A 144179-nucleotide genomic window follows, 5' to 3' on the forward strand; every position below is an offset into this window, starting at 1 on the left:
CCAACTAGCAAGAAGATGATTTGAGAGAGATGAGGAAGAGGGAAATCGGATCTAGGGTTACTCCAATCACAAGGGTGGTCGATTTCCTCAACCCTATGGGTCTATTTATACTGTGAGCTCCTAGGGTTTCACCCTTAAACCCAAATTGGATAACTTAGCCTCAAAGCAATCCAAATCCCTTCCTAGATAAGGCCTTGGACGATTTCTAGGTGATCCATATCCATAAAATCATCCAACCATATATCCATAAGGATTATCAGCTCAAAATACAACTTTCACACATTTGACAGTTTATACCCCATTTATTCAATTAATCTCTTTAAGTCACCAAATTAATTCCTTATTAATTCATGACTTATATTAATCAAATAATATAATTACTATTTTAACATATTATTCTTATAATATATTAATAATAATATCTCTTCTCTCTAAATCACCCTATCAAGTTGCTATGGTGAAGGCAACCCAAAAGGACCATGCACAATCAGGTCAAGTACTTACCAAATATAGTTACAGCCTTAGACACTAATCCAACAGTCTCCAACTTGGATAAGTCTAGTAACTATAAACGCAAACACAATCTGATCAACAATCGTAGCTCTCAAAGATGCTGTCAACTCTGATCATATCAGTAACCTGTCCTTTAGATAAGTGATCGTACAGTCCTCTGTTTTGATATCGTGCAGACGATTTCATAAGACATTGTCATACTCATTGTCCAACAACTAATTTTCTCGATCTCAGATTTATTTGACATAGAACTTAATTGAACACATCAATTCAGTCCTGACCGGGCCCGACACATAAGTCAAATCAAATCATCGAGCGGCCGTGATATCGGTTTTACCCTCTTAGAATAAAAGTAACAGATAAACTTCAACTTATATGCATTTATTTATCAACTAACCAACTATACACAACAATGCGTTTTATGACATCAATTTACTGATGCGGTTTCGCATTATCAATGTACAACCAATTAGTAAATAATAAACCATATATCTAGGTTTTAAGACCATATGATATTATCGTCTTGCGATCACTCCAAAGTGATTCCAGCAAGCACGGGTTTATTCCAATGCTCAAAACTTGTTCATAAGCACTCATGAATGTTGCAGCAAACCTTTGCTATGTCTAATACCATTTAGACAATCTACACACCAATTCATGACAATCTTCATTCATACCTACTTCCAACATATGAACGATTGTGGACAGTTTGAATAATTCGATTATTCTTAATAAACACAATTATTCTGGAAGTCAAAACATGCAAAGTGAAACAATAGCTAAATAATTAACATAAGACAGTAACAATACTTATAAATAATACTCCTTTATTTATTCATCACATGTCAATTACATTTATTTATTACACGTTTCTAATACTATCTAATCCAAACTAATATCATCCTTCAGCCCAATACTCCTAGCATGCTGCAAGTGCTTAACCCTGCTCAATCCCTTCGTAAGTGGATTTGCTGGGTTATCTTATGATGATATCCTCTTAATCACGAGGTGTCTTTCTTCTACTTGATGCCTAATAAAATGATATTTTCTGTCGATATGTTGAGATCTACCATGATCCCTCGGTTCCTTGGTCAAGGCAACCGCTCCTTCATTATCACAGAAAATTTCCATGGGCTCCTTTATGGCAGGCACAACTCCAAGATCGCCAATGAAGTTCTTCAACCATATTGCATCCCTTGACACTTCGCTCGCTACAATGTACTCTGATTCGCATGTTGAATCAGCTATAATTTCCTGTTTGGAACTTTTCCACGTTACTGCTCCTCCATTAAGGGTAAAGATCCATCCCGAATGCGAACGGTAGTTGTCCCTGTCGGTCTGGAAACTGGCGTCACTATACCCTCATACCTTCAAGTCATCACTCCCTCCGAGGACTAGTTGTAACACCCAAAGTTTTGAAGGCCAAGAAAGGAAAGAAAACCTTAATGTTAAGGGGCGACTCGGCGAGTCCAAGGAGGAACTCGGTGAGTCAGAGCGGGATCCGGGTCGAGGAGTAAGTGACCGACTCGGCGAGTCGGCCAAGGTGACTCGGTAAGTCTGGTCTGTGCGTGGAAAACCCTAAATTCGGGACTTGGAGCCTATATAAACGTCTTAATCTCCTTCCTAGGGTTCCTTACTGCCTCTTTAGCCCTGGATACCAAACCCTAGCCGCCATATCCCCTATTTGAGCCTTGGAAGGTGCATTAAAGCTTGGAAAAGGAAGAAGGAACTTGGAGGAGCAAGAAGGGGCTATAGATCTGGGATTGTGAGTTCATCCTGAGCACTTGGAGGTAATAAACTAGTTCCTGGACCCTTTTTGCACCTAGATCTATGTGTGGTTGTTTGGGCTCTTTAGCCATAATGATATTATTTTGGGTTAGAAGCCGGATCTGGAGTTTCTACTTCTGATCCAAGTGTGTTATGGACTGGAGAAGCATAAAGTATTAGCCCTTGAGTCGATTTTGTACCCCCTTGGCCTTAAAACCTATTTTATGGTGCTTTTTGCCTAGATCTCCATCTCTACACGTAAAGTTTGCAACTTTACGTGGGGAATATGCTTGGGAAGGGTAGATCTACAGTTTGGAGTCCATGCATGACTCAAAAGTACTCTGCATGTTTGGAGATCTGAATGGACTCGGCGAGTCCTTTGAGTGGACTCGGCGAGTAGCATGAAGATGAGGAGGAACTCGACGGGTGGGATGAACAGCTCGTCGAGTCGGATGATGTTAGGCATGAACTCGGCGAGTTGGATGAAGATTGCCTGATACTCGGCGAGTCTGTTCTTGGACTCGGCGAGTCAGGTCGCGAAACCCCAAACCCTTCGAGTTGAGACTCGAATCAGTGAGTCGGTTGGAGACTCAGCGAGTTGGACAGGTCAGGACTCGGAAATCGTTGGACTCGGCGAGTCATGGACTGACTCGGCGAGTCATGTCGCGAATGGAAGGACCTGAGTATATGAACTCGGCGAGTCAGTAAGTGGACTCGGCGAGTAGGGTTGACCTGGAAAGGTTGACTTTGACCAGGACTTTGTCTTAGACCAGAATTGACTTGGTTAACTGTCGGGGGTCAGTTAGACTAAGAGTTGCATTGATATTGATAGCTCGGGAAGCTAGTAAAGCAGGAGTTCAGAGAGTTGCCGTGCAGCAGCTAGTGGGTTCATCAGCCAGATCAGCCAGTGCTGGTGAGTTTCCCTTTGTATGATTGGGTCTACGGCCACAATGCCGGCCCATGTAGTTATAAGTAGAAGACCCGGGGGTTAGCCCTAGGCACAGTATGCTAGTATGATATTCGGACGAGGTCCAATGATAGAGGGCGGGTTCCCAAGGAATGGTTTATCTGATAGTTTATACTTGTTGTCTGTGTGATACTTGTATGTGCCTGGTAGGGAGGCGAGTGTGGGCGAGGTCCTGTATCTCACCAATAGCAGAGTGTGGATGGTGTTCCACATCTCAGTAGCAACAGTCTAGGGGCGAGGCCCAAGTTAGGAAAGGAGTGAGGGTGGGTTGGGCCCGTATCTCACTATCAGCAGGAGTATGGACGGGGTTCCATGACTCATCAGTAGCAGGACACGGGCGGGGCCCAGAGATAGGCGAGGCCTTAGAACAAGAGCTGTTAGTATATGTTTAGCTTATGTGATGTTATGTGATATGTGTATGTGCTATTATATGTTAGTGGGCGGGGCCCTGTGACAGGAGAGGCCTAAGTGAAACAGATCTGTATCCGAGTGGGGCTCGAACCCATGCGGGGCCTGGAGCGGCGGGGCCGTTGTAGCGGGCGAGGCCCTAGGTAGGGGGCGTGGCCCAGTATGTGCAGTATGTGATTATGCATGGTATGTGGTAGGGCGGGGAACTCACTAAGCTTCGTGCTTATGGTTTTTAGTTTTGGTTTCAGGTACTTCCGGTAGCTGATGAGGGAGCTCGGGGTGATCGCATGGCACACACCATAGATTTGTCAGCCTGGGAATGCTTACTCTGATAATGAACATGTGTTTTGAAAACTAATACTTTGATTATGTTTTGAATCGATGATTTTACTTTAAGTAATATTGTATTAAAAGAAATTTTTAGTCTTAAATTTTGGGACGTTACAAGTTGGTATCAGAGCCTTGGTTTGAGGGATTCGGGCATACTCTCGGGTGTGCCTGAACTCAAACTGAGGGGTCGGATAAAAAGTTTTCAGAAGCGAAAAGACACTTTTGTAAAAAGAATTTTGAGAACGAAAAACTGTTTTAGAAAAACAAAAAGAATCCTGAAAGAGAAGAATTTTGAAAAGAGAAAAAGGGGTGTGGTGCATGCAATCAGCCGAGCTCAAGTAAGTACCCCCAAAATACCCATACAAGTTTATGTTATGATTATCAGTTGATAGAAAAGCATGCTAGAATAGGACTAAGGATCTAGGGATGATGCCTTATGTGCCTGTTATTTGTGCTTTTGAGTTGCATAGTAGTGCTGATTAGACAGTAGTAGGATAACCTTTTTAGGTTATGCCTGAGTTATGAGTTTGTGTTGCATGCTAGTTCAGATTCTTGCTATTTGGATATGATTGCTTGAGTATGTTATGGTTAGATTTTCCCTTGTTCGAATGCTGCTTGCTTTGTGCATTGTGGGATTCTGAGTGATGGGAGTTAGCCATTAGGTGGATACGGCACGTCACATGCGATCAGGGTTGAATAATCTCAGAGTGTTGGATTTGGTCCTATTGCGCAGCTCTTGTTTGAGTCCAACCGTTGTAGGGACGAGTCTTTTACTTGAAGGATTATCTGAGCCTCATCGCATGTGATGGTATCTAGGTGATGGCTAATTGGCATCCCAAGGAGACCTTCAGCAGCTGAGGACTGGTTTGAGTCGAGCCAGAGGTTTCCCTAGGGTAAGCCTAGGATGAGATAGTGCTGGGAGCAGTATTAGTGGATAAGGGACCTGGTGGAGTCAAAGCAATTCTTGAGGAAAGTATAGATAGATGTGGAAGGTAGTATGGGCCCGTACTACTAAAAGCAGAGGATCCGTACTCGATTCGGGAAAGGCCGAGACAAGACCGGGAACCTGGTAGGGTATGTTTGGTCTCGCATCAGTGATGAGTATTCTGATAGTGGTTGTGGTATATTTTCAGCATGGTGACATTGCGAGAGAGACCAGCGGGCGGATCAGGCACCGGAGAGGGATCGGGCTCGGGTTCAGGGGCCGAGCAGCTTGAGGAGTGGATGAGAGAGTTGATATCAGCTGAGGTTACGTGCAGTATTCTAGCTCAGACTCCTGTGATCTTTGGCACGGTCAAGGAGGGTATACTGGAGATCTTAGATGAGTGGCTGGGAGCCTTCCGTACCGAGATGATGGCTTTGTTGGGAGCACGTACCTTGACATTTCGAGAGTTCAGGGCTTGCGGGGCACTAGATTATCATGGGGCTAGGGACCCCATTGCTAGCAGCAGATGGTTGGCTGATGTTGTCAACGCTTTTCGTACGAGCAAGTGTCCCGAGGGGGACAAGGTCAGACGCGCTTCCTGTCTTCTGAAGGACAGAGCGAGGGATTGGTGGGAGGAGATTGGTCATGCTTTGGGGGATGATGCCGCGTTGGACGTGATGACTTGGAGCGATTTCTCGGCCAGGTTCAGGGCGGAGTTTTCGCCGATGATTGAGGTGCAGCAGCTGGCACGAGAGTTTCAGGATTTGATGCAGACTACTGAGACTGTGGCGGAGATCACCGCCAAGTTTAGGGAGAGGGCTCTTTTTGTACCGCAGTATGTCGCGGATGAGGAGATGAAGAAGGCTCGGTACCATGAGATGTTGAGGGATGACATCAGGGAGTTCGTGAGCAGATCCAGCTGTAAGATGCTGGAAGATATGATTTCTCGGGCTAGATAAAGGGAAATTGATTTGGAGCAAATCCGGAAGAGGAAGCCGGATGAGGTTCAGGTAGCTGCGGGTTCGGGCAAAAGGCCCAAGGGATCGGATTTGAGATCGAGGGATTATCAGGACCGCAGTCGGTGCGGAAAGTGTGGCAGGGCGCACGGGGGCACGTGCAGGAGTGGTAGCGGTGGTGAGTCTGGCTGTTTCAAGTGCGGTCAGACTGGTCATTTCAGCAGGGATTGTACTGTTACCACCGCGCAGGGATCAGACTTGTTATGTTTTCATTGCCATCAGCGGGGCCACAAGAAGGCCCAGTGCCCCAGTTTGTTTTTGGTAGGACGGGTGATGGCACCCTCCCCTGCAACCTTGAGGATCACGGATGGCTGTTAGGGCCGGGTAGAGGCACCTGCAGCAGGGAGCATGGCTTTTCAGATGACGACCTTGGAGGCGCGAGCAACACCGGACGTTGCAGGTATGCAATTTCCATTTTCAGTTCTTTTATTTGTGCATGATTTTATTGTTATGGTCCTGCATCATTATCGGTATGAGTATTTTATTGTTGAGCGGTTGATTGTGATCGAGTTATATGCCATCTGCATACCTTGGATATTCGAATGGTAGTAAGGGGATGTGCCCTATTGGAGAAGGTTACATAGGATGCAGTAACTGTAGCATGCTTGGAAGAGACTTGGTATGTCTCGCTAGATCGGAGTTGTATAGTGTTAGAGATGGATTGGTTAGATCCCTAGCTATGGTAAGCTCGGGTTCCTCGGCAGATTGATTATGGAATGGTAGCAAAGATCGGGATCTCTTTTGAGTATTGAGCAGCAAGGGGTAAGCAGGATTGAAGTGGGGGAGAATCCTTCGAGTGTGCTCTGAGAGGAGCACGCAGACCCAGAATGAGTGCGTGACCTCCGAGATGGAAAAGAAGTAGTTCATCGTTTGATGGTTCGAGGATTCAGGGATGGGAGTTTGAGAAACTCCCCATCAGCTAGTGCGTGTGATGGCAATGGTTAGTTCGTGGTTGGGAATTCGGGCTGTGGATCGCCCGTAGAACTCGAGGGATTCAGAATGAGGATCTTGAGAGCTAATGGCACATGGGTGCCTTCGTGATAGCAGCCAATGGTGGAAGTGTTGTAAGACTACGGGGCAGCCATAACATTCACTAGCAGTCAGCAATGGATGGTGATGTAAGACTATGGGTAGGTCGTAGCATTCCTTAGTAGCTTCGATAGCGGAATTGGGGCGAGGCCCTTATTTCCTAGTGATCAGATGGGGATCAGGATGGGTAGTGGATGAGAATGATAGGGAGTTACCTGTATAGCCCTAGCGAGGTGAGACCTTGGGAGAGGCTGCTCCAGGATATAGTTGGGTGAGACCCGTGGGCGAGGCCCGTATGAGATTAGCAGTGTAGATGAGACCTGGGAGCAGGGTTGCTCAGTAGTATGGTTGGGTGAGACCCGTGGGCGAGGCCCGAGCGAGAGTGAATAGACTAGTGGGACTAGAAGGATAGAGGCGGGTGGGACCCGTGGGCGAGGCCCGTGAGTTTTAGCAGCGCAGGTGGGACCTGGTAGGGACCTTAGTGTCAAGATAGGGGATCGGGGATCCCAGGTTTGTAGTGCCTGAATAGCAGAATTGATTGAGCAGTTATAGGTGGTCGAGGTTTCTTTGGAAGTCGCTGAGAGCGACTAGTGATGATGTTGGGACTAGCTACCGGTGGGAGCCGGTAATCCAGATATTGATAGGTTGGTAGGGACCAGAGTGGTCTCAGTTCATCCGGAAGGCAGATGGGGAATGGCAGAAATATCCAGTCAGTAGTAGTGCGGGTAAGCGGTTTATGGTGGAATTCAGTTAGTTGAGTCGAGGGGTGCTCGACACCAAGTTATGACAAGAGAGGAGTGTCAGTGGTTACTGGCAGTGATGACCCCTACTGGATTTAGCGGGAATAATGGATTGGTGAAGATAGGATCTTCACAGTGACAGAGGAAATAGTTGTTTTTAGAGCATCGCCTTGGGAAGGCAAGGGAATCGCGTGAGGAAAGAAGGGGGTGAGTCCCTATGGGTTCAGTGCAGTACTCGGTGAATACCAGAAGGATTGTCGGTTGACTAAGTTGTGTCTCCAGAATGTTCAGGGTCAGGATTGACCCGATATTATTATCCGCAAGGAGTGATGCTAGTCAGAATGACCATGTGGAAGACCAGCGAAGGTAGGCAGCTGGTGTTGGAATAATTGGTGGGGTATTGGAGGCAGATCGCAGGCGGTGGGCCATGGCAAACTTCGAGGACGAAGTTTAGTTTAAGTGGGGGAGAGTTGTAACACCCAAAGTTTTGAAGGCCAAGAAAGGAAAGAAAACCTTAATGTTAAGGGGAGACTCGGCGAGTCCAAGGAGGAACTCGGCGAGTCAGAGCGGGATCCGGGTCGAGGAGTAAGTGACCGACTCGGCGAGTCGGCCAAGGTGACTCGGCGAGTCTGTTCTGTGCGTGGAAAACCCTAAATTCGGGACTTGGAGCCTATATAAACGTCTTAATCTCCTTCCTAGGGTTCCTTACTGCCTCTTTAGCCCTGGATACCAAACCCTAGCCGCCATATCCCCTATTTGAGCCTTGGAAGGTGCATTAAAGCTTGGAAAAGGAAGAAGGAACTTGGAGGAGCAAGAAGGGGCTATAGATATGGGATTGTGAGTTCATTCTTAGCACTTGGAGGTAATAAACTAGTTCCTGGACCCTTTTTCCACCTAGATCTATGTGTGGTTGTTGGGGCTCTTTAGCCATAATGATATTATTTTGGGTTAGAAGCCGGATCTGGAGTTGCTACTTCAGATCCAAGGGTGTTATGGACTGGAGAAGCATAAAGTATTAGCCCTTGAGTCAATTTTGTAGCCCCTTGGCCTTAAACCCTAGTTTATGGTGCTTTTTGCCTAGATCTCCATCTCTACACGTAAAGTTTGCAACTTTACGTAGGGAATATGCTTGGGAAGGGTAGATCTACAGTTTGGAGTCCATGCATGACTCAAAAGTCCTCTGCATGTTTGGAGATCTGAATGGACTCGGCGAGTCCTTTGAGTGGACTCGGCGAGTAGCATGAAGATGAGGAGGAACTCGACGGGTGGGATGAACAGCTCGTCGAGTCGGATGATGTTGGGCATGACTCGGCGAGTTGGAAGAACAACTCGGCGAGTTGGATGAAGATTGCCTGGTACTCGGCGAGTCTGTTCTTGGACTCGGCGAGTCAGGTCGCGAAACCCCAAACCCTTCGAGTTGAGACTCGAATCAGTGAGTCGGTTGGAGACTCAGCGAGTTGGACAGGTCAGGACTCGAAAATCGTTGGACTCGGCGAGTCATGGACTGACTCGGCGAGTCATGTCGCGAATGGAAGGACCCTGAGTATATGAACTCGGCGAGTAGGGTTGACCTGGAAAGGTTGACTTTGACCAGGACTTTGTCTTAGACCAGATTTGACTTGGTTAACTGTCGGGGGTCAGTTAGACTAAGAGTTGCATTGATATTGATAGCTCGGGAAGCTAGTAAAGCAGGAGTTCAGAGAGTTGCCGTGCAACAGCTAGTGGGTTCATCAGCCAGATCAGCCAGTGCTGGTGAGTTTCCCTTTGTATGAATGGGTCTACGGCCACAATGTCGGCCCATGTAGTTATAAGTAGAAGACCCGGGGGTTAGCCCTAGGCACAATATGCTAGTATGATATTCGGACGAGGTCCAATGATAGAGGGAGGGTGCCCTAGGCACAAAGCGGTCTTGACATCCATTTTCCATATCTCATAATCATGAAATGCGGCAATAGCTAGCATCACTCTAATAGACTTTATCTTCGCAACTGGTGAGAAGGTCTCATCATAGTCAACTCCGGGAGTTTGAGTAAAACCCTTCGCAACCAATCGCGCCTTGTACGTGTGCACATTTCCATTCATGTTGGTCTTCTTCTTGAAGATCCATTTGCACCCAACCGTCTTATGTCCGGGCACATTGTCCACCAAATTCCAAACTTGGTTGTCATACATGGACTGAATCTCGCTGTCCATTGCCTCTTTCCATTTTGCAGACTCCGGGCCTGCCATGGCTTCCTTATAGAAATTAGGTTTATTTAGATTTATTAGTGTACTATCACTAATATATGTGTCCCCTTCGGTAGTAATATGAAAACCATCCAATTGGGGTTGAACTCTAACTCTTTCGGAACGTCTAAGAGGTAATGACTCGTCAATTGGTTCAACCGGAGTTTCCTCCTCGAGTTAAGCGCCAGTGGTAGAGGTTCCTTCATCGCTCGACTCTTGAATCTCTTCAAGATCGATTTGCCTCCCACCGTCTCCTTGGTTTATGAGTTCTCGCTCTCGGAAAACCCCTCCCCTTGCAACGAAGACCACATTGTCACTCGGTCTATAGAAGAGATATCCAAAGGATTTTTGCGGGTAGCCGATGAAAATACATCGCTCACTACGAGGTTCGAGTTTGTCATGAGTTTCTTGTCTTACGAAAACTTCACAACCCCAAACCTTGATATGTGCCAACGAGGGAGCTTTCCCTGTCCACATCTCGTGAGGTGTTTTGACAACCTTCTTTGTTGGGACTCAGTTAAGGATATGGGCGGAAATCTCTAAGGCATACCCCCAAAATGAGATAGGTAGTGAAGCATGACTCATCATAGAACGAACCATGTCCAACAGGGTTCGATTGCACCTTTCTGCCACACCATTCAACTGCGGTGTCCTAGGTGGCGTCAATTGTGAAACTATTCCACATTCCTTGAGATAGTCGTGGAATTCAAGACTTAGGTACTCTCCTCCTCGATCGGATCGAAGCATCTTGATTTTCCTGCCCAATTGATTCTCCAATTCATTCTTGAACTCTTTGAACTTTTCAAACGTTTCAGACTTGTGCTTGATTAAGTAAATATACCCATATCTACTATAACCATCGGTGAAAGTCACGTAGAAGCGGTTTCCATCCTTTGTGGTGGATCTAAAGGGTCCACATACATCGGTATGTATGAGATCCAATAAACCCTCACCCCTCTCACATGTGCCAGTGAAGGGTGACTTGGTCATCTTTCCAAGTAAACAAGATTCGCACGTGTCATCTTCCCTAAGGTTGAATGACTCCAACACTCCATCATTTTGGAGTTGGGCTATGCGCTTCTTGTTGACATGTCCAAGACGACAATGCCACAAAGATGCTTTATCCATACTATTGGAAGAATCTATACATAACACATCATTTCCTAGGTTATCTACAACCATAACAGTTTCATAAATTCCATTACAAGGCATTGCTTCAAAGTAAAAAAAAAAACCATTTAGATAAGCATAAATAGAACCATTCATATTATTAAACGAATATCTAAATCCTTGTCTAAAAAAACCATGAAATGAAATGATGTTTCTTGCCATATCTGGCGAGTAGCAACAATTATTTAAATCTAGACCTAAACCATTACTAAGCACTAAAGAATATACTCCAATCTTGGTGACATGCCATGATCTTCTGTTTCCCATGATTAGATTTATTCTTCCTTGCTCCACATCTTTATCTCTTCTTAGTCCCTTCAAGTCAGAACAAATGTGGTAACCACATCTTGTATCAAGAACCCAAGAAATAGTGTGAGATGAACTACTAGATTTAATTGTGTATATACCTGCAAAAGATGGCTTGATCTTTCCATCCTTGATGGCTTGCAGATATTTCGGGCAGCTTCTCTTCCAATGCCCTATCTTGTGGCAATGATGGCACTCTGCCTCCTTCGGGTTAGGGTTGGGATTAGCGGGATCAACTTTGGTCCCACTAGAAGAGGAACCATCTTGGGACTTTCCCTTGCGGTGGCTCTTTAAAGAAGCCTTCCTCTTCTTGCCCCTTCCCTGCCCTATAGCCAAAACAGGACCAGCGGTTGGTGCGGGAGTTGGTGCAATAGAGTTGTCCTTTAGGTTGCTCTCAACAATCCTTAGGAGTCCTTGGAGTTTGCTTAGGGTGACCTCTTCCTTGTTCATGTGGTAGGTCATCCTAAATTTGTTGTAGCATGAAGGCAAAGAATGAAGAACAATGTTGATGGCCAAATCCTCCCCAAAGTTAACATTTAACTTGCGAAGACGATCAACATATCGTTGCATCTTTTGCAAGTCCACAATCAATGATTCTCCATTTCCCATCTTAGCGGTGATCATGTTAGTGATGATCTCGTAGCGCTCTTGCCTCGCGCTTTGGTGGTACCTCTCCATTAAGTCTTAATGCATTTCATACGGATACATGTCCTCATAGGACTTTTGGAATTCTTGGTTCATAGTGGCTATCATGATGCAATGAACTTTCGTTGCATCACGTTCGTGTGTCTCAAAGATAGCCATCTCTTCGGGAGTAGCGATTTCCGGGTTGACCTTCTCGAGCTTTTCGTCGAGGACATACTCTTTGTCCTCGTAGCGTGCAATGGTGCGAATGTAACTTATCCATTCGCTAAAGTTGGTACCATCGAAGGTCACCTTTTGGCAAAGACTCATTAACGTGAATGAGTTAGCAGCAGCGTTGTTTGCGTTTGACATCTACAAATAGAAAGGACAAAGTTTTATTAGAATTTGGATCCCTAATTAAACACCCAAAATGAAAAATTAGGGCTAGGACCCAACAACATTATTTACATATTAGAAAAGGGATTCCGTAATCCAATCATGCAAATAATTTGGAGGTAAGTGAATGACGATTCACTAATTCTTCACCACGAAAACATAACCTTAGGTTTTATTGAGAATTCCTAGATTTTAGAGATTCATTGAACTTTTCAATGGCATGTTTAAATCTCGATATGCCCCTCTAGTTTGTGACTGGCATGTTTAAATCTCCACCTTTGCTTAGAACCAATTAGTTTGCCGGTAAACCACACACGCTCCACTAACTTCTTAGCAAGGGTGCAAAGTGCAATTTCATGGGATTGCATCAATTCACTTTTCCTAAAGTAACTAAGATTGGGAATTTTATAAAATAGTTTAGTTACTTCATCGTTTCATTATACTTATTAACGAGGAGATAAAGTTGCCCTATCCTACCCGTTCGGCTAACGACCCTCCACCAGTCAAGCAAGCGGTGGGTGTGAGTGTACACCCATTAAGTGCCATTTTATAGGCAGCAACCTTATACCCACCTTATAGACCGGTTTCGTGAATGAGGCCTACTAACGGTAAGACTAGCATTTTAATTTTACTTATATATTTATTAAGCTTTTAATAATATAATATTATAGGGTTGAATTTTAAACTTGTAAAACTCTAGGGGTTGAAATTTAAATTCTTCTAAATTAAACTATTAATCACAAAATTCAAATTTCAAAACTTCGGGATAGAAATTGAACTTTTCAAACAATAGGGATCAAATAACAAATAATTCAAATTAAACAATTAATTTCATAATTATCTATATTTGACCTACTTAAATTTTAGTCATTAGATAATTACCAAATAATCTTAAATAGTCTAATATTTATCATATAAATAATCAATATTTAAAAGATTTGAAATTATCTATATTTATGTCAAGGATAATCATTAAATTAAGTTAAAATTCGGATTTTTACATAATAAAACGATTTAGGTATCAATCCAAGACAAAACAGCAACAAAATCCCGAATTATCCTCTGTCTGATGCTTGAACTTGTCGAGTCAAGCTTTGGACTCAGTCGAGTAGGGCCAACTCGTCGAGTCCAAACACTGACTCGCCGAGTTGGGTCGACAGAGGGCAAGAAAAACGATTTTCAGCAAGCAAAACAGTTAAGTATCATATTCAATTGAAACCAATCATGGATCTGATACCACTGATGGGTTTTGGACATAAGAACTTTCCCTATGTGCACATACAACCCTATAGCTTGGATCTAGGTTTCACTAATTGAACATGCAACATATCCATGACTTTCATGGCTAGATTTAACGTAAACAAACCATTAAAACATATGAAAACAGATCTAGAATGATACCTTGAGTTACTTGCTTGAAAACCTTCTTCTTCTTGGAGCTTAGAGTCACAAATGTCACTCCTCTAATGGCTTACAAACACCAACTAGCAAGAAGATGATTTGAGAGAGATGAGGAAGAGGGAAATCAGATCTAGGGTTACTCCAATCACAAGGGTGGTCGATTTCGTCAACCTTATGGGTCTATTTATACTGTGAGCTCCTAGGGTTTCACCTTTAAACCCTAATTGGATAACTCAGCCTCAAAGCAATCTAAATCCCTTCCTAGATAAGGCCTTGGACAATTTCTAGGTGATCCATATCCCTAAAATCATCCAACCCTATATCCATAAGGATTATCAGCTCAAAAATTCAACTTTCACACATTTGACAGTTTATACCCCTTTATTCAATTAATCTCTTTAAGTCACCAAATTAATTCCTTATTAATTCATGACTTATATTAATCAAATAATATAATTATTCTTTTAACATATTATTCTTATAATATATTAATAATAATATCTCTTCTCTCTAAATCACCCTATCAAGTTGCTATGGTGAAGGCAACCCAAAAGGACCATGCACAACCGGGTCAAGTACTTACCAAATATAGTTACAACCTTAGACACTAATCTAACATATATATATATATATATATATATATATATATATATATACACACACACACACACATGAGGATAAAATGATGTGACACATGCATTGAAATGTGTATTTTATCACTTTGAAATGTGTGCCACCGGATAAGATTTGTGTTCTCGGCTTATCCTCCAACCAATTTCGGTCTAAGCTCCAACCGAGAACCAAGGGTTCTCGGTCTAGAAGGTCTTCGGCCAAGGGATTTCGATGAAGGGAAGTTCTCGGTTCCAACTGATTCTCAATGGTGAGGGTTTTTGGTGGCAAGGGTTCTCGGTCAAAAAGATGGTTTTTGATTCCAAAAAGCGAAAACTCATAAAGTGGAATATATTTCATTATTTTATTTTAACTATTTATTTTTGTTGTAACAATTGACTTTCTTTGACTTTTATTGACCTGAAATAACCGGTTGCTACATCATGCATGGCATTTAGAGCTAAGTTTGCCAAAACAAATCTCAACAAAGGGTTTAAGCCATGTAATTTGGCCAAAGCTTGATAAAGCTTGAGTCTTTAGGCCTAAAGGGCCTAATAATGTACATATCTGAAGTCTTAGCTTCAAGGTAAGATCAAAACCAATAATGAATCAAGAAAATGCTAAAATGGCCATAACTCTCTAATGGAGAGATCTAACAAACAAGTTATCAAGATAATGACTTTTTACCTCCAAATGGCTGTTAACACTGAATGGATAACGGATCCAAAAACTCCTTCTTGTTCCAAGCAGTTTACTCCTCAGGTTCCTTCAAGGAATGCACCAAAACACACACTCTTAGCCTCACTCTTTCTACAATGGAAGATAGCTCGATTAAGGTTTCTCTCAGGGTGATAAGGTGATGAGGGAGGCAGAATAAAGGGCTTAAGGTCCTTTAAATAGGGTACAAACCCTGAAAATTAGGGTTTTCACACTCAACTCCAACTCGTCGAGTTGGGGTCCTCCAACTCGTCGAGTTGATTCTAAAATTCACGTGGCCATCTCAATCTCTACACGACGAGTTGGGGCCTCCAACTCGTCGAGTTTCCTTGTCCAAATGAAAATAAAACAATTTAAATTTTACCTAGGAGTCGGGATGTTATAAATTTGGGAAAACTTACTTGAGCTCGGCTGATTGCATGCACCACTCCCTTTCTTATTTTACAAAAAACCTTTTCTTAAATATGTTTCTTTTTTGAAAAACTTTACCAAATCCTCAGTTTGAGTTCGGATACACCCGAGAGTATGCCCAAATCCCTCAAACCAAGCTCTGATACCAACTTGTAACGTCCCAAAAACATGATCCAAAATTTTCGTTTTTAATTTAAGTAAAATAATATTCCAATCATTATCCATACAACCCAAATAAAACAAGAGTATCAAATATCATAAAATCAGAGTGATATAACAAGTGCATAATCCATATGGTGTGTGCAATGCAGTCACCCCAAGCTCTTCCCCTTGCCACTGAAAGTACCTAAAACATCAACTAAAAACCTTAAGCACAAAACTTAGTGAGATCTCCAAACTACCCCATACCATACATAATAAATCACATACTGGGCCCCCGCTCAACATCGGGCCTCGCCCGACAGCGGTCCCCGCCCAACATCGAGCCCCAGTTGGTTTACAGATCTGTTATTCTCAGGCCTCACCTGTCACTAGCCCTCACTCGCTATACACTTACAATCTATATCACATAATCATGCTAACACATATAATGATCATAAACACTAGCATATGTTCCAATCCTCAGGCCTCGCTTGGCATCGAGCCCCGCCCGGTATACATAGTAGCACATAACACATTCAAGGGTAACACAAACTCCTAGCATCCTATCATAATCAATAAGGGTCGACATTAGTGCCTTAGACTCGCTAAACCCAGTGACGAAACTCACCTCAAATGCTAAAGCTCATTGAAAGAAATCCCTAGCTGCTGCCCTGACGACTCCCCGAGCTATCAGTACAAAATAACTCCCAATTAACACTTGGGTTCTAAACTATAGCCAATAATCCATACTTGGGGTAAAATGACCATTGTAGCCCTGACATAGCTTGAACCAAAACTGTGGCTTAAATCCATAACCTAAATCCCCAAAACCAATTGATCCACTAAGGCACACTTATGGCCCAATTTTCCAAATTGGGCCCAACCCCTATATGGGCCTTTAAAACGACCCAAAAATACGACCCAAAAATTTCTTTAAAAACATTACTAAAAACATATTTATAAAAACTGTATCACAAGTCATAACATAATTTCTCGGGTATTGGTTCAAAACATAATATCATTATCAGAGTCAAACATCCCCAGGCTAACTGTCTATGGTGTGTGCACTGCAACCTTCCCGAGCTCCTCCTTTGAAAAACTGAGTACTTGAAACCAAAACTGAAACCGTAAGCACGAAGCTTAGTGAGCTCCCCCAATCTACCACATACCATACAATAACATATAAACACATGTTGGGCCTTGCCCACTGCATCGGGCTGAAGCCCGGAAACTGCATCGGACCGAAGTCCGGAACTGACTGGGACCTTGTCCCCTACATCGGACCGACGTCCGGAACTAACTGCATCGGACCGAAGTCCGGAACTGACTGGGACCTTGTCCCCTGCATCGGACCGAAGTCCGGAACTGACTGCATCGGACCGAAGTCCGGAACTAACTGGGACCTTGTCCCCTGCATCGGACCGAAGTCCGGAACTGACGGCATCGGACCGAAGTCCGAAGCTAACTGACTGAATACAGCATAGATAACATAACAACTAGCATTCTCACATATACTGCATACTACATCGGGCTGCTGCCCGGAACACATAACACATAATTCCTGTCTGAGCCACGAAGGCATCAAACATACTAACTACTGCATCGGACCGAAGTCCGGAAACTACTGCTAATTGAACGGGTCGGCATTGTGGCCTTACACTCGTTCCTACTGGAAGGAAACTCACCTGAGACTGCTGAACCGAAGCTGCTAATCCTTTTGACTGCTACCTGACCTCTGACTCCGAACTGCTGCTCCACTAGCTCTTCGAGCTTCAAAAGCCAATATAACACTTAGTCCAACTGACCTCCGAAGGTCACTAGGTCAACCCTGGTCAAGGTCAAAATCCTGGTCAAAGTCAACCTTCTAGGTCAACCCTACTCGTCGAGTCTACCTACCGACTCGCCGAGTTCATATGCTCAGGGTCTTTCTTATTCGCGACTCGACTCGCCGAGTCAGTCCATGACTCGCCGAGTCCAACTAGTTCCAAGTCCTGTCCTGACCAACTCGCTGAGTCACCACCCGACTCACTGATTCGAGTCTCAACTCGAAGGGTTTAGGGTTTCGCGATCTGACTCGCCGAGTCCAAGAACAGGCTCGCCGAGTCCTAGACAATCTTCAACCAACTCGTCGAGTTGCTCTTCCAACTCGCCGAGTCCATGCCTAACTTCATCCGACTCGACGAGCTGTTCAGCCTACTCGTCGAGTTCCTCCTCATCTTCAAGCTACTCGCCGAGTCCACTCGAAGGACTCGCCGAGTCTATCCAGTCCTCAATCCATGCAATGGCTTTTCGAGCCAAACAGAGCTTCCAACCCATAGATCCATACTTCTATGGCCTATCCCCCACGTAAAGTGGCAAACTTTACGTGTAGATTAGGAGATCTAGGCTCAAAATACACTAAACTAGTGTTTATGGCAAACAAACTTCTTCAACATACCAAGGGCTGATACTTTAGGGGATTCTAGACCAAAACAAGCATGGATCTGAGGTAGCAACCTCAGATCTGAACCTCCAACTCGAATTGGTTACATATCATACCAACAATGACCAAAACTCACACATAAGAATAGATCTAGGTGCAAAGGGAGTCCAAGCAACAACTTATTACCTCCAACTGGTCTGAAATGTCCTCTCAATCTCGGATCTACAGTCCCTTCTTGCACCTCCAAGGCTTTTCTTCCTTCTCCAAGCTTTAGTGCACTCTTCAAGGCAAGATCTAGCTCAAAAACGGATATGGCGGCTAGGGTTTGGTGTTCTGGGGTGGAGAGGCAGTAAAGGAACCCTAGGAAAGAGAATGAGACGCTTAAATAGGCTCCAAGTCCCGGATTTAGGGTTTTCCTCGCTCAGACCCAACTCGTCGAGTCTCCTTGGCCGACTCGCCGAGTCGGTCGCTAACACATCAACCCGGATCCCGCTCGGACTCGCCGAGTCTATCCATGGACTCGCCGAGTCTCCCCTTAAACTTGAGGTTTTCTTACTTTTCTTAGCTTTCCAAACTTTGGGGTGTTACAGCCTTACCCTAAAGCCCAATAAATTTCCTTAGCCCAAAATCTTAATATCAGATGGACCAAAAGGCCCAAAGCAACAAGGTCCAAAGAAATGGCCCAACCGAGGCCCAAAAAGGTGCGAAGCCCAAACTGATGAAGTACGCGGGGCGTACTCAGCTGTACGCTAAGCGTACACACTGTATGGCTTGTACGCTCAACGTACTCCCTCATTAAGCCATTTCTTCCATTAAGCTCTTAATTCTTAAGTCTAACGGTCCAAAACACAGATCTGAGTCCCAAAGAGTATCTAGAATCATAAAGTCACTGACTTGGTGACTTTACATCCCCCAAAAGATACCAACTTCGATTTATAACATTCTACTTTCATAACAATGGCAATAACTCATGCATGGATGGTTCTAATCTTCAAAGATGACAACTTTATGACTCTAGGACAAAAAGAACACCAAGAGTAGCAACTCTAAGCTTTAGAAATTATAATAATCCACAAGATCTCATCTATGGGACCAAAAAGGGTCCATAACTCAAACAAAGGAGATCTAAGCTATAACACAACATGTTCAGAGCTTTATACCTCAAATGAGTGCCAAAAGATGATGATAACCCAGATATACAAGCTCCTACTCTTCCAATGAAGCTTCAAGATGATCTCCTTCCTTCAAAACACCAAAAATGCACCCAAAAGACCTTCTAAGCTCAAGAACACTCAACTATGGAGTTAGGGTTTCGAGTGTGGGGCTGGGAGGACAAGGAGGCTAAATAAATGAGGGTTTCATATCCATAAGGATGATTATATAGTGGCCAACCCCAGAAATTAGGGTTTTCAAATTCATTACGTACGCCCCGTGTACACTCCTGTACGCCCAGCGTACACCTTCGGATCCCCGACCCAACCTTCGCATGAGTACGCTAAGCATACTACTTGGTACGCCCCGTGTACTCGCTTTACAGCTTGTACGCTAATCATCCTTGTGGTACGCCCCGCATAAAACTTGTGACAACCCTATATTTTTCCAAAAGCATTGTAACGCTCGGAAGCTAAGTACAACGAAATTAACCTCGAAAATAAAGTGTTCAAGTATCTAAGTTGGGATGCATCGAATATTAGATATCATGCCGAGGTTTCCAAAAACATAAAGAACGCTCAAAGCCGGGTTATATTGAAGAAATTATAACCACTCGTATATTTACGACACGACGTTAAAACATTATTTGACGTAAAAAGTAGAATCTCGATAAAATGCATTTTAAGCCTTAAGTATCTAAACAAAAGTCGTAGATCTCGTTGAAAGGTGAACGTGCATAAAAAGATCGCCCAAATTGGACCTCATATGAAGAAGTTACGAATTTTTCAAAGTTTCGTAACAGTAGTAGACGACTAAAAACTCGGATTGAAGATCGAGTGTTATTTAGCTATCGCCACCTAAACGGAAGTTGAAGATCTCCACAGTAGTAATAAAACGATAAAAAGACAAACGAAAACCGACGTCGAATAAAGAACCTATGAATTTTTAACGAACTTTAGGAGGCCTGGCCTATTAAAAATATATCATTAAAAATAAAGTCAAAACTAACCGACGGAGTCTAAATGAAAGTTGTAGAGCATAATCTCACCTACGTGTGGATATAAAGAACACGAAAAACGGAACTCGTACGCGAAAGTTACGGAATTTAGAAGTCGGAAACAGGGATTACGCCCCGCGTACTAGACCCAGAGTCGAGTCTCATCGACCCGCCCAAGCTACACCCGGCTAGACCCAGTAGTCCCATCGACCCGCCCAAGCTACGCTAGCTAGACCCGAGTCGTAAGCCATGACGCCATGTTACGCCCCGCGTACTCCGGAAGTACGCGCCGCGTACGGGGTTTTCCAGCACTATAAATAGATGGCATGAGCTTCGAACTTTGGCACACCTTCACAATTCATCAGTCATTCTCCCATACTTCTAAGCCCCAGAGACCACTCCTGACGACCTTGGTTTCCGCACTCGAGCCCCGACGAAAGATTTACGCTGCAGAGATCCCCGAAGAGCCCGACGACGCAACCATCCGCGGACGAAATTCTGCTCAACCCTAGCCTCTCTCTTCGAAACGAGTGAGTTCATACCCCTACTTTTAAATTCTTTTCACGTTTTAGGGGGGGGGGGGGGGGGAATACAAGTACATTACAAATCAAAGTATTATTTTTATAATATCGTTCTTATAGAGTGTTGATACAGAAATAACTTTATGTTTTAAAAGGGATATTATATCGCCAAGTTGTTATTACCAAATGGGAGCATACTTTTGACAAACTATAATGAGCATAGTATTCAAGTGATTCATACATTTTACATATACATCTCGACAAATGAAATGCTTTCAAAAGAAGTACAGTCTTTTATCATCGTAAATCTGTTTATACCTAGTAATGTGAGACAGCTTCACGTACGTTCGAGTATGCATTATTAAGTCCTGTATTATATACCATAATCCCTTGTAGGGGGAGCGTGATACTTGTGTATAGATCTATACGGGATTGACAATCCCACACCTAAGCTGTTAGCTACAGCTAGGCCGGCAGGCCTGGGGTGACAAATGTCATAACAGTTCCAACGCCTGAAGAACGTTGTTACAGGCCATCAGTGTCAATAGCATGGTTATAAAACTCACATAAAAGTATAAAGACAAGTTAGATTTACGAGATTCATATATGCATTTCAGTTTTCCATTTTATCGTTAATACAAATTTTATCCCTATTATTTAAGCATGGAAAACACTAATGCACATCCAACACGGGAAACTTTTCAAAACATTTATAGAAAATATTGGATTTTCAGAAAACCTCATTCATCGGTTTACTATCAAAAAGGACATACTTTTCAATACAAAACGCTTATGAACTCACCAACTTAATTGTTGACACTTTTTCAAAACCACTTGTATTTCTCAGGGAATCAGTAATACAGGTAACCACCAGCTTTTGGAGAAAGGAACACTAAGGATGTTTTATTATGGAACATTTATCATCTCATTGTAATATTCTTTTGCTAATATGTATAACGCAACAACATACGTTTTCATTATATATGTGATGGTTGTGTTACTTTCTTTACAATATTCAATGGTTGTGATACTACGTGAAGTCATCCACCCCCGAATGTTTCCGCCATTCCGGTTTGGGGGTGTGACAGATTGGTATCAGAGCATTGTTTATAGTGAACTAAGTATATCGAACCACATACGATATACAAACTATAAATGCAAAGGGGACCAAAAACCCTCTGATGAAACATTTTTATGAACAAAATACATTCTTTTAAAGACATACATTTTTACAAGCATGCATAAATCTCGTATCATAACAAGTTTTACTAAAAAGTATTACGGCAAGTTACGACACTACGATTGAGCCTCGGGGTATGTAATCATGTCGAGAATAAATATAGCCTGATCAACTATATTTATCCTGGATTTGACCAACGTACGTCGAGGAATGGTCGTAGTGGACAACAAGCCAAAAACTTACCAAATATAAATTTGTTCTAGTTTCGCCAAGTTGAAATAGTATAGAAGTATTATTAAAATAGTTGTACCATAAAAATTATAGTTAAAAATAATAAGTCGTTAAATAGAAATTTCTTTTCTTATAACGTTCTCATACATCTATCCTAGTACAGACAAATGGCTGGATTCCATTTACCAGGAGATCCCTACTACCCAAACCAAGGCAACGGCGGTTGGATAGAAGAAGACCCGGAGGAAGACCCAGAGGAAATCGAAGAAGAGGTCGAGGAAGAATTCGAAGTCGAAGTCGGAGAGGAGTTCGAAGTCGACGAAGAGATCGTGGAGATTTCTAGCGGGACAGACTCTGAGCCAGAAGTGTACGACCCTCCCATCCCTCATCCTCCCGTAATCAGACCAGATCAACCGGGACCCATCCCCATCTGGGGAAGCCACCTCTACTACTGGAGCCGCCAGCAAGGTGTACGCCCTCCATTCGGCATGTGTCGGGATTTTTACAACGTCAGTGGGGGAGGCTCAGCAGATCGAGCACTTCCTGTCGTCGTGAATGCTATAGCTAACCAGAACTACCAGGCGGACCAACAAGCAGCCAGAGTTCGTGAAATCAATGCTGCTACCCAAGGTAACGCCGCTGACATCCGCCGTTTGGAAGGACTACATGAGAATACCCAAATCTACACGGGAACACTTCAGAACCAAATGATAGTGGCTCTGGCAGAAATAAGAGGGATGAAGGAACAACAAGCAAATCTCGAGAGGCGACTGATGGGAGTCAAACGGTCGGATGCCGAGTCTAGCTCCAAACGCCGCAAGTAGAGCTTGTTCGATGCCCAACAATTTTGTTATAGATTAGGATCTCGGATAAAAGTTTTTTTTCCCTTATTTCCCTTTAGTATCTGCAATCGGAGACCTCTAGGAGGGTCAAATTTTTCCCGAACAAGATATGTAATGTAACACACCTCAAGTGTGACCTATATGAATATGAAGTATTTCTTATTAAATACCTCTCAAAAAATTACGAGTTTTAAATTTCTATGCCTACCTTGAAACCATAAACTAAAGTCAAAACAAATTACAACTAACACACGATTGTCAAAACATTAGAAACTTATAGTATTCATTCTTATTTTTCTCTACCAGAACATGCCTCCTCGTAGATCAACACGCAGAAACTCAACTTCAACACCACCTCCACCACCTCCTCCAATTATGGACACCGTTATGTTCCAAACTGCTGTAACCGCTGCTGTAACTGCAGCAATGGCTCAAATGAGCAACAACGGATCGGGGGGAGGAACAAACAGTTTTACAAATGGCCAAGGTCAAAGCCGTTCAGGGGTATGCACTTACAAAGACTTCACCAACGGAAAACCTATTCCCTTTTACGGGACTGGGGGAGTATTGGCTCTATCTCAATGGATAGAGAAAACAGAAGCTGTATTCGAAATCTGTGCATGTCCTGAAGAAAGCAAAGTAAAGTTCGCCGCTTTTACTTTCTCTGAACGCGCCCTGACATGGTGGAACGGCCACGTCCAGACACTAACCCTGGTGGTGGCAAACTCCATGGGTTGGGAAAACCTGAAAAGAATGCTCCTTCGAGAATACTGTCCAAGAGGCGAGATTCAGAAGCTTGAACAGGAACTGTGGAACCTCTCGATGGTAGGATCGGACATAGCTGGTTACACCAACAGGTTCAGTGACTTAATAACACTTTTCCCAGGAATGTTAACCCTGGAGAGCCAAAAGGTTGAGATATACATTTGGGGACTATCACCTCAACTTCGAGGAAGTGTGCTAGCTTCCAGACCCTTGACTTTCGCCAGCGCCAAGGAACTAGCGCAATCTCTTGTTGATCATGGTGTCTGTCAAGGAGTCGCGGCGATTATGGCTGAACCAACCAAAGGGAACAGCAACAATGAAATCAATGCCAACAACAACAACAAGAAGAAATTTTGGAACAAAAGGAAGGGGCAAACTTCACAAGAACCTTCAAAGAAACAAATGGTTGCGGTTCATGCTGCTACTACCCCCACCACAACTCCTGCTACCCCTACACCAACAAAACCATATGCAGGGATTCTGCCCAAGTGCAGCAAGTGCAACTACCATCACCATGGTATTTGTCACGAGATGCACTGCAAGAACTGTGACAGGAAAGGGCACACAGCCCGTTTCTGTAAAGCACCGGCACGACCAATCACTCAAATTTCTGGCACTGGAGTAAGCCGGGCGTGTTATGGGTGCGGAGAGACTGGACACTTCAGGAGGGATTGTCCCAAAGAAAGGAATATTGGCGGTGTGGGGAGAGTGCTGGCAGTAGGACAGAGAGAAGAAATAGCGGACCCCACGGTGGTTACGGGTACATTTCTACTCAACAACACTTATGCATGCATACTTTTTGACTGCGGTGCGGAGAGAAGTTTTGTGAGTCATAAATTCAAACATCTACTTAATCAAAAACCTCAACTACTCAATAAAGTATTCACTGTAGAAATGGCAAACGGTAAAACAGAACACGCAAACGATTTATACGTAGGGTGCACACTAAATTTAAACGAGCACTTGTTTCAAGTCGATCTTATGCCCATTTCCATAAGAAGTTTCGATGTCATCATCGGTATGGACTGGTTGAGCCTTCACCATGCCGATATCCTTTGCCACGAAAGGGCTGTTCGCTTAAATCTGCCAAACGGCGAAACTCTTGTCATTTATGGCGACAAACCTAGTTCAAGTTTACAAATCATTTCCTGTATTAAAGCACAAAAGTATCTTCGTAAGGAATATCATGCCTTTCTAGCCCACGTAGTAGACAAGAAACGAGAATCGAAAAACATTAAAGATATTCCGGAAGTCTGCAACTTCCCGGATATTTTCCCAGAAGATCTTCCAGGAATCCCACCCGAACGTCAAGTTGAGTTCAGAATCGACTTAATCCCCGGAGCTACCCCTGTAGCAAAATCACCGTACCGTTTAGCCCCAGCCGAGATGCAGGAACTATCCAGTCAATTAAACGAGCTGTTGAGCAAGGGATTCATCAGGCCGAGCTTCTCACCATGGGGAGCGCCAGTTCTGTTCGTGAAAAAGAAGGACGGATCGTTTCGCATGTGCATCGATTATCGGGAACTAAACAAACTTACGATCAAGAACCGATATCCCTTACCGCGCATAGACGATCTATTCGACCAACTGCAGGGAGCAAGCTACTTCTCAAAGATCGATCTAAGGTCTGGTTATCACCAACTGCGAGTACTGGAAGGAGACATCCCCAAAACGGCTTTCCGAACATGTTATGGTCACTACGAATTTGTAGTAATGCCCTTCGGATTGACAAATGCTCCAGCAGTGTTCATGGACTTGATGAATCGAGTATGTCGACCCTTCCTGGATAAATTCGTGATCGTCTTCATAGATGATATACTCATCTATTCAAGAAGCCAGGAAGAACACAGCAAACACCTCCGCCAAGTACTGGAAACATTAAGGGCAGAGAAACTTTGCGCAAAATTTCCAAATGTGAATTTTGGATTCGGAAAGTGGATTTCCTAGGACATGTTGTAAGCAAAGAAGGAATACACGTGGACCCTTCCAAGATAAAGGCAATAGATAATTGGACTACTCCAAGAACCCCTATAGAAATCCGGAAATTTTTGGGACTCGCCGGGTATTACCGAAGATTCATACCGAACTTTTCAAAGATTGCCAAGCCACTTACCACCCTAACCCAGAAGAATGTGACCTTCGACTGGGGAGAAAAACAAGACAGCGCATTTCAGACATTAAAGCGAGCTTTGTGTAGTGCGCCCATCCTAACCTTGCCGGAGGGAACGGAGGACTTCGTGGTCTATTGTGATGCATCAAACCAAGGACTTGGGTGTGTCTTAATGCAAAGAGGGAAGGTCATCGCCTACGCCTCAAGACAACTAAAGACGCACGAAGTGAACTACACAACGCACGATCTTGAGCTAGGAGCAGTCGTCTTCGCTCTGAAGATATGGAGACACTACCTCTACGGCACAAAATGTACCATCTTCACTGATCATAAAAGCCTCCAACATATCCTAAATCAGAAAGAACTCAACATGAGACAGAGGCGATGGGTGGAACTACTAAGTGATTACGAGTGCGAAATTCGATATCACCCTGGAAAGGCTAATGTAGTGGCTGATGCACTCAGTCAGAAGGAGTACTCAGGTCGCCGAGTGAAATCCCTAACTATGACAATCCATTCACACCTGTTCACGCAAATCAAAGAAGCCCAAATAGAAGCCTTGAAATCCGAAAATGTGACAGGAGAAGCCCTAAGGGGAATGGATAAGAACCTTGAGACCAAGAACAACGGAATTCGTTATTTCATGGATCGAGTTTGGATACCGAAGTTTGGTGGATTCAGAGAAATCGTTATGGACGAAGCCCATAAAACACGATACTCCATACATCCCGGCTCCGATAAGATGTATCTCGATCTCAAGAAGTTGTACTGGTGGCAAAACATGAAAGCCGATATTGCTACCTACGTGAGCAAATGCCTGACATGTGCCAAGGTCAAGGTGGAATATCAGAAACCCTCGGGTTTATTACAACAACCAGAAATACCTGAATGGAAGTGGGAGCGGATAACCATGGATTTCATAACAAAGTTACGCAAGACAACAAGCGGACTCGACACCATTTGGGTAATTGTCGACAGGTTAACTAAGTCAGCGCATTTCCTACCGATCAAAGAGACGGATAAATTGGAGAAGTTAACTAGGACATACCTCAGAGAAATTGTACGACTACATGGTGTGCCCATATCCATTATCTCGGACCGAGATAGTAGATTCACCTCAAGGTTCTGGCAGTCGCTACAAAAAGCTTTGGGGACAAGACTAGACATGAGTACCGCTTATCACCCACAAACCGACGGCCAGAGTGAGAGAACTATACAAACCCTAGAAGACATGTTGAGAGCTTGCGTAATCGATTTTGGGAAAGCATGGGACACACATCTACCATTGGTCGAGTTCTCGTACAACAATAGCTACCACACCAGTATCAAGGCTGCCCCGTTCGAAGCCCTCTATGGCCGCAAATGCAGGTCACCTTTGTGCTGGGCCGAAGTGGGGGACACGCAACTAGCAAAAGGACAAGCAACTGACAACACGCTCACTGGACCGGAAATCATAAGGGAGACTACGGAGAAAATTGTTCAAATCCGAGAACGTCTAAAAGCATCAAGAGATAGACAAAAGAGCTACGCAGATAAGAGACGCAAACCCTTGGAATTCCAAGTTGGAGACCATGTCTTACTCAAAGTCTCACCTTGGAAAGGTTTAATACGCTTCGGAAAACGTGGGAAACTGAACCCAAGATACATCGGACCATTCGAGATCCTTGCCAGGATCGGTCCAGTGGCTTACAAACTTAGACTACCTCAGGAGCTCCACAACGTACACCCTACCTTTCACGTATCGAATCTGAAGAAGTGCTTATCCGACGAGACCCTTGTCGTCCCTCTAGACGAAATTGCAATAAATGAAAACCTCCAGTTTGTCGAGGAACCAGTAGAGATCATGGATCGGGAAATCAAAAGGACTAAACAAAGCCGAATACCCATTGTAAAGGTCCGCTGGAACGCCAAGCGAGGACCTGAATACACTTGGGAACGCGAGGATCAGATGAAACAAAAGTACCCGCATCTTTTTCCAAAACTGTAAACTCTATCTTAGATTAAATTTCGGGACGAAATTCCTTTAACAGGGGGATGATGTGACAACCCTATATTTTTCCAAAAGCATTGTAACGCTCGGAAGCTAAGTACAACGAAATTAACCTCAAAAATAAAGTGTTCAAGTATCTAAGTTGGGATGCATCGAATATTAGATATCATGCCGAGGTTTCCAAAAACATAAAGAACGCTCAAAGCCGGGTTATATTGAAGAAATTATAACCACTCGTATATTTACGACACGACGTTAAAACATTATTTGACGTAAAAAGTAGAATCTCGATAAAATGCATTTTAAGCCTTAAGTATCTAAACAAAAGTCGTAGATCTCGTTGAAAGGTGAATGTGCATAAAAAGATCGCCCAAATTGGACCTCATATGAAGAAGTTACGAATTTTTCAAAGTTTCGTAACAGTAGTAGACGACTAAAAACTCGGATTGAAGATCGAGTGTTATTTAGCTATCGCCACCTAAACGGAAGTTGAAGATCTCCACAGTAGTAATAAAACGATAAAAAGACAAACGAAAACCGACGTCGAATAAAGAACCTATGAATTTTTAACGAACTTTAGGAGGCCTGGCCTATTAAAAATATATCATTAAAAATAAAGTCAAAACTAACCGACGGAGTCTAAATGAAAGTTGTAGAGCATAATCTCACCTACGTGTGGATATAAAGAACACGAAAAACAGAACTCGTACGCGAAAGTTACGGAATTTAGAAGTCGGAAACAGGGATTACGCCCCGCGTACTTTGGGAGTACGCCCCGCGTACTAGACCCAGAGTCGAGTCTCATCGACCCGCCCAAGATACACCCGGCTAGACCCAGTAGTCCCATCGACCCGCCCAAGCTACGCTAGCTAGACCCGAGTCGTAAGCCATGACGCCATGTTACGCCCCGCGTACTCCGGAAGTACGCGCCGCATACGGGGTTTTCCAGCACTATAAATAGATGGCATGAGCTTCGAACTTTGGCACACCTTCACAATTCATCAGTCATTCTCCCATACTTCTAAGCCCCAGAGACCACTCCTGACGACCTTGGTTTCCGCACTCGAGCCCCGACGAAAGATTTACGCTGCAGAGATCCCCGAAGAGCCCGACGACGCAACCATCCGCGGACGAAATTCTGCTCAACCCTAGCCTCTCTCTTCGAAACGAGTGAGTTCATACCCCTACTTTTAAATTCTTTTCACGTTTTAGGGGGGGGGGGGAATACAAGTACATTACAAATCAAAGTATTATTTTTATAATATCGTTCTTATAGAGTGTTGATACAGAAATAACTTTATGTTTTAAAAGGGATATTATATCGCCAAGTTGTTATTACCAAATGGGAGCATACTTTTGACAAACTATAATGAGCATAGTATTCAAGTGATTCATACATTTTACATATACATCTCGACAAATGAAATGCTTTCAAAAGAAGTACAGTCTTTTATCATCGTAAATTTGTTTATACCTAGTAATGTGAGACAGCTTCACGTACGTTCGAGTATGCATTATTAAGTCCTGTATTATATACCATAATCCCTTGTAGGGGGAGCGTGATACTTGTGTATAGATCTATACGGGATTGACAATCCCACACCTAAGCTGTTAGCTACAGCTAGGCCGGCAGGCCTGGGGTGACAAATGTCATAACAGTTCCAACGCCTGAAGAATGTTGTTACAGGCCATCAGTGTCAATAGCATGGTTATAAAACTCACATAAAAGTATAAAGACAAGTTAGATTTACGAGATTCATATATGCATTTCAGTTTTCCATTTTATCGTTAATACAAATTTTATCCCTATTATTCAAGCATGGAAAACACTAATGCACATCCAACACGGGAAACTTTTCAAAACATTTATAGAAAATATTGGATTTTCAGAAAACCTCATTCATCGGTTTACTATCAAAAAGGACATACTTTTCAATACAAAACGCTTATGAACTCACCAACTTAATTGTTGACACTTTTTCAAAACCACTTGTATTTCTCAGGGAATCAGTAATACAGGTAACCACCAGCTTTTGGAGAAAGGAACACTAAGGATGTTTTATTATGGAACATTTATCATCTCATTGTAATATTCTTTTGCTAATATGTATAACGCAACAACATACGTTTTCATTATATATGTGATGGTTGTGTTACTTTCTTTACAATATTCAATGGTTGTGATACTACGTGAAGTCATCCACCCCCGAATGTTTCCGCCATTCCGGTTTGGGGGTGTGACAAAACTCAAGGACTAATTTGGACAAATTAAATAATCCAAGGGCAAAAGAGAAACTTACCAAGATTCAAGTGTTACAGATAGACCTGGCAATTTGATACACGACACGAACACGATACGAGTTTTCCGTGTATGTGTTTTAGAAATTCGTGTTTCGTGTTTATTCGTGTCTGGCACGTATTTTAAATTCGCGTTTCGTGTCTTACACGTGTCAAACACAAATTTACCTGTTTAGACACGTATAAGACACGATACAAATTCGTGTTGAAACGTGACACGTACAAACACATATATACACTTAGATACTTTAGGGTTAAATTTTATATTTATAATATATTAGGGACCAATTGCGTAAAATTCAATAATTAGCTTATAGTCCTAGCTTAAAAAAAGCAATTAAAAACATGTTTATTCGTGTTTTCGTGTAACACGACTAAAAAACGTGTCTATTTGTGTCGTGTCATGTGTCACACGATTTTTTTACGTGTCATGTTTGATACCCCAAACACGTTTTATAATTCGTGTCGTATTCGTGTTTAACAAATTCGTGTCGTGTAAATTCATGTCTGACATGAATACACGACACGCAAATACAGATTGCCAGGTCTAGTTACAAATTATCTAGAAATCTACTCACAACAACTCAACATGTAATGGATTCAGAATATGAACGCATAAGTCACCCATCCTAGTATGTATGAACAAATAGGATACTAAAACACTTTCAAAATAGATATCATGCTTTTGATATCAAGTCACTTTCAAAAATCTTATTTCATGAGTGCAAACTAGTATATGCACATATAAGAAAATATCAATCAAGTATATGTTAGATGGTTTCCAGAACACAAGATCATTAATAAGGGATGTTAGCTTCCGATAACTCACAATAAAGATCAAAGGGTACATGGATCCGAAAATGAGGTAAGTTTCCCATAGCAAAATCACATTTATCAAAAGTATGTCCTTAACTCAATAAAGGACATCGTCGAATCATAAATATAATCATTTAGTAAAGAGAATACAATTTGCACATATAGCAAACAAATGCTATGAAAACATGTTTAGTATTGCACATTAGAGAAATCACAAATCAAAATACTCGTATAATGAGGACAAGAGTTTCAAAGGTAAAAGTACTCGCATTTAGCTCAATACTTAGCAACCGATATACTTCTTTCTCGATTCTAAGCTTCTCAAACACCACCTAGTGTCATTTGGCTCTTTCCCCTCAGACCTCAAATTCCCAAATATCATCCCACTACTCTTTCCTATACATGTATATATTTATTATTTTTGAAACCAAAAAATGGTCCATTAAGTCATTTATTAAGTTCTTAATTCCAAAAATTATTTTCAATATCGATAAACAAAAATCGATGATGCGGTTTTTAGTTTTGCAAAACCGATTTTTTCGGTGCGGTACGATTTTGAAGTATATACTGAACCCAAAAACCCGAACCAAATCGCATAAGCAAACCGAAGCAACAACCTAACCATATCTATTTATACATATTAAATAATTATATAAAATATTTATTATTTAATTATTAGAAAATTTATTTATGCCAAGCGGGATTAATAGATTTCGGAAGGAGATGTCTTTTAGATGAGTTCTTAAAGTCTCTTTGTCACTCCTGAACCATTGCACAAAAGCAGATGAGATGAGTTAAAAAGTCATCACATGATCCTCCTTATAAAAAAAAAGTATATAGTCATTATTGATAAAGTTAAAAATCTATTTCATGGGTTTAATTATAGATATGTATATATAGATGTAATATAGTTGACCTTTATATTGAAATGTCGACGGATTTGCCTTCCTACGCAACAAATGTAATTTATGTAAACAAAGTGTAAAAGAAACAACCACAAGAAGTTTAAAACCGCGTCAAAAAAAAAACTATACCAAATTTAGTTATGTGGTTTAAAACCAAATAAAATAACATTGCATTGAAAAACCAAAAATCCGCACCGCTTAAAAATCACATTTGTTGTCTGCGGTTCGGTTTTAACAAAAAAAATCGCACTGATCCGTACCACACTCACTCCTACTTTATTATTTGTCTTTTACGTATGACCAATACTCCACTTTGTAGTACAAATCAAAATAAAGAGATGCGTGTCAACCTAATCAACATACGTATACATAATCTTCTCGGATTACACATTATACTTGCAACAAACAATTTAAATCATCAAAAATTGGTTTTAACCTTTTTCAACATAAATATGATTTCATTAGAAATGGCCTCCAAAAATCTCCATATATCAATATTATAAGTCACAGTCACAAAATAAATGTATCTACAAATAATAAATGAGTGTACAATTAAAATAGAAAAAAGACTTAAAATATTCTAAAAATTGGGTAAGAATTAAGAAAACATTATTGTATGCAAACCCAAATGCCTTCACTTGGAATGCCTTGATAGACCACAAATAAAATGTAATTCCCCGGCGGAGCAACATTAACAGATCCCGGTGTTATCACACTTACTTCGTAGTGAGATTCCCCGACTGCTACTGTGGTGTTTCCAGTATCTAGTATCAACAGCCTTTGACTCATGGAAAATGAATGTGTGTTAAATGGTGGAGCCACCATTGTGACCGAGACCAAATTCGGATCCACGGGGCATAAAACATTGAACCGGATGAACATCCGTTCGCCGTGATGGATCACGGTTCTAGGTGAGATTATAGATGGGCGTAATTTTGATGAGCTTGGATCCAAATAAGCTGGTGAAAATGCCTCCAAGCTTAATTCAGTGGGATAAAGTACGTTGGCAAACTCATATTTATCATGTGGGTTACTACCACCTACAAGAACCCGACCATCTCGAAGCAGAATAGCAGTGGAATGATACATTCGAGGTATGGTGGTTCGTTTCTGCAACTCGAACCGAGATCCAATTCGATTGTTAGGCTGATAGATTACCGGGCATAAAACCGGGTCCCGCCCTAGTTCCCAACCCGCAACCCCCGCGGATCCGCCATTGATAATCAAAACGTTACCATTTGGTAATAATAACATATCACCCATGACACGTGCTAAAGGCATGGTTTCCATGACCCATTGTGGATTCGGGTCGGATATTTTTATCCTGCCACAAGTATCCAAAGCACCATCAAATTTTCCATTATTTGCATTAACAAAAGCTTCCTTAGGTGCACCCCCACAAATTAAAACTTCAACATCACTTGTTTTCCCTTGTACAACACGCAGTGGGAGTAGTACCGCAGAACCGGTGCTCGGGTAATTCCTCGGGTCGCCACCGGGTATTGTTGGGTAAGTCTTGACGACTTGATTCCGAACATAATCGAATAAAATAGCGCGATCGTTCGCATAAATGAAAAAATGTCCGTCTGTGTTTAAAAACACAAATGGGTATAAATTATTTTCGATATTTGGTTCATTGGTCTGAACCAAAAACGGCAAGCTAGGAGCATTCTCGGTTGACGAGATCTTGGGGTAAAATTCGTAATTAAATGCCTGACGGCCACCAATAATGATTTGGCGGCCGTCAGGCAGTATGTGATTAGTGGCGTACCATCTTGACTGACTCAGTCCAGATTGTATCTCCTGCCAATCACAATCATCACATGATTTATAAACACGGACAACCCGATCTCCTTCATATGTTCCACCTGTCTGGACTAGTGTCCCATCGGGCATTAATGTCCCCGATGAACACCATACGTCAGTGAGGACCATGAGTGGACGGACAGAGTTATGGAGGACATCATACTCAACGGAGTGGGCGGAGCAGTCGGTGGATTTGGGGCGGCATTTACCATCCCGGAGAGAGATGTTGGAGGTGCCGAAATCGGTGCGGTCGTATATGACGACACGGTCGGTGGGGAGGAGTTGCATGTGCATGGCGGAGATGCCAATGGTTGGGAGGAGGAGGGACCATGATCCACCGGAGGTAGCTGGACATGGTGGCGAATGGAGGAGGAGGAGGAGGAGAACTAGATGAAAGACTGGAGAGGGGAAAGCCATTTGTTAATTTGTGGTGTTGGTGGTGGCGGAAATGGAGTCACCCCTAAATTACCAATTGGCGGGTTTATATAGAATATGCGGCGGTGTAAAGTGTAAAGTGTTTCCACTGGTAACCCGTAACCACCGTCTAACACTTCTCTGGTTAGCTAATGGCTATCTCTATGAATCTTTCTTTTTATTTTAATGGAAGTATATTAAAAAGTTTCTAACTTTGAAGAACATACACCATGGCTCTTTTTTAAGCTGTAGTGATTCGAACATTGCACGTGCATGCATGCCTAATATTTGAGGTTGATGTCGAGGAAACCATACTCGTCTACGTTTTTACTTTTTACTTTACAGCCATAAGCATAATGTTATACAAACTACTATTTGAACGAATGTTAAAATAAAAGCCTAATAAAATCCATATTTTGACTTTTTGATTAGTTACAAAGTATTTTGAGGGGTGGAAATCTTGATTACTAACTATATATAATATTTTTAAGCATTTGGTTTTATTTATTCTCCAATTAATTGTAGAAGATCAATTTCAGTATAATACCATTTCAGGTCTCATACAGATAAAGTTTATAAGTACGTTCAGGATTTGATGTCATATATCACATGTATAGAAAATAAAATAAATAAGTAGGACAAGGACAGCCTACAAAAAGCTAATATATATATTCTGAGAAAGATTACAAAAAAAGAAAAAATCATGTGCGGTGGCATCCATCATTCCATTGTAGGAAAGTGTACGTTTTTTTTTGTGGAAGCAATGGAATGGAATATGTTGAATAGCTTCCCTCTGAATAGAGAATTGTGTGCTTATTCTGGTGATGAAAGCTTTCGGTGATTCTGGCACAGCTCTAAAGGAACAATAAGTCCTCCCACTTGTTCACCTTCTTACCCAAAAAACCCAACTGCCAACTGTCCCCCATAACAATTGCTAATTTTTCTTACGTAGATTTTGGTAATTAACTCGTCAAAAAATAAATAACCATAAATACCTTAAACAAACTGTAATCATTAGTATGATTGATAAAAAAAATGTACATAAGATGCTATTAAATTTATGGGTAAATAATTTGAAGTTTTTGTTACATGTAGAAATGTAAGTACATTGTTATTACATTGCCTAGCCTATATCAGGTTTAAAGAGTAAAATGCAATAAATACATATTGGAATGCAATGGATCAAACATAAGTGAAATGCTGGTATTTTATAAAGTGAGATCAAGTAGAAGGATAAAGCTCCCAAAGTGCCACAGTAGTGTCTTCAGATGCTGACGCCATTTTTTTGCAATCTGCAGCAAACGAAATCGCATTGCACTGCAAAAACAAACAAAACATAAATAAAAATACAAAATAAAAATATAATGACAGGTGGCATATACCGTGGCACGGTGATACTTTAATATCGCCAAAGGATTTCCTTTTTTGTAATTATATATTCTGATCCTGTCATCGCATGAAAAAAAAAACAAACCATTTTTTTATATCAGAGCAAAATACAGGAAACTACAGCATACTTTAATCATTTTATCGATTTAGCAACTAAAATATAATTTTTTTAGTGAATTTAGTCCCTGAAGAAGTATGATTAAATTGTACTAACCTATGATCCCAGCCAGCAGTCCCGAATATTTTACCATCTGCACGGATGGAAGTACCAGCTATGCCGGGTCGCTCCAAATTGATTTCTTTTTTCATCACGCAAGAACCCTAACACATGATCAAAAATTAATTAATTATATTTACAAGATTAAAAAATCCGAAACATTATATGAAAATTGAGATTCTTGAAACTTTTACGGGACAAATGGACGATGGAAGTATATGTCAATGTTTTCATCAAATTAACAGATTTAAAGAATGATTAATAGAAATTTATATTAATATTAGAAGATATGGGTTATGGTTTTTTTTTTTTCGTAAATCATACCAATGAATGATCCAAAGTAAATAAGACAATTTTATCATCTGCACCTCCTGAAATGCCTCCGTTCATCATCTCATCCAGTGACAAGCTTAGAACTGGTGGATGCAGCAATTTCTATGTTAGTAACAAACAATGTTTCATTTTATAAACAAAAGATGCAATATTTTACTAGCTATGAATTGAACTGGTTGAAAAATATAAATTGGTAAAAGAAATAACAAGTCAACACACCTGGTTCTGAATGAAACCTCACAGAAGTTAATGGAACCTCAGGATTCCTTAAATCCCACCAACCCATTGTTCCATCCTCATAACTGCATACATAAAACATAATCAGGACTTCTTCATATGTCATTTCAAGAATCAAGACAAGTCCATTTCCTGATTTCCTATAAAGTTAAGTACAAACCCTGCTAAGACATGTAGAAATCCCTGTTGTTGAGGTACCAAAAAAGCTTCAACTGCCATGCACATACCTGTGGAAGTAAATATATGATATTAAATCATAATAATTTTTATTTCTAGTAATGAAATAATGTTGTATAACTTAGGTACCTTTCCCTTTAGTAAATTGATTTGTGGAGGCAGTAGAAGAATGTGGTAACCTTGCAAACCTTTCTGCAGCATTGAGATCCCATAATTCAACCTTCCTTTTGATATTTCAAGTAAACATCATGGAGAAAAGAAACATAAAACTTGAGATCATCATGTTCATACCTCAGATAGCTCTGATCCAGCCATAGCCACATATGGACGCCCTTCCACATGGTCAAAACCTGATAACAGAAATTTATATATATATGCCCTTCAATACAAACATATGTCATTACCAAAAAAAAAAAGCTACATATATTCCCATGAAACCAAACATTGGTCTAAAATAGGAGAAAAGTACCTTGAAATGTGTTGGAATTTTCTACCACATTCTGTTGATCCTCTTCTTGGATGTCATGAGAACTTATTTGATCAGAAACTTCAATGGCTTCTGTCACGTGATGATGTCCCTTCTTTTCTGATTTTATTGTGTCAGCAGAAGGCCTCTTTACTAATGAAAGCTTGCAGAAGTGATAGGTGTTTGCATCAATTGTGATGGAAGGTGTCCTGTCAGTATCAAAAATTATATCTTCTACATTCACATCAATTTCCACAAGTGAGACAACTGAATCTTTTTGTTGCTTAAGAAGTTTTTAGAATACCTTGACAATTCCCCATGATCAATATCCCAACACTTAACAGTTCCATCCTTGCCCTGGCTGTATTCATATGAAAACACATAATCAAAAAATATTTACCACCGAAAAGTTCACTCTTGAAACTTGAGAATGTTAAATAAGGTAATAAGAACCTTATAACTCTATTGTTTCCAATTGAGGGACTGGTTGAAACACTTATAATCCCATGTGCTGCACTATGTACCCTGCATTAAATTCATAGGAAATACTTGAACCCTGTTTTTTTTCTCTCATTAAGTGTTGTCTAGATAAAGTGTTACTTTTGGGAAACAGAAGAAAAAATATAAAGAAAGCAAAGAATTTGTAGTGTATACCATGCAGATGAGATAGTTCGATGTTGCACGCTGTCCCAAATTCGTAATTCACCATCTGAAGAGCTGCAGTAAAAGTAAAACTCCCATGAAAACATGTAATGGTTGGCAAAGGCACATACTTTAAAGATAACTTTTTTTTTAACAAAAAGAAAAAGGGAAATACCTACCCTGAGAATACCAAGTTTTGAGAAGGATGGAAACATACATCCATGACAGAAGCACGATGGCCTCTCAACACTGCCACTGGGTCAGGTGGTGGTCTCTTGCTCATCTTGATCACAATCCTGAATCCTGTCATTCAGACATAACATCAAACACCTTGCAGAGCCAATTTTGTTGGTGCTTAGCTTACCAATCCAACACCAACCAAACAAAGGACTTTGATATCAAAGCAACTTCTTCTTCGAAAATCTGATACCAACATTACTAAATGGTATTTTCTAATCAAGTTCATTTTTTTCTTCATAACGTTCACAATAGCTATAATATATGAATAACTTTTGGACATAGATAATGGTAACAAGGTTTGCTATCAACTTGTATGAGCAGGGATGGTCGTGAGGATTCAAATGCAGAAGACGAGCCCGAAAAAAAGCCCTTAGTCCTAACGTGTAACGAATTAAATTATATAAACTAAAGTTTTTTTAAAACGACTATAAACTTTATAGCAAATTCTCTCAGGTAGAATTCAATGGAATCCGTTTCGATTTTCGAGCATCTTTACATCACCTAAAATAATTAGTGATCACACCATATTCACATAATTAAGATGACATTTGTTCATTTATATAGTTTACCTAGACCATATTGCAAGAAGGAATTGACAAGAATAGCGTATCATTTTGGATGGTAGTTCAAACCTAACTACAAGAAGTTGAAGAATGAAGAATTATGAGATGATGGAAGTACCTTTTGAGAGGAAGAGCCGATACCTAGAGGGTTTGATGAAGACGAAGAACCAGGCACCGCACACGCGGCCCCACCTGTGACCAACTCCCTCGCTTGAAGCCTTGAATGATCGCGTCTGGCCGTCTGCCTTCTGCCTTCGCGTGCGGACTGTGGACTGATCGATCTATCCTTTGTATTTTTGGGCCTATTCCTGAATATAGCATTAAACAAAAATTGGACTCCTAAAACATTTGGGCCCTGCACATGTCCATCTTGGCCTAGGCGTGTGCAAAAAAACCGGTTCAGGAACCGAACCGGTCGCTGAACCGGAAACCGGTTTAGGCCTGAACCGGTTCACTTAAGAACCGAACCGCATGTGAACCGATCCGACCAATCCGTCCAATTTCGCTTTGAGACCGGTTTGGAACCGTTTTTTTTTATCCGGTTTGCTGAACCGGTGATGATCCGGTTTTCCGAACCGGTTTTCGAATGTTACCGTTTTTTTGTCTTTTCCTAACGGCTATATAGCCGTTTGAGGCTGTTAAGGACCCGATTTTGGCTCTTTTTTGACCATATTAACCATTCCTTATAGTATATATATATGTATTAGATGTTTAGGTCTCCACTTTACCTTAACCATTCCTCAAAAAACCTCTCTTAGTTCAAAAAACCATCTTAATTCAAACAATGGATTCGGCTTCCATTGGTGTTGGAGATTCATCAAACAATCCTACCGTTGTTAGCATCAAAGAAACAAATAGAAATCCGGCTATTTGGTGCAACTATGATTTGTGTGTAATGTCGAACGGTACAAAAAGAGCGCGACGCAAGAAATATGGTGCTTATTTTAATGAAAAAGGGAATTCGACATTGAAAACTCATATGACCAAAAGATGCCCCGCGGTGAAATTTGGGCCGATACATAATCAAACAACAATGACGAATGATGCAACATTGTGGAGTTACAATTTGAGTAAAGTTCGGGATAAGATGGCGAAGTTCGTGATTCAAGAATGTTTGTCTTTGACCACTTCGACAGCAAACGATTGACTTCACTCATCCAAGATACTCTCCAACCACGATATTGCCATGTGAGTCGTACTTCTATTAGACGTGATTGTATTGAAATGTGGAAACTTGCAAAAAATGAAATGATTTTAGGATTTCAATCTTTAGAAACCGGTGTGAATTTAACTTGTGATGTTTGGACGGCTCCTCACGGTTCACCGGATGCGTACCTTTGTGTTACCGCTCATTGGATTAATCCAACTAATTGGGTAATGATGAAGCGTACGATTACGTTTGAATTGTTTGAGTACCCGCACACCGGTAGAAATTTATTTAAAATTTTAGATTGTGTGATCAAAACTTATAAACTTGAAGGAAATATTTTTTCTATATCTTTTGATAATGCTTCAAACAACACTGCCGCGGTTGGACAACTAAAACTAAAATATAAACCAATTTGCGATGGTGTTTTTTTTTCATAGTCGATGTGTTGCACATATCATTAATTTGGTTGTGCAAGATGGACTAACTAGCATTGAAACTATAACAGATGGTTTCAAAGACATGCTAAAAGATATTTTTAGTTCTAGTAACGCTCGATATCATAATTATATGCAATTTTGTGTCGATGCGAATGCCCTCTTTTTAGGTCCGAATTGGGAAAATAATACCCGATGGAACTCCACTTGCAAAATGTTTGAATGTGCCTTACGTCAAAAAGATACTTTAAAAATGTTCCATGACAACCTTGCGGACCGTAATAAGATTACGACTTATCTGGAATCAAGTTGGGATACTATCAAACTTGTTACAGACATGCTTGATGTTTTAAAAAAAACAACTACTTTTTTATCGGGTGTTTATTATCCTACAAGTTGTTTAGTTTTAAACCAAATTTTTTTAATGTGTGCGAAAATAAATGAGTTTGAAATGAAGAACACAATGTTTGCTAATATGATGAAACCGATGAAAGCAAAGTTAAAAAATATTTTCAATAAATGTCTCCCATTATTACTTGTTCCGCCGCTTTGAATCCGACTCTAAATGTTGGGGGGGGGGGGGGGGGGGGTTGAGACTTTAATTGAAAATATTTGTTACGATTTGGGTTTAATGGATGATGACATGGATTATGCATCAAAGGAAGTTTCAAAATTTGTTTGAAGTTTATTTAACAAAATATGGTTCAACAAACATTCATGACATGATGCAAAATACGGGGGCATCCGGATCCACTTCTCACCAAAATAACGAAACGATTAGGCTTTATAATACTTTGAGGAATGAAAATTCCAAACGAGCTCGGTCTAACACCCCAAGTAGCGAGCTCGGGAGGTACATTGATATCTTTGCCTTCCCAATCCCCCAAACCACCTACTATGAAGCCAAATTTTTTTTTGGTTTAAGACAATCCAGTGCTTTATACTCTAAACAAAAAAAAATCATTCCTATTTTACACTTATTAGCCCAAAAACAAAAAAACAAAACAAAAAAAAGCTTATTTGCGTCGAACCGGTTTTGAACCGTTTTTGGACCGGTTTTTGCTGAACCGGTTTCTATTAAACCGAACCGGTTTACACATGTTCGGATATTTTTGGGGCTGAACCGGTTTTGACTACGTTGACCGGAACCGAACCGGTTTTCTGAACCGGTCCGGTTCAGAAAAAAAACCGGTTTTTGCATGCCTACATCTTGCCCCCACTTAAAACCGGGTTTGTCTATATATTGTATGAGTTAGATGTATAATAAAATTTGACATTAATTGATGCTATGTGAGTTTGTTATTAGAGCTACTTGACTTAGGATAAGTGATGATATGGGATGGTTCATTTTGATACTTTGAATAATTATAATTGCTTTTGTTTTGTTACATGTATGAGCCATTCTCGGAAACACATTTGTGTTTGTGATGTTGGGTAAACACATAACGTGTAAAATCTTCTAAGATGATATGTTATTGTTTATATTTGTATGGAAAATTTTTAAAATCCCTACGTTTTGGATATTTTAATGTGGTTTTAGAACCTTAATAGGCTTTATTTATAACCTAGTGACAAAAATGTTTAGAGTCATGAATTTTATTTGAAGTCTTGTAGAGTGAACAACTAAATATCATCATTATTTTAAGTCTCGTGGAGTGAACCACTAAGTATGATCATTTAATGTAATTTGATATTGTTCTAGGAGTGACTTGCAAGGTTGTCGGTGAATGCGGTAAACACTAGGCATATAACATTATTATCCGTAGTTTTGAGCTCGAATAAACTATCAAAATTGATGTCTCGGGGGATTAAAGGTTAAGGGTGTCTTAAGCATAGGTTTCTATTTTATAGTGTATGTAGGATTTTGAGGTTAACCTTAAGTTGTAATTAATTAACAATATTATGGACTAATTATTGAAAATTTACACTTGTCTTGATGGAAACCTTAGTGGCGGAAAACTTATGATTTTATATATTTCATGAATGCATGTATAAGTGTAGTTATATAAAGAGTGTAGTGGCTTTTTACATAATATAATAATGATGATATAGCTATGTGTCCATGCATAATATAATTTCTTTTTGTTTTCCTATGGCACTTGTAAAATTTTGTAAAGTTTTTTTGGAAATTATAAGGGTCGTTTAGGTATTATCAAAACTAAAAGAGGTGAAACGAAACTTTACATCAAAATCTCGCTACAAGTCGGAATATCTGAGTAACGACACTGAAAAGTTGCATTCCGATGGAAGCTCTCGGCCACCTGAGAATCGGCGTCTGTGTTCCGTTGTCCACCCCGTTTCCGACTTCAAACACTAAGAAACACCTAAAACCGCACGCTATCAGCGGTGGACCTAGTAGCAGTAATACCGTTTCCAGTAGCTTCTCCGCTAGCAAATGGGCCCACCGTCTCTTTTCCGACTTCCAATTCCTGCCCACGACCAATAATGCCGACCCTAACGACCTAACCGCCACTACCCTCACTCCACCCTACCCTCCCACGCTCTCTACCGCCCCTGACCGCCACGTGTCTATCCCCATCGACTTCTACCGAGTGCTCGGCGCGGAGGCTCACTTCCTCGGAGACGGAATTAGAAGATGTTATGAAGCTAGAGCTTTGAAACCACCTCAGTATGGCTATAGTGACGATGCATTGATTAGCCGGAGGCAGATTCTTCAAGCAGCTTGTGAAACCCTAGCAAACCCTAGCTCGAAAAGAGAATATAATAAAGGGCTTGCAGATGAAGAATTCGATACAATCCTCACCGATGTTCCATGGGACAATGTAATTCTCTTATTCTCTTCCCTATCCCTCTTTTAGTGTTATATTCCATCAGAGAAATGCAGAATTATATATGAATTGCACTAGAATTGACCAGGAAAGAATAACTGAAGAAAGAAGAAGTCAGCCAGCGATCTTACTTACTAGTCCTGATTATGATTTTTATGAACAACATTGACTAAAATTTAGTTTATATTAAACTTTTCAAGGTTCCTGGAGCCCTGTGTGTATTGCAAGAAGCTGGAGAGGATGAATTAGTGCTTGAAATTGGTGAAAGTTTACTGAAAGAGAGACTACCCAAATCATTTAAGCAAGATGTTGTGTTGGCAATGGCACTGTCCTATGTTGAAATTTCAAGGGACACAATGGCCTTGTCTCCTCCAGATTATATCAAGGGTTGTGAATTGTTGGAGAGGGCACTGAAGTTATTACAGGTACGACTTTTAATGAAGTTTTAAGTTCGTGAAACCCCATGGTTAATTATGTTGTTCTTGTTTATCTGCTCTCATTTAGGAAGAAGGTGCAAGCAGCCTTGCACCAGATCTACAAGCACAAATTGATGAAACTTTGGAAGAGATAAACCCACGTTATGTTCTAGAGCTTCTGGCCTTACCTCTTGATGATGAATACAGAACAAGAAGAATGGAAGGTCTTCAAGGTGTACGCAATATTTTATGGGCAGTTGGAGGAGGTGGTGCCGCCGCTGTTGCTGGCGGTTTTACACGTGAAGATTTCATGAATGAAGCCTATTTGAGGATGACAGCAGCGGAGCAGGTTAGCAATTTTTATATACTTTCTTGATATTCCTATAAAATCTACTATCTTTTGTTTCTTTTGATGATTTTTCTTTCTCTTTTGAAGGTTGAACTCTTTGTAGCCACACCAGGTAACATCCCAGCAGAAAGTTTTGAAGTTTATGGAGTTGCTTTAGCACTTGTAGCACAAGCTTTCATGGATAAAAAGCCTCATCTTATTCAAGATGCAGACAATTTATTTCAACAACTTCAACAAATCAAAGTAACCCCATTAGGCAATTCATCTCTTTACAACATTAAAGAAAGCCGTGAGATTGATTTCGCATTAGAAAGAGGTCTCTGTTCGCTTCTAGTAGGTGAAGTAGACGAATGTCGTTCATGGTTAGGCTTAAATAATGAAAACTCACATTACCGGGACCCGTCTATCACTACATTTGTCATGGAAAATTCCCAAGATGACCCTGAAAACGACCTCCTTCCAGGCCTTTGTAAGCTCCTAGAAACATGGTTAATGGAGGTTGTGTTTCCAAGATTCCGGGAGACAACGGATGTGCAATTTAGGCTTGTGGATTACTATGATGATCCGGTTGTACTAAGATATTTGGAACGGCTGGCGGGAGTTGGTGGTTCACCGTTGGCGGCTGCCGCTGCCATTGCGAGGATCGGTGCCGGAGCTACTGCGGTTCTTGATAGCGTAAAGATAGGGGCAATTAAGGCGTTACAGAAGGTTTTCCCTGTTGGTGAAACAGAGAGTGTTAGGCGTGAGTTTGATGATTCTTTTGTGGTGGAGAGTGAGTTGGACAGGCGGCAGGATGGCGGTTTTCCGGTGGATGTGATTACTGTTGATGAGATTAAGGAACAAGAAATGATTACTTATAGGATAAAAGATGCTGCGGTGAAGATTATGTGTGGTGGGGTGGTGGTGGGGCTGTTGACTTTGGCTGGATTGAAACTTATGCCATCCAAGAGAGGCCCTTCTTCTACTACCAACAAAGAAGTTGGTTCAGCTATGGCTTCCGATGTCATCAACGTGGGTATGTTCTAATACCGAAAAGCACTTGTAGTTTTATGTCAAATTATTGATTTTACCACATAATAACACTATTATTTTCTATATTGGTGGATGTATTTTGAATTTAGAATATGATATTATTACCAAGTTGACCCATCCATCTTTCATTCTTCCAATCATTGCAGCAGGGGAGTCTGTAAGTGAAGATGCTGTAGAAATTCCTAGAATGGATGCAAGACTTGCAGAAAGTCTAGTTCGCAAGTGGCAGACCATTAAATCCCAGGCCCTTGGACCTGATCATTGCCATGAAAAATTGTCAGAGGTGAAGTCAGTGTTTTTTAGTTTATCACAACTATGCATTCTTATACAACTGCTAAGAAGCTGTTACTTTATTATTTTCTAGACTATTTAAAAGTTATGAGAAAAGTTTCCACCAAATTCTATTGGATTCACTTTGTTACGCAACAATGTTCACCTTTTTACTGATATGTAGATAGGTGATTGGTAAAATATTGCATCTTTTGGTCCTAAAATGAAACGTGCAAAAGATACTATATTTATTTATGTGGATATTTTTCAAAATTGCAGATATTGGATGGTCAGATGCTGAAGATCTGGCAAGAAAGAGCAATTGAAATTGGTGAACACAGTTGGTTTTGGGACTACAGTCTCTTAAATATTACAATTGACAGTGTCACCATCTCCCTTGATGGAGGCCTAGCTGTTGTTGAAGCAACCCTGGAAGAGTCTGCTCAGTTGACAGATTTGACCAACCCTGAAAACAATGACTCGTATAATTCAACCTACACAACCAGGTACGAGATGTCACATGATGCTAAAGCAGGATGGAAGATCACAAAAGGAGCCGTCCTCAAATCATAATCTGTAAATATATCATATCATATGTAGCTTTCAGCTTTTTTTTTTTTTTTTTTTTTTAAATTACTGTTTTCATTGTTAGATCAGTTTGCAATTGTGTTGAATGAAAGTAAAACAAAATACAAGTTTGCATGCATAGTGATATCATATGATGAAAGTAATATTTTTATTGCATCAAGTACAAATCAAAGGTACACGCATGATGCTGCTATATGTATATAGCTTCCACCATTATTGGTAAATTGATATATATGTTAATTATTATGGTAGGATATTTTTGGTGGTTGGGGTTTTGATGAGATAGTTAATATCCGAGCAAAGAGAAGGTGTCCCTCCAGCTGGGGCGCATGGTTTGTGATTCCTGCGTTGGGGCAAACAACATCTCCTTTGGTGTTTGGCTTGGATCAACAAGTCCAACAAGCTTTGCAACAATCTCAGCACTCTCCTTAGCATGCTCCATGTCATCTGTTTTTGTCCATAGCAGTTGGGACAATTGTACCCTCCTGTTTCGTGACTGCAAATCAACTCCCCACTTGACAAAAAGACCTTCCCTTTCCTTTGCTGAGTATTTCCTCAATAGTTTCCTGCTTAGCATCGCCCTCTCCAAATCCATTGCCCTTGTGCTTTTATTTTATTACCCACCCATCAACAAACAAACAAAGATATCAGTACGAGTAAACAAATGAAATGTAAGTATTATGATATGTGTAAGCAAACCTTGAGGCGTGATCTACTGCTTTCTGGAGGAAGGATAGTCGGCGGAGCTCGATCTCAATGTAGACGGAATCAGATGGATCGCCTTGGATGAGCAAGAAAAAGTAGGTCCTGTGAATCAATGGAATGTTGCATTCATCCCACAATTTGATTATCTTCCTTCTTTGCTCCTCAAACAACAATTCCCAGTCATTATCTTCCTTTGCTGATCCAATGGCTCGAGGTGTCTCCGCCTGATATCATAACCAAATCAATAACAACATACTCATGACTCATGACTCATGAATCAACAACTATTGTGTCCACTCCTTACCATGTAATTGACGTACTCTCCTTTAAGATCATCCCTCATGACTTCTTTAAGTGTTCTGGTTGGAGAATAGATAAAAACACTCCCCTCACTCTGCTTCATGTCTTTCTCATCAGAATCTTGTCTGCACATCGATTTGATATCCGATTCTGATTTGGACTGAAGACTTCTTCCGGATGCATCCCCTTCAACTTCCTTGGTAACCATACTTTCAGCCACCACATTGTATTCAGGAGTCATCTCTTCAATAACCGCACTGCAGCTCGTGCTTCTTGTCAAACTTGCAGTTCTTGAATAAGTTTTGTCCACAACTGAAGAACCCGAAGAGCGAGAAGATTGCTCCTCCTGATCATTCTCCATACACTCTAGTTCTTTGCAGCTGCCTGATGAATTTGACCTTGATTTCTCCCATTCGTGGGATGGGTCAGGTAAATATCGATCCATGAACTGACTCGAGGAGATTCTATCAAAAAAGTAGGAGTCTTCATTTGGGATGTTTAATTCATCCTTGCTGTATGTGGTGATTGGAGCATTGAAGGATGTATCTGATGATGGTAAACGCCCGTCCCATGAACCAGTACGCAAGGGCCGAGACTCGTTCTACATCATATAACAGAATACATTATGAGGATTTTAAATGTCAAAAGAAAAAAAAAACAAATATACCCATGGAAGTAAACTCTGATCAATTCCAGCTGCTCTTAGTATTTCCTCAAGGCGAGTTCGAGCAAGATCACGTTCTTGAGTCAAATCTTTTATCTCTTGTTGCATCTGTAGTCACAGTAAAACAAAGTTAGTTACTTATGGATTCTATTAGATCAAACATGTAATGGGGATACTATACTGACATCTTCTATTTGAGACTCTTTTTCTTTGATTACAGATTCGTTATTATTTGCTGCAGACATGTTCTTCAACTCTCTTTGCAATCTTTCCATTTCTCGTTGCAACTGTTTGACCAATGCTTTCTCTGACACGACCACATTCACCTGGGCACTGGTTCTGACTTCCTTGGCACACACAGCAAACAAAAGGGTGTTTCTTGATTGTTCAAGATGAGCATGTGCAGGGCTCAAAGTGCATACTATTGCAGTTCTTGCATTGCCTCCAAGAGAGTTTTGTAGTATACGGGTTAGCTTTGAGTCTCTGTAAGGCACGTGACCGTTTCTTGATTTGCTGCATCCACATTATAAACAAACATGTTTGTTACAAAAGTTGTATTGTATTTGTATTTTGAGAAAATAGACCAATGAAAGTGCAAACCTCAATTTGCGGATAACAGTTCCAAGTGTTAGTAGACTGCGATTTATGTGGCATCCTTCTTTTAGCCGTGTACCAGCTGATAAGGTTTGGGAAGCACGTTCACTTCCTGCTAGATCAACAAAGTTCTACACAAAAAACCAAATTTGGATACTTTTAATTTAAACTCCAAGAATCTATAACAAGAATCAAAAGAGAAAAAAAATATATATACTGAAGGTGAAGCATTCAATGTTCATACCACAGTAGCTGTAAGGCTGCTTGCACTGCCAATCCTTGCGAATTCGCTGGGGGAACTTTCAATTGTCTGAAAAAAATAAAATAATGAGTCAAGTCAATTAGTCAAGAAGTCAAGATATAAGAAAGTTTAAGTTTGTTTAAAGTTGTTGATATGCATAGAGTACCAATCGGATAATCTGGTGGGACCTTGAGCTCACTTCGTTCATTGATGTCTCCCCAATATGTCTTTGAGCTACAAAATTGGAATTCCAAATACATTATCAGAATGGCTAATTTTAGATTATGAGGATGAGGGGGCAATTAGGCGTATTTGAAGTCCAATACATATACACCCCAAATACAATACAACAAATGGGGCTTAATAAATGTTACCTTCGCACATGCCAAGGAGTTGCATTAGATGGGTCCAGTTTTTCAAACGGATCTCTGTGAGTTTATCTACAACTGTCCCTTTCTGATGATATCAAAAAAAAAAATTGAAAATTTTCAAAATATTTGTTTAATAAATGGACTATTTTCACTAAAAATAGGACAACACTCACCACCGGATCATCAAGGAGTCTGAGTTGAGTACCATCTGCACTAAGAAGGTCTCTAACACATTCATTGTAGATTTCAATGGCAGAAAATTTCAGCACGAATTCCCTATCATTTTGCTGTATACAAAAAACTTATCCATAAGATTAAGTTATACATAAAAAATAAATTTCATTTTTTCTCTTCAATTACCTTTTTGATGTAATCAAATATATCTGATATCGCATATTGAGTGATTCCAGTCATGGTGTATGTCTTCCCACTGCTTGTCTGCCCATATGCAAAGACACTTGCTGCAAAAACAATTTAATTAACAACACCATACGCAATATTATTCAATATCATGATAATAAGTTAATACGACTCACAATTAATGCCATTAAGAGCTGAAAGAGCAACTTTTTTGACTCCCTCCTCGTACACTTGTTTTGTTGTACTATCACATCCGTATACTCTGTCTGTTTCCAAGATAACAATCACAAGTCAGAAATAAACAATATACTAGAAACTTTTTGTGGGTATTCTTTTAAAGGATATGAAGTTCAAGAATATAGTTTCACATGGAGATGGATATTGCTTACCAAATGTGTAGGCATTTGGGTGTGTTGATCGTTGTTCTGCTAAGCCACTTTTGTAAAGGATTGTGTCATTGCTTACGCATTCCCAATCACAAGAATCATTCTTGGCAATTTCCTTTTCATTCAAAGGCCTCACCCTCACAGAGACAAATATCTTTTCTCCATGTGCACCTGGCTCTTGTCCACCACCTTGATTTATCTCGTCTCCAGTAAGCGACTTCATTTTATATGCTTAACAAGAGCACAGGCACAACAAGATTTTGAAAAAGGCTAATGAATTGATGTTCCCTCTCTCCACAAGGATGAGAGGGAATAAAACTAACAAGCCCTGATTTCCCTCTATATACCAAAAATATATGGAGTTCCCCTTTCAAATACTATATCTGCAAAATAATAACCAACAGATGCATAAATGTTCTATAAATTTTTTGCCTTTTGATTCATCAAACATTTGTTCAGCATGCTACATGTTACAGTATTACTAAATTATTATATTGGTGTATACAATAAATTGCCTTATGATTGACATTTTGAAGATTATCTACATTTTGAGATATCGAACCCGAGCATGTCACAAATTACAAGGTCACCATTGATCAGTTAGATAACCATGAATTCATGACGCCATTTTCAATGCAGACATGATTAAAAGGTGCAACTCCATATTAAGAATTCAATATGAACAATTATAGATGATTGATCCCTACAAGCATCAACATTGAAATCCATTCTCTTTCAAAGATGATAAACGCAATGGACATTAACTCGGAATCATGAAATTGAGGAACAACTGAAGATCATGTTCCATTCATATGATAACAAATTAATAACCAGTACCTTAAAAGGTGAATTCGTACAACAATCAGCAATGTGATAAACATTAAAAGGAATCATGAATTCGTATACAAAGTTTCAGTTATATAGCAGAGTGGTTTGAAAGAGATTAAAATTTTGATCACCTCAATTCCTCAATGGGGATCGAACCACGATATAGCAAAGCACGGGGACCTAATGATCGTACAAGATGATGCAAATTCGCTAAATAAGAGACAAATAGACCCAATTGACATGATTCTAGTGAGAGAATTGTGGTGGTGAAGAGTAAGGAACGAAAATGGTGGAGAACCAAAGAATTTGTTTCGATAATAATTTTTCAGAACCTTTCAAAATAGACCGCCATCTCAACGACCTATTAAATTTGAATTTTAATCCTCTTAAAAAAAGTACACTTCAAATCTAAAAACTATAACTTAACAAAATGCAATAGGTTTCAACCTTATATTTCCAAAATTTGTTATATTTCCAAAATTCCAAAATTTCAACCTTTGATGCATACTCTTCTTTTTTAGCTTTAGCACATTCTTCTGTAGATAAATAGGATTTGTAGCGGAGATTTGGATATCAATTTTGATCGTGTGAACATTTTTCGAACTGATATTTCTACCATATGTCTGGGTTACAAGAAATTCAGCCTAAGATAATCCAAAATGACACTTACGATTCTAGGCATATAAATCATAAGCCAAATTGCTAGAAAGATTTTTTTATGAGTGTTTGAAGAAAAACGAGAGCTAATTTTCGTGTATCTGTGACATCCTTATTTTCACGGCCAGAAAAGACCGATTTCGTTTATGCTTTTATAATAAAATCAGAGTAATCTTTCAAAGAAAAGTGTTGCGGAATTTGTTCTCAAAACAAAATATGATAAAGATTTATCAAAGCATTTCCTTAAAGAAATATATTTTCATTATATTACAAACTCGAGATGTCAACATCGATATAGATCATAAGCATAAACCAAAAACATCATAGGCCACAAAACAAAATTTGGCCTCAAAACAACATAGACCTTACAACATTCTATTTATTTTCTACTGGCCTAAAATCTATAATCTTTCGTCAGATCATCCAACTATGCCCTTGACACTACCTGTAATACAAGAAACTGAGTGGGTCAGACTGGGGAGTCTGATGAGCATATAGGGTTTTCAACTCACAATAAATAAGTTTATTATTTTCAACAATTATCCAACCCGATTACCAGTTCCCGTTATCCTCACTTTACGTCCCTAAAACATCTATTATAAGGGACCTATCCTAAAGAATTTCATCGGGATGGACACTACTGCTAAGGGGATTCCTCAACCATATAGGTCCGTAATGCAATCATAGGGGAGATTGGAGTACACCGGTGAACACATCGTTCACAAACACTTACAGGTTGCGAGTCTACTAGCGTTCCACTGGACTTCCTAAAAAAGTTTGTGGTCGTCATCCATACTACACTAGATGACTGGATCATCGTCAACACCGAGGCCTCTCATCATTTTATTTCATCACACACCAACTATTTCATCTACCCATGTTTTACCTAACATATTTGTAGATATAAAATACATATACAGTTCAGATATGAAAACGAAGTTTAAAAGCATAGATCTCAAGTATAAATTATTCATATATAAAGTTTAGATCTAAAAAGTTTAGATATGAAGTGAGAAAGTCTAGATCTGAAGGAAAAGGTTCAGATCTGGAAGGAAAAGTTTAGATATGAAAGAAAAGGTTCAGATCTGGAAGGAAAAGTTTAGATCTGAAAAGAAAGAGGTTTAGATCTTTCATCCAACATAGATCTTAAGTAAACATAATATATATATATATATATATATATATATATATATATATATATATATATATATATATATATATATATAGGAGTATGATCAAATGAGAACGCCTAAAAGGTTGAGAACGCGAGAACACTTATCAGCCAATCATTTTATTAGGGTATTTAAGTAAATTTGTATTTAATCTAATTTTTAATTAATAAAATACATTTAATAATCACTATATTATCCATTAATATTTACCTATAATTAAGGGATATTCCATAGTTATCGTTCAAGGAGATATGGAATTGAAGATACAATTTCTAGTATAGCATTCGGGATTTCAGTCAATCGACTTTTGTATATGGTTCATCATTTACGGTTGAAGATAACAACGCAGTTTACCATTCGTGATTCCAATCAATATCGATGTCGGACTGTTTTGGTTACAGTAGCGATGATACAGAAGATGATGATCAATATGGCGACGAAGCATTCAACTGTAATGAATATGATGACGACGATCTCTATCATTCGGATGATCAATACAGCGGAAGAAATCAATTATCTGATTATGCGAGTGAAGGTAAAAAATGAAAACAATACAACATCTTGTAAATACAGATCGTGTATTACAATAATTATTGAATTTTTGTATATGATGAATAAGACCTGTCATTTATTCGGTACATATTTGTATACGATTAATCATATACGTTGTATGTATTAATTACTTAATGCTAGTGTATATCACAGATCGTTGTATAGGAGTCCCTCGTTGTGCATTTTTTCTTAAGTTTAATACAATGTTGATTAAGTTTGATAATCATTGGTGATTATGCGTTAATACGATTAAAATGAGTAAACACTTCAACTTTTTTTACGGTTTCACAGACGTTGTACAGGAGTCCCTCGTTGTACATTTTCTCTTAAGTTTAATACAATGTTGATTAAGTTTGATAATCATTGGTGATTATGCGTTAATACGATTAAAATGAGTAAACACTTCAACTTTGATTATTGTTTCACAGACGTTGATTATGATTATAAAATTCTGTAGTTTATGTATACGTAATTGATAGAAATTTATATCATGTCTTGCATGTCGCATTATTGTTTTTTGTTGTCTTAAAAAACAGGTACAAATCGAACTGATTCTGAAGAGGAATCATTCAATAGTAATGTTGTTGACTCGCCTGGTGGGAAAACCAAGTTGTGGAAACCTATTGTTCCTAAAGATTTTATGCCAGATGTAGATGCTATATATCAATCATTAGAGGAGGCGGTTGAAATGTATAAATTATATGCAGATAAAACAGGTTTTGGTGTCAGGTTAAATACAGTAACGAGGTTTGGTGACAAAACCATTAAAAAAAGGTATGTAGTGTGCAACAAAATGGGTAAAATACCTAACAGATCAACCGACACTTTGGATCCTGAGGGAAGTGGAAGGAATAAACGAAACTCAAACTTCAAAATCACGGACTGCAAGGCAGTGATAAAGTTTGAAAGGTTACATATGCAAACTAATGCTTGTAAAATATATGAGTTTGAAGAGAATCACAACCACCCCCTATAGACTAAAGAAGAAAGACGGTATTCCAAACGTGCACGACGACTTAGTTATAAAGACAAGGAGTTTATAGTGCGTTCTTTAACATCTAACATTGGTGCAACAAAGGCACAAAAGTTACAAGCTAGTTTGCAAGGAGGTTATGAAAACGTTGGCCCTGAAGCAATTGATTATAAAAATTTTAGAAGGAAGATGGGAAACATTATAGGTGACAAGGATGCACAACTGGTTGTTGACAAAATGAACATGAGGAAAGATGAGTTACATAACTACACATTTGAGTATAAATGTGTTGATAGTGTGTTAAACGCAATGTTTTGGGTGGATGAAACCGATAAGTTATATTACAAGGAGTTTGGAGATGTGATCTCATTTGATGCTACATTTCGAACAAATAAGTATGCTCTTATACTTATTATACATTTTTTTTCTTTAAATATGAATATTGATGTTTTTTGAGTTTATAATCAATGTTGAATTTGTTTTTAATTACCTTTTTGATACAGATATGGAATGATTTTTGTGCCATTTACAGCCATTGATAACCACAAACGTTCAATAAACATTGGAGCAGGTTTGTTAAGCAACGAGTCAATAGAATCTTATCGTTGGTTGCTCGAAGCTTTTTTGAAAGCACATGTAAAACACCCTCAATTAGTGTTAACAGACCAAGATCCAACAATTCTACAGGACGTTGAAGCAATATTTCCTACTTCTAATCATCGTTTATGTATGTGGCACATTATGAAAAAACTACAAGCCAAGGTGTGTATATTTTGGTTTAAGTTAACACGCAACATGTTTTATTCAGCAATGATTTACACAGTTTACATATTTTTAAAAACGATTAGCATACATATTGTTTATTCATAGTTAATCTTATAAATTTCTATTTTTTTTAGGTTTCAGCCGATTTTTTGAAAAACACTGATTTTCGAAAGCGTTTTACGAAGCTTGTTTGGAATGTCTACATCGAGCCTGAAGTGTTTGAATCAAGGTGGAAACTGCTTATGAGAAAATTCAAACTACAGGACTAAAGATGGTTCAAAGACATGTACAGGGATCGAAAACTTTGGATTCCAGCCTATTTTAAAAACATGCCACTACACGGTCTAATGAAAACTACTTCAAGGTCTGAAAGCGTGAACTAATTTTTTTAATAAATACTCTAACTCTGTTAATTTGCTTATCTATTTCATGATGAACTACGGCACCGTAATTGGAAAGCAACGAAATGTTCAACAGAAACTAGAACATGATACAAAAAATGCAAAGCATGAAATGACGCTTCCAAGTTCTATGAGGTCAAAAAGGAAATATTTAAAGCAGCCTGGTACTGTTCTATCGACAGTGTTGAAAAGATTGATGGGTGGCAAGTTGTTATGATTACACAAACGGATAAGAGCAAACAGTTGAAGATAAAATGCAAGGTTATATTCATCGTTTAAACGCTTTTCATTAGTCATCATACAAGTATATTATATCATTATTTTTAAATTACATATATTTTTTTCAATATTATGCAATAATCACCAACTAATATGTTAATTCAATTAGTTACTAACATACATTATTTTTATTATACAATGTAGGTTGAACTAAAGTTGCCTGAAAAAGAAGTTAAATGTTCGTGCAATCACTTCATACGTACTGGCATTTTGTGTCGTCATATTTTTGCTGTATTGAAAAACAACCATGTTGAAGAGATTCCAGAGCAGTATATTCTAAGAAGATGGAGAAGGGATGCAATTTCCAGCCATTTTCTTGCCATGAAACATGTTGCCATGGAAACAGAAGATGACACCTTTAAACTTCTAACAGAGGCATACATCAATATTGAATACTGCTTGGATCATTTCAAAAGAAGCAAGGAGAAATTGTTGGAATTTGTTGAAAAAACACGTACGTTGAAGCAGGCAGCAATGGAGTTTGGCAGTTCAAACCAAACATCACCTGATAACGATGAAGAATAAATTATTCGGATGCTTGGAATACGCAGCATTCCTGATGAAATAAATATCCATCCACCTGCATCTATACGTACCAAAGGTAGTGGAACTAAGAAAAGAATGGTTAGTGCTATTGAGAAAGCCTTTGCAGCTGCAAAGAAAAAAACCAGAATGTGCACAGGTTGCAATCAATATGTTAACCATAATTGGAGGACTTGCAAAGTAAGACTTGCACGAGAGTCAAAAGCAGCTTAAAATGGCCCATTCGTTTTCCCAATAGATTTTACTTTTCTATTAGATTTATGAATAAGAATATGTTTCTATGATTTAGTATGTTATGTTATCTTAAAACACTTTCATTATTTTTAACGTTTTGTTTTATTCAACGATGAATAATAGCAATGCCAAATTTGGTAATCCTAACAGATTAATGATATTATCTGACATTTAAACCTCTGTTATCTGATTAAAACAGTTCGCACTTAGAATAGATATACTTTTCCTTTCTTGAAATTATAAAAACCTCAATCATTATATACTATAGTCATATACAATTCAAGCAGTATTCATAGTTTATTGTATGTTGTTAGTAGTATATCTTAATAACAAATGTTTGTACGATTAACTTTTAAAACACCTATACATCATATATTGATTTACGTTTGCTTTTGGGTAAATTTTAGTCATAATTTTAACCATGGTCGACTTTAAACCCTTAATTATAGTCAATAATGAATAACATCGTAAATACATTAATTATTTTCAACATATTGATGATATGAAAATTGTTAAATACTCTTTTGTTAAGTTAAAACAAATTGCACTTAAAGTACAATATGTTAGGAATAATTCAAGTATTTATGCTATTATTCAATATTTGAATAACAACATACTTTAAGATATAAACCCAACAATAATCATTATATAATATAGATATACTCACTTTAATTATTAAAAATTCTGATTGTATGGTCATAGTAACATATCATATTAACAAATGTTTGTTAGTAAGAATCATTCCTGAATATACACTAAAATTATACCATCCATGTTAATCATCATTTTTTAACATAACTTAATTTTTCAAATGCTAATGTAAAATTATAACTACTAAAATATCACTAATCCATTACTAAAATTAGCAAACCAAAAGGAACTATTGTACGTTCAGCAACCCAAGTTAATATCCTTAGCATACAAAACCATTGTTTTAAAACTATCCCAAAGAAACCATTGAAGTCATAACTAAAATAACTTTTTTAACAGAATTAACTTAAATCATCCAATCTCCTGTGAATTTCTTCCTTTGCAATGGCCAACAGTTGAGAACGTTGTCTTGAAGGAATCTTGTGGAATTCATCAACCTTTTGCAGCACATAATCCTTTTGCACGTTATATTCATGAGTGACGATTTTGTATAAATACTTTGTCCTCAGTTTAACAAGTTGATCATCTTGTGCAGAAGACTCGTTCTTGAACCCAGCTTTAAACTCCTTCATACTTCCACCCATATATGTTTCCATGTGACGCATCGTAAACACACCACAATCAATGTTGTTGTTTATTGTTCTCCAAGGCATTTCCAGTCTATGTGGCATCACATGTGAAAACATCTCAGCTTTTGGATGATTCTGAGATTTTAAGTAATCAACTATGTAGTATTTCTGAAAATGTAGAAAACATTGTCAACACATATGAAATTTTATTAACTATGTAAAGTAATTTTTATTAATCACTTACAATGATTTGGGGCAACTGACCATATCTCTCACCATCAGGATCATCAACTTTGCTGTTGTCAATGATTACAAACTCTGGGTGTTGTAAATTGATCACAAAAAGGAAAATGTGGAAGGAATGGGTGACTGGTAGGAAAAGCTGCAGCATTTATTCATTTACACGTATTCACTTTATTTAATATTCATATTTGATCAATGATAAATAAACACATAAGTAAAATGTGGAGATATATCTCTTACCAATCCAACAAAACGTAGGCTTGCGTCCATATTTTCAATAGAAAGCACCAGATTCTCAATGAATTTATCTTTACGTTGACTTTCTGTTAAATCACTTTCAAGATACGAATTATGTGATCCATTTTTAAAAACTCATTAACTTATTTATATGTTGTATTTAAACAATAGTATAATCAACATTGAACAATATTAAATTATACCGTCACATCTGTCTTGCAATAAACTCTCAGAGGCGATTCAGGTGCACACTTACTTTCATCAAGATTCAACACTTGACTCCAACAATCAATGACATGGCCAAATAGTTCACATGTTGGAAAAAAACTTTCCATGTGAAACCTCTGAGCAGAAAACCCATCCAAAGTGTGGAAAACTATATCACTGCAAAAGACGTGACCAATTAATACTATTTTTAATAAGCAACCAACAAAATTAAGTAATTTTAAAAATATTTTAAATGCAACTTACTTTGGCTCTCCCTGGAGAGAGAATATCCATTCTGCTACACGTTTTTCCTGCCGTCGAACTCCTTTGATGATATCAACAGCCCGTATAATGTAAGGAGATTTCAGATAATCGGATTTCATGCGAGGCTTGTACCTTCTTCTACTAACCCAATGTTCATCATTGTTGAATGGTACTATAGACAAAGGAATTGGCATTTCCATTTTAGATGGTGGTGTATTCTTAAAAGATTTTCTTCCAGATCTATTAGCGAAGTCTGCATATTCCTGTGACATTTGAATACTACATTTTGCTATCGGGGAGTTGTCAAACTGTTTGTGAGTTGTAGCTAGAATCAGCGTACGTTCAATTTCAGCCTCGTTATCATACCACCATTGAGATTGTTTTGGTTCCTCTGATGCGGAAAATTCACTAAACAAATCATTTACTTTGTTTTTCCATTCTTTGAACAACTGATTCTCGGGATATTTCTTGACAGCATCATCTATTTTGTCTTCCAACACTTTCTTTTGCTACAATATCATGTCGTACATCTCCTTTATTGTTGAAATAGTTGTCTAATTAGGTCACCACAATAGAATTACGTTACAAACCAAATAAAAACATTAATATGTCACTTAGTATTAATTAATACTATTGTAACTCATTATTCAAATGTGAATAGGTAGTAAACTACCTCAACACTTTCCCCACTTCCACTAAAAATCTCCTCTCTTTGATTTCCCTACAAAAAGTAATACAATATTAGTTGCTGTACTAATAACTTATTATTTAGTAATGATTATATTATATTAATACCTTACACCTTCTACCATTACTTTTAACACCTCCTGCATCATTTCCCTGTAAATAATGTATGAATATAATTAATTTAGATTATACCAAAATAACAAATAATAAATTTCATATGCATTATTCAATACAATAAAATATTACCTGAACTTTTTCTTGCCCTACATTACTATTTCCCGATGCTTCATTGATGACTTGAAATGGATCTTGCAATTCACCCATACCCAGACCAATTGTCCTACACTCTACTCTTTCTCGCTCACGTAGTTTATCAACATTCCAACAACATATTGCTGGTCTGCATCGTACAATCTTCACTGAATCGCATCGAACACTTTCTACGTATAGAAACTACAACAAAGACAAATAAAAAATGTATTACTTAAATACACTTTAATGAATCTGCACACATAAGTCTACCAATATTGAATGACAGCTGAATTTAAAACAAATCTTACCAGCAGTAATATAATTAGCCAAACATAGAATCCTTTTTTGTTGTTTGGATTCCATGCACTTTTTGTCTCCTTAAGGCAATCAAAAACATATCCACACCAATCAATGTCACTTAGATCCAGGTCTTTCGTGACTTTTGATAACATGGACATGTCACATGTTCCCATGCTCATCGACTGACCTAGTGTATTACACAACAGGACAAAGATGTTTACTTTAAAGATTAAATCTGCACGTGTTGATTGCATAATAACTTGTTGAACTGCCCTTGGTCTAATATTATCTTCATCTTCGAACTGTTTCCTCCAAACAATTATCGTGTCGTCTATGACTTCTCTATAAGGCATGGACTTTATTGTAACATGTCCCAGAGGCAGACCCAACATTTCGTGAATAACTTGCCGATTGATTGGTATATCTCCATGATGAAGTTTGAGTACCATCCTATCTGCATCAAAATTCCTTACAATATAATGCCCCATAATTGATGCACACCCATCCACTTTCATATTCAACAAATGCCCCAGACCAATAGAAGAAATATAAGCTTCCTGTTCCTTGCTAAGGTTATGCATACAACTGTACAAAACATTTGGAGATGTCCGTACTTGTATTCGCCTTGCTTCTTCTGCATCACTTGCTACAACTTTAGGCAGTTTTCTTGCCTTCACTACATTTCCTTCTTTATTCTTTTGTCTTTTAAATTACTTAACATTTTCTTTGTCATCATTTTTGAATGAAGTATAATGCCTTCTTTTTTTCCTTGTTACCACAGGTTTGTCATCTTCAAAATCAGAGTCTTCATCTTCATCAAGCTTCTTGACAGTAACATTATCTTTTCCTGTTAAGACATATTTAACACAATAAATGATTATAAATAAATTACCAAAATAATATTATACTAAATTTATTAACAAAAAAATCACTACCTGAACATGAGTTTATAACAACAACTTCATCACCTTTTATTTTACATCTATCAAACCGTCTTTTTGTTCTCAATTCATTTTCCCTATGTATTCCACTATCTTCTGTCATGTCATAACTTTCAATCAAACCTGCCAATAAGTAGACAACATAATCATAACTGAATACACTTTAATATACAACTTACATTACATGAAATCATCATTGATACCTCTTTGTTTCTGTATATTTTTTTTAGATTTTGAAAACCTTGAATTTCCTCCATCAAACTTCTTCACATTGATTTTGGGTTTCATGTTCTTTTCTATTAATAAATACAAAACAACACACGTTATTAAAACTAACTACAACATCAAACTCTAAATAAATTTATTTTTAAACAAGTACATTACTTGAATCTGAGCTCAAAACTACAACTTTAAGATCCCTTCGTATTGAATGAGCTGGTGTGCGATTAACGCGTTCCCCCACGCCTGTCCAAAAAATAAGACACATAATCACTATAGATTCCAATTGATATTTAACATTTTAAATTTCATATAATATCATTACCACCAGTTTGTTTTTTAGTTTTCTTATTAGGTGTTGAACACTTCTTTTGTCCTTCTCTTCTAATCCGAGGTTGTACTATTTCGTTTCCTTCATTGTCTTCATCTTCAATGTCAATAAGCAATGGATTGGATTCTTCATTAGTGAATTTGATGAATGTCGTCTTTAGTAATATCCTCTCGCTTTTCTTTCTACCTAATAGTAGAATTAAAATACCTTAATCATTTATAACTCAGAATTGAATCATTAACAACTCAAATAATCATAAATTATACCTACTAAACACAAACACAATTAAACACATACCCAGAAACAGAGTAATGTTTACAATAATCATCACTAAACAAACAGTGTAATTAACTTACTCACAAAAAACAGTAGGGACTACTACACCATTATTCTTTACTTAGTACATCATGTACATGATCAAAACCACATACATACTCAATAAAGTACTCGTTCACAACTGAATATGACTTTAACAATATACATAATATACAACCAACAACAAGGATTAATACTAGAAAAGTACTTCTGTCGCACAAACAATCGGATTTTACAAGTAATCAATAGTAATGAATGACATTTATACCCTTCGTTATTATTTTTGTACTAAACACCATTCACAATCGAATACTAACATCAATTAATCCTCTTGTCCTACTGATAATGTATTTATTTTGCCATTGATCAACAATACGACTGTCAAAACAAAAGTAAAAAAAGCCCTAATTTTTGGGTTTTCCTAACCTTACTTCAGTTCAAAGTAGTCGACTACGACTACACATGTATTTGCGTCTTAGAACTTTCAAACACAATCATAAACGATTAATTTTTAAACACATTCAATATCAGAATACCGTAACTTCGAAACTCATCTACAATTACCATTTTCATTTAAACATTCACATACACCAACGTGTTATTTGTAAAATACAACCTTTAAATCAACGATCATCAACGATGAAGAGTCACTACAGTTCATAATCGATGATATAAAGCAAAAACGAAAAACCCAACTTCTAGGGTTTTAAGAATCGTTAAAATGTACACATTAACAAAAAATAAACACACTACTACACCCGTTTTCCAGTCAATCGACATTCAAAAAAGATTAGAAAGCTTACTTCTTCCACTTCGATTGATCATCGACAACATTCCTCCACCTTCAACCCTTCACGGAGTTCTGAATGCAAAATATCTCTTTACGGATGAACAGTATTAATCGAGTCTCGTATAAACGTTTAGCTGTGACGATATTTTGCATTCAAGATACGATCGAATCATCCAAAAGATTAGAAGTTAGATGTGATTACTAAAACATAGGAACGGTTTCTTTTAATTTTCAAACTTACCTGATATATTCAAAATGGATGACATCATAAAATTACTTGAATACCCTTTTTATATTTTTTTAATTAAAAAAATTAAATTCATTTAATATTTTGTTTAAATTAATGATTAATGACATCCTTAGATTATAAATATTTAATGTACCAGATTTGTTCTCGCGTTCTCAACCTTTTAGGCGTTCTCATTTGATCCTTTCCCTATATATATATATATATATATATATATATATATATATATATATATATATATATATATATATATATATATATATATATATATATATAGCACATAATTAATATAAAATTCTTCATATCTATGTGTAAAATAAAAGTGACTATACACTCACTTTTTACGTCACGCAACGTCGTGCCGGTTTTGTCGCGAAACTTCGACATGTCATAACTTCTTCGTTATAACTCGAATTTCGGCGTTTTTTATATGTCCTTTATATGTCCGGGATCCTTGTCGCGACCACTACAACTTTCTTCATAGATATCAGGCTTATCTAACGTTTCATTTTTTACGCTTATTTTTATTGTATATTTACAAACAAGTATATAATTACAAAAAGCACATAATTCACATAATATTCAAGTAATTCATCTTTATTACTTTAAAATAGGTTACAATGGTTGACCTAGACTATTACATCATCACATCAATGCTTAGCCTCGAAACACGGACGTTACCATATCATTTCTCAAAAGGAAAAAATTGTTTTTATAATAAATGAGATTAAGGTTTTTTTAGGGTTGGGTTGTCATGAGTTGTTTTTAAAGCAAGTCAGGGTAATCCGGATTTTAATGAGGATTTAGGGTTTTTAAAACTAACGAGTTTCGTTAGTTTTACCATAATCACCCTTAAGAATCTAAATTTTCCACTATGTTCCCTTATGTAAAATTGCCCCTAGGACCCCACCAAAGGGGCGCCGCCCCTTTGGAAACCTCGGACCCCCGACTTGTCGTCAAATCGACTTCTAATTCGATTTTATACATGCGTGCACTCTGCACAAAACCGTACATATATTAGAGTATACATTATGAAGCCGCTTAGCTCACATGTTAGTTCCGGTTACATAAAAATGACATGGTTACACTAAAATCACCAACAATCTATGTAAAATAGTGATATAAAATTAAGGGATAATGACTTGAGAGGGTAACGGACTTTTAACTTTGTTCATATTTAGTCACTAAATTTTTTTTTCACGCTTCATTTACCTCTAAATTATTTTAAATGTTCACATTTTACCCTGATGACCGGGGTTACAAGTGGTCAACAACCGGTCATAAGGGTAAAATATAAACATTTCAAATAATTCATGGGTAAATCAAGAACGAAAAAAAGTTCAATGACTAAACATGAACTAGTTGAAATTTTGTTACCCTTTCAAGTCATTGTCAATTTTTGTAAAGATATAATAATTTTTATTTCAATTACTACGATTTGTTTTTTGTTGTGTTTGTAAGAAATATTACAAAATATAATGCATATCACATAACCATGTTACAGTTCATTGCTTTAATCCTAGTCAATGCGATGACCTTTTAACTAGAGTTTATGTATTCACGTATAATTGAAACACCAACCCACAAAGAATAAATAATCAGTAGAGTTTCACAAAGGTAAAAAGACACATATACGAGCAATAAAACGAAAAATAGATCGAAAATCAAAATAAGCATGGACATGGTTATATATATATATATATATATATATATATATATATATATATATATATATATATATATATATTAAAAAAAAGGAGAGAAAAAGAAACAAAATTAATTAAAATTAAGGTTGTTTATTTTCTTTTCCGTATCGTTGTTTATTTTTCATTTTGTTATGTTTTTGCTTGCATATTTTATTTTTTATTTATATTTTTTTTTGTTGATCTTGCTAGTTAGGTTTTCCTTTTTAGTTGTTAGTTTCATCTAGGTTGTTCCCTCACTACCCTTTTCCCTCACATCCGTTTCTGAAGCCTATCATTTCCTTACTCGAGAACTAGTAATGTTTAAGCTGGGGGGTTGTTAGATGCGTTTTATATGCATCTATTAGCATGTTTTTTTCAATATATTCTTATAAAATGCTAACTATTTCCCTTGTTTTATTATAAATTGCATGTTTCTCATTATATTTGTAGAATGCCCTTACTACTCACTTTTGTTATGATTTTTTGGGCAAATTAGCAATGATTGAGAATACGACACATTGAGGATGCATTTGATGGAGCTTTGGAGCCAAATTGGAGCTTGAAACTTGTAGAGGATGATGAGGAATGCTTGGAAGCTACTTTAATCAAGGAAAAATCGATGTTTCGGACAAAATTCAAGAAATTCGATCGAATTATACAGAAATTCGATCGAATAAATGTTTCGAGGAATTATGAGCTTGTTTTCATTCGAAGAAAAGGAAGGCTAAAAAAAATTCGATCGGATTTTCCTAGAAATTCGATCGAATAAAGTTTTCGAGGATCAAAAATTCCAAAAAATCAGAAAAGACATAATTCGAGCCAAAATTTGATCGAAGCAAAAAAATTCGATCGAATTTTTTGTCAGCTTTTTCTAGACGTATAAATTAGCCTGCTTAACATTCTTACAACCCTAATTTTCGATCATAAGCGATTCCAGACGATTGAGATGCGATTTTCAAAGGTTTTTTAGTGCCAAAATAGATATGAAGAACACGATTCGATTTTTATTTTCGTTTAGTAAGATTTATCAGTTAGGTTTGGTTTCTACTTCTTGTAATTCATTTTTAGCCATGTCAGGCTAAAAACCTTAGGTTTCAGTTTCGCAAACGACTTGAATTTTTGTGCAAGTAATCATTAAGCACGATTTTTTATTGTGTTTACTGTTTAGTTTGATCAGTTTTATGCTTAATTGAAAGTTTGTTTTTGATTCAGTTTCTATTGGCCACTTTAATTGTTAACGAATCATTTCAGTTATCTGATTTGTTTAGATTCTTAATTGTCTTAATTAAGCAGTAAAAGTAACGAATATGAGATTGGTTTTGTGTTAGGATTAACTATAGTATAAATTGATCAAACAAGTCTTTACGATTCTGAGCTTGTGAGAAGTATTGGAATTTATCGGGAATATAAGCCATTACCACACCATTTCACATGACCCATGACCCATATGTCCTCCACGGGTCTTAACATTAAAGTAGAAACCACTACCACCCAATTCACATGACATATCCTCCATGGGTCTTAACATGACACTATAAGTCACTACCAACCAACACACATGACCAATGATCCATATGCCCTCCATTGTTCTAAACATGAAACTATAAGCAATTACCACATAATGCACATGAAACATTGAGCCATATGTCCTCCATGGATGTTAACATGACACTATAGGCCACTACCACTCCATTCATATTATCAATGACCAATATGTCCTCCATGTTTATTAACATGACACTATATGCCACTGCCACTCAATGCACATGACCCATGACTCATATTTCTTCCATGAGTCTTAACTTGACACTATAAACCACTACCACCGAGTGCACATGCCCCATGACCCATGCATTAATCTTAACATGACACTACAAGCCATTACCATCCAATGCACATGATCGAAGACCCATATGTCCTCTATGGGTCTTAACATGAAACTATAAGCCACTACCACCCAATGCACATGACTAGTGACCCATATGTCCTTCATGGGTCCTAACATGACACTATATGTCACTACCACCTAGTACACATGACACATGACCCATATGTCCTCTATTGGTCTTAACATGACACTATAAGCCACTACCACCCAACACACGTGACCGATGAACCATACATGCTCCATGGGTCTTAACATGACATTATAAGCCACTACCACCCAACGCACGTGACCGATGAACCATACATGCTCCATGGGTCTTAACATAACACTATAAGCTACTTCCACCCAATGCATATGATCGTGACCCATATGTCCTCCTTGGGTATTAACATGATATTATAAGACACTACCACCAAATGCATATGACCCATAACTCATATGTACTCCATGGGTCTTAACATGACACTATAAGCCACTACCACCCAAATCACATGAGCCATTACCCATATGTCCTCCATGGGTCTTAAGATGACACTATAAGCCACTACCACCCAATGCAAATGACCCATGACCTATATGTCCTCCATGGGTCTTTACATGACACTATAAGCCACTACCACCTAATACACATGACCCATGACCCATACGTCGTCCATGGCTCTTAACATGACACGATAAGCTACTACCACCCAATGCATATGACCCATGGCCCATATGTCTTCCATGGGTCTTAACATGACACTATAAGCCAAGGCCATCCAATGTGCATGATCCATGACCCATATGTCATCCATGGGTCTTAACATGACACTATATGCCACTACCATCCATTACACATGACACATAACCCTTATGTCCTCCGTTTTTCTTAACATGACACTATAAGCCACTGCCACCCTTATGACCCATATGTCATCCATGGGTCTTAACATGATACTATAAATTGCTACCACCCAATGCACATGACCCATAACCCATATGTCTTACATGGGTCTTAACATGACACTATAAGCGGCTTCCACCCAATGCATATGACCCATGACCAATATGTCCTCCATGGGTCTTAACATGACATTATAAGACAATACCACCAAATGCACATGACATATGACCCATATGTCCTCCATGGGTCTTAACATGACATTATAAGACACTACCACCAAATTCACATGACCCATGACACATATGTCCTCCATGGATCTTAACATGACACTATAAGTCACTACTACCCAATACACATGACCCATGACCCATATATCCTCCATTGGTCTTAACCTGACACTATAAGCCACTACCACCCAATGCACATGGCCCATATGTCCTCCATGGGTCTTAACATGACACTATAATCTACTACCACCCAAAGCACATGAGCCATGACCCATATGTTCTCCAAGGGTCTTAACAGGACACTATAAGCTACTACCACCCAATGCAAATGATCAATGGCCCATATGTCCTCCATGAGTCTTAATATGACACTATAAGCCACTAACACCCAATGCACATGACATGTGACCCATATGTGCTTCATTGGTCTTAACATGACATTATAAGTCACTACCATCCAATGCACATGATCCATGACACATATGTCCTCCATGGGTCTTATATATTTCAATGTGGCGTTTTGCTAATAAATTGCCACACAATTCAAAGTTTATGAAGACTATTAGATATTTTTTGCCGACATGCAATTACGGTGAACATGACCATGTTCACTAAGGCAGCGTTTGGTGAGTGGAACTAGACAGAACGGAATAATTTTTTTATAAGGCGTTAGGCGGCTCTGGGACAGAAACAAGGTTGGGATTTGACCAAGTCCAATGGGACTAATCAAAGAAATTTTAGTCCCATCAAAACGGATGGAACATATCGGGACAAAAACAAAATTAACTAAAATATCCAAAGTCCCCTTCAACCGTCCACACTTCCCCTTACCCCCATCGTTTCCCATGAAGCTTACTTATCACCTTACACTATGAGACACCATCACCAGCTGTCCATCACCACTTTATCACCCTCTGCACTACCCTCGAATCTATTCGTAATCCCTCTCTTGATTCTGATTAATTATCATGAATCATAATATAAAATTCAATGCTCTGTTGTGTTTCCCGGTCTAGAGTAGTTTCCTTTTTAGATCATCTGATAGGTAGTGTGGTGGAGGATTTAGGTGAGTATCAGGTGGAGAGGATATAGTGGTTGAAGGCAGATAGACGAGGAAGGAAGAGGAGGAGGAGTCGGGAGATGAACTAGTGAGGATTCATATGAAGCTCCGTGTGGATAAGCTTTTAGTCTTTAATATGATAAACAAATAAATTCAAAAATGAAGGTTTGAATACTAGTAGATAAGTTGAGTCGGTGAGATGATAAAAAAACATAAATATAGGTCTGTTCATTTTTTACTTGTGCGCATAAAGGTCACCAACTAATTAAAGCCACGATTTATGTTCTTTTGTTAATGTTTAATACATCTTTGTAATTTGATTTTTGTATTGTTTATGGATTGTTTACATAAATAAATAAATAGAATCTTATTATTAGTTAAGTATCGAGGATGGGTTATATTGAATTATTTGTTACTAAGTACTTTGGTAATTTAATATTTTGTCCATGTCTATTCTAGTTTTGCCAAACGTCTATATGAACAATTTGTCCAGTTTAGTTCAGTCCAGTCCAGTCCAGTTATGTTCGGTCCAGTTCCATCAAGTCCTTACACCAAATGCTACCTAAATGCCTGCATATAATTAATTTCATAATTAGCAATTTGTTAATAAACAGTCACAAAAATCATCTTTGATTGTAACTATTGTTCATATAACTGTCACATGATTTTATTGTTAGTGTGGTTGTAACTATTATTTAGTCACTTAAAAAAATTGTTTATTAAGTTTTTAATCACATCGATTTAAGAAAAACGTGGAAAAATGAGTTGTTGTAATCAAGTATCTCGTCCATTATGTGTATAGTCACGTATGGAGAGAGAGAGAGAGAGAGAGAGAGAGAGAGAGAGAGAGAGAGAGAGAGAGAGAGAGAGAGAGAGAGAGAGAGAGAGAGAGAGTCCATTTTCTATTTAAAACAAATAAAAAAAACAAAATATTTATGGGCAAATTTCAAAAGGGGCCAAATCCTCTCTAATAAATAAAGATTTTTTTTGCCACTTGTCACATTTTTATTCAATTTGTCAAATGTCATTTTGTAGTTATTTTGAATTATTTTTTTTCCACATGTTATTTTATAAGTTTTTTTTATTTTATTAAATTTCACATAATAATTTAATGTAATAATTACAATAAATATAGCAATGAAAGAATATTATTTAATCCTCTCTAATAAATAATTTTTTTTTGCCACTTGTCATATTTTTATTCAATTTGTCAAATGTCATTTTGTAGTTATTTTGAATTATTTTTTCCAAATGTTATTTTATAAGTTTTTTTATTTTATTAAATTTCAATAATATGTTAATGTAATAATTGCAATAAATATAACAATAAATGAATATTAATTTCATTAATAAACTTAGAGTAAATTACACGAATGGTCCCTATGGTTTGGGGTAATTTACGTGCTTGGTCCCTAATTTATTTTTTTAACTCGAAAGATCCCTGCTGTTTGTTTTTGTTACACGTTTGGTCCCTACTATTTGTTTATATTACGCGTTTGGTCTCTATCTTACCTAAAAAGACTATTATTTAAATAGGAAAAAAAAATGGTGGCGTAGGTAAGGTAAGGTGAGGGGTGGGATTGGGGTGTGTTTATTTAAACAAATTAAAAAAAATCAAGAGAAAAATAACTTTTTTAGGTAAGACAGGGACCAAACGCGTAACAAAAAACAAAAAATAGGGACCTTCCGAGTTAAAAAAATAAGTTAGGGACCAAGCGCGCAAATTACCCCAAACCATAGGGTCCATTCGTGTAATTTACTCATAAACTTACCTTTTAATTTTAAATTCACAAAATTAAAGTTTATTAGTTTCTTTTCTTTATTTGAATTATTTGTTTAAATTGAAAACATAAACAACATTTTCATTATAATAATTTATTATTTTTATTATTTTTTTATAAATTCAAAGTTTAATTTTTTTTATAAATTAACTCATATAAAACATGTGTTTCACAACTAGTCTACAATAAAAATGGTCAAAAGGCCAACAAAATACACAGTAAAAATGGTCAACAGGCCAACAAAATACATTCAGTTTGCAACAAAGAAAAACTTTGGAAACAAAGCAAAAATAAAATAAAAAATATTCAAGGTATATATGTTGTGATAGGATGAGCATTTAAAGCTAATTTGCAATGTTGTTGAACATTCTTACAAAGGCCAGCTTGGATTTCAACAAGAGTATTTTAGCTTTTGGTGAGGCTCGAGGGAACTGAACAACATCCTTCATACAAAATCCTGACTTGGTTTAATGTTGAACTTGTGGAGAGAAGGGGAATGAGCAAGAAGAAGCTTTATGAAAAGCAGTTCGAGTGTACTTCCTTGAAAAGATATGATGTCCACTGTTTGCAACCGATTCAATGTACAACTCAAGCTGTTTGGGGCTACTAAATGAGATAAAGCAGCTCCCACATCATAATGAATGACTTGAGATTTCTGAATATACACAAAAACGCAACAGTGGTTAGCATTGCATCCAACTCTAGCAAAATAAACAATACTTTTATTCTTAGCACAACACTCGTGTTACTTATTTTACCATCTCCAAGAATGTCACAGACAAAGTGTCTAGATTGGGGGCGTTTTGAAGCACACAGAGAGCACCTTGAAGCTGATCCAAACAAGCAAGTTGAAAATTTAGCAAACGCAGCCGCTTTAAACTATTAACCGCATGTGGAAGCCATTTTGGAATCTTTTCCACAATCAAAACCTGTCAAGTGAAAGTGAGATTAACATAAACATGAGAATTAATTAAGATACACAAGATAGGAACACCTTTGTAACATAATATATACCTTAAAGAGACAACCGCAGTGTCATTTTTTCAACTCCTACAGACTCTTGTATGGGTGTGCGAAAATGGATACCAACCTGAGTAAGGCATGGATTTTTGAATAAGGTCAGAAACTTGGCATCAGGACAATCATAGACATGCAAAAAGTGTACTTTTGTAGCCTTGATGTTGAAATTGTAAACATTTGTGCACTTCACAAGGAGCAACTTCTTCAGTTGTGGTAATTTGATCTGAGTTCCACACCCAAAATCAATTTTACAGAGGATGAGAGTTTCAAGATTGGGAAATCCTTCAAACCCAAGTGGTGGTTTGAAGAAGAAACAGTTTTCCAGTGTCAACTTTGTCAATTCTAGACAAGAAAACATATGACTAGGAAGTTCATAACATTGATTTGCATTCAGAAACATGAATTCCTGGACACCTTTTCTTGATAACAGTATCATCCATCGATCAACTTCCTGGAAGCTATCAAGACTCATGATTGGTAAATAGAGTTGAAATTTCCGAATGGAACCCTCGTGAATGATCAGGATTTGGTTTATGATCCTTATAAACCCATTATGACCAAAAGCTCCATTTTTTGCAAATTTATAGAAGTCCTCATCAAAAACCATAGCCTTCATTGTGGTCCATCTGTACCTCCATTGTTTTGAGATGCCGCTTGTCCTTACGGCATATTTAAATGGGACCCGCTCTAAGATCGACTCTATCAAGTGCTCTGGCAACTTACTGATTCTATCTTCTTCTAAATCTAACCTCCTCTTATATTTCCCTGTCATTATACTGAAAAAGAAGCACGGGTAATTAGTTATTCAAAGAAAATAAAAGGCATAAGAAACATCATGAAAAAACTTATTTCCTTGCATTTTAACAGGATACAGTTTCTTTTGGGTTCAGTCTTGATCCCTTGCATAATTATAAACTATCATATATCATTTCAATACATGTAATAAATCTTCTCAAAATCGTTTTTTGATTTCTGTTTTTCAATTTATATATGATAATTGACCACGAAATCCCAAATACAGAGTTTACATACTCAACTAAAATCAGGAACTGATATTATAGACAACAAAATCTACCAGATTGATTGATACAGGGATAAAAGATATCTCATATGACTTTCAGTGATCGAATCAATAGCATGGAGGTTTATGAAGGAGAAACTTACTCATTCGAAGCCGGAGCGGCAAAGTAGATTTAGAGGGTGTTTGGATTAGATTTTTAGCTTATTGCTTATAGGTGAGAATAAGCAATAAGCAATAAGCATGGGGAGTAATGCTTATTAAAATTAGCTTATCTAGATTTTATCCAAACACTTAAATTAGCTTATTGTGGGAATAAGCAATAAGCAACTCTTTTTTTCCTATCCAAACACCCCCTTATACGTCAGGGTTATAAATTATAATGTGAAGACAAAATTGCAAAAGTGGTATGCATTTTTTTTTGACAAAATTGCAAGAATGGTCCCTGTGGTACGTCCAAAAATGCAACTTTGGGCCAAACAGGTTTGAACTAGCACCAATAGTCCAAAAGTTATCATTTTGTTGCGGTTTTGGTCCAAAACAGTTTAAAAATTCTAAAAATGACGGATTTGCCCTTTTCCATTTGTTTTTTGTTTTTCTCTTTGTTATTTAATTATTTTATAACTAAAAAAATATAAAAAAAATAAAAGAAAATACTTCTCTCTCTTTCTCTCTCTCTCTCTAACAGCCAGCATACCCTCTCTTCCATCATCTTCCTCAGCGAGCTCTCCATCAAAAACACATCAGAGTCTCTGCTATTTTTCCTCCAAATTAAAACCCACTTCCATCTTCATCCCTTTCCCCTAAGAACAAGAACAAAATAACTCAAAGTCAGAAACCCTACAAGTTAAAGCAGAAAAAGATGAATCAATCACCGACCCAAATTATCAATTCTTCAAATTACAAACATCTTCTCAAAACCCAGACCCTTACCTCGAAGGAAAATTCACTCTCCATAAAAATCGTCGGTCTCCTAGTACCTTTCGTCCTTTCCCCTACCATCACTAACACTGAACCCGAACAACCTGAATCTGAAATAGAACAACACGAAACCCTAATTATCAATATTGCAGAATTTGAAACCGAATATAAAGGATATGAAGAATATGAAGAAAGATCTGGCGGCTTCTGCTGATTCGTTCCACAGCAACAATCAACAACGATGGTTCCATAATAGCAACGTCGGTGGTGGCAGGGGTTGCTCCATTGGCTTCTGCTGCTTCGTTTCTTGCTGTTCCAACGAACTTAACGAGAGGGAGAGCAGGTAGGTAAGAGCTTTCAAAATAGAATTTTGGGGTTTTATTTTATAGATGAAGGTGAAGAAATCTAGGTCAAAATAGAAATTTAGGTTTGATTAGGGAAGAGAGATAGGCATGAAGGAAATAGATGGGGAGATGGCGAGAGGGTGGTTTATAGTGACGTGAAAGAGGGTGATCAACAAGAAATCAAGAACATAAGGGAGGAGTTGTGAGTGGTTTCCAGTGACGCTACCTTACTGGTGGCTGTGGGTGGCAATTCGGTGGCTGTGGGCGGCGACTGGTAACGATGAACTTGTCCTCTTTGGTAATAACCTGTGCTTCATCAAGATGGTTGATGGAGTAATGGAGGTCCATCAGTGTGTGTATGTGTGTATTTTGGGGAAGAACACAATCACGTAAGAGAGAGAGAGAGTGTGTGTGTGAGAAAGAGAAAGAGATATGTATTTTTTTTTATTTTTCTTAAATTATAAAAGTATTTATATAAATAAATAAACTGAACAAACAAAATCCAATGGAAAAATCGTCATTACAAAAAAGTTTAAAGTAAATTGGACCAAAGTGGCAAGAAAATGAAAACCTTTGGACCATGAATGCTAGTCGAAACCTGTTTGGCCCAAAGTGGCAATTTCGACCTAACCACAGGGACCATTCTTGCAATTTTGTCTTTTTTTTTTTTTTTTTTTTTTTTTTTGGGGGGGGGGGGGGGGGGGGGGTGGTGGTTTAGTCCAAACCCAATTATTTTGGATTCGTAGTCCTTTTGGTCATTTTTGTACGTAAATTTGGTCCCTCGTAAAATTGAAATGTAGCCTTTCTGATATATTTTTTTTATGTTTTTTCTATTTAATTTAAATGAAAAAGAAAATAAATAAATAATTTGGACCCACATCTCTCTCCCACTCTCTCTCAAGCTAACCCGATAAAACATAGATTCAACACAATCTAGAAAAAAGATGTAGGAAATCAAATCTATTGAAGCCATTAAATAAAAATTAAGAAAGAGGGAGGGGCATATTAACCGAAGGAAGAATGAGAGATTTCTGATTCACAGACACATTCAAATTTATACACACATACATGAAAGTCTACTATCGTCCCTTCCCTTCTGATAAACTCACCACCCCCTTTAATTCATCAAGAGTAAACTAGAATGCGTCGATTTAAACTCATCACCCGGTTACAGGTTTTGGGTTCTTCAATTTTTGTTTCTACAGTTTTTGTTATAGGTCCGGTTTCAATGATTTGTGTTTCATGTTTTGGTTTTGTTTGATCTAGGTTTCGTTTGATTTGGTTTTGCTATGAAGATGGCGAACTTGTTCAGGAATAATCGAGAGAAGCCCAAAAGCATATTCAAGATTAGAAGCCTCTATTACATCAGAAAGCTTAGTTAAGAAGCCATGAAATCGATTTTTTGGTTTAATTTGAAATCGATTTTGGGTTTAATTGTAGGACTTGAAGGTATTACAAATTTGGGATATATATTTGATTCTTCGGTGAATCTTAATCATCATCTAATCTTTTACAACAAATTGGAGAGAGGGGTGACCGAAGAGGGGGAGGGTGGGGGAGATGTATTGGGTTTTGATGAACAAGATGAACATCTGAATGGATTTTTGATGAACATGATACTATCAAATATGCATTTGTATTTCTTGCTCCCCTTTCATGACTTGTTGTAGTAGCAGAGGGAAGAAAAATCTAACCCACTTCTAGTTTTGGAAAACCCCAAAAATTCCCAAGAAGGATTAATGACGAAGTAAGAAGAATCTAAAAAGCTTTTCCCCTCAAATCGATATCACAACAAGAAAACTCATCAATGTTTTAAAAACCGATTTTTTTGTTGAACAGTTATGATGATCGGTTCCCGGTTCAACTGTTTTAACCGGTTTGACCGTCGGGTCAACCGATTTCAATATTTTCATGTTATTTTCTATTTTCCTACATATAGATACATATATAAATCATAAATTTGATGTTTACAAATTCAAACATTAAAAATATACATAAAAATAAATTTTAGATGAATCAATATATTTTAAAATAACATATAACCATAAATTTTAATATTTTACATCAATCTATATACGTCAAAAAGAAAATAAAATATAATACCGAACCAGAATATAGTTTTAGATGAATACAAACACATCAAAAAACTTTATAACATTTATTATATGTTTTTATTTAGAGAAAACAAAATAGATTTGAAAAAAAAAATCATCAAAGTTTAATATGTAAATGGTTTTTTTCGTGTGTTTTTATTCGGTTTAACCGGTACAACCGGTTTATTTTGACTAGTTCAACCGGGTTTTTCTAAAAACCGGCCGGTTCAATCCGGTTCAGAAATCAACATAAAAATGGTGATAGTTGAACCGCTCCCTCCCCCGGTTCCCGGTCCAATCGGTTCGACCGGCCGGTTCAAATCGGTTTTTAAAACATTGCAACTCATCATCTTCTCTATCAATCTGAACCTAATTAACATGTTTCACCTTCAAAAACATAAAAAAACACTACCCCCGAAAATCACCGCTACCTGATGTTGTAATATTTATACCTAAACAACCTCTTGAGTGTATAAGTATTGATTCTAGAAGAAGAAGAAGAGTTATGGTGTTGATTTGGGGATGTATGAAGAATACGAAGAAAATGAAATTCTTCAGGGGGGGGGAGAGAGAGAGAGAGAGAGAGAGAGAGAGAGAGAGAGAGAATGTGGGCCCCTTGTTATTTTTTTAATTATTAAATAAATAAATTAGTATTAGATTTAAAAAGAAATGAAAGAAAATTGGAAAATAAATACACTAAAGGTATTACAGTCATTTCACTATTCATGGGGACCAAAAACGCAAGAAAACTAGCTCAAAATGACCACTAATCCAAAAAACTCGACGTTTTGACTAAAACGCCAAAAAAATGCATACCACAGGGACCATTTTTGCAATTTTGTCTATTGTGAAAGAATTGGGAACTTTCTTTTTGTTTGAGGATTATTATGTTTTATAGACAAAATAACAAATGGTTTCTTTGGTTTGTCAAATGTGATAAAGTTAGTCTCTGTTAATTTTTTTAATGCAAATAGTGTTTATGGTTTGCAAAACTTGTATGGATGTCCCTTTTACTAACTCTGTTAGTTTTCAGTCATTAGGGACTGAATTCGTAAGGGCATTTTCATCTTTTCGAGTATAAAATGATTGAATTCATGACATAAAACCATTTTTGTAATTCGTCTTAAAATAATATAAATACTAGAAAAGAAACTTGGGATCTCAACCCCTTCTCCTAACCAACCAAAACTCTAGATAACTAGGCAAAGCCAAACTTGTTTTACATCAATAAATTAATTAATATTATCCAAAATAGTAAATACATTAATAATATAAATAAAATTTAAAAATTTTACAAAAAAATTAATAAAAATATATTTTTAGTGTATTGTAAAAATAATTTACAAACAATTTATTTGTTTTTTACGTATTTGTTTTACAGAAAATATATTTTTTATGTATTTAAAAAAAATACGTTTTTATATAATATATTATTACATTGCTATAATCCTAAAACATATTTTTACGTTTTCATATAAAAATAAGTTTTTTTTCTTTTGTAGAGAAAAAATTTTTACATATTTATTTTATGTAAAATATGTTTTTATATATTTAAAAAAAATATGTTTTCGTATAAAATGTTATTACATTGTTATTATTCGAAAACATACTTTTAAATACATAAAAAATATAATAACACACTATACAAAAACGTAATCCTAAAAAAACGTAAAAAAAGTTTTTTCGTATATATTTATTTCATGTGAAGTATATTTTTTATGTATTTAAAAAATACATTTTCGTATGATAGGTTATTACGTTGTTATAATCCTAAAATATACGTTTACGTTATCTTAACGTCTTTAGTTTATTTAAAGCAAATATACAAGTATTTTTTTATGTAAAAACGTTAACGTGATAACATATTATACGAAAACGTAAAAAAAAAAAGAAAAAAAAAAAAAAAAGAGAATACTTGCATGTTCATTTTAAATTAACTAAAGACGTTAAAATAACGTAAAAGTATATTTTAGGATTATAACAATGTAATAAGGTATTATAAGCAAATGTATTTTTTAAATACACAAAAAAACATACTTCACATAAAATCAATATATACAAAAAACATTTTTTTTGTCATTTTTTAGGATTAGTATAATATGTTATTACCTTTTTTTATGTATTTAACAATATATTTTTAGACTATAACAATCTAATAACAATTTATACGAAAACATATTTTTTAAATATATAAAAAAACATATTTTACATAAAATAAATACATAAAAAAATTTCTATGTGGAAGAAAAAAAAACTTATTTTTATATGAAAACATAAAAATATGTGTTTAATATCATAGCAATGTAATAGCATATTATACAAAACGTATTTTTTAAACACATAAAAAAATATTTTACATAAAACAAATACATAAAAAACGTAGTAAATTGTTAGTTAAAAATATTTTTTTACAATACACTAAAACTTTTTTTTTTATTAATTTTTTTTTGTAAAAATATATATTTTTTTATTATTAATGTATTTACGATTTTAGATAATATTAATTAATTTTGAAAAATATAAAACAAGTTGATTAGGAAAAAAGAAGGAGGTCTTATGTTTGAATCCTCCTCCTCTATTTTTCTAGCATTTATATTATTTTGAGACAAATTACAAAAATGATCTCTATGGTTTAACAAATGTTACAAATTCAATATTTTTTATACTTGAAAAGATGAAAATGCTCTTACGAATTCAGTCTCTAACGGCTGCATACTAACGTAGTTAGTAAAAAAAGTCACCCATGCAAGTTTTGCAAACTACAAGGACCATTTACGTCAAAAAAAATAGCAGAGACTGACTTTGTGACTTTTGACAAACCACAATGACTGTTTTTATAATTTTGTCTATTTTATACTAGCCGTTTGCCCGCGCCAAGCGATGGGTACAAATAGTTTTTCTGAAATCAGTTTCTAGAGACGATTAGTTCTTTCGGCCAAATAGTTTACTACATCTAAATAATTATCAATAAGAGTTAGGCTAGTAAAAACGAAATAAGTACGTCTAAACAATTATCAGTAAGAGTTAGGCTAGTAGACGTTTACCCGTGCCAAGCGACGTGTGCAAATAGTTTATCAAAAATTACTTTCTACACGAGCTTACCTTACACCTGTAATCTATATAGTCTAATCTCTCGGCCCTTTTATTTTGGTGAATATTTTCATCTCGGTGATTACAGTTTGCGTGGGGGATTATGTGAACAATTTATATGCAATATCGTGATCCCCATGCAAATGCAATACAATGACATGTGACATGCAAATGATTAACGAAATTGCAACATACATAATGGAGGTCTTCAAAATATACGACTCCCAAAAACGCTACGAACTATACTCATGTGTTGGCTACCAAACCATTTTCTTGTTTCTTTTAGGATTGAAAAACCGAACCGAGAGAATATTTTATGTATATATTTTTAATTATTGGTTTTTTGTTAATCCATTTGATAAAACTAAAAACTATAAATGTTTGGAGATGAAATCAACAAAATAATGAATGAAGACATAATCATGTGATAATGAAAAACGGATACCTCGTTGAAGTGAGTTTCCAAATAAATCTAAGGTCAAATCTATAAAAACCAATATAACATGGTTTAACTATTGAGCTTGTGTTTTTTTATGGCAATGGCTAAAATATAATTTTCAATTGCATCGAAGCATTCATTTGATGATACATTTCATATTGAATAAAACATACAACCATCTGTGGCTTTCTTTCAGCAACATTGCAATTAAGCGACGATGAATAATTTCTTTTTATTACGGAGAACAATGTATCCATCTATCGATTTTGTTTTTGTTGGATACATGTTTAAATTTGTTGGTTAATTGTGTCAAATAAATTCTTTGGTCTTAATTTGAAAATCTTAGTCTATATGGTATTTTTATGTCTCTTCGTCACCAACAAGTAAATTAAAAAATTTAAAAAAATTTAAAAAAAAAAATCTTTTTCTAATGTACAAGAATTTTTCATTTTTATAAGAATTTAATTAAAAAGTTACACAACAATAAAAATTTATGTTTTATAAATAAAGGGAGGTAAAAAATATTAAATATGATTAAATTAAACAAAAGATAAAATTTGCACCTACAATAAAAAACCGGTACTTTACTAATTAATCAAAAATAGCTACCCATATTATTATTATTAAGTTTCAAATCCATTTATTTATCAAAGGTTAATGTTTCAAAATATTTTCAATAATGGATATCCAATTTGCCACATCTTGATTTAATGTCTTTATGGATTTTGAATGAGTTGATAAATGATAGCTTTAATGCAGGATGTGTTTTGATTTAATAACTTTATAGATCTTAAATGACATGATAATTGATGACTTTAATGACGGATGCATTTTAACTCATCTGATACAAGTAATCTATATGGTTTATAGGTGGGATTCATATGGTTTTATGTCCAGAAAAAATACAAATTAAGGAAGCCATGAATACTTTTACTCCCAAAAGCAACCCTTCAAAACTTGCATCAAAATGAGACAGAAACTCGAAAAACTATGACATAATTAAAGCATAAGACCCATGAACTTTACCTATAGATTAATTACAGCTTAAATGTTTACCATTTCTATCAGTTAAACTTCTACATAGCTTGAATTGGCTTATGACCAAGAATAACCAAAGCATAAAAAGTAAAAAATGAAAAAAAATCCAAAAGAAATGCAACAATGTAAAGAGATGATCAAAACATAACCACAATAACATGAACCTGTGAAAACATAACCAAGTAACGAAATGATCAAAAGTGTTTCTTTTCTGTTACAACATTCAACTTTCAAAAACCTCCATATTTATAACATTGTACTTTCATTTCTCATCAGCATTATTAAATAAACAAAAGTATAATGCTATAAATAGATATGTTTTTGAAAGTACAATGTTGTAATAGAACAATGAAATTGGTATCTAAACAATTAATCAAAAGTATGTCAGTATTTCCAGCATTTAGCCCTTAAAGCTTTTTAAATGGCATTAAATAAAGAAATGACCAGAGCACTAAAAAATTAGTTAGCAACTTAGAAGCATATTTTTCTTATAATAACATTGTACTTTTACTGATTTCTTTGTTATAACACCTTAGTCTAACTTCTTTTTATTAGAGCATTACACTTTAAAAATGTATCTAAGTATAGTAATTTATAACTGAATATATTTTGTAGAGTATAATGCCCTACTGAAAACTGTATTGGAAATACAATGTTATATTTAATTTTAATTTGTCAAAATATACTGCACTAATAAGAAAAAATAATGAAATGAAATTACAATGATGTGATAAAAAGAATGAAAGTAGGATGCTATAGATTTAAGAGAACATGCAGTAAGCCCTTCACAGTATGTTGACTCAAAAACGTCCATTGCAGCAAAGGAGTCGATACCGATAGTGGTGAAATGGAGAGTATCAGTAGATCCAAATCTATTAGGGTAGATATGTAAATTATGATTTAAATAACTCAATAAGTTAATAAAAAAATATTTAATTGGGTATTTTTAGATGATTCTGGAAATAGGCATTTACTCGCTATGCTAAGGTCAAATGATGCGAATATTGAACTTCATCAACTTGAAAGAACAATGATCCTTCTTTTTTCCACAAAACAGAAAACATACTTTCCCTTAATATATTATGGTATTCATAAAGTTAAAAATCGACAATATCATAAACATAATTCACCTTTGATATAAGACCTATCCAGTATGATTCATAACAATTACCTTTTAACCCTTGGGTAATATGATCCATAGAATTTGGAATTGGGATGGTATTTGAGCTGCACCTACCTTTGCCTCTGATATGTCTTATTGTTGGCTGCCCGGAGCCAGAATAGACATCCATAATTTTGGTTTTAGACTTGTTTGCAACTCCGACACCATATTAACTTGAAATTTTAACTGCAACGACATAAGATTATATTAAATATCTATCTCCCATTTTACACAGACACACACACATAGGCTTACATCATAACTTCGTCTGACTCTAGATCTAAAGATACATGATTCTTACAGATCTGAAGATTGAGGAGGTGTCGAGAATGAGCAAATGATGTGCGTTTCTTTTGGCTTTAAGAAATATATATCTGATATATCTGTTAGTTTGTCAAAAATGTTGATTTAATGAGGAATAAAAAGAGGGGGTTAAATAAGAAAAACAAAATGAAGAAGAAGATAAGAGTTTTACCTTGGTCGTAGATGTTCATGTAAGGAAGAAGAAAAAGAAACGTTGTTGTGAAGAGATGGTGATGGTGGTGGTGGTGATATCATATGCATCCTTCTTATCGTCTTTAGCCCTCTTCAAGCTACCGATTTTAGCATTATGGATGAAAATCATCTATTAAACACGCACACACAGAGTTAACAGACACAAATAATCAAATACAGATACACAATGAACACATAGACAAAACAATTTAGGAGGTACTTTGGGTAGTTTCAAGGAAAAAGGAGAAAACAAAAATAAATAATGAAGTAAAAATGATATTGACTAAAATTTTTGAGCAGAAATGCAAAAAATGAAATTGATTTTGCAGAATTCAAATTCTATAATCGATTTGAAAGGGAAGAAAGAAGAAAATCATTTTTTTGCACAAAATAAATTTAATTTTGCAGGGAAAAAAACCCAGAAGCAAACCTAAAGCGAGCATATTTTGGCGAGAACAAAATCAGATAATGGGAAGCGTCGGGGGGAGGGCGGTGCTGGATGTGCAGGGCAGGTAGAGGGCAGCGACGTGGCTAGAGGACGGAGTCGGGGTCAATTTCTCAGCGTCTGATGGTCTCCGAGTGGAGCAATGGTGAAGGTCGTCGATAGAGGTGGTGTAGGTAAGAGGAGTGGTTGTTTATGGCGGTGTGCAGATGAAGAAAGTAGATTCTTTTATATTGTTGCCTTCAAACAAAAGGTGTCTCATATACACCCCGCTCCGAGTCAAAGTTAAAAAAGAGAAAAGAAAGGAAATAGAGGAAATGAGGGGAAAGTAAGAGAGAATGGTGCTCTCGAGTTTCATTAAAGGAAAGAAGTGGAAGAAAATGGAAGGAAAACTTTTTCTTTTAATTTTTCTTTCGATTTGGGAGGATTTGAAAAGAAATAACAAAATGTTTAACTTTCCTTTCATTTCTCTCCAACTCGGGAGCACAAATGACAATTTCTTTTTCTATTTTTTTTTCTTTTTTTTTCTTCTTACTTTCTTTTCTCTTCTTTTCTTTTCTTTGTTACAACTCGGGAGCGGGTGATAGGGTCTTTGAGAAATGAGAGGATATGAAACGTTGGACGAAGGTGAAGGATTATGGGGTCAACTTTGACTGATTCTATTTACAGATTATTCGCGGTTAGATTGAGATATTTAAATGTTGTGTTATCTTTTTTTTTTTATAACAGGAAAGATAAGACTCGCGTTTTTTAATGTCTCAATATTCGAGTGTGAGATTTATTATGCATTAAAGACTTGTATTTTCTGCATTATACTTGAAAAAACTTAAATTAAAATATTATTTTAATCATGATTTGTTGTATTTTTAACTTAAATACTTGAACGTCTTAAAATTATTTTTAGAAATAGTAAGATTTGTATAATAATATAGTAAGATATACTATTAATTCTCATTCTTTTTTTGAATAATGATGTTTTTTATTTTTGAATTTTTGCCACAGATATTTTATATTTTTGGTAGATTTAGTCCCTACAAACAAATGGTTTACGTCTTATATTTTAGCATATTTAGTCCCAACAAATAAATGTTTTATATTTTGAAAGATTTAATCCGTACAACAAAGGTTTTACATTTTAACAGATTTAGTTCCTGTGAAAAAGGATTTAAATTTTTGGCAGAATTAGCCTCTGTAATTTACTCTATGTTAAAATAGTGATGTTTGTTGTTTTTTAGACTTTTGCCACAAATGTTTTACATTTTGGCATATTTAATCCCTGTAACAAAGATTTTTTTATTTTGATAGATTTATTCATTGCAAACAAATGTTTTATGTTTTGACAGATTTAGTCCCTGCAACAAAGGTTTTATATTTTGACTTATTTAGTCCCTGAAAAAAGGTTTTAACATTTTTGGCAGATTTAGTCCCTGCAGTTTACGATATTAATGGTTTTAGGTATTTTTGGTTTGAAAGGGAAGGGACTGGCGTGCTGCACATCATCCCCTATAGTTTTACACATTGACAATTAATGATACTACTCTAATGTTTAAATGAAAACAAAATTACTATGGACTTCTTGGACGTTACAAGTTGGTATCAAAGCCTTGGTTTGAGGGATTCAGGCACACTCTTGGGTATGACTAAACACAAACTGAGGATGTAACGCCCGGTTCCTGATATGTAATTAAATCAAAATTTACTCACTCTTATATGAGAACTCGATGAGTTGGAGGCCCCAAACTCATCGAGTATGAATTGTTTTTGGGACGCGGGTTAAGAAACCTACTCGACGAGTAGGGCTGGAAGAGTGAAACCTTAATGAATCCTACTCGATGAGTAGGAATTATTTTTGGGACGCGAGTTAAGAAACCTGTTGCTCAGGCCCCCAATGAAATATGACGGCCTTCTTCGTCGGTCGGGTCAAGGGTACTGCTATCTTGGAGAAGTCCTGAATGAACCTCCGGTAATAGCCTGCTAACCCTAGGAAACTCCGAATCTCAGATGGAGACTTTGGAACCTCCCATCTCATCACAGCCTCTACTTTGACCAGGTCAACCAAAATCCCATTCTGGTTGACAAGGTGCCCCAGAAACTGCACCTTGCGCAACCAAAACTCGCACTTGGAGAACTTGGCATACATTCTCTCACACACTTTATCGTAAGCTCACTTTTTATGTCACGCAGTTTCGTGCCGGTTCTGTCGCGAAACTTCGACACGCCATAACTTCTTCGTTATAGCTCGGATTTCGGCGTTATTTATATCTCCAAAATCCTTGTCACGACCACTACAATTTTCATCATAGATATCGGGCTTATCTAACGTTTTATTTTTTACACTTATTTTTATTATATCTTTACAAACAAGTATTTAATCACATAAAAGCACATAATTTATATAATATTCAACTAATTCATCTTTATTACTTTAAAATAGGTTACAGCGGTTGACCCAGATTATTACACCATCGCATCAATGCTTAGCCTCGAAATACGGGCGTTACAATTCTCTCCCCCTTACGATGATTTCGTCTCGAAATCATGTATCAACAAACAAATGCGAATAGCGACTCATCATGTCACTCTTCGTTTCCCATGTGAGGTTCGGCCCATTCGAATGTTTCCATCATATAAGCACTAAGTCGACCATCTTGCGTCGTAACTTCTTCGTCTTACGGTCAACAATCACTTCGGCTCTTCGATCAGCCACTTATTCTCATCCATTCTTAACTTTGAAATTGGAATTATGTCGGGAACTTCTCCCTTGAACTTCCTCAAATAACACACGTGGAAGGTGTTATGAATACCATCTAGTTCTTCTTGTAATTCGAGCTTGTAAGCTTGGTTCCCAATCCTCTGAATAAGTTTGAATGGTTCAACGAATTTTGGACTTAAATTTCCTCTTTTCCCGAACCTTATAAGCCCCTTTCATGGTGAGACTTTAAGCAAAACCGAATTTCCAACTTTGAATGTCATCGGTCGTCTTTTCTTGTCAACATAGCTCTTTTGGCGATCCCGAGCTGCTAACATCCTTTCCCTAATCACCTTTAGCTTTTTAGCAGTCTGATGGACTATCTCGGGGCCCATAAACTTCTTTTCTTCGGCCTCAGGCCAACTAAACGGCATACGACACTTCTGTCCATACAAAGCTTGGTAAGGTGCCATCTTGATGCTCGAATGGTAACTATTATTGTAGGAAAACTCCACCAGGGGTAAGTGCTCATCTTAGTTACCTTGAAACTCTAAGGTACATGCTCTTAGCATGTCTTCCAGTGTTTCGATTGTTCTTTCACTCTGACCACCGGTCTGTGGATGGTAGGTTGTACTTAAACACAACTTCATACCGATTTCCTCTTGTACACTACTCCAAAACCTTGATGTGTAATGACTATCACGATCTGACACAATCATTAAAGGTACACAGTGAAGTCTCGCAACTTCCTTTGCGTAAGCATTTGCAAGCTTATCCATAGACCATCTTTCATTGGCTACTATGAAGTGTGCACTCTTGGTGAACCAATCTACGACCACTCAAATCATATCGTGACCGTTCTTTGTTCTGGGTAGTTTAGTCACAAAATCCATGGTCAGTGGCGGACCGTCTTAGGGGCCAGGGGAGGCCATGGCCTCCCCGCTTTTAGGTGTTCTAATACCTGTATATACTCATCCATATGAATTCAAGTTAAAAAAATAGTAGAGTGACATCTTTGGCCCCCTGGTTTCCAAATCATGTGTGTATATATATATATATAGCAATGCCCGATAACAAAATTTTCGGAAGATCACAAAGGAAATCAAAACCAACTTTGTTTATTTAGGATTCTATAAAACAAGGAAACTTAATATATATTAAAATCTATAAAAACCCACGATTATAATCAATATTACAACAATTTAACCTAAGTTTGAGTTAAGAAAACTGAAAAGTTTAAACCTAAATCAAAAGTTTATTCTCGCCACCAGAATACTCATAACTCACCGGAAGAAAATCACCGACTATTAAGACCATTGCTGTTTTGTACTGTTTTCCGGTCACTGGATTGTTCACGCCGTTGGTATCGTACGCCCTTTCTCCTCTTCGCCAATCACCGGAGCCTGTTGAAACTTGGCCTCCACCGTCCGTCGACCGTTGTGCGTTTGGGTGCTCTCCGCTAAGGGTGGTCTTCATTCTCGTTTCTCATTATAAGAGGTACATAGATCTGTGTCTTTGTTTGTCCTTATATATCTATTAATTGATTTTCTATTGCTAGTGGAGTAAATTTCTAGGCAACAGTAAAGTAGAAATTGTGAATTGCAGTTTTGCAGAGAGCCTTTATGATGAGTTATGATTACTCACATCTGACATTATTGACATATGGTATATATTAAAATAATATATGTAAAAGTATATATATTATATACACTACTTTATATTTGTTAGTTTATTATTAATTCTAAAGTAACTATTGACTTGTTTGCATATATTCGTACATAGCTTATGAATTAGGATATACAAAAGTATATATATACATTTATATTACTTTATACTTATTATACTTAATAGTTGAATTTGCATACAATTTTTGATGAATTGTCGTGTATATATGAAAGTAATTTATATCATATGTAGTTTATATTATCTTTTTAAAATAAAAGCTTTAAATGTTTATCGGTATTTTATATTGATATTTTGTTGATTGTTAATAAATTTGGTTGTATGGTAGATATCAACATGAAAAAACAACGAACTATTGATGGGTTTTTTAAAAGAAAACACTCAAGTTCTACTCAAGATTCCGAAAACCCGCCGGAGATTGTTTTGGATGAAGATGCCCCCATACCCGATGTTCATAATACTGATAATCGTTTCAAAAAACCTCATCTTGAAATTAATGAAATTGATCTTAATACATTAGAAAGAGATCCTGGTTTGCGTAAGCAAATTTATGATTATCCGGTTAATCAGCGAGATACTATTAGGCGAGCATATATTAATCTTGGTCCCTTTCAACAAACACTTGTTGTATATCCAAAATCGGGACCAGAAACCCATAAGCGTAGTTTTCAAGCTTCTTGGTTTAAATTATATCATTGGCTTGAATATTCAGAGAGTTTAGATGCTGCGTTTTGTTTTCCATGTTTTTTATTCAACAAGCCTTCGGGAATGGGACACTACGGCCAACAAGCATTTACTATAGATGGATTTCAGAATTGGAAGAAAGTTGGTGGAAAAAGTTGTGCTTTTTTGCATCACATAGGGACTGAGTGTACATCTTTTCACAACGTTGCACAAAAATCATGTGATGATTTGTTAAACGGGGCACAAGATATACGAAATGTGTTTGAGACATTTACAGAAGAAGAGCGTAAAAATAATAGATTAAGATTGAAAGCTACTATTTATGCAGTACGTTGGTGTGCCTTTCAAGGAGTTGCATACAGAGGCCACGATGAAGGACCAGATTCCATAAACAAAGGAAATTTTCGTCAAATGTTGAAGGCAATTGGCGATTTTAACACGGAGATGGAAGAATTGTTTCGTACTGCTCCTAAATATGCATCGTATATATCACCGTCAATTCAAAAAGAGGTTCTAAACCTTATATCAACTAGGGTGAGGAGGATGATTTGCGCGGAGATTGATGGTGGGAAATTTTGTTTAGTTGTTGATGAAGCACGTGATCAGTCTAATAAAGAACAAATGTCAATTGTTTTGAGATTTTTAAATAAAGATGGATTTGTTATGGAGCGTTTCTTTGGGCTTGTTCATGTACCTGACACTACAGCACAAACTCTTAAGAATGCAATTTATTCTGTAATGTCACATAAAAATCTTGATCTTAAGTCTATTCGTGGCCAAGGATATGATGGTGCAAGCAATATGCGAGGTCATTTCAAGGGTTTACAAGCATTGATTTCAAATGATTGTCCATATGCGTATTATGTTCATTGTTTTGCCCATCGATTGCAATTAGCATTAATGGCTGCTTCACAAGGAGTTGTTGCATTACAAAAGTTTTTTACTCAATTATCTTTTGTTATCAATGTTGTTAGTGCTTCCTCCAAGCGTGCCAACCAAATTAGAGATGCACAAGCCGAGGAAATTGCATACAAGGTTTCTATTGATGAGCTAGAGACAGGTAGGGGTCTTAATCAAATTGGCACATTACAACGAGCTGGTGATACTAGATGGAGTTCTCACCTCAAATCAGTTTCGAGCTTAATCAAAATGTTTAGTCCAACTTGCGAGGTTTTACTTAAAATTATTGAAGATGGCACCGGTGCAATCAAAGGCGACGCAGATTCAACATATGAGGCTATTACTACATTCGAGTTCATTTTTGTTCTTCATCTCGAGAAAGAAATAATGGAGATCACTGATTTACTTTGTCAAGCTTTACAAAGACAAACTCAAGATATTTGTAATGCATTGAGGTTAGTTGCATCTACCAAATTGTTATTACAAAAAATGAAAGATGAAAGATGGGATAGTTTGCTCTCTCTTGTTAAGTCATTTTGTCAGGAACGCAACATTGATATCCCGGATATGTCTTCTCCCTACTTTAGTAGAGGGGATCGAGCTCGTAACGAGCGTAGTGATCATACACTTGAACATCATTACCGAGTGGATATATTTTACGAAGCAATTAATTGTCAAATAATGGAACTAAATCATCGATTCAACGATAGCTCAATGGAGTTGCTTCGACTTTCAACAACTTTAGATCCTAAGAGTGTTGATGAGCCTTTTCAAATTGGTGATATAATTAAGTTAGTAGATAAGTTTTATCCTGAAGATTTCAATGAACAAGAGAAAACGGTTTTGAAGATACAGCTTCAACATTATGAGATTGATGTTGTTCAACATGCAGATTATAAACTATTGGCATCTATGTCCGAATTGTGTCAATGGTTGATAAAGACTAGAAGAGTAGCAAACTTTCATCTTATTTATCGAGTAGTTAGTCTTATACTTACTCTTCCAGTTTCTACTGCCACAACAGAGAGATCATTTTCAGCAATGAACCTCATTAAAACAAGGTTACGGAATAAAATGGAAGACGAGTTTCTGAATGACTCATTGGTTTTGCATTTCGAAAGGGAACTTGCTGAAAATATTAGTTTAGAGACAATTGTAGAAGATTTTAAAAAAGCAAAAGATCGTCGTGTTCCACTTTGATAAACGATTTAACAATCTATATATTAGTTTTCTTGTTTAAACTTTTGATATGTCATAATTTTGAAATAAATAAAACTTATTTATATAGTTTAATTATAAAGTCTTAATCTTGGCCCCCCTAGCTGTAGTGCTTGTGTTCCGCCCCTGTCCATGGTGATATCTTCCCATTTACCCATGGGGATAGGTAAAGGTTCTAAATTCCCATATGGTTTCTGATGTTGTGCCTTAACTCTCGCACAAGTTACACACTCAACTACATACTTTGCAATATCGAGCTTCGTCGTCGGCCGCCAGTAGTAGGATTTTAGATCCCTACACATCTTAGTGTTGTCAGAATGAATCGAGTACATGGTCTTGTGAGCTCCTTCCATCAAAATATCTCTTACTTTGCCCATCTTTGAATACCTTTAATCCTTGATTATTCATACCGAACACCAACGTTTTGCCTAAACGTCCTTCCTTTTGGTCATTCTTCCATAAAGCTTCCTCCTAAGCTTTTTTGATGCTTTCCACAATCGTTGCAACAACCTCTACTGATTGTTTCGATTATCTTTCACTTCAATCTTCTGGCTTAATCCATATGCTACATTGAACTTGGTTCTCTAAACCACGTAACAGACTCATCCTAGTCGGACTCAATTTTATATGACCACTAGGGTCGGAATAACAATCATCTTCTTAGTCATTACCGAAATGATGGTAACGATGGACATGAACAAAATGGAATCATTTACTAGCTTCTTGGTAACCTTGTGACCTTCCCTGATCCAAGTGTGAGTCATATGCTTCCGGTAGTATAGGCCTCTACTACCATTCACACCTACTCATACTCGTCCCAAGTATTGTTTCGCAGTTTCCAAGTCACCATTCAAGAATTTCACACAATCATTTAACACATCAGATTGACAAAATCAAGGTTTTATATTATATCTTGAAACGATTATATAGATGTTCAAGTTCACCCTAGACTATGTCTCCTATATTAGTCTACATCACATGATCATATTTATACGGATACTCAATAGATCCTTCCACTTAATTCCTTCCATTGTCACCTGCTTCATCAAGGCTCATCTGGAATGCTCTTGCCTTTGGCTTTGGTGGTGCATTTGGATTTGTAGCTCCTTCCCTCTTTGGGTAGTCTTGCTTGTAGTGCCCTTCTTCATTACATTCATAACACACCCTTTTGTTGAATATACACTCATTGGCGTAATGCCCATACTTCCCACACTTGAAACATGTCACCTCATCACCACATTTTCCAGAGTGTTTTTTATTGCACTTATTGCACCATCTCACTTCACCTTTTCCTCCTTCAAACTTCTTCGAACCAAACTTTGAGAATTTTCTCTTCTTGTTGGATCTTGAGAATCCATCGAACTTCCTTTTCTCACCGACTTCAATTCCATCCAGACCCCTTTCTCTTAACTGGGTCTCAACATTCTTGGCTGCTCTAACGGCTGCCTTCAACATGCTTGCCATTTTGACCGTTGGGCCAAAGTCTGATGGTAATCCGTTAGCAAATTTCTCTATCTTGGCGAGTTCGGCTGGCACCAGGTATGGGAATAACTTCATGTTCTCGATGAATGCAATAACATAGTCATCAGTGCTCATTCTTCCATTCTTCAAGTTTTGGAACTCATTTTTTAGATCTATCATATCTATTTCGGAGCAGTACTGCATTTTCAATTGTTCCATGAACGCTTCCCAAGACATCTTCAGAGCTTCTCCTTATGGCATCGTATCTGCTAATAACTTCCACCAGCTTAAAACAACGGTCTTCGGTTTTCTGACCGCAATGACAGTTTTATGCTTGTCGCTACAGTTGCAGCATTCAAATACCATCTCCATTTCAGAGATCCAGTCCATAATCTCTACTGGCTTTGGACTTCTAGAAAGACTCGGTGGTTTGGCACCCAAGAAGTTCTTATGCATACATTCATCCCTGTCGATTCCCCTTTCTGGGTTATTCCTTCATACCACTGGGGGTTCAACTTGACTGACAGTGTGATTGTAATTCCCTTCCTCTGACTGTTCGTCATTCATTTTTGGTTGTTCAATAGGCATTGAAGGTTCATCCCTGTTATTCAGCAACAGTTGCATCATTTCTGTAACACCCTGTTCTGAATCGACTCCTAGTCTGGGGTTGTGGTCGAGTATCGGTCATCATAAGGATTAGGGCTTTTGAAAATGTAGGTTCTAGGCCCATATGGGTGCGGGTGATGTATTGGAAGTGATCCGCGTGTTCGATTCGTGTTTTGGAGCCTAGGGGTACTTCGGTAAAGTGTCAGTTGGGCTTTTGTGAAAAATGGATTTTTTTTTCAAAAGGTTTTAAGAAAGGTATGATTTGATACACGTGTAGGGATTCTCGTTACCTTTCTGTAGATATAAGGATCGTCGGAAACGGGTTTATAACGAAAAAGTTATGGCCTTCGGAAGTTTCGTGATTTTCAGTCTTAGCCGAGTACGCGGGGCATACACTAAGAGTATGTGTGCGTACTAGTTAAGAAGGTAGTATGCAGGGCGTACCTTAGAGTACATTGGGCGTACTGACCAAGATGGTCGCGAAGGTTCCTAGGAGTACGTTGGGCATACCATATGTATGTTGGGCGTACTCCAGTCATATCAGAAAACTATTTTAGGGTCTTGGACCCTATTTAAGCTCCTTATCTCACAACCTAACCCTAATATCTTCAGCCTCCATCCCTCTAAACCCTATAAATCGTCCTCAATCACTCATGGTGGCATTTTGAGCTTATGAAGTACATTTTTGGAGTGTTTGTTCCATTTTCAAGAAGGTGGAACTTAATGCAAATATGGGGATCAAGGGGAAGCTTATGGATCTGGCTTTTGGGACTTATTTTCAGCTTGATGAAGGTATAAAGCTTTGAACTTGATCATTGATATCTTAGATCTCTTACTTGTGAGTTTTAGTTCATTTTGGTCCCAAAGATAAGATCTAGCGTCTTGATTTCATTCCAGGAGCTTTGAGTTGCCCCTCTTAGTGTTTCTAAGGTTCAAGGTCCATAAAGTTGGTACCTTTAGATTTTAAGACCATCCATGTTGAATTTTGAGTCATTTCCATGGAAGTAGAATGTTATGCTTTGAGATTTGGTCTTTTTGAGGCATGCAAAGTCACCAAGTTATTGACTTTATGGGTTTATACGTCGTTTGGGACTCAGATCTGTGGCTTGGACATATGGCTTAAAGCATTAAGTGCTTAATGGCAAATGGGATTAAGAGGGAAGTACGTTGGGCGTACAAGCCAGTACGCGCAGCGTTGATGTGGTGCAAATTATACCTATCTAGTTTTAAATTTATAACCTAACAAACTTAACTAGCTAAAATGCACCTAGGCGTTGTACCTAGTCAAATTATAGAATAGTTTAGGTAAGTTGGGTATCGATCTCAGGGAATGGATTTAATTTACTAATTTAATTACTACTAAATTTACCTAAAAATCTAAGAAAAGGTTTAAATGGTTTTTATCTAATTTTGCAAGTTTAGACAAACTTTAACAATTAACAGATAGTTCTAATCAATATTCTGAAAACACTTTCGTTTAGTTCGAAGTCACTTCTCCTCTATGGTTAGTTAGTAATTGTGGATTATTAAATTTGGTCACCAATTATTATTCAATTAGTAATTCCATACCAAATTTACTAATCTTTTTACCAATTCATGAACTACCTTGTATGGTCATACATAAGCAAAACACATAATTAGTTATTAATTATGGATGAGCTATGTAAGATTTATCTAAGAAAACACAATTATGGTCATAGTTTATGTTCTCTAGCACAACTAAATTAGTTACTTTTATCACTTATCTAAGATTTGGTCGATCCTAGCTCTAGCAATTTAATAGTCACTAAACTACTAGGTAACAAGTTCATGTAATTTAATGGTCACTAAGCTACACAGAACCTAAATTAAAGCAACAAAGTCACAAACTTTAACATGCTAGGTAATGATAATCAAACACAAGCTCCAAACCACCTTTTATAAATCCATAAACTAATAAACTAAACCATAGTTATTAGGGTTTCATCTAACTAAACAAAAGTAAAGAAGTTCAACTACTCATACTTAAAATCAAACACGCATGCTCATGGAAAAGTAACATGATCATATTAATGCAAACCGAATGTAGTGTTCTAATATTCAAATTCTCGATCTTCAAACAATCACTCATTGCAAAAGGGTATTTTTCGCACTTTTCTGACCTCTAAACTCGATTATAACACCGGGAAATCAGATCCAACACCTCAAAGTCGATATGATAAGGGATTTTTATAGTTTCCAAAATTCGCGTCTCACATCGTGAGATTTCGGGTCTCACGTCGTGAGATCGGTAGAATTCGTGTTCGGCAAGGAAACTGCATTCCACGTAGCTATCTTCTAGAAGAATCAATCTCACGTTGTGAGATTATACTCCTTACACCGTGAGAACTGGGAATTAGTATTTGGCGCAAAAACGAAATCCGTCCGAAATTTTGTCTAGTTTTCATATCATTTTAAATCTCCTCAATCAGAGTTATGAGTCATGTGATATGGTTAAAATACTATCAAGGGGTCAAGCTGTCTAGGAACATCCTTTTTGTATCTTTTTCAGCTCCAGTCCTCCAAGTATCCAGCTTTTGTCGGTTTCAATCATTTTCTTTGAGAATGTCCACTTTTGACTGCAAAATATAATTTAAACATTATAAGTACCAAGTATCTTTGCAATTAACTGAATTATAGCTTAAAATGTATTAAGATATTGCCTAGAAATGTGTATTAATATGGCACTATCAAGCGTACAAGCCATTAAGCGAGTACCGGCATCGTACTGCTGAGTACGCCCTGCATACTCAGTCAGGTTGGACTTCGTATATTGGGCTTCGGGATTCGGCCATTTCTTGGACTAGGTTGCTGTGGGCCTTCCTGGACCATTTGGAAACAAGGTTTTGGACTAAGGAAATTTATTGGTCTTGAGGAAAAGGCCATTAGAAAGGTCTGGGCCCAATTTGGAAAATTGGGCCACAATTGGGCCTTGATGATTATGGGATATTGGGCTATTGGAATACCAATAGTTTGGACTAGAATAGATGGATGGGCCTTAAGGTAAGACCACGTAAGGGTTTGGGCCCAATTTGGAAAGTTGGGCCATATGTTGGGCTTCGACCCATTACTTGACTTTTGGGGCTTTGGAGTGTGAGTTGGGCCTTGGGCTTGAAACAAGCTAGGTTGGGGTAAAGTAGCCTTTTACCCCAAGCATGGACTTGTGGTTATGCATTGGAACCCAATTTCTAATTGGGTGCTGTTTTGATGTTGACAGTTCGGGAATCTGTCAACCAGCAGCTGGAGTTTTATCTGCGAGACTTCAGCAGTGCCAGGTTAGTTCTCATCACTATATCAATAGGGTCTAAGGCACCAATGCCGGACCTTATAGGATTTGAATCATGGTTTATTTCATGATATGTTGATTGATCTACATCCTGGTATTCGGGATGGTTGTTATGTTAGAGATCGGTTAGATCAGTATCCTGGTTATAGGATGGTTGTTATGTTATTAATCGGTTAGATCGGTATCCTGGTTATAGGATGGTTGCCATGATTAGTGATTTGTTAGATCTGCATGTTTACTTGTTTATATGTATGTGTGCATGTTTGTTGGTTTGGGGAAAAGGGTTGAGACAGGTCATGTTGTGTGTAGTAGGCCAAGACACCCTGGGCGGATTGGGTAGACTGTAGGTCGAGCGGGCAAATCTAGTCAGGCCGAAGGCCCAATGAGCGGTCCGGATATGTTGAAGTCCCCTAGGAGGGCGGTCCAGATGTGTTGACAGCTCGGAGAGCGGTCCAAATAGACTGAGGATCGGGAGTCGGTCTAGTTAGACTGATGGCTCATTATGCATGTTGTTCGCTTATATGTTTATATGTTATGGTTATATTTGTATGGCATTGGTATTTTGGGGGTAACTCACTAAGCCTTCGAGCTTACATTTATCGATTATTGTTTTAGGTACTTCTGATGATCGCGGGAAGGTGAAGGTGTGATCGTGCACATCCTTATGTTTTACTATTGATTATGGGAAACTCTGATATTAAACCATTTTGAAAACATATTTGTAATAATTATCGGTTTTTGAATATCTGAAAAAAAAAATTTAAATTGGCATGATTTTTATGGATGTTACAATTGCTTCCTCTGTTCAGTCATCATAGCCCGAATCATGGATTGTACATTAGCCATCGTGATTGGCTCTGGTGCAGCTTCAACTATCGCACCTGCTCTATCCCTTGGTGACAAGGCTGCTCATTTTTGTCCCCATTTGCATTTTTGAGTCCACTTCGGTTTCTCACCATGTTGATCTATACACCAAGGTAGGTAAATTTATATCTTTATTTACGATAGACGGTTAAATTCCCCTTTATCACTCTGAAATGTTACATGCTAGTTCAAATATCGTAATCGATCACTTAGAATCCTAAACACGTAAGGTTTCCTGTAACATCGTAAATTTTCAAACAAAATTTTCATTTTTAAAACCACATAAATCTCATCAAAACGTTTCACAAAATCCTCAAAATGTCAAATTATCAAAAACACATATTCATAATTGTTTGAATAAATTCTAGTATCCTCAAAAACATAACTTCATCTCGTGTGTACAATCATGTCGTCGCCTTAAGTTTATACAACGTAGTTGTAACATCCTGTTTCCAGAAGTTTCTTATTTCGTGATCGTGGGCAATAAATGGATCAAGTAAAGCCCTTTGGCTTCAATGGAATAAGGTTTAGACATTATTAGATGGCGATATATTGGTTATGTGATCCAAGCCCTTGATTGTGTTTTGGAGTCAAAGAGTAAAACGGGAAAAGTGATGTTTCAGACTTCTTTTTATGAATTTAGGATTTAAGTTCGGAAGGTTTTGACGCAGAGGATAGTTGGTAGGATTGTAGAGCTTCTCTTTTCCTTTCTGTGGATATAAAGAATGTCGAAATCGTTGTTTTAACGAAGAAGTTATGACCGTTTGAAGTTACAAGTATTTTGGGCTAAGCCGAGTATGTTGAGCATATAGGGAGTACGCTAGGCGTACAAGGCTCAAGTTTGATCGCATAAGGCAACCACGTACGCTGGGCGTACGGACGTCTGGGACAAACCCTAATTTTTAGGGTTTGGACCCTATTTAAACACTTTATCTTTCTCTTAGACCTTCTTATCATCAGCCTATTTTCCCTCTAAAGACACCCCACGAAACCCTAGCTTGTTTTTGTGTGTTTTTGAGCCTTTTTGGTAATCTTTTGGCATTTTGGTACTCTTTAAAGAAGGAAGATCTTGGTGTTGAAGCTTTGTTTGGATTTGAGCTTAAAGTTCCAGAGTCTTCATCAGCTTTGCTAGCATTTGAAGGTATAAAACTCTTATCTTGAAGAATCTTAGTGTTAGATCTATTTTAGGGGTTGTTTTGAGCTTAATATTGTTGCTTGAACCATCCTTGTGAGTATGAGCTACTCTTGGAAGCTTAGAATGTTAAATCTTAGCATTTATGACGTTGTTATGGCATAAAAATGTCATCTTGATGGGTTTTGATGAACCATGCAAGAGTTGGTATCCATATTATGGACTTAGATGGATAAAAATGGGTATTGGGTCCCAGCAAGACATGCAAAGGAGTAAAGATGCCAACTTTATGTATTAAGACCATATTCAACAGTAGATTTAAGGTTTGGGCATTGTGGGCTTAATGGATTAAATCGTTTGAATGAGAAATGGGGACTAGCCAATACGTTGGGCGTACTCCACAGTACGTTGCACGTTGGGCTAATCATGTGTACGTCGGGCGTAAGTCTGAGTATGTTGGGCGTACTCAACAACTGTTGACTTTTATTGACTTTTGTGGTTAGGCCATATTTGGACTATTAGGGTTTTGGGCCGCTAGCCTTTCAGACTTTGGGCGATTGTGAGGTTTGAGCCTTCTTGGATCTGGGCCCATATTAGACTTTGGGTGTCCTTTAGGAATTGGGCCACTATTGGGCTTTTAGTGCCATTAAGTTTGGGCCTCAATTATTTGGCCAAGGGAGGGAAGGGTAAAATGGTCTTTTACCCTGGACGTGGACAAATAAACTAGATTCTCGATTATGAGTTATGGCCCAATTATTGATTGGGGTTTTATTTGATTGGTTAGCGCGAGGATTCTCCAGTTCAGTAGCCCGAGCATCTGTTTGACTGACAACAGATTGAGGTGAGTTTGTTCATTATATTGTAGGACACTAAGGATTGTATGTGCTTGCAGTCTTTGTGACTCATGTTGTATGTGTTGTACACTTGTGTGCCTGTTTGCTATATGTATGTGGGGTGAAATAGACCCAATACAACCTTGTGTTGACACATGAGTTGAAATAGACTCGGGGGTGAAATAGACCCGACACAGCCTTGAGCTGGCATATGAGTTGAAATAGACTCAACGATGAAATAGACTCGGGGTGAAATAGACCCGACACAACCTTGAGTTGGCAGATATGTATGGTATGTGGTATTTTGAGGAACTCACTAAGCTTCGTGCTTACGGTTTATGTTTAAAATGTTTTTTCAGGTACTCTCGGTTCGAGAAGGAAGAGTCTGGCTTGATCGCAACGCTTCCACCCAACTATTTTACTATGTTATACTTTTGAATGATTAAAATGATTAAATGGTGTTTATGGTTGAACTAAAAATGAAATTTTTACCTTATAATTTTTGAGATGTTACAATAGTTGTAACATCCCAAAAATGATGACATAAAATTTTTCTTTTTAGATTAATAAATTATTCATACATATCATTTCCATAAAGTCAAGATAGTTTAGATTTAGCAAAACATCTTCAAATCAGAGTAAATCACAGAGTGCGGAAACATATGTGTGTGCTCTGCAATCATTTGAGCTCTTCCATTTGAAAACCGAAGTACCTGAAACATAAACTGAAAACCGTAAACACAAAGCTTAGTGAGTTCCCAAAACACCACATAACATATAACCACAAAATATCATGCAACATACATATAATTGCCATGGGATGCCCCATGGTCTTCACCTGGACTGCCATGGGCTCCCCCCCCCCCCCCCCCCCCCCCCCCGCCCCTCATGGTCTGATATCCAAGTGCCACGGGCTACCCCCATGGTCTTTACCTAGAATGTCATGGGATTCCCCCATGGTATGATATCCAAGTGCCATGGGCTACCCCCATGGTCTTGACCTGAAATGTCATGGGCTCCCCCTATGGTTTGATATCCAAGTGCCATGGGCTACCCCCATGGTCTTTCATGCAAGCATCACAGAGACAACTAGCATTCCACATAACAAGTAATGGGCCGACATTGGTGCCTTCGACCCATGGAAATAATGAGAAGACTCACCTCGTACTGCCGAATCACACAGTCGATCCCTGGCTGCTGGCTGACAAATTCCCCAAACTGTCAATATCAAAACAACGCCCAATTAACAATTGGGTTCCTGTCCATAACCATAAATCCATACTCGGGGTAAAAAGACCATTTTACCCCTAATCTAACTTTGACCAAGACTTAGGCCCAAACTATGGACCAATTTTCCAAATTGGGCCCAAACCCATTGTAGGCCTTCTTAAAATAACTATCAGCCCAAAACTTGATGGCCCAACAGGTAGTAGTAGAGCAAACATATGAGTCGAAGTTTATCTGTTCCTTCTTGGATTAGAAGCTGATATCTGGGCCCCTCAATGATTTTGTTTTGACCTATGTACCGGGCCCGATCAGAACTAATTTGATGTGTTCAATTAGGTTCTTTGTCAAACAAATCGGAAATCGGAAAACAAACTGTTGAATAATAAGTAAGACATTATTCCATGTATTTGTCTGACTGATATCTAGAACAGAGGATTATATGATCACTTATCTTAAATGGCGTATCATCATCTTCTCAGTTCCAAGAGACCTTGAAAGAGCTACGATTGTTGATCGGTTCCTGAAGTCATACTTGCGGTTATAGTTATTAGACTTATCCAAGTGGGAGACTGTTGGATAAGGTGTCTAAGTCCATAACTATTTCTGGTATTTACTTGACCCGACCCGGCATGGTCCATTTGGGTTGCATGACATCATGCATTTGAATAGACTAAATGAGAGAAATAACACTTATGGTTTATTAATATATTATAAGCTCTAATATATTAATAGTATTATTTAATTAGTATTAATCAAGAATTAATTTGGATCAAAAGATAACTAATTAAATATATAGGTTGATTATGTAAATCATCCATAACTTGTATAGTGGGCTAAGAGGCTCCATGGATTATCAAGTTGGGTTAAACCCATAGGATGCTCCATGGGAGTTAGAAACCCATGGTTCATGGAAATGAAGAGTCACGACTCATTAGGGTTTACATGGTGTAACCCTAGATGTGTTAACACTATATAAGGAACTCATTCTCCACCAAAATCGGCTACACAAAGGGAAGTGAGGGCTAGGCCGATTTTTAGAGTGTTTGTATTCTCTCAAAAGTCATTCCAAAATCATTTGGTGTTGTGTGAAGCATTTGAGGCATCACACTTGGGGTGCTAGGCTCTCAAGGTTTCAAGGAATCAAAATCAACTACAAGGTATGTAATTCTAGCCATCCTTTTAGGATTAAAGTTCCCCATGTATGCTAGATAGGATTATGAACCTTAGAAACCAAATTTTGCATGTATTTAGACAAACATAGATCCAAGGTTTATTAGGGTTGCATGTACACTTAGGAAGTGTTAGAATGCTCAAAACCCATCATTAATGAGCTTATATAAGGTACATCATCAAAATTAGGATTTCCATTAAGATGCACGTACGCCCCGCGTACGTGCCCGAAGGTGCGATCATGCCTCGCATCAGTATGCCCTGCATACACCATTGCACTCCCCGCATACCGGCTTTAGAACTAGTATGCCATGCGTACATATATGTACATCCTGCGTACCGCTTAACTCCTTAACCCTAATATAATTCGAAGGTCATAACTTCCTCATTATCACTCCGATTCCGACGATCCTTATATCCATGAAAAGGCGACGAGAAGCTCTACACTTTAACCGAACCATACATGCCTTACAATATCCCGAACGAACATCCAGTTTCCATAAAAGCCCGAGCTGAAAAATTACTGAAATAACCTTTGACTCCAAAACACAAATTGAATACCCGGAACATCCAAATTACATTATCCAACCCCAACTGAGTCCAAATCTCACTTCTTCAAGGGTCCTAAGCCCGCTAATACCTAATCCCTGATTACTACTCCAAAATAAGAAACGATTCAAAACAAGGCGTTACAGTAGCCCCTAACTAGCCGAGCCTAAATGAGGCTGGCCCAAGACCTGACCATCTCATCATACACAAAGAGTCGATAGCCTGATTCCATGCCATATATGTGGGTCTTATGACTACTTGCATTTAACATAAAGAACCCAATATTACCAAAACGAGTAAGAAACTTTGGTCTTTGTTCATATTTAGGTAACCATGTTTTTTGTATACATTTGAGCAATAAACTTGTTTGACTTGTTCATAATAGGGTAATATTATCGCCAATTATCGATCATATTACCGTATTTTGAACAGGTCAAACAAGTTCAATGGTCAAATGTATACGTAAAAAACATAGTTACCTTAATTTGGACAAAGATAAAAGTTCGCTACCTTTATAGCTCGTTAACCCTTTCTAAATTGATATCAACTTATCTACGTGTTGTTATTGTATTTTTGTATAAACTAAACCATATATTTTATAAGTTTTTAAATTCAAATCCTTTTAAAACATTTTAAATATAATAATCAAAAGGTATCGTGTTACCAACTAACAAAGAGCTAGTTTTGCTGAATGCCAACTAAGTTTCGTTCCAAAGTTTTTAAAACATGGAGAAAAACCAAATAAATATTGGGAATGTTTCCTAAAAGGAGTTTTCTCTTAAAAGAATATTCTGATATAAAACAAAACGTCAAGTCAAAAGTTTGTGTCGGGACCCTTCAACACATTTTTTGAAACAAACAAATATTCAAAAAGAGTCAAAACAAAACCCCTCCCCAAATTTCTCTCGTTCGCTTTCGGCTTCGCAACTGGTTTTCGCCCAGCGTATGAACTAATGGATGCAATACGTAAACAAGCTTCGAAGCTCAGAGAACAGGTCGCTAGACAGCAACAGGTATTATACCATCTTCATTCTTTAACAAGAACAAGAACAAGGACTATTTTATTTAATTTCGTTTTAAATCTACCACGATCATTGCTCAAGATGTTGAAATTGCTATAGGTTTTGTTGTAATCAGTAAGTTTTCTAGACAAATGATTAACACCACAGAGATTTTGAAGTAGAAAAGTAAGATCCGAATTCAAATTTAACCTGTCATTTCTTTGTTGAATGGAAGTAGTACGTAAATTGTTTGTGTTTTCAGTTGTCTTTGCTTAATTGCAAGTGTAGGTAGATTCAATAACGCCAGCTCCATTGATTGTCTCTGTAAAAAAACTGTGCTATGAGGTGTTTTGTCAAACTATGCTCTAGAGCTGTTTGATCGATCAAGTTCTAGGTCGTTGTGTAGCACGTTTTGTGACATGTTGTCTCCAATTTTTCGAATTAAAACATGATTTGAATTAACAATTGAGGTATTTTGATAGCAAGATAAAGTTCCATTTTCTCCAAAAATGACAAAAAGCATGGTAGGTTAAGTTTGCATTTGTGCAAGAAAAAAAAATATATAATGATTTTACATTGAAAATGACAGAACATTTAGTTCTTCTCCTCTTTTACATACTCATCCTTCTCCTTCACTTGCCCCTGATCCTTCATCACCATCATCCTCTACTTTCTATATATCTGAATAGCCCCACTGATTGTGCAAGTGTAAAAAATAACATACACTGAAACTTTCTCCCTAAATCTCTCCTCTCTCTAATTTTTCAGTTACGACTTCCAAACCTTCAAAATCCTACACTCAATCATCTTAAAAACCACGCTAATCATGCATTAAACCCCATAAATTCATATAATGAAGTTCACAAAGTTCATCATTCCATAGGATCTTACCTTAAATGGGAAAGAATACATCCCATCCATTATCCAACATCAAGTATGATTCTTAAAATTTGAGCTCCTAAGTCACTGGTAGAGGGTTGCTAAAGCTGTCTTTAGTATTTTATACGAGTTGTTGATTTCCTAATTGTGAATAATTCCCTTACTTTTTGTGTTTTCTAATATATGGTAGGCTGTCCTCAAACAATTTGCTGGTGGACTTGGAGGCTCTGAAGATATTGTAGCCAATGAAGTAGAACTTCAACAACAACAAAAGCTTGAAAAGCTTTACATATCAACCCGATCTGCTAAGGTTACACACATTAATTTTCTTTCTTTTTTTAACTTTTTGCAAGCTATTCATATTATCTCTTAACATAATAACATTCCTTCTTTTTTACCAGCATTTTCAACGCGATATTGTCCGTGGTGTCGAGGGTTTTATTGTAACTGGAACCAAGCAAGTAGAAATTGGTAACTTAAATTTTGTGTCCAAATTACAATTTTCATTTTTCACAATATCAATATATCTCTGTGTGTGTGTGTTTATAGGTACCAAACTCTCTGAAGACAGCAGGAAATATGGTGCTGAGAACACTTGCACTAGTGGTAGTTCATTATCCAAAGCAGCAATGAGTTATAGTAGTGCTCGAATGGATATCGAAAGGGAACGTGAAATTCTCTTGAAAGCCCTTGGCACACAGGTAAGCTCTAAAGCTCCTGTATGTGTAAAAGACATAAATGCCCTTTTCCTCATGAAGAATATAACTATAGGTTGCAGAGCCTTTGAGAGGTATGGTAGTGGGAGCTCCTTTGGAGGATGCAAGACGTCATGCACAAAGATACGATAGAGTCAGACAAGAAGCTGAAGCTCAGGTTTACATAACTTATATAGTTAGTTATGTAGAAAAGACGTAAATGCCCTCCTCATGTTCATCATCTTTACAGGTGATTGAAGTTGCAAGAAGGCAGGCAAAAGTGAGGGAATCTAGTGGGAATGTTGATAATTTGTCAAAATTTGAAGCAGCTCAAGCTAGGCTTCAGGAGCTGAAGTCAAACATGACTGTATTGGGTAAAGAAGCTGTTGCTACCATGTCAGCTGTTGAAGCTCAACAACAGAGATTAACACTTCAACGACTTATATCCATGGTGATTAGTTACTCTATTATGCAATGTTTTTGTTTCTTTAAGTTTCTCAGAAATTAATAAAAGTTGAAAATAATGTATTTAATGTTGAATTGAAGGTTGAGGCTGAAAAACATCATCATCAGAAAGTTCTAAACATACTTGATCGGCTTGAAGGGGAGGTATTAAATACATTTTGGCATTTTTTTTTTCTAGCATGAAAACAAGGAAGAAAAAAAAATGTTGGTTTCCATTTTAAAATGTCTTGTCTTTGTTGAAGGGTATTTTAGACATTTGATAAAGGGTGAGATAATTTGTTTTTAGATGTTGCAAGAGCGTCAAAGAATAGATGCATCTCCTATTCCAATGGCAGCAGCAGTTTCTTCTTCTCCAGCTCATGATGAAATTGAAATCAATGGTGTATCTGCTTCTCAGAGAAATGATAATAACTGTGAAGATAATTTGGACTACTTTTTAGGAGAGGTGATTGTTATCTTTACTTGTTGATTGTTTTGTTCATATAATTATATCAGTTTTCATCAACAACAAACTGTAGTTTGAAAATGATGGCTGAACTTAATTTTAATAATAGGTTATACATCCATATCAAGCTGAGTCAGATGCTGAGTTGAGTTTAACAGTTGGGGACTACGTTGTTGTTCGAAAGGTTAGTGTTAGAATTATAAATTTTACTTTTTAAGCTGAGAAAATACGATAAATATTATAAGATAAATATGGTTGTTTTGTGGACAGGTGTCAAGCAATGGTTGGGCGGAAGGAGAATGTCAAGGGAAGGCAGGTTGGTTTCCGTTGGAGTATGTAGAACGCCGAGATCGGATTCTTGGTAGCAAGTAAGGTGGCTCAAGTTTTAGTAATTAGCATTTAGCAAGATTTATGAACATTTATATTTTGTGCTTCTTCTTCTTCTTTTGTCACTTTAGTTAGTGGTTTTAGATTCCATGTGTTGTCTTTACTCTTTAGAATGGAATTATTAGCTTATTTGTCATGGGAGTAACTACTATCTATACTATAGGAGATAACTTTATTGGAGTTAAAATTGCTAAATGGGGGGCATTTTAGTATCCCCAGGACCCAACCCAAGTGGATGCCAGTTGGTAGTGCTAAAATGTGTGTTTGGGGTAATTTGCGTGTTTAGTCTCTAACTTATTTTTTTAACTCAGAAGGTCCTTACTGGTTGTTTTTGTTGCGCGCTTGCCTAAAAAGACTATTATGCTCTTATTAATTTCTTTTTTCTTAATTAATTTTATTATTTATGTACTCTTATTTATTATTTTTGTATTTTAAAAAAAAAAATTGTTATTACAATTAATAAGGACGTACAACTATCCAAAGCATACGTACAATCATTATCACACCACCTGATCTTGTCCTTGTGTATTCTTCGACCAAACAACTTCCCTGCCTCGTCTGTCTTCTTCGACGAGCTCAAAGAGTGGTTGAAAATGTAGTAACACCAATAAAACACAAAAAAATGAAGACAATAAAATTTGTAGCTGAGCAAATGAGTATTACAAGTAATCAGAACATATTAATAACCAAAATCAAGAAGATCCGGAAGACACATAAACCTAGAATGTGATAAAACTAAAATTGTTTTTGTGCACTTTTTGAGAACCTTGTTTTGCGCACATTCTAAGAACCCCTGCCACCACTTTCATCTTCAACCTATCATTGCAACCAAGAAAAAACCTAACTCCATTTTCATTGTAACCTGTGGTGGTGGTGGGTATGATTTCCTTCGATTCTCATTGTAACCTCCACCTTCGTCTTGTTGATTTCATGGAACAATTTCTTGTTACTCACACTCGATTTGATTTCTTGATCAAACCTAATGAACCGACCAACGATTTCTGGAACCCATCGAGTCCAAAAAACGATTTTGGTGACGGTAACTAACAAGGTATTTAAAATGATTTCTGAACTAGGTTTATATAAGTAGTGGTATGCGGCGATGGTAGTGTGTTAGCTTTGATTCACGTCATCGATGATGGTGGCAACTCTGATTCATGGTGATTGATAGTGGTGTCGATGGTGGTATCCCACAAGACAAAGCCACAAGAGGCTAAAGATGAGTGCTAAGGGGTCGAGGAAGTCTGACGATGACAACAGTCAAGGGAAGGTGGCGGTGCTCCGATTGGCGGAAACCATTGTCTGATGATTTAGGACTAAGTGTAAAAGAATTGAGAGAGAATAAGTATCTAGCTTTCCATAGTTAGGTGGGGTGGGGAGTCTTTATGGGTTTTTTATTATTATTATTTTTAATTTAAAATGAAAAACAATAATAGAAAAATAATAAAGAGAATATATAAGGGTAAATTGTTTTTTTTAAAGTTTTATATATACCAAACGCGCAACAAAACAAACACTAGAAACCTTCCGAGTTAAAAAAATAAGTTAGAGGACAAAACCTGAAAATTACTCTAAACCACATGGACCATTCATGTAATTTACTCTTCGGAATATAAATTGTTTGTTTAACACATTTTATGTATATAATAAATATTTTAAGCAAAATAAGTTATTATTATTATTATTATTATTATTATTATTATTATTATTTGTTAACTATTTATCTTTTTATAATGATTAATGTTATTAAACGGGAGCAATTTATGATCATATTCAAAATATTGTTATTAAAGTTGGTCACGTTTTTTTAATTTATCATCAAAATAAAAAGAGAAAATGACAAAAATAGCCAATTACACTAATTGCATTACAAAAATAGCCAAAAAAAAATCGGGATTACATATTTAGCCACCCATTTCGCAGATGAGAAGGTCTCATCTGCGAAATGGGTGATTTTTAGGTATAAAAACGTTTTTTTTTTTTTTTTTTTTTTTTTTTTTTCATTTTCACCATTCTCTACACAAAAACTCTCTCTAACTTTGGGCTTCTCTCGGAATTTTGGCTAGTTTTTGAAGAAAATGGAAGATTATGTCAACAATCCCGCAAATATGGTTAGATTTTAACTCTTTTAATGTTTAAAGTTATTTTTTTTTTATCAATTGTTGTATTATTTAGTGTTAAAAAAGGGTAATTTTGTTGTGTTTGATAGTTTTAGTATATTTTTAGTATACTTGAAGTTTAAATGCAAGTAGAGACAAGTAGAGACTGCGTAGATAATGTTTACAATTTGTTATTTTTATAGTTTTTTTAGTTGTTGTATAACCTGAAATCTTGTAAATTTTTATCCTATAATTGTTTATATAAACTGCAAAATAGTTGTTTGTATATATATTTGTCGTATAACATTTGTATAAGTTGAAAAATTGTCGTATATATTGTTAGAAATTGTTTTTTATTTGTCGTATAAGTTGAAAAATTTGTATAAAGTAGTCGTATAACTTGCAAAATTGTTAGTTTGGTTGTCGTTTTATTTTTAAATTTTTTTGTTTATATGGTTATATAATGTTAGTTTTAATTAGAAAGATAAAAATTGTTTATATATTTGTCGTTTAAGTTGAAAATTTGTTTAAGTTGAAAATATGTTTAAGTTGAAAATATTTATATAATTATGTATGATATTGTTTTCTATCGTAAATATATTTGTTGTATAACTTGGAAAATTGTTTATATATGTGTATGTTATTGTTTTTTATCGGGGAAATATATATATTAGTAATTAAGAAAGTATTTGCAGTTCGTAATCATATATTTAAAAAAAATATATTTTTTAGTTATCTAATTTGTTTTTGTGTTTTTTTTTGCAGCATGATTTTAGTTTAATGAATACGAAAGCCTTTGCGAACCTAAAAGGCTCTGGCGGTAACATATGGGAAGTCTTTGAAGTTTTAGATGATGCCCGACGTGCTATTTTCAGAAATACCGTCTTTGGCTATTTTATTGATGTCCCTCGTTTACAAGGGGACGCTTTATTGTTTCATAAAATGTTCCTTCATCAGATCCGGCCGGACCCTGTTTTATCTCCAGATGGAATAAAACGTTTATATTTTCGAGTAGACAATACCAAAATGGTTTATGGTCCGGAAGAGTTTTGTTTGATTACCAGCTTCAATTTTGGGGAGTATCCAAAAAACATTGGGAGAAAAGGGTCGGAAAAATTAATAAGCAGTAAAAAAAGATGTTTACTGCGTGAACGGCTATTTCCGGACCATACTAATAGTTCGGTGAAAATCGGCGACCTGAAAAGTTTAATTTTAAATCAAACATTCCTAGCACTTGACGACCTTGATGCAGTTAGAGTATGTTTGATATACATTTTGTGTGAAGGTTTTTTGGGCAAAGAAGTTAACGATCGGGTGCCACAAGATTGGTTTTTTTTTGCTGAGAATTTGGATCTCTGGAATAGGTATATTTTCTTTACGTTAAAAGTTCTATTTTATTAAAGTTATAATTTATATAATAATCAATTTTGTTTTTTTTTTTTGTTTTGTTAGCTTCTCTTGGGGTAGCTATCTATGGGATTTTACTTTTGTTGACCTTGAGGATACGTGGAATAAGATACATCATTATTTATCACTTCCTCAGCGTGGTCAAACTTTAAAGTATTCCGTCTCAGGATTTACGGCTCCAATTAGGGTATAAAAATTTTCTTATATTTAAATTGTTTTATTGTTATATTTTTTATTTTAATTTTAACTTTTATTACTGTTATTGTACAAAATTGTAGATATGGATATATGAGATGATTCCGGCTGTTCGTGCATGTGGATTTGCATTGAGAAAAAACAAAGACTTGCCTCGGATGAAAAGATGGAGCGGAACAAAAAAATTGAAATGGGTTGACGTGAACAAGATTTGGTCAAAGATGCAGGTTTAAAAATATTTCGTTTATTATTAATAAAGTTGATTATTATAGTTTTATATGCATTTTTAATATGTTTAATTTTTTAGGAGGGGCTACCACCAAGACAAAACATGTTGCCGGGTGATGGTGAGATGACATCTTTTTATTATATGTCATTTCAAGAGTATGTATATGGTGAAGAGAAAGCAGTTCCATCCCCAGTACGGGACCATTTTAGGAGACAAGACGAATCTTCGTCTAGTATGTCGTCCAGTGGTCGCTCTCATGGTAGAGGTCGGGGCAGTGGGAAACACAAGCTAGACGAGTTGTTGAAACGGGTACATGCACTGGAGCAGCATGTGTTTATGAATCAACAAAAACCTACAGAGGTTTTTTTTGAAGAAGTGAATAATGAACAATTTTGGAACGACATTATTTTTGAGGAACCGACAGTGTCACAAAGAAATTATGATGAACAGGTTAGTTATACGCTACATTATTTATTAAATTTTATTAACATATATGAATACCTGTGTTCATATTTTATATTTGAAAATATAGGTTGTGCAAGATGAAGTGATGAATAAAAACAATACAACTCAAAATGTTTTTGGTGATACTCAAGACGACAAGGTTGTTATAGATGTTACCATTACGATTTTAATAATTACTTTTTAATAAAGTGTATTTTGTTATTAAGTAAAAAGTTATATTTTTAATGTAGGTGTTGGAGGAGAGTACTCAGTATGCGGGGAACAAATTTGATGATGATGTGTGTGATGTAAACGATTATAGTGAAGTTAAAGAGGTTATTATATAGTTACATTAATATTAATATTTTGTTTATTTAGATATTATTGCTTATTAAATTATGTGTATTTCGTTATTAAGTATAAAGTATTATCTTTAATGTAGGAGTGGGAGGAGAGGAATGACAATGCAGGGAACAAATTTGATGATGATGTGCCGGATGAAGACGAACTTATAATAATGGGAAATGTAGATTATTTTCATGATGATGATGATGACAAAGAAGTTACACCCGATAAACCTAGGAGTCGAAAACCATCACAATTTTTATGCACTCCTTACACCGAGGTATTCGTTTTATTTATAAACTGTTGATTTTATGTTTATGTGAATTATCTGAAAGATATACATTTAAACATTTGAATATTGTTTTTAGTTGCACACGACACCGAAACAAAAAAGAAGAACAAAAAAGAAGGTTGGTATGAAATCAACAAGCCCCGTTCCTCCTCCAGTTTTTGGTGTTGCTCATGACTTCTCCAGGTTGAGCCTGCAACCTTACGTAGCAGGCGGTGAGGATGTCATCCAAAATTATGTATTGCATTCATACGATGTGCAACATCGTTTGTTTAATTTTGTGTTAGATAGAGATTTTTGGAGTTCATTGTTTGGGCATACACACGACGGATGGTTGGAGTCAGCGGTAAATAAATTGTTAATTAATTCTTTTAAAAGTTAATTGTTTTTTAGTCAATAACAAAAGTATCATGTGTGCAGCATATAACCATTTGGTACCGACTTTTGATGGAGAGACGGTTTGAGAGCGACCGACATACAATAATGCCTCCAAATTTTTTTGTTTCTCATGCTTTGGAAACAGGACAGGACTGGAGGGCGTTTATGGCTGGTATTGCTACATACCCCAACTTCATGGTTGCTTGGTGGGATGTTGATACGGTAAACTTAATAGTTTATATTGAAAATAATATCGTTTTTTTGTTATGTTTTTGTATTGTGATGTAAATAAACATAATTTTATTTTCTGATCCTTATACAGGTCTTATTGCCGATTCATTCATCCCCTAATCATTGGCTATTTGGGGAACTACGATTAGCGTCAATGGAAGTGCATATTTATGACAGTCTTGGTAGAGGTGCTTATGAAAAATTCCAATCCGAAGGAATCTTTTCCAAATTGAACGTCGGATGGCAAATTATTTGGACAAGATTAAGTATTGGGCGCGGAGGAACATCCCAAGGATTCCATTGAATATGCAATTCATTTATGAAGAAAACGTTCCCCAACAAAGTAGTCATTTGGGAGATTGCGGTGTTTTTCTTTGTATGTTTATGGAGCAATTGGTTTCAGGTCAACCAATACGTGTTCTTATTGACCCAAAGAACGCAGCTTTAGAGTTCCGTCTCCGGATGGCAAAAATTATTTGGGGGTCTAGTCTTGCTCCTCTGTAGTTGGATTATATAAATGTATATACAAATTAATGTTGGATTTCATTATTAGTTTATCTTTAGAGTTTACTCAACGGATGACAAAAAATATAACGTTACGACAATTACAACAATTTAATGACCTACTAATTACTTATCAATAAATTCAACATAAGAACGACCACAACATTTGTTTTAACGTTACAAATACAACAATTTATTGACCTAACAACTTCAAAACCATAAAAACAATATTGAAAAGCTTACAACTTGTAAACAAGAACTGCCAAGAACAACACCCAACTACAAACCAACGCTATCTTTAACTTCTTATTTTCTGATTGAAAGAGCTTATTAGAGTTAACTACTTTAGCTATTACCATAGAAGATTGGTCCTTCTCTTCATCAACCCAACTGATAAACCCGCATTTTGGTCTCTGTTAAATTTAATATCCACAGTAAGAAAATAAATTTGTGTCATGTAAACACGAGGGTTTAAATTTGAATGACGGTAAGAACATGATACCAAATACGGGCAAGCGTAGAACAATCTTCCTGGGTTTTTAGCTGTACCCGAAATCCTAACGATACGTTCTCCTCCACAATTGCAGTATGCCATTAGCCTTCTTATTCTTTTAAATCGGAGTTACTTTCTCAGTTAAATTTTTTCATAATGAGTGACACCCATTTATAGAATAAATCATATTACGGACAATTCTTTTTGACTATGAAATAAACTGGTTTGACTATGAATTCAAAAAGTTCAACTATGGAATGCAGACAAGTACATTCTGTAGTATTGTCATGTCGGTCAGTGAAATTTGACTATGAAATGAACTGGTTTGACTATGAATTCAAAAAGGTCAACTATGAAATGCAGACAAGTACATTCTGTAGTATTGTCATGTCGGTCAGTGAAATTTGACTATGAAATGAACTGGTTTGACTATGAATTCAAAATGTTCAACTACGAATTTAAAGGGTTAAACTATGAATTTTGATCAGTAGAGATACAATATCTTCTATTTATAATTCCATTTGTGTGATCATTGTAGAGCACAATTATCGGTATTGAAAATGAGTAGTCACAGCCAAAGAACCTTTTCTCAACTACCAATTTTCTTGCATAACCTTCAAAGAACAAATCCTAATACCTTCACAGCCATTAAGAAAACCGATAACAACCGCTTTCAATTCTGTTTTGTGGCTTTAGGTTGCGTGGTATAACATACTTCTTTTATTGAGTTATACAATATTTCATGGTAATGTATGTCGATTAGTTCTTACATAACACTAATATGTCTTCGTTTTTATGTAGATTCGTACCTTCCTTAGGTGCATGATACCGCTGATATATGTGGGTTATTTACCCCTTCTTGGGAGCTTTCTGACAACAATGTACTTCGCAGTGGCTTTAGATGGAAATCATGAGCCACTACTCTTAGCACTTGGTTTGGGAACCTTACAGTGTGAAGAATCATGGAGATGGTTCATGATGAGGTTAAGAGATTGTTTAGGTGAGGACACAGAGGTTGGTTTCATAAGCAACATGTGTGATAACATAGACTTTGGTGTTGACAGTGCCTACCCGGATTCCTATCATGGATATTGTCCTAAAGATATAGCTCGAAAGATACGTGAGTCTATCGGACATAACAATACGGAAGTCGAATCGTTGTTTTGGAAGTCATGCAATGCATATAGCGTTGATGATTTTTACTTGTGTTTCGAAAGGTTGCAAAGTACATGTAGGCAACCACCTTTCTGCACCTTGCTTATGAGTCCAATTTACTGGCTTGACGATATACCGATTTCAAAATGGACAAGAGCATTTTTCCCAAAAATACGTTACAATGTTAAATCGATTGACGTCCCTGAAATTTTGCAAATTATATCCTCACGTGAGTTTCCTATAACAACGATAATTGAGTTAACCACCACGTCGATAAAATCAAAGTATGCTGAACGGGCCGAACTGGCTGGTAAGGGAGATTGTTATATTTTGTTTTTTTTATTGTGCTGCTATTTTTATTAAAATATCAAATTTTACAGGGAGGTTGTCTGGTGGGTTGACCCCTTACGTTGAGAGTAAGGTTCAAAAAAGTCTCAGCAAGTCTTACAATTGTAATGCAAAACGTTTGTATGGGGATACATTTGAAGTCCATGACACTTTTGCCACCAGCAACGTACAACTTGAACGAAGGGTATGTAGTTGTGGTAAATGGCAAAAAAGCGGTATACCATGTGGCCACGCTATAGCATGTCTAAGAACCCGTACATCTGAGTCCATTCAGAGAATGGTTGAATACAAGTTCACTAATTATGTGTATCGAGTTGCATATGGATCTGAGTTGGTGAATGGTATACCATCATATGAGCATTGGGAAATACCAAATGAAACGGTGGTCCTGTTACCTCCCTCAATGCAGTAGTTATTCATGTAGCACATTTATGTTTTATGTAGTATTATGTATTAGTTTTTTATGTACTCCGTTTTTATTTTACTGCTGTGTTACGTATTAGTTATCCATGTACCCAGTTTATTTTTTATGTCGTATTATGTGTTAGTTATTTATGTACCCCGGTTTTATTTTATTGCTTTCTAAATATTGGCTATTGAGGGAACAACATACATTAAATGAAATGGACGTTTATTAAATAGTAACGACTAGACACATACAACAACAAGCAACTTAAATAACGAAAAACAATTAACTTAACCAACATGCATATTAAAAATAAGGGACATTCTTTAAAACATTCCATGCATCTAAGTGGGTAAACTCGCTACCATCGTATTGAAAGCGGTATAGTTCCAAAGCCACCTGCCGTAGAATGTCTTCATCCGTATTTGCATGTTCGTTATCCAACTCGTTATAAATACGTTGAAATTGTTTCACCTTCATTTTCATATCCAGAAACTTCGCTTTGACATCTCTTCTTCTTCGATATTGAGTGCGGTTCATTAAATGGTGAAACAAATGACAGACACGAGACCAAAATGATCCAGCACGAACTTGTGGGGGACCCGGTGGAAAATCCACCTCTACAGTTGTAATCCAAGCTTGAACCAAAGCGACCTCCTCTGCGTTCCTCCATATATGTGGTGAGTCCATAATTGCAAGGAGGGAAGTAATAGAATACAATTACAACAGATATTGAAATCTATTTATAACGACTCCTTACTTTCCTGGTGCAATGAGTTGTCAACTCAAACAGCAATGTATTGTGTTGTCATTTAACTGGGGATGAATTGTCAACTCGAACAGTGATCTGTTGTGTTATAAGTATAGTACACTGCATTCGTCAGTTAATTTTGACTATGAATTGCAGACATATTAGAAGTTTGAACTGCGATTTTGTGTAGAAACTACTATAAATTGACCCTAAGTTACATGCAAAACGTTATTAAATTAACCAATATAGTTGTTCAAATATTGTTTTTGAGATTCTACCCTCTTTGTTTCAATCCAAATGACTTCTATATCATGGAGCAATGAAGAGTTCTTGGTTCTTACACATGCTTATATTCATGTGTACGAGACAAGCAAGTTGAATGATCCAATGTTTTGGAGCCGTCTAACAAATATTTTCAATGCTGAAAACCGAATGGCTACAAGAAACGATCGTGACGAACTAGACATCTTAGCAAGATGGTATGAAATGAAAACCGAAGTTCTATTATTCAACGATCTTTATACCAAAATTGACGACACCCGTTTAAATGCTACTGAGGATGTCATCTTGGAAGCTGCTAAGGAGGAATACAAGTCATTAAGTAACGGGTTGGAATTCCAGTTTGAAGCCCCTTGGAATATTTTGAAATATATCCCGTTTGTTTAAAATCTATTTTAGTTTATTATTTGAGTACTAGGTTATTTTCATGTACTAGGTTATTTTCATGTATTTCTTATGTATTTCGTATGTATTTCGTTTGTTTAAAATCTATTTTAGTTTATTATGTGAGTACTAGGTTATTTTCATGTATTTCGTATGTAATTCGTATGTATTTCATATGTTTAAAATATATTTTAGTTTAGTATGTGAGAAACTCGTATGATTAAGTTGAGTTAATATATATATTTTAGTTTATTATGTGAGAAACTCGTATGATTAACTTGAGTTAATAAATGGCCATTGCATTAGTTATCAAAATATATTAGAATACATTAGTAACAAGATTCCATGAACCATTAAAACATCACAACAATTACATGAAAAAAACGACATAATACGAACAAAGCATTAACGTAAAACACAAGTCCATGGCTTATTCTTAACACAAATTAGAGCGGTCTACTTGAAATACTGTTTATCTCTAACAACCTTCCAAACTTCCTCATATTCGAAGTCTCTGCCTTCATGCTCAAAGATGTAAAACTCTGTAACAACTTCCAAGAACTCTTCTTCGTCACGACAACGAACATTGTTACGTTTCGCATAACTACATGCTCGATTGGACCATGTCACTTCCTCCTTTACATCCGTCCACTTAGTAACAACATCTGATTTTTCTCTTTTTTGCCCTTCTCCCATCTCATGGTTAAACAAAGATGTGATGCGACTCCATTCATCACCAATTAGGCAATGCGGGGGAGCAAGTAACGGTTCACCATCCTTAACACTTAGCCAGCGCCGTGTTAGAACTAACACCTCGTTTGTCGTCCATGGCCTTTCAGAATTGGAACCAGGTAATTCATTCGAAGAACTTGCTGCATTCGACGACATTTCTAATAATGGGAATTCGTTTCGTTTAGGTGATTTGGGTGTTTGGTTTATAGATCTTAAACATCTATTTATATAAATAAATAGACTATGAAATAATACTTTGACTACGAAATGGTTATATTTGGACTACGAATTTCAGCTTTATGCAGTGTTTTGTCATGTCAAACTGTCATTTATCTCTTGTCACTTAAGGGACCCATTGGGATGTGCAGGTTACTACAGTGACTTGTCATTACTGTCTAGTCATTTCAAAGTTGGACTTCTCATTACTGTCTAGTATGTATAAATACCACTTATTGCTCCAGTTTAATACAACATCGATTTTATTATGAGTTCGTCACACAAATTCGAAATTTGCTCATGCAACGAAGTAGATTGTTACTACTGTGATTCGGTAGACCCTTTTTTTACACCCTCTTCAGCCGGGTCATATATGTCACATGAAAATTTTGAAGAATTAAAGAAGGCTGAAGCACAACAAGAAGAGGACAAAGAGTCATCCCGACTTCTCACTCAACTTGCTAATGATATAGGTTCGGAATGCAAACAAGCTGAAGAATGGATTGACCTCAATAAAAACAAAATCAAAGAGCATAAAGATTGGATAAAAAAGAGTAAGAAGGCAATCAAAACGACTGAAAAACGGCTTGCTGAGAAGGATGAGCAGTTGATACACATTATGGTAAAAAAGGATCGTTTCGAAGACAAAATGAGAATTAGGGATGACTATATAACAATGGAGAAAGAGAAGTACCCGTTGCAGTTCCCTGAGTTTAAAAATTAGTTATAAAGTTGTTGTAATATTATCATGAAACAGGTTAGGTTGCCAAAGGATCGTTTGTTGTTTTTTTTTTAAATAACATGTTGTAACTGTTAAAATAAATCTGCAAACTATATTTTATAATATAAAGGCTTCATTCATTGTTATAATCAACAAACTTAACTAAAATATGAAAGCATAGCAATGTCTTGTAAGAGTTAATAAAAATATTACAATACATAATAAGCTAACAACTCGTCATTACTCTTAATTTCAAGGTTGTTTTATATCAAAATCAGCGTTATGGGTTTGTGAGCAACCCGCTGAACCACCAATATTATATGCCATTTCTGCAGTAGAAATTATGTGACCTGCTCTGCTACCAGACGCCCTTCCAGTACAATTATTTCTCGTGTGTCCTAGTTGACCACATGTAGAACACTCTTTTATAATTGGACCCTCGCCTTGGGATGGAATGCGGTCTGTGTTTCTTGGCCTGCCTGGCTGACGTTTATCCATTATAGGTGGCTTAACAATCATCAAATCATCGGGGATCTCCCATTCGGATGGCTTCGGCAGAGGGTTTATTGATTCCTCATATGTTTTCCTCAGTGTTTCGGTAAAGTAAGCATTTAATGCAAACCTCGAGCAGTCTTGGTAATTGTTCACTGTTAAACATCTTATGACATGACCACAAGGTATCCCATCAAGTTGCCAATGCCTACATGTACATGTCATATGTTGAAAATCAACAATCACATTTTGTGCCCCCTTTTTGACCTCGCATTTCGTATTTGAGATCATGCGAACATCCCATTTGGTAAAATTTTTCTTGTTTTCTTTTACAACTTCATCCGCCCAAGGGGTAAGTGTTGTTGTTGCTTCCGCTAAAAGAACAGCCAAAATGAAGAAGTTAAAATCAATAACATCGAAACTAATAAAACATTAATATTACAAATTTACGTAATACCTGCAAAGTTACGTCTTTGAAACCACCATTGTTGCATTGTAGCACGAAAAAAATCAATCAACATAAGTATTGGCACCTTACGTGCGTGTCTAGATAATGCATTTATAGACTCCGCACTGTTGGACGACATAAGATTGTATCGGTTCCCTTTAAAATGTGCCCTTGACCAGGTTTCTGGATTTATACTTTTTAAGTACTCCCATACTGGTTCTTTTGTCTTTTTCATAACATCCATGGCAGCATCAAAAGCATCAACTGTGTACGCCCTACACGCCTCCCAAAAAATTCCTTTAACCGTCTTACTCTTGCCGAATCTAGATACTATGTTGAAATACAAATGGACACCACATATTCCATGATGAGCGTGAGGAAAAATGTTGGCAACGGATGTTGCTATAGATGGAGACCTATCAGATATAATTGTAAGCTCCTGCATATTTCCTATGCAATCACGTAGTTTTTGAAAAAACCATGTCCAAGAATCAGTACACTCATTTTTGCATATACCATATGCAACCGGTAATATTTGATTTTGTCCGTCCTTAGTAACTGCAAGTAGCATGGTACCTTTGAACTCGCCCTTTAGGTGAGCTCCATCTACTACTAGGGTCGGCTTACAAAAATTGACAAAAGCTCGTACCTACAATACATTGTATATCTATTCAAATACACCAAAATAAATATTAAAAAAAAATTAGGACAGGATAATACTAACCGAGCAACCGAGTGCGACGTACAAAAACTCAAACCGATCATCAGCATCTGTTTTAATATGTGTGACAGTACCCGGATTATGTTTGGCCAAGTTGTGACAATACGCCGGAAGTTTGGTAAAAGAATCCTCTTTCGTACCCCTTAACGACAACAATGCATATTGCTTCGCACGCCATGCCTGATGGTATGAGATATTGATATTCAATTGAGCATTCATATCATTAACAATTTCTTTTCCCCGATAAACTCTACTATAGTCTTCAGCCAAAACATCAGCAACATATTCACCCAAAACATATTTTTTTGCTTGTCGATGATTAGGTTGCAACAATGTTGAAGAACATGTGTGTACATCAACAAATTTATTCACTTGGAAAAGTTCATCGGTATTTTTAATTGCTTTTGCTCTTAGTAACCAAGAACAATTTTTCGAAACACACACAGCTTCATACCTTGATTTGGTGGATCTACTTGTCCTCGTCTGGAAACCTTCTCGAATACATTTTTTACCAATACACCGCTTTAAAAGTTCTTTGTTTTTAAATATACTCTCACATTGAATCTTTTGAAGATTAATGTCTACCATCTGTGTTGGGATATCTTCATTATTATCAACTGGCCATGCTGGTACAGGGGGCATACCGTGAAAAAGGTTATCGGGATACTTAGCTTTAACTTCATCACCCAACTCATCTCTATCGGAATTACTTTGTAGCTCGGTTATATCTAAACATACATCACCAACATCAACATAATGCCCGTAAACATGATTTTTTTCATTTTTTTGAGTTGAATTTTTTTTCTTTTTAGTTTTATCTACCACACGCCTATTCATAAGTTTAACTTCTTGTTCGGCAACATCATCACAACGACCACTAACATGATTAAGATATGTACCAACATCATCATCACCAACATACTTGTAATTCTCGGGATCCACATATTGAATAGGTGAATAACTAACATTAACATTTTCAGCAACACTGTGAAACTGAGGTACACTAGGAGTATTGAAAGTACCTATCGGATCGTTGCTCCCTTTAAAACTGCATAAATTACCAACAACTTCGTTTCCAATTTCACCGCCCCCATTAACCTCCTCAACTTCATCAACCACCACAAACACTTTCACAGCCCTTCCTCCACTACATTTGATTACGTTTATCAACATTCTAACATCCACGTCTTCAACTATAGCTATATAATAATTTAATTCAGGATGGTGGAAACGAAGACTAATTCTATATTTGTCTAACAAACCAATTTTGCTTCTTACCATAGATACAAAATCACTATAACTAATATACTCAGAAAATATCAAAGCAAATTCAGAAATACCTCCCTGTGGACATATGTATTCCAGATTAGTTCCATTAACTTGCCATCTCCCACCGGTTACAAGACAAACCAAATATTCAATCATTTTTTGAGCAAATTGTAGAGATAGAGAGTATTTCACAAACCAAATAACAACCAAAATGATATTTTTTCTACAAAAGTTTTTATATAGCAAAGCCCATTTCGTAGTCAAACCAATTCATTTCGTAGTCAACCTTAAAAATAAAAAAAAAAAGAAAAAACAAAAAAAAAAAAAAAAAAAATTGCATCATTTCGCAGATAGGATCAGAGGATTTCGCAGATGGGACCTATTCCATCTGCGAAATTACCCCTATTTATACCGAAAAAATTAAAAAAAAAAAATTCTCATCTGCAAAAGTACAAGTGCCTGAAGCACAACTGTGCTTCAGGCACTTGTACTTTCGCAGATGAGATGCCCATTTCGCAGATGGGACCTTCTCATCTGCGAAATGGGTGGCTAAATATGTAATCCCGATTTTTTTTGGCTATTTTTGTAATGCAATTAGTGTAATTGGCTATTTTTGTCATTTTCTCAAATAAAAATAAAAAAATGTTCATATAAAAAAAGTAAAGTTTGTTACCGAAAAGGTTAGTTATATTTTGAAAAGTTTCATTACAAGATATGATCATGTGATAAAATTTAAAAATCACATTATATCTACTTGAATTAAATCTTGTATTTGAAAGATTTTTTTGCGATATTGTTTAAGTTTTCAAGAAATATTCGGTTTTATTTTTTTATGAGTTTTAGGTTTACTAAAGCCCGAAACGTACATCAATTTTCGCAAATTTGCCCATTTTAACGGTTACCCGGTTGGATAACAGGTTTCGGAACACGTGGCGTGACACAGACTGACGAACACACTGTTGGAGGCTAACGAAGCGCAAGCGTGGGAGAAACGGTGACTACCGAGATTTGAGAGATGGGAACACCTCCAGCGGTAAAGTTAGATTTTAGTTTTGATTTTGATTTTTTTTTCTTGAAATCAAAATATGTAAAACTTTGTTAGGTATGGAGCTTCTAATCCAGTGAATTCAAACATCACAAAATGATTCAGATGATGGTGGCCAGTGCGATTTCAAACCCTAAACTTCACTCTTCATTCGATTTCAACCCCTAAGCCTCCATATATATTTGTTTCTTTTCTTTTTATGTATAATGGCGTCGAATGGCCATGGATATTACCATCACTTGTAAAGCATAAGACTTTTGTTCCTGGATGTATTATTTTACAATAATCGATTATAGTTTTTGTTTTAACACTTATAATTTTTGGTTTTACAGGATTACAAGTTCGATTGGGTTTTTAATCACTGCCATGGCTTGCGAAGCTAAGATTTTAAAGGTTTCCTGGAGACAAATCGGATTAAACTGATGATGGTGGTAAGAAAAAATGAAAAGGGATTCTGAATTAAAAAGTTGATGTTTAATTAGACAAATCAGGCCACCACATGTGAGTTTCTCTTTGCGGCTCTCTATAAAAAAAAAAACCACCATCGTTGAACGTATCCCTCTCTAACTATGTATATGTGTGTGCCTTTGTTTATATGAACACATATTGTGTATGTGGTAGAATATATCTTTTGACTTCATGTAACAGTTTTTTCGTTGTATGCACAATTGGAGAATATAGATGCAGGAATCTCTGTCTTAACCATTGACTATTCTAATCTTTTACACATAAATTGTCTAACAAGAACATGGTTTGAAGCGTTCCTTTGGATTTTTCCAAGTTGATCAGCTTAGTGGAGTTGTAAGTTTTGCTAAACAATTTGTTTAAGATACCATTCCATCGTACAAGGATGGCATATAACTTTAGTTTCTTTGTTTTATGAGTTATTTATATACTTTTTTAGCATCTCATCTACATCCTACTTACAGCAGGTGGCTCGATGGAACTCCATTGGATAAGGGTGGGCCTACATTGTGGCAAATCTGATAGAGTTTTCACAAACAAGGTTAAGGTCTATTTGAAAGTATGGTCAGATATTTATTCTTTTCATGTTTGTTCGTCACTAACACAAACACTACTTTAACACATGGGTTTGATGTGGAATGAATGTATAACATAAAAACAATTGTTTACAATAAACCTTTTTAGCAGTCAACATAACACCATTTGTGACACATGGTAGACATTTTCTCTCTTTTGACAGCCTAATTTATTTTTAATAGGCTTATTATGCCACCTCTTATTTAAGGCTTACTCTTTTATGAGAAAATTGATCAATCCTGTGTTTTGTGTTTTTATTGTGTTGTGGTTTTTATATTTTTTTTTTTCTCGAAAGGATTCTCCCCTGTTTGTCCTCGATGCCAAGGAGAAGGAATACAAACCCAATCTTAATATATATTCATAGTTTTAATATGTTTAGATTTTTAAAGTATAATGTATTACTCAGTAAAAATTAAAATTGCAATGTTTTTCTTGAATCTAATTTCAAAGTGATATTTTAATATGAAAAAATGAAAGCATAATGGAATTCAGAAATCATTTATTCGTTGTTAAAATACTAGGTGTGAGACTCATATATTACATGAGTTTAACTAAAAAAAATTAAATATGAAATTTTAACAATTTGAAAAAGTTTGAATTTATAAGAAAAATAAAAAAAAATTTAAACTATTAAAATTAGTAAGGCTTTAATATATTGAATAAATTACATATATATAAACCATTTCTAATAAATACTTTACATATATATTACCTTACATATTAAATATGGAATTTTAATTTAATAAAATGAAAAATACAATAAAATGACAAGTGGAAAATAGAAAATTTAAAAATTCTAGAAAATAACATGCGTCCAAATGAATGAAAAGATGACATGTGCCAGAAAACCTTCATTTATTATAGTAGATACGAGTTTACAAGTTTGTAATATCAATATTCTATAATAAATTCCTCTTTTTGCAATCTCTTATTAACATTAGTTATATGTCTTGATTTATAGTCATTTGACAGTGACAATACCCTAAGTTCTAAATATCAGTTATATTTTATCTATAATTTTAAAGATTGTTTTTCTTTTATATATATATATATATATATATATATATATATATATATATATATATATATATATATATATATATATATATTTTAAAGCACATATATAAATATTTAAAATATAATTATATATGTACTTTGTATAAAAACATATTGTAAACATGTTAAATGTATAAATATATTTTTTAAATTAAAAAAAAATATGTTTTTAAAAGCTTAAATATACTTTGAAGGCATTTATATGGTTTATACAATATAAACCAGGTATTTTCATATCTATATGTATATTATATTTTGTATGCCAAATAAATATAATTTTCTACATGTTAAATAAAAAAAATCCAATACATTATTATGTTTTGTAAATGTGTAAAACCGCTTGTAAAAATATACATATGCTTTCAAATACATAAATATGTATTTAAATATATACATATATTTTATAAACATATAATTACCTCTAAAGTATATTTATATATTTAAAAACGTATTTTTTTGTTTTAAAAAAGTATTTTCATATTTAAAAACATAAATCTATATTTAAAAAAAATACTTTTGTATTTAAAAAAATATGTATACATTCATAAAAATATATAATAAGAATAAATAATAATTATTATAATAATCAAAATAACAAAATAATATTTAAGTAATAATAACAATAATATTAATTGTTATATATAATATGTCAGCCAATACTACAAAAAGTGTTTTGTATGCTAATGGTTAGCGTGTTTGTTAGATTTGGGGGAGACAAAGGTTCGATCCTCACCTACCTCGATTCTGCCCAATATCTTTTATTTTTAAGCAAATGTCCCGTGCATAGTAACCGGCTAATGACCTAAAAATCGGTTAAAAGGGAATAGGTGCAAAAAAAATTATAAAATTTTCGGCTTTAATGAACCTAAAAGTAGACAAAGGGTAAAACTAAACATTTTTTTTTAAAACCGAAGGACTTTTATACCAATTTTCCATTCTTTTTTCCCAAAACAATGTAAGCAACCTCATTTGATAAGGGTAAAATGTATCTTGTATTTCAAAGATTATTTTCCCCAAAACAATGTAAGCAACCTCATTTGACAAGGGTAAAAGGTCTCTAAACTCCTTATACGTGGGTATACGACTAACCATATATTCCAAAACTTAGGTCCAATATGATGTTTGGGTTCATTGTAACATTTCGAAAATTACAACAAATTTCCACTTTTCAAAACAACCCTTTTCTAATAGAAGTGTTGCAAAACTATTGTTTTCAAAACATTATTTAAAAACAGAGTCTCCCAAGATCCACTCAGTCGTAAAACCATGGATGTGTACGGTTACGCATTCGCCTTGCCAAGGTCCTCTGAGGTACCTGAAACCATAAACTAAAAAATTGTAAGCACGAAGTTTAGTGAGTCCCCCCAAAGTACCACCACATAAACATAATAACAACAACATGCATACAGAGCCTTCAACCTAACTGGAACGCCGCACCAGCCTACAGACTATCTGGAACGCTCACAGAGCCTTCAGAATGAATGGAACGCCTCAACGGCCTACAAACTATATGGAACGCTCACAAAAGCCTTCAACATAACTGGAACGCCTTACCGGCTTACAGACTATCTGGAACGCTCATAAAACCTTCAGCATGATTGGAACGCCTCATCGGGCTTTCAGCCTATCTGGAACGTTCTCATGGCCTCTGGCCTGACTGGTATGCCTCTCAGGCCTACAGTCTATTCGGGACACCCTGGGTCTCTTGGCCTTCAGTCTACTCTGGTCCGCCTCAACCCAACCACACATAGCATGTCGACGTATACATAACCGATAAACATATAAACCCAGTAAACCATAACATCATACTGATATAAACATTATCAGGTTTTCTGACTGATAACACAAAGCAATATAGTCTCAACTCACCCACACCACGTCGATATATACAACATATAAACATATATCCAGAAAACGGATAACAAGCAGATCTACCGATCACTAAGCATAACATCATCCTATATACTAGAATACCGATCTAACAAATCACCACAACACAATAACATACTATCACATAATAAGATATCTAATACAATGGGCCGGCCTTGGTGCCTTCGACCCGCAAATACAGTGAGGAAAACTCACCTCTTGATCTGATCCATAGCTGATAAGGTCCCGACTCCGAATCTCAACTCCAACTGACGCCTATCCATCCAAGTGACAATTCACAATCAAAATCCCAAAAATACCCTTAGGTCAAAGTTAATGTCAAACTGGTCAAAATCCATAAGTCATCTGAGTCAACCTAACCGAGTCACCATGGAATGAGTACGCGTGGTGTACTCTTAAGGTACCTTGGGCGTACTAGCATGCTGACCACCATCAGGGTGGTTGACCTCGTACGCAGGGCATACTCCCAGAAGCCTCAAAACCCAATAAGTTCTTAATGGCTTAAGCACTCATGACCATTTTTCAGATCCATGGCTAAAATACCCTCAAGATTCATAATTTTTCCAACTTTATGACTTTGCATGGCCATTAAGAGCTTAAGTCCACTTCTTAATCCATTAAGACCTTCTAAATGAAGCATGGAGCAAAACCAACCACTTGGGCTCCATTTTTATGACTCAATATCCTTCCTAGCATCTGAAAAGGACAACTCTATGGGTCAAGAACATGCTATGTTCATGAATCATCATTTTGGGACCAAAAAGTGTCTTTAAAGAGCAAAACCAAGATCCACAAGATGGAGTGGTAAAGATGCAAGCTTTATACCTTCAAGCTGTTGCAAACCAAGTAGAAATCCCAGATCCAAAGTGTTCCTAACTCCAAGATCTTCTCACCACCTTCTTCTCTCTTCAAACCACTCCAAAAACTCACTTTAATGCTCAATATGGCTCTCTTTTGCTCTAGGGTTGCTTGAAGGTCGAACCCGCGGAAGGAGGCTGGATAAGAAGAGGGTTTGTATCCATAAAGTTGCTTAAATATGAGCCAAAGCCCTAAAATTAGGGTTTGCATGCCAACCACATACACCCTACGTACGAGGTGTACCCCCAACGTACTAAGGCGCGCCTTAGTACGCTTAGCGTACACACATGTACTCAAAATCCATAATTTTTACCAAATTGCCACTGTGGGCCCTTTTTCACACTTTCTTACAATTAGGGACCAACAATGCAATAAATCTCAATATAAGGGTCAACAATGGAAGTGCCTTAAAACCAGATGCTACATTCATCATAGTAAACAAGTAACAATAACCACCGCCGACACATGATTAAATTAAAGATGATATTGTGCAATTTGAAACAAATAATCAAAAAGATTAAAAAAAGGAAAAATAAAACCATAAAAAGGAAAATGGATTGAAGACGTCAAAATATATTGTTGGGGGCATTCAAAGGTTTTACCATATTGCAACCATCAATTTCTTTCAAAGTTGACCCCAGGCATACTCATTAGGCTTCTCCAAGCCTAAAACTTGTATTTCGAAGCAGGATTAAACAATGGAGAAAACCCCGATAGTAGGATCATACATTTGCCTTAGACTATCATCGTACAAAGTACAAATAACTAAAGATTAGAGTCGGATTTGAACAAATGACTATGTGAATTGCTAATTTAAGGTTAATAGTGTTTTCAGTTGTAGTGCCAACCAAAACTGATGTGGAGCATATAAATAATACGATAAAAGTGTTTATGGACAAATAAGATAAAGATAAACGGGACCAAAAGAGACCAAACTTAAAATGAACATAACTTTTGACTTATGGTTTACTGTGTAGGGCTTAAGGCTTATGGTTTATGGGGTTAAGGCTTATGGCTAAGGCATATTGCTTAAGGTTTAGGGTGTAGGGGTTATAACTTTATGACTAATAGTATGGGTGAGCAAAAACCGCACCACAACTAAAATTAACCGCAAAAACCGCAACCGCAATAACAACCGATGGTGAAGTTTTTTGTTTTTTAAAAACCGCAAATTTGCGGTGAGATGCGGTTATTAGTTTTAAAAAACCGCAAAAAAACTGCACCGCACCGCATATATATTATATGCAACTTTTTTTGTTAATTATTAATATATTAAATATTAAAAATAAGACAAGTTTTATTAATGAAAGATGAATAAAATACTAGAAGACCAAAATATGGTTTTTTGTTATGTTTAACATTGAAAAATGGTGAAATTAGACAATTTTAAGAAATTTATTGTTAATTACTATTGATGTGACGTTTTTAAGATATTAATTGTTTGTCATTTAAGTTAATTGTCTTATACATTATGGTTTTTTTATTATTACAAATACTATATTTGAACTCTTAAAACCATTTGAGCTCTAAACTGTGGTTAAAAACCACACAAAATAACTGTACCAAATTCATGCGGTTAATAACCGCAGCACAGAAAAAACAAAACCGCACCGCAAAAATAACCGCCTAACCGCACAGCAAAAATAACCGCACCAAGCGGTTTTGAAAATGGATTAACCGTATTTGCGGTTAGTGGTGAGGATTTGGCTAATAACCGCACCGCGCTCACCCCTAGCTAATAGTTTATGGCTTATGACTTAGTGCTTAAGGCTTATGCTTTATGGTTTCAAGAAGCAAGATCTATACTGATATAATAGGATCTCGTCTAGGATCTTAATATCCTACCCCAGTATAATCCCACCTCTATAGTTGTTATTATATACTAAAGCCTCACAGATTCGTCCATTTAATTTGAAAGAGAACATCACATGTCACAAGAAATCACATAAAGCATCATCATTTCATTTCATCCGTTTATCTCGAAATATAAAGAGCATCATGGCAATCATGTTAGTCTCTTTATGATCATATGGATTTAGTTGTATAGAGTCATAATAATCTCGTGCTTTTTTGTAATGTCCCGATTCTCAGGTATTATTTAAATAAGATTTATTGGGTTAAACTCTACTCGACGAGTTGGTTGCCCTACTCGTCGAGTAGCAGCGGGGTGGGATCGCGTGTTAAGTGACCTACTCGACGAGTCCATATCGGGACTCGGCGAATAGGAGCTGGCAGATGAAACCCTAAATCCTGGGGTTTGCACCCCTATTTAAAGGAGCCTTAGCCTCCCTTGGGCCTCTTTACAGTTCTAGAGAGTCCGTGAGAACCCTAATACGCGTGTGTGTATGCCCATTGTGTGTTTGAAGCTCGAAAAGAGGATCTTTGGAGGGAGAAGGCTTGGAGGAGAAGGAGATTGGAGCAAGTAGAGTGTGGGAATCAACACTTATCACAGTTATCATCTTCTGGAGGTAACCAAATCGCCTTTTTCCTTGTGAATCTCTTCTATTGGTTGAGTTTTAGGGTTTTTGGTGAGATATTAAGTTGGAAAGATGAGCTATGGGCTAGATCTGAGGTTGTAACTTCAGTTCTGGACCCTCCTTGGATTCTAGAAGCATAAAGTTACAGTTTTGGTCATGATTGAGGTCCCTCTTAAGAATGAAGCTCCATTAAGAACTTAAAATAGACATTTAGAGCCTTTATAGCCATGCATGCACATAAAGTTTGCAACTTTACGTGATAAGCATGCCCTAGAAGCTTGGATATGTGATTTGGAGCCGCTGCATGGCTCAAAACAAGTTTGTATGGAAAAAGGATTGAATGGACTCGGCGAGTCGCAAGGTTGACTCGGCGAGTCACATGAAGATGGACGTGAACTCGACGAGTTGGATGAACAACTTGACGAGTCCGATGAAGATTACCATAAGACTCGACCGGTGGAAGAACAACTCGGCGAGTCAGATGAGTTTTCCCTAGGGTATGTATGCGCGTGTATCCGTCGAGTTGCAAAGAGGGAACTCAACAAGTGGCCTTAAAGTTAGAACGAGAATCTAGGGAACTCGATGAGTCACCCCGATGACTCGGCAAGTTGGAATGTGCTTCAAGGAACTCGGCGAGTAGCCGAGGGTACTTGGCGAGTTGGGGTCAACATGGACTGTTGACCTTGATTGAGGACTTTGACTTTGACCAGGGGTTGACTGGTGGGTTATGGAGTACCTTATAAGGTTAAGGACTTATGAGTATATTGTACTATGATCATAGGTGGTGGAGCCTGTGTCAAGTGATTCGAGAGTTGGAGTTTATCTTCCGAGTCGACATCTGCAAGGTGAGTTATCCTCACTATATCAGTAGGGTCTACGACACCAAGGCCGGCCCTTTAGTTGTTATTGTTATGGTATGCTACATGTGGTTATGATCTGTTAGATCAGAATCAGGCTAGACAGTATGTTATGCTCTTATGATCTGTAAGGATTGGTATGTTAGTGACCTGCTAGGTCGGTACTCTAGTTACGAGAGAATTCTATGATTGATGATCAATGAGATAAATATGTTTGATGTTTGTGTATGCCAATATATGATAGTTATGCGCACATGGTTATTTGCTTGTTGGTGGGGTTGAGGCGGTCCTGCTTTGTGTTGAAGGCCAACATACCCTATGAGCGGTTCGGGGAGACTGCAGGCCCACGTCGCGGACCAGTCATGTCGAATGTGACATCCCCAAAATCACGGCCAGAAAAGACCGGTTTAATTTATGCTTTTAAAACGATTTAAGAGTAATCCTTTGATTAAAAGAGTTGCAGAATTTGTTCCCAAAACAAAATATGATAAAAATAAGATTTACCAAAGCATTTCTTAAAGAAATGTATTTTTCATTATATTACAATACTCGGGATGTCATGTTCCGATAAACAGACCAAAAGCATAAACATTTTAATACAAACCTTACAACAGTTATTTACAACAATAGGTCTATAATCCAAAAATAACTTGACAAATCATCCAACTTATGCTCTGGTGCCACTACCCGTAATACAAAGAAACTGAGTGGGTCAGGCTTGGGAGCCTGGTGAGCATATAGGATTTTCAACCCACAATAAATAATTAAATTATTTTTCATCAACCAACAATAACCCAATTACTCATTCTCGTTATTCTCACCTTACGTCCCTAAGACAATTAACATAGGACCTAGTATAAGAATATTTAATTGGGGCGACAACACATGCTTTGGGGGTTCCTCAGCAATATAAGTCAAATAAGGCAACCATGGAGTGCATCGAATGAACACCCAAGTTCATTAACACATACAAGTGGCGAACCTGCTAGCGTTCCACAGGACTGTCTAGAAAAAGTCTGTGGTCGTCATCTAAACTCCGCTAGATGACTGAATCAAAAACAACATCGAGGCCTCTCATCTGTTTATCACAGATCAACTATCTACCCATGTTCTACCCAACATATTAGTAGATAAAAATATATAGTTTTATACATAGTTTAAAACATGTATAACATTCTCATTCAATACATATTCCAAACAACAGATGAGACACATACACATAACACGTATTTCATAGAGAATAAATCATATTTATGAGATAGAAGAAAGTGAATATACATTCACACATATAACAACAAAATATACACATAACACGTATTTCATATAAAATACTTCATAATTATGCGTTAGAAGAAAGTGACTACACACTCACTTGATCAAAAGATGATCGGACAACACTATGGCTCTAAGAATAGTATTCTTCGGTGAAACCGGGATAACTTCACACACCGGGCTTCTCGCGGGCAGAGCTTCGGCTTGGAAACTCTTTTCTTCTCGGGATCTTCGGGCTTCGGGACTTGCTTCGGGTCTCGGGATGAACACCGGGGCTTCGGGGGGTTAAAATAGGGCTTAGAGAGAGTATCGGGAGTGGGAGACTAAGAGATGAGCAACCAAACTCGGCTGACCCTTGATTTCTATTTATAAGGTGAATTTTCTGGGTTCACCTCGTGAATTTCTAATATTCACCTCGTGAACTGGCTCACCTCGTGAGTTTCTAATATTCACCTCGTGAGCTCGATACGTCATTGCGTTCGTCATGGCCACTTGCCCTGGAAGACGTCCATCATTTGTTCACCTCGTGAGTTTCTAATATTCACCTCGTGAAGACGTGAACTGGCTCACCTCGTGAGTTTCTAATATTCACCTCGTGAGCTCTGACACAGCCTTGGGGTTCACGCCCCGAACTTCAGAAATTCATAACTTTCGCATACGAGCTTCGTTTTTGACGTTCTTTATATCCACGCGTAGGTGAGATTATGCTCTACAACTCTTGTTTAGACTCCGTTGACTAATTTTGAATTTATTTTTATTATATTATTTTTAGTAGGCCGGGACAGGAAAACTCCGTTAAAAATTCATAACTTCTTCATCTGACGTCCATTTTCGTTTGTCTTTTTACTGATAGACTACTATCAACGAGATCTTCGATTCTCGTTTAAATTGTTTTGGCTATAAACCGCTCGATCTCAAATCGAGTATTCGGGCTGCATACCGCTAAGTCGAAACTTCGAAAAATCATAACTTCCTCATATGAAGTCAGATTTGGGCGTTCTTTTTATGAACACTCTCGGTTTAACAAACTCTACAACTTTCGTTTAGATTACTAAGGCTAAATATCGCTCTAACGTAAATTTCACTTTTTACGTCATTCAGCGTTGCCGGTTCTGTCGCGAAACTTTAACAGATCATAACTTCTTCGTTATAACTCGGATTTCGGCATTCTTTATATCTCCGAAATCCTTGTTTCAACCACTACATCTTAATGCAAAGATATCGGGCTTATCTCACACTTTAATTTTGACGCTTATTTTATTCTTAATTCATTAAATTATAATAATTAAGAAAATAAACACATAATTCACATAATCCACATAATACTCAAATATTTCATCATTAACACTTCAAAAAGAGTTACAAGGGTTAACCTAGACTATTACATCAATGCTAATGCGTAGCTTGGAAACACGAGCGTTACATCGAAGGCTCGTGATAGATTCAGATAGACTGTAGGCCCAGTAGGGCGATCCAGTCAGGCCGATGGCCTAGTATGCATGTTGATTTATTGATTGTTACTGATATGGAATTGTCAGTGTGGTATTGGTATTTTGGGGGTAGCTCACTAAGCCCTCGGGCTTACAGTTTTCAGTTTATTGTTTCAGGTACTTCAGGAGATCATGGCAATGTGAAGGCGTGACCGTACCGCTCCTCATCCTTATGTTATGATTTTGGGACACTCTGATGGATATTGATTTGAGAACATTTTTGTAAACGATGCTATTTGATTTTTATTTATCATTGAAAAAGTTTAAATTTGGCGCAAAATTTATGGACATTACATTTTTCTTGTTAAGATGTTTTCTTGCATTTATTTGCGGTTGTAGCTATGATTCAAGCTTAAGAAGTTAAAATTGATTCCAACATCGATAGTTTAATAAACATTAAGTTGTAATGAGTACTGCACAAATAAGATATTGTGAACAAAGTTAGAGATTAATTCTCATGGTTTATTTATTATTACTACATTCGAGGTACTATTGACTATGGTCTTCAGCTCCACCCATAGACCACCTCCAACTTAATCGCATACTCTGGTATTGATTGCGAGGTGCCTTACCTCCACACATTCAACTAATAAATATTTCATTTGCCCAACGATTGTTTCTTGGTCATCCAAGCGACAATCGACTATTTCTCGTTCTAGTGCCAAGGTTGAATATTTGGGTGTTGCTAATGCAATTTTCGAAACATGTTGACTTCAAAAACATTTATGTGATCTTTACTGTCCTCTATTTAATGTCACCATTGTTTACTGTGATAACGTTTGTGGTATATATCTTGATAAATCTTATTCAACGTCAACGAATGAAGCACATACATATTGATTATTGTTAAATGTCATTTTAGCTTATCTTTAGAGAGCATGCAATTTACCGTAAAGAACTCCCGGGGTTCAAAATACAGACACAATATGCCCAAAGATGTTTTGTTTGATATATTTAAGCGTGTCGGGGTTTCCGCCAAGAAAGAAACTCATTTAAATTTCTTAACTAACCTGGCAGACGGAAGGTCAACCATTAAACCGTCTGATATTTTGATTTTTGGATGAGTTGGGGAAAAACACACATGTATGGACCTTGAGGGCCGGGGGTTTCACAGCGGGACAAACTGTTTTAGGCAAGGTCACTAAACATGAGAAATTGTGCATGAAAAAATCAACACGTGTCGCATTTGATACGTTCGGTTTTCTCGCGCCGGATGCGGTGAAACTTCTTAATAGAGTACATTCATACATAACAATGCTATATCCTCTAGATATATGTATGTAGTCTTCGAAATAATTGAATTTACCATACAAAAAGGCTTAACGACACAACTTATCCGTTTTCCATCCCACTTATTGTACGATGATAAGTAAGATATTTTGTAATTCAATTTGTCCTAAAAAAATAAAAAAAAGGGTTTTAATCTTTAAAAAAAACCTTATCTTTTGACAAAGTCTATTTTAAAATACTTTTAAAACTATTTAAAAAAACACGTTTATAAAATTTATTTGTCAAAATGTTTAATGGTATATAAGTATATAGCAAATAATAAAATCCACATCAACATGTAGCTTATTATTATCACAAATGATATTTTATTTTTTGATCAAAAGATAAAATTGTAAGAATCATATGTATATAAAAACTATAGTTCAATAGTAATATATATATATAAAAAATTTAATAGTCATTTTTTGTATTTTATAATACTTTATTTTAAGTCATTTTTAATATTTGGAATTTGTAGATCTATCACCGTATAATATTTGTTTTTCTTATTACTTCTTCCTTTGGACAATTACCGTACACGCACCGCACCGATGGGCCATGGTCATGTTTATTTTACAAAACCGATCTTCACATCCTCTCAGATCTAACACACTGTTTTTAACACACAGTGGATCGATCCCGGGCAACTCTTTCTTTGCCTCTCCTCTCCCAAATGCCTTCTGATCACAAGTATACTACTCTTTAACATCACATCGGATCGATCGATCGAATCATTTATCGAATTAGCAGCATTTAATTCTCAGATCTAAGGTAATTATCACGCACCTACAGAATCTAGGTTTCTTTTTTGTTGTTTATGAAGTTGCGATACGATTGAATTGTGAGTTACTTGATTTGTTTAATCGATTGATTAGAGGTTGGGGACGAAACGGAGCGAAGATGTTGACGAAGTTTGAGACGAAGAGTAATAGAGTTAAAGGTCTGAGTTTCCACAGCAAAAGGCCATGGATCTTGGCTAGTCTTCACAGTGGTGTGATCCAGCTATGGGATTACAGGATGGGCACTCTCATTGATCGTTTTGACGAGCATGATGGCCCTGTTCGTGGCGTACACTTTCATCAATCACAGCCTCTGTTCGTTTCGGGAGGTTTGTTGGATTTCAATTGCATTGATATACTTGAAATGCTTCCGAATCTAAGGTTTTTTTATTGATTAGCTGATATATTCAGGATATAATGTTAGGTAATGATGATCTATTAGAAGCTTGTTATTTGTGTGGCACATTATCTCTATTTAGTAGATTCAGAGCCTTTTGTGTTCATGGAACTGATCTGTCCATAACCATTAGTCCGCCAGTTTAAAGCTATGGAAATCTGTCTGAGCCTGTGCTCTAGTAATGATGATCTGAACTTCACATCTGTGCGATTTGGGACACATGAAACTGTTTTGTTGCAATGTTTAAATTCAGAGTAACATGGAAATGATTTGGATCTGGTCATGTACATTAGATTTGATGCAATGCATATTAGCAATTGCTGTTTATTACGGAAGTTAAGCTATCTTGGAAAGTCAGAACCATCTTGTTCTGTTTTCACTGTGCATATTACACTTATGCTTAGGTCTTCTTTATACTGGTTAGTTCGTAGCCTTATGTATGTGTGTAAGAATATTTAGGCATTCTTTTTGTATATGCAGGCGATGATTACAAGATCAAAGTATGGAACTACAAACTGCATCGGTGTTTATTCACGCTTCTTGGCCATCTTGATTATATCCGGACTGTTCAATTTCACCATGAGAACCCCTGGATTGTTAGTGCTAGTGATGATCAAACTATCCGGATATGGAACTGGCAATCCCGTACTTGTATTTCTGTTTTGACTGGACACAACCATTATGTAATGTGTGCATTGTTCCATCCCAAAGAGGACCTTGTTGTGTCAGCATCATTAGATCAGACTGTTCGAGTTTGGGACATTGGTGCTCTGAAAAAGAAAACAGTTTCCCCTGCTGATGATATCCTCCGCCTCAGTCAAATGAATACAGATTTCTTTGGAGGAGTTGATGCTGTTGTGAAGTATGTCTTGGAGGGCCATGATCGTGGAGTCAATTGGGCATCATTCCATCCCACTCTTCCTCTTATTGTTTCTGGAGCTGATGATCGCCAAGTCAAGATCTGGCGCATGAATGGTATGGTGTCTTTACAGGGTAGTTCATTTGTTAATATGCTTTAAATTTCCATCTCTTCTTGTGTCATACATTATCATCAAGATACTTCGGGATCACAAATCTCACTTATCAACTTTATCTTTCAGATACCAAAGCTTGGGAAGTAGACACATTGAGAGGTCACATGAACAATGTATCATGTGTTCTTTTCCATGCAAGACAAGACATCATAGTATCAAACTCAGAGGACAAAAGCATACGTGTTTGGGATGCTACAAAAAGAACCGGCCTTCAAACATTCCGCAGGGAACATGACAGGTTCTGGATACTCGGCTGTCATCCTGAAATGAATCTTCTAGCAGCTGGCCATGATAGTGGCATGATTGTTTTCAAGCTGGAAAGAGAACGCCCTGCTTTCTCTGTTAGTGGTGATTCCCTCTACTTCATAAAAGACCGTTTTCTTCGGTTCTATGAATACTCTACTCAAAAAGACACTCAAATCCTCCCAATCCGTAGGCCTGGTTCTACCACCTTAAACCAGGGCCCTAGAACCCTCTCTTACAGCCCTACAGAAAACGCGATTCTTATATGCTCAGAAGTAGATGGCGGGTCCTACGAACTCTACATTGTTCCTAAAGATAGTTTCAGTCGAGGCGATACAGTTCAAGAGGCAAAACGTGGTGTCGGGGGGTCTGCAGTTTTTGTAGCTCGCAACAGATTTGCAGTTCTTGAAAAAAGCACCAATCAAGTGTTAGTCAAGAACTTGAAGAATGAAATCGTGAAGAAAAGCGCCCTTCCTGTTGTCACTGATGCTATATTCTATGCAGGTACAGGCAACCTACTTTGCAGGGCAGAAGATAGAGTGTTCATCTTTGACCTTCAACAGAGACTGGTTCTTGGGGACCTTCAAACATCTTTTGTAAGGTATGTTGTTTGGTCAAACGACATGGAGAGTGTTGCTTTACTTAGCAAACATTCGATTATAATAGCTGATAAGAAACTTGCTCACCGGTGCACCCTTCATGAAACAATCCGTGTCAAGAGTGGTTCATGGGATGATAATGGTGTTTTCATATACACAACACTAACCCATATCAAGTACTGTTTGCCTAATGGAGACAGTGGAATCATTAGGACTCTTGATGTTCCTGTTTACATCACAAAAATATTTGGGAACACAATCTTTTGCTTGGATCGAGATGGGAAAAACCGCCCGATAGTTATTGATTCTACTGAATATATCTTCAAGCTGTCTCTTCTGAAAAAGAGGTACGATCATGTGATGAGCATGATAAGGAACTCAGAGCTATGTGGGCAAGCCATGATTGCTTACCTTCAACAAAAAGGTTTCCCAGAAGTCGCCCTTCATTTCGTGAAAGATGAAAGAACCCGTTTCAATTTAGCACTTGAAAGTGGAAACATTCAGATAGCTGTTGCTTCTGCTAAAGAGATTGATGAGAAAGATCACTGGTATAGATTGGGTGTTGAGGCCCTTCGTCAGGGCAATTCTGGAATTGTTGAGTATGCATACCAAAGGACGAAAAACTTCGAGAGGCTGTCTTTCTTGTATTTAATAACAGGAAACTTGGATAAATTGTCCAAAATGATGAAAATCGCTGAGGTGAAAAATGACGTTATGGGACAATTCCATAACGCGTTGTACTTGGGTGATGTTCAAGAAAGAATCAAGATTTTGATAAATGCGGGTCATTTACCACTAGCATATGCTACAGCTCAGACCCATGGGTTGACTGATATTGTAGAGGAACTTGCTGTCAAACTTGAAGGTAATGTCCCTTCTTTGCCAAGTGGCAGGTCTAGTCAACTTTTGATGCCCCCGACCCCCGTCCTATGTGGCGGTGACTGGCCGTTACTAAGGGTCATGAAAGGAATCTTTGAGGGTGGTCTTGATAATGTTGGAAGGGGTGGAAATGAAGAATATGAAGATGCTGCTGATGCTGATTGGGGCGATGGTTTGGAGATTGGGGATGAAGACAACATTCAGAATGGTGATGTCACTGTGGTGTTGGATGATGACGAGGCACCTGAAGAAAATGAAGAGGGTGGTTGGGGTCTTGAAGACCTTATACTTCCAGACATTGAAACCCCGAAAGCCGCCTCCTCTGCCACCCGTTCTTCTGTGTTTGTGGCCCCCACCGCCGGTATGCCCGTCAGCCAGATTTGGGTCCAGAAATCATCTCTCGCAGCTGAACACGCGGCGGCCGGAAACTTCGACACCGCCATGCGGTTGCTCAGCCGCCAGCTTGGCATAAAGAACTTCACACCGTTGAAATCATTGTTTCTTGATCTTCACATGGGGAGTCATACTTTCCTGCGTGCTTTCTCTTCGGCTCCATTGATCTCATTGGCCATCGAGCGTGGCTGGAGTGAGTCAGCAAGCCCTAACGTCCGGGCCCCACCTGCACTCGTGTTCAATTTCTCTCAGTTAGAAGAAAAACTCAAAGCTGGCTACAAAGCCACTACTACTGGTAAATTTACTGAAGCCTTGCGTCTTTTCCTGGGTATTCTCCATACCATTCCCCTGATTGTTGTCGAGTCAAGGCGAGAAGTCGATGAAGTGAAAGAATTGATCATTATAGTTAAAGAGTATGTTCTTGGTCTACAAATGGAACTCAAAAGGAGAGAGTTAAAAGACAACCCTATTCGCCAACAGGAGCTAGCTGCATACTTCACTCACTGTAACCTTCAGCTCCCACATCTAAGACTTGCACTGATGAATGCTATGACTGTGTGCTACAAGGCGGGTAATCTCATTACTGCTTCCAACTTTGCAAGGAGGCTCTTGGAGACCAACCCAACTGCTGAAAACCAGACAAAAACTGCCCGTTCGGTTATGCAGGCTGCTGAGAGGAACATGAAGGATTCCACACAGTTGAACTATGATTTTAGAAATCCGTTTGTTGTTTGTGGGGCCACTTATGTCCCGATATACAGGGGGCAGAAGGATGTGTTGTGTCCATACTGTAGTTCCCACTTTGTTGTTTCTCAGGAAGGGCAGCTTTGTACTGTTTGTGACCTTGCGGTGGTGGGATCAGATGCTTCTGGTTTATTGTGTTCTCCAGCTCAGATCAGATGATTTCAAAACTTTCCCTGACAATCTTGCCAGCCTCTCTTCTTCAGGTATTACTCTTTCCATATAGCATCCTACTTCCATTTATCTCTATTACAGTGTTGTACTTTCTTCTATTTGGAAAATCTTTTTTCCTATTAGGATATACTCTTAGACTTTAAAACATCTAGTGAAACTGAAAATGCTTTGTGTATATGAATGCGGACGTTATTATAATTGGATCGATTTTCTGAAGTACAGTGCTGTAATAGGAAGAAAAATGAAAGTAAGATGCTATGATAAACACATTAATAAAGGTATGTTGCTATTTCTTGCATTTAACCCTTTTGCTAAAGACAACCAAAACCACTTTGCGCCTGTTTTGATTCTTTTCCCTTTTTAATTTGCGCTTGCAATTATAACTGTTATTTCTCGTGGTCCTTGTATGTCTTGCTACATGGGTTTCATAGTGAGGGCGTGATTGTAATTACTGGATTCCATTTGTGTAGAAACTTAGAATCAGTCCTCAATTTTGTCTTGAATGACATTGATAACATGAGATAAGTTTATGGCAATACAAAAACCTTACCTTTGCTATTTATTTTATTATCTACTGAGAGCAAGTTTTAAGTTTACGTGTTTGGTTCCTGTATTCCAGTTGAATCTCAAATTCCGTTCAGTGGCATGTTTGGTTGCCAAATGAACATGGAATTGAGCAGTTCCAATCCAAGAGATTCCTTTAAAAATCCATTTTTGAGGGATTTCATTATTTCTAGTAGTGGTTGATAAGAACTGCAAACCCGTTAATATTTTCTTTAAAAGATCAAATTGCCCTCTCATAAACCCATCAAGACACCAATACATTGCTCCATTTTTTCATCATTGTATCTGTGATTAAATTCCATCCATTTCCTGCGAACCAAACATGTATTTCTTTTGACAGATACATTCTACAAACTAAACACCCCTTCATCTTCTGTAGTTCTATATGGCTATGCCCTTGTCTCGATCAACTTCCATCCTTTTTAAGCTTGGCATGCAAAAGTGACAGAGTTTGATATTAATTAATGTTGACTTGTTTTGCAGTTTAAATGTGTCTGGATTCCCAAGTAGAGTTGTTGCTGCTATATATATAATATATATTATCAGGAAGCCCACAACAGAGTAGATTTTGTTGTTATGGATTTATTAGTCTCTCTCTAGAGGTTGAGGGTGGGGTCTTACTCAACATCATTATATTGGCAATTGGCAAGGAGGAAGGATACACAGCTAGTGTCAAGTAAAAGGTATGGTATGCTGGCTGGTATTTTACTAGTATTGAACATTCATGCCTAGGTGGTTGGTTATTATAATATTCAGATTTAATAATACAGTACTTATTTTTGTTTTTCGCTTGATGTTTGTTGATGTTGGAATTTGTTCAACTTTGCTTGGTTTTGTCACGAAGCCATGCCCTTCTGTTTTTGTGGTTGTATGTAGACGGTTTTGCAATAATATTTTCAGGACTTGAATGTTTTTCACAATCCCATATGCATTTCTTTCTAGGGTTTATGTATCTGGTACTTGCCTTTGTTACAAAGGACCCACACCAGACAAGTTTTTTAGGGCTATATTTGATGCTGATACTTGTTTCATCTTTTTGGGATTGCAATTACATTTATGTTCAGTTCCATTACCATTCGGTCCGATTCCCCGTGTTTTAATTTAAAGCTGATTTTTTTAGGAAGCTCTCAAGGACATTTTCTCCATGTGTTGTATCATGCATACAATATTTTCAATAGATCAAATTCATCCAACCAAAGCTGTGCTTGTTCTATATATAAATCAAAGTTTTTAAATTATCAAAATCTTATTGGAACTACACAAATTAAACTACATGGAAAGTTAAAAAATGTTTTACAACTTGGACGACGGTGTTTTTGCAAATGTATAGTGGACATCTATTCCATGGCAATATAAAATATTAAATAAAGTTAAATGCACATAATAAAGTTGTAGTTTGTATCAACTGTCGTTTTAGATAGATACCATATTTTACATGTAATTATAACATAATTTAATTTTACATGAAATATCAATGTACTTGCAATTCTCGTCTACTCGTGATTCTTTTATATCATAGTTTATGTGTTTGTATTATGGTTTGATCGTAAAACCATATAGAATGAACAAAATTAGTCATTTGAAGGATGAAAACCAGTAAAAAAAAATGCTAAAAGAAATTGGAAAACGGTAATGTAGTTATGTTACATTGTTCGGTCAATTATAGAGACAAAGGTCGAAATGCAACTCAAAATTAACCACCTAATTTCGTCAACCATATATGGACTGATCATTTATGTAATTTACTCTAATTTAAATAGTGAAGATTATTTATGTGTCTTTGACAAGTTCTATTCTAACAATTATTTTTGTTTTAGCCCATTACTTTCTTTCACTTTGGTAATGGAAAGTGGAAATTCTTTCGTTCGTTTAGAACTTACCGATTAACAATCACAATATCATAGAAATTTGCCAAATAGTTTACATTATATCAGAAGATACGTTACAGTTTGTATAAAATAAAAAGAAAACATATTTAATTCAATACTGTCAACTATAAAGAGCTACTGATTTTTTTTATTGCAAAAATAGACCCACGTCTCCGCCAAATACGAAGTAATAATTTAAATGTATTTTATTTTTCTTAACTAATACGATGCTTTGAAATTAAACCAGAGAAATTTTAATCATACTCACATTTTGAAAAAAAAAAAAAAAGGATAAATGGTACTTTTGGGCGTCTCTATCACTTGATCTTATATGTGAAACCAACAATGAAGGTGATGTCACGACTTTAGTCTTAGGCATCACTTATAAATTCTCAATTCGACCACCAGAACAAGTTACATACTAGACACTTTCGCCTATTGTGGACAAAGGTACCAAAAGGTCTGTTGAAGAAAGCATGACTACTCAAAACATTCTTTTTATAATAAACCATTTATATTAAAATATGTTATTTTTAATTTAATATACCATCAAATTATAAGCTTCCTTAGAAGCTTCCTAAAATGCTTTTGTTTCTTTAAGTGTAGGTGTATAGTAGAGTTGTAAAAAAGTTGGTGGTAGGCACGTGCTTGAGGGCATCCGCTGATCCTTTTACAAACACACCAATAATTGTTATGTCCAAAAGGTATGCAACTCTACAAATAATTAAACCGCTCTATAACTCAACTACATTTGTTTAAATACATATTAAAAAAGATTATATATATATATATATATATATATATATATATATATATATATATATATATATATATATATATATATATATATATATATATATATATATATATGAGATCCGTTGAAAACTCATAGTTCTCTCGAGAACCTGAGAACTAAAGATGGAGCGCTAGATCAAATTAACTCATTAAAGACATGATCGTTATCTTACCAATATCATTTAATATTTAATTTTTTGTGTTATTAGAAATATTAATAAAAAAGCCTAAAGATTAACATAGAAAATTAAATTTTTGATTTTTTTTTAAAAAGATAATAATTTTTTATTTTTTTAAAAAATGCATATTTTTAAATTTTTTTAGAAAATATGATTTTTTAAAATTGATTATTTTTATAAAAAAACTGCAATTTTTTTAAAAACAGTAAATTTTTAAAAATCAGTAATTAAAAAAACTGAAATATTTAAATAAAAACTTTAATTTTTTAACCAAAAAAATCAACTTTTTATGTGCATATATGCATATTTTTTTCAAGTACATATATGTACTTTCTTATACTATAACATCCATAAGTAAATCATAAAAAAAAAATCTATTTGTATTACTAATCTATAAACACAATAGTATAAATATTTTATTCGGTAAAAATAAAATATAAGAAAACAAAAAATGTTATAAACTTTCAAAGTGTTTTCATGTCTTCGTGTCAAGATTTCGATATTTTCTTCAATTTATCACTTTTTACCTCTTCAATATTTTCCACAAAATTTTCCAAATCTACAACAAAATAAAAAAAATGATTAATGCAAGAATATTCATAAAAATGCATTTGTATATATCATGTAAGATTTACATGTGATTATATCATGTAAGATTCACATGTAATAATATAATGTGATATTCACATGTGATTATATCTTTTAAGATTCAAATGTGAAAATCACTAGAAAAATAAAATAAAAATTAACGAAGAACACTCACACAAAATGCATGTGTGCATATAGAAAAAATCCATATGTGATTCACTTGTAATTTACATGTGAATCACATGTGATTCATATGTGATTCACTTATGACTTACATCTGAATCACATGTGATTTGCATGTGAAACACATGTAATTCATATGTGAATTACATGTTATTTACATGTGAATCACATGTAATTCATACGTGATTTACTTGTGAATCATATTATAACAGTCGATTTATTGCACATTTCGGTTTAGACCATTTGGGGGATATATTGTTTGCAGAATTGGTCCCTGGGGGGCTAAATGGTCAACTTTGGGAAAGTTGGAGTACGCTGGGCATACTCATGAAGGCTGGCTGCGGAGCTCATCCACGTACACTGGGCATACGTGGAGTACGCTTAGCATACGTGAGTAGTGTAAAAACCCTAATTTTAGGGCTTGTACCCTACATAAACCATAAGATAGCCTCTTTTTTTTTTGCCTTGTTTAACCAACCTCCATACGCTTGAAAACCCTAATTCATTCCTTGGCCTTTGTATGGTACTTTTGAGCTCTTGAGAAGCTTTTGGTGGGTGTTATGCATCTTGAAGTGGTAGAAGAAGAAGCTTGAAGACTCATTCTTTGGACGAGAGCCTTGAGATCCAGCTTACGCACCTTTATTTCGTGGCTTGTGAGGTATGAAGTTCAAAGCTTGTCATCTTATTTCATAGATCTATTCGTTGGCTTGTTTTTTTTGTCATTTTGGGTTCCTTTGGTTGGTGGTTGTGAGCTAAGGTCGTTTTTGGAGCTTATCCTTGTAGATCTGGACACATTAAGGGTTTCTTGAGCATAAAGGTGCAAACTTTTTGGTGGTTTTGGTCGCATGTATGTATTAAGTCAGTTATTAAGCTCTTTTGAGCTCTAGAGCCCCATTAAGTCGTGCATGCACATAAAGTTGGCAACTTTATGTGATTAACCACCTTAAGGAAGTCAGATCTGAGTTTGGGTCGAAGTCTTAATCGATTAATAGCTGAAATTGGAAAAATTGGCCAAGTTGGTGAGTATGTGGGACGTACAAGCATGTACGATGTGCGTACAAGCCCTTTAGCGTGCACACTAAGTGTACAAGCTGAGTACGCCCCACGTACTCATCAGGTTAGGATTAGGTCGTTTTGGGCTCTCGGTTTTGGTCCATGTTGGTCTTTGGTTGTCTTGGGCCTCTTTAGGCCATCTAAATTTTATTATTGGGATGTTGAGATTTTATTGGACTTTTTTGGGTGAAGGCCCATGAAAGGGATTTGCCTAATTTGGAAAATTGGTCTACATTTGGGCTTTGGGTGATTATTTTAGATTTTAGGCTTTTTGTACCATTGGATTGGGCCTTGACCTTGAGTCAAGTACGGGAAAGGGTAAAAAGGTCTTGTACCCTAATTTGGACTGTTAGTGCGAGTCGGGATCCAATTATTGATTGGATGTTATTTTGTGATTGATAGCGTGGGGATTTTAGTGGATCTGCAGTAAGAGGTTTATCTGTGGGTTTCAGCTGTCTGAGGCGAGTCTCCTCCCTGTATCCATGGTTCGAAGGCACCAATGTCGGCCCATTATTCAGATATGTAGAATGCTAGTTGTTGTGTGTCATATATATTTGTGTTTGTATGATGGCGGGGCCTATTATGGCATGTTTGGGTTGAAATATACCCCAGGGCGGGGCCCACTATCATATGATCGGGTTGAAATATACCCCAGGGTGGGACCCACTATCATATAATCGGGTTGAAATATACCCCAAAGCGGGGCCCACTATCGTATGATCAGGTTGAAATATACCCCAGGGCGGGGCCCACTATCATATGATCAGGTTGAAATATACCCTAGGACGGGGCCTATACTTGCTTATTGGGTTGGAATATGCTCCAGGGCTAGACACAGTTATATGTTTGGTATGTGGTATTTTAGGGAACTCACTAAGCTTTGTGCTTACAGTTTATTTTTATGGTTTCAAGTACTTCTGGTTCGAAAGGGAAAGGCCTGGCTTGATCGCATCGCATACACCCATGTTTTCTCCAACTTCGTGATTTTGGGATTATACGCTGATAACTGATTTATTAAGAAATAATTTTAAATGTTTGTTTAAAATATAAATGGGTGTTTTGATTATGTTAAAAAAATGAAATTTTTACCTTGAAATTTTGGGATGTTACACATATGTGATTCATATGTAAATTACATGTAATTCATATGTGATTCACGTATGATTTACATATGAATTACATGTGAGTCACATGTAATTCACATGTGATTTCATCCATTCATCAAATTGCTCTGATTAAAGCCATTAACTATATCAAGAAATCAATTACTTATTAATGATCTTATTAAAGCTACATAATTGGTGTCTTCATCATGTACCAAGACTCTAACATCGTTAAGAAATCTTTCCACCCTAACAAATCATTTGCAAGGAAAATCATCACTATTTGGCATCATTTATATCATCAAATCTATTTATTCATCATCATTTTTCTATATAAACGTTTTGATATTATGTGAGAATTTACCTGAAATCTATGAAATCTGCAATTGTAGAAAGCTCTCATAGCTACATCTTGATAGGAACTTGAATAGAAAAGTTGGTAAGAACAAATAAACAAACAAATTAAGACAATTTTGATCTTGTTATTGAAGTTATGGAAGAGGAAGAAGAAGAAATAACACCTCACGAGTATTGTTTTCGAATCAGGTATGCAACGTCCATACATTTTACCATTTCTTCTGATAATCTACTAGGGAACTCGTAAAGATGATGTTTTAAACTTAATTGTAAACAAGGTTTCTTCCTAGCTGAATGTAGGTTTCCCTTGGTCTGCTATTCAATGATAAATGAGTTAGCTATAGGTAGTTAATTATCAACAAAAAGGTAAACCAGATAAAAACATCATACCTTCATTTCATTATCATATGAAAATGTCGTCTCAGACAACTGTTGGATTTGTTATGTCTTATCTTGGACTACAATAAGCTTCGTTTCCCAGCATTCATGGTGGAAAGAGCATGAAAGTTTCGGAAAAGGGAAGCTTTGTGAAGAACAAAAGGTTTTGGAGATAATATTAGGATGCTTCTTGAATTTGATATTGATTCCTTCTTCATTGCATGAGCAGGAGAAGTTTGGAATGAAGTTTGTTTGAAAGATACACATTGTTAAAAAATGGACCTGTATAGAGACTTACAATTTACTCACAAAATGTAGAAGGAATTTAATGGTATAGAAACAAGGAGAAAGATGAAAGATGTATACATATTGTTTCAAGCCACATAGTTTCAAGGGTAGGCTTTTTGTTACTAGTAAGGTAGTGTTTGTTTTTTGTCTGCAGATCTGCATGGCCTCTTCTGTCTGCGCCGCACAGACCACGCGCATACATTAGCCTTCACATACCGTTTGTTTTTTTTAAGACTGCAGACCTAAAAATGTGTGCGCGCCCTCTTCTTGGCGCAGATATGGATCAGAGTCTTCTAACAT

General features: G+C 36.7%; 11 protein-coding genes, 2 long non-coding RNA genes and 1 pseudogene across 17 annotated transcripts; 8 read left to right on the top strand and 6 right to left on the bottom strand.

The window, feature by feature from the left end:
• Positions 1-32483: 32483 nt before the first annotated feature.
• On the bottom strand, positions 32484-34242 carry LOC111915738 (aldehyde oxidase GLOX). Its single transcript, XM_023911389.3, has one exon. The coding sequence runs from the start codon at positions 34146-34148 to the stop codon at positions 32535-32537; it is 1614 nt and encodes a 537-aa protein (XP_023767157.1). The 5' UTR covers positions 34149-34242; the 3' UTR covers positions 32484-32534.
• Positions 34243-35181: 939 nt separating this feature from the next.
• LOC111915739 (protein DECREASED SIZE EXCLUSION LIMIT 1) lies at positions 35182-38687 on the bottom strand. Its single transcript, XM_023911391.3, has 14 exons — positions 38528-38687; positions 37786-37909; positions 37619-37681; positions 37418-37489; positions 37269-37325; positions 36968-37173; positions 36790-36848; positions 36628-36718; positions 36482-36548; positions 36304-36386; positions 36076-36167; positions 35749-35855; positions 35528-35591; positions 35182-35462 (listed from the first exon to the last, which is right to left on the bottom strand). Exons 2-14 carry the CDS (start codon positions 37887-37889, stop codon positions 35367-35369), a joined length of 1161 nt encoding a protein of 386 aa, XP_023767159.1. The 5' UTR covers positions 37890-37909; positions 38528-38687; the 3' UTR covers positions 35182-35366.
• Positions 38688-42171: 3484 nt separating this feature from the next.
• Positions 42172-45688, top strand: LOC111915741 (protein ACCUMULATION AND REPLICATION OF CHLOROPLASTS 6, chloroplastic). The gene is made up of 6 exons (XM_023911393.3): positions 42172-42776; positions 42983-43207; positions 43287-43547; positions 43635-44562; positions 44726-44862; positions 45129-45688. Exons 1-6 carry the CDS (start codon positions 42237-42239, stop codon positions 45420-45422), a joined length of 2385 nt encoding a protein of 794 aa, XP_023767161.1. The 5' UTR covers positions 42172-42236; the 3' UTR covers positions 45423-45688.
• LOC111915740 (kinesin-like protein KIN-7G) lies at positions 45569-50165 on the bottom strand. Of its 2 annotated transcripts, none has more exons than XM_042899372.2 (14): positions 50018-50165; positions 49062-49441; positions 48849-48938; positions 48673-48773; positions 48486-48599; positions 48316-48397; positions 48108-48175; positions 47945-48010; positions 47707-47831; positions 47292-47619; positions 47110-47214; positions 46447-47043; positions 46137-46366; positions 45569-46042 (listed from the first exon to the last, which is right to left on the bottom strand). In XM_042899372.2, exons 2-14 carry the CDS (start codon positions 49279-49281, stop codon positions 45724-45726), a joined length of 2445 nt encoding a protein of 814 aa, XP_042755306.1. In that variant the 5' UTR covers positions 49282-49441; positions 50018-50165; the 3' UTR covers positions 45569-45723. The 2 variants fall into 2 exon arrangements, with proteins under 2 accessions (XP_042755306.1, XP_023767160.1); XM_023911392.3 differs by lacking the exon at positions 50018-50165 and adding an exon at positions 49896-49919.
• A 3518-nt stretch (positions 50166-53683) lies between these two features.
• Positions 53684-54325, top strand: LOC128132156 (protein FAR1-RELATED SEQUENCE 5-like). Its single transcript, XM_052768295.1, has 2 exons — positions 53684-54002; positions 54140-54325. Exons 1-2 carry the CDS (start codon positions 53751-53753, stop codon positions 54272-54274), a joined length of 387 nt encoding a protein of 128 aa, XP_052624255.1. The 5' UTR covers positions 53684-53750; the 3' UTR covers positions 54275-54325.
• Positions 54326-54538: 213 nt separating this feature from the next.
• On the top strand, positions 54539-55430 carry LOC128132159 (protein FAR1-RELATED SEQUENCE 6-like). The gene is made up of 2 exons (XM_052768307.1): positions 54539-54667; positions 54830-55430. Exons 1-2 carry the CDS (start codon positions 54620-54622, stop codon positions 55208-55210), a joined length of 429 nt encoding a protein of 142 aa, XP_052624267.1. The 5' UTR covers positions 54539-54619; the 3' UTR covers positions 55211-55430.
• A 13976-nt stretch (positions 55431-69406) lies between these two features.
• LOC111915673 (F-box/FBD/LRR-repeat protein At1g13570-like) lies at positions 69407-73022 on the bottom strand (annotated as a pseudogene).
• Positions 73023-79163: 6141 nt separating this feature from the next.
• Positions 79164-81569, bottom strand: LOC111915742 (uncharacterized). 3 transcript variants are annotated; one of them, XR_006188407.2, is made up of 5 exons: positions 81290-81569; positions 80840-80989; positions 80666-80747; positions 80177-80550; positions 79164-80074 (listed from the first exon to the last, which is right to left on the bottom strand). It is a non-coding gene; the product is annotated as an uncharacterized LOC111915742 (long non-coding RNA). The 3 variants fall into 3 exon arrangements; XR_002858257.3 differs by having other exon boundaries at positions 79164-80550; positions 80620-80747; positions 81290-81564; XR_002858258.3 differs by having other exon boundaries at positions 79164-80550; positions 81290-81562.
• Positions 81570-86009: 4440 nt separating this feature from the next.
• LOC111915674 (uncharacterized) lies at positions 86010-88457 on the top strand. Its single transcript, XM_023911307.1, has one exon. It carries the CDS (start codon positions 86010-86012, stop codon positions 88455-88457), a length of 2448 nt encoding a protein of 815 aa, XP_023767075.1.
• A 12018-nt stretch (positions 88458-100475) lies between these two features.
• LOC111915743 (SH3 domain-containing protein 2) lies at positions 100476-103766 on the top strand. The gene is made up of 10 exons (XM_023911394.3): positions 100476-100634; positions 101692-101811; positions 101903-101972; positions 102051-102202; positions 102273-102374; positions 102447-102647; positions 102743-102805; positions 102948-103106; positions 103216-103290; positions 103377-103766. The coding sequence occupies exons 1-10, from the start codon at positions 100575-100577 to the stop codon at positions 103476-103478; spliced, it is 1104 nt and encodes a 367-aa protein (XP_023767162.1). The 5' UTR covers positions 100476-100574; the 3' UTR covers positions 103479-103766.
• Positions 103767-105531: 1765 nt separating this feature from the next.
• Positions 105532-107500, top strand: LOC128132186 (uncharacterized). Its single transcript, XM_052768348.1, has 2 exons — positions 105532-105604; positions 106358-107500. Exons 1-2 carry the CDS (start codon positions 105572-105574, stop codon positions 106991-106993), a joined length of 669 nt encoding a protein of 222 aa, XP_052624308.1. The 5' UTR covers positions 105532-105571; the 3' UTR covers positions 106994-107500.
• Positions 107501-115190: 7690 nt separating this feature from the next.
• LOC128132189 (uncharacterized) lies at positions 115191-116343 on the bottom strand. Its single transcript, XM_052768372.1, has 2 exons — positions 116049-116343; positions 115191-115965 (listed from the first exon to the last, which is right to left on the bottom strand). Exons 1-2 carry the CDS (start codon positions 116281-116283, stop codon positions 115352-115354), a joined length of 849 nt encoding a protein of 282 aa, XP_052624332.1. The 5' UTR covers positions 116284-116343; the 3' UTR covers positions 115191-115351.
• A 2526-nt stretch (positions 116344-118869) lies between these two features.
• LOC111915745 (uncharacterized) lies at positions 118870-120249 on the top strand. 2 transcript variants are annotated; one of them, XR_006188413.1, is made up of 3 exons: positions 118870-119062; positions 119407-119875; positions 120007-120249. It is a non-coding gene; the product is annotated as an uncharacterized LOC111915745 (long non-coding RNA). The 2 variants fall into 2 exon arrangements; XR_002858261.2 differs by having other exon boundaries at positions 118872-119062; positions 120004-120249.
• An 11593-nt stretch (positions 120250-131842) lies between these two features.
• On the top strand, positions 131843-138007 carry LOC111915746 (coatomer subunit alpha-1). Its single transcript, XM_023911397.3, has 5 exons — positions 131843-132055; positions 132160-132392; positions 132941-133435; positions 133561-136555; positions 137571-138007. The coding sequence occupies exons 2-4, from the start codon at positions 132185-132187 to the stop codon at positions 136509-136511; spliced, it is 3654 nt and encodes a 1217-aa protein (XP_023767165.1). The 5' UTR covers positions 131843-132055; positions 132160-132184; the 3' UTR covers positions 136512-136555; positions 137571-138007.
• Positions 138008-144179: the final 6172 nt, after the last annotated feature.

This window comes from Lactuca sativa, chromosome 1 (assembly GCF_002870075.4).
Source record: "Lactuca sativa cultivar Salinas chromosome 1, Lsat_Salinas_v11, whole genome shotgun sequence".
Classification (NCBI taxonomy): domain Eukaryota; kingdom Viridiplantae; phylum Streptophyta; class Magnoliopsida; order Asterales; family Asteraceae; genus Lactuca; species Lactuca sativa.

What these genes read in the sequence shown, in the direction of transcription:
- LOC111915738 (XM_023911389.3), bottom strand. Translation starts at nt 34,148, where the DNA reads ATGGCTTTCCCCTCTCCAGTCTTTCATCTAGTTCTCCTCCTCCTCCTC.
- LOC111915739 (XM_023911391.3), bottom strand. Translation starts at nt 37,889, where the DNA reads ATGAGCAAGAGACCACCACCTGACCCAGTGGCAGTGTTGAGAGGCCAT. An exon ending in TTTCTACATGTCTTAGCAGG is followed by an intron (nt 36,387 to 36,481) that starts GTTTGTACTTAA and finishes TTATGTATGCAG; the next exon opens with TTATGAGGATGGAACAATGG. An exon ending in GAGGTTTCATTCAGAACCAG is followed by an intron (nt 36,168 to 36,303) that starts GTGTGTTGACTT and finishes TGCATCCACCAG; the next exon opens with TTCTAAGCTTGTCACTGGAT.
- LOC111915741 (XM_023911393.3), top strand. Translation starts at nt 42,237, where the DNA reads ATGGAAGCTCTCGGCCACCTGAGAATCGGCGTCTGTGTTCCGTTGTCC. An exon ending in TTCCGATGTCATCAACGTGG is followed by an intron (nt 44,563 to 44,725) that starts GTATGTTCTAAT and finishes CAATCATTGCAG; the next exon opens with CAGGGGAGTCTGTAAGTGAA. An exon ending in GCCATGAAAAATTGTCAGAG is followed by an intron (nt 44,863 to 45,128) that starts GTGAAGTCAGTG and finishes TCAAAATTGCAG; the next exon opens with ATATTGGATGGTCAGATGCT.
- LOC111915740 (XM_042899372.2), bottom strand. Translation starts at nt 49,281, where the DNA reads ATGAAGTCGCTTACTGGAGACGAGATAAATCAAGGTGGTGGACAAGAG. An exon ending in CCCAAATGCCTACACATTTG is followed by an intron (nt 48,939 to 49,061) that starts GTAAGCAATATC and finishes TCTTGGAAACAG; the next exon opens with ACAGAGTATACGGATGTGAT. An exon ending in GCAGCCTTACAGCTACTGTG is followed by an intron (nt 47,832 to 47,944) that starts GTATGAACATTG and finishes TTTTTTGTGTAG; the next exon opens with AACTTTGTTGATCTAGCAGG.
- LOC128132156 (XM_052768295.1), top strand. Translation starts at nt 53,751, where the DNA reads ATGATTTTTGTGCCATTTACAGCCATTGATAACCACAAACGTTCAATA. An exon ending in TGAAAAAACTACAAGCCAAG is followed by an intron (nt 54,003 to 54,139) that starts GTGTGTATATTT and finishes TATTTTTTTTAG; the next exon opens with GTTTCAGCCGATTTTTTGAA.
- LOC128132159 (XM_052768307.1), top strand. Translation starts at nt 54,620, where the DNA reads ATGATTACACAAACGGATAAGAGCAAACAGTTGAAGATAAAATGCAAG. An exon ending in AGTTGAAGATAAAATGCAAG is followed by an intron (nt 54,668 to 54,829) that starts GTTATATTCATC and finishes TATACAATGTAG; the next exon opens with GTTGAACTAAAGTTGCCTGA.
- LOC111915674 (XM_023911307.1), top strand. Translation starts at nt 86,010, where the DNA reads ATGAAAAAACAACGAACTATTGATGGGTTTTTTAAAAGAAAACACTCA.
- LOC111915743 (XM_023911394.3), top strand. Translation starts at nt 100,575, where the DNA reads ATGGATGCAATACGTAAACAAGCTTCGAAGCTCAGAGAACAGGTCGCT. An exon ending in GACAAGAAGCTGAAGCTCAG is followed by an intron (nt 102,375 to 102,446) that starts GTTTACATAACT and finishes TCATCTTTACAG; the next exon opens with GTGATTGAAGTTGCAAGAAG. An exon ending in TTGATCGGCTTGAAGGGGAG is followed by an intron (nt 102,806 to 102,947) that starts GTATTAAATACA and finishes ATTTGTTTTTAG; the next exon opens with ATGTTGCAAGAGCGTCAAAG.
- LOC128132186 (XM_052768348.1), top strand. Translation starts at nt 105,572, where the DNA reads ATGGAAGATTATGTCAACAATCCCGCAAATATG. An exon ending in TCAACAATCCCGCAAATATG is followed by an intron (nt 105,605 to 106,357) that starts GTTAGATTTTAA and finishes TTTTTTTTGCAG; the next exon opens with CATGATTTTAGTTTAATGAA.
- LOC128132189 (XM_052768372.1), bottom strand. Translation starts at nt 116,283, where the DNA reads ATGGATGTTATGAAAAAGACAAAAGAACCAGTATGGGAGTACTTAAAA. An exon ending in TCAAAGACGTAACTTTGCAG is followed by an intron (nt 115,966 to 116,048) that starts GTATTACGTAAA and finishes CTGTTCTTTTAG; the next exon opens with CGGAAGCAACAACAACACTT.
- LOC111915746 (XM_023911397.3), top strand. Translation starts at nt 132,185, where the DNA reads ATGTTGACGAAGTTTGAGACGAAGAGTAATAGAGTTAAAGGTCTGAGT. An exon ending in GCCTCTGTTCGTTTCGGGAG is followed by an intron (nt 132,393 to 132,940) that starts GTTTGTTGGATT and finishes TTGTATATGCAG; the next exon opens with GCGATGATTACAAGATCAAA. An exon ending in CAAGATCTGGCGCATGAATG is followed by an intron (nt 133,436 to 133,560) that starts GTATGGTGTCTT and finishes TTTATCTTTCAG; the next exon opens with ATACCAAAGCTTGGGAAGTA.